At 31.3% G+C, this 133,998-nt stretch overlaps 1 protein-coding gene across 12 annotated transcripts; it reads left to right on the top strand.

The window, feature by feature from the left end:
* Positions 1 to 14,740: 14,740 nt before the first annotated feature.
* Positions 14,741 to 133,177, top strand: LOC143078893 (roundabout homolog 1-like). Of its 12 annotated transcripts, XM_076253923.1 has the most exons (27): positions 14,741 to 14,794; positions 37,821 to 37,921; positions 46,678 to 46,795; positions 52,474 to 52,538; positions 55,695 to 55,910; positions 73,196 to 73,307; positions 101,800 to 102,117; positions 104,762 to 105,049; positions 105,413 to 105,673; positions 109,777 to 109,916; positions 113,493 to 113,652; positions 114,167 to 114,364; positions 114,854 to 114,943; positions 116,068 to 116,258; positions 116,800 to 116,950; positions 117,546 to 117,670; positions 118,345 to 118,710; positions 119,104 to 119,269; positions 122,749 to 122,907; positions 123,464 to 123,538; positions 124,488 to 125,478; positions 126,300 to 126,490; positions 127,883 to 128,083; positions 128,581 to 128,706; positions 129,765 to 129,824; positions 130,248 to 130,331; positions 131,028 to 133,177. In XM_076253923.1, the coding sequence occupies exons 6-26, from the start codon at positions 73,250 to 73,252 to the stop codon at positions 130,328 to 130,330; spliced, it is 4,398 nt and encodes a 1,465-aa protein (XP_076110038.1). In that variant the 5' UTR covers positions 14,741 to 14,794; positions 37,821 to 37,921; positions 46,678 to 46,795; positions 52,474 to 52,538; positions 55,695 to 55,910; positions 73,196 to 73,249; the 3' UTR covers position 130,331; positions 131,028 to 133,177. The 12 variants fall into 12 exon arrangements, with proteins under 12 accessions (XP_076110038.1, XP_076110046.1, XP_076110044.1 ...); XM_076253927.1 differs by lacking the exons at positions 14,741 to 14,794; positions 37,821 to 37,921; positions 46,678 to 46,795; positions 52,474 to 52,538 and having other exon boundaries at positions 55,541 to 55,910; positions 126,300 to 126,406; XM_076253922.1 differs by lacking the exons at positions 14,741 to 14,794; positions 37,821 to 37,921; positions 46,678 to 46,795; positions 52,474 to 52,538 and having other exon boundaries at positions 55,541 to 55,910.
* The last annotated feature ends 821 nt before the right edge of the window (positions 133,178 to 133,998 follow it).

The raw sequence follows: 133,998 nt of genomic DNA, 5'->3' as shown, positions 1-133,998 counted from the left end.
TAACGAATATGAAGGACTAAAAATTTATGAGAATGATGTTATTTGTCTAGTCTAAAAATATGATGCCAGTGCAGATAATTTTGATATAAATGGCTTGCTATGTGACCAGATTACAAAAAGTCTTTCCCTACCTAAACTCCTTTCAGTTGATTGCTCATTTTCATCACTTTATTATTAAAGTTAACTCAAGTGAATTGTGCAGAAAATTTTATCAAAAGAAATTAGTCTGTAGACTGGTTCTATGATGTAACACACATCAGGGGCCAGTCATTAATCATTATTTCTATCAACATGGGTCATTTGCTGATATTTAAACTGTTTGTATAATTTGTCTTTGCCAATCAGTTTGACTTAAGAGATAGCATACACATTCAAATATATATTAACTGAGAGTAGATCAGATAACTATGGTCATATAGATATGAGAGAATGTAAATTCATTTTCTTGTGATTGATGTCCATACATATATAAAACAGATAAATGGTACAATTATAGGAATTCTTTTTAAAAAAGCTCACAATTTGTCAGAGCTAATAAATGATTTACATGTAACTTTATATAACATCAAGGTCTGACAAAGCTGTCAAAAGAACATGTTAGAATATATTCCGTGTATTACTAAAAGAAGGAAAAAAATGCTTTCACAAACAAATGGGGAATCTGTCCATGGCACACAGATGATGCCCCAGTTTGCATAAAACATTATAAAGGAACATGACTTATGGATAGACGAGGGTAAAACTTATTGTGCTCTTCACTACAGTGGGGGCATAAAAATAGAAGGTTTGAGGATTTCTTAGAAGACACAATGTGGTACTTGAGATATCAAAGACAAAAAATACAGGAACTTGATCACATTCAAGTGTACAAATCAGTAGAATAACAGACAATTTAAACTAATTCACTTTATCAAATCACTGGTACCAATTATGTAAACTAATAGTCCTGAATCATGCATGTGATATTTGTAAATGGACACTGAGAACTACACAAAAATAAGTAAAATCTTTTGATTGATTGGTAATGATCACAGATAAAAGCCAATATTGTAATATTTGATACACTGTCCTTTAATTTGTAGGATTTAGGGTTTCAATTTCATGGTGATTAATTCCAAACTCCAGCAATTCTAAGTAATAAAAACTATAAAAGAACAACATTTTCGTGTTAAAGAGCTACACAATTTTATTTCTCACATTCAGACAACACAGGCGACAACACTCGTAACTTAATGGCCTTTAATTTTTCCTTTATTTCATTTCTATCTTTGCTGCCAGTAATAGTCAAACTCAATAAAATTCTATAATATAATGTAATAATTTCTTTTGTATGTAAATACTTCTCTTTCATCACAGAGAGAAGTTAGCAGTAATGATTGTCTATGTTTAGTATAGGAATACCATATGTAAGTCTGTTTTCTAAGTGAACCATTGCTTGTTCTCTGTTTTTGCTAATTTAATGGATATTTGATTATTTTTGCTGCTAGAGGTTAGAGAATTATATTCTGCCATTGTTAATTTTAAAAGCAGCACTTAAAATTTGTTCAGGATTAATAAAGTACTTTGTTCTAAAGATCAATTTATTAACCAAATTTTCAGGGCATTTTTACATATAACAGTACACAAGATTATACTTAAAGCTTTAAGCAACATTTAACTAAGTTATATTGACAACAATTGTCATAGGGTCAGTTTGTACTTTAAACAAATGGTACTTAATGTTCTGAGTCATATTCACCAATCAATTGTATGTAATTTTTCTGCTTGATGAAACAAATGCTCTTTTGAGTTTTGGAAACTTTTTTTACTTGTTAGATTAGGATAAAATGAAAATTTCTTTCTTTTTTTGATTAGAGACTTCACATTTTGGCTATGAATATTTTTGTGCTTTTCAAGAATATAATACTGTTCATATCAATTTTTGTGATCGTAGAAAAAGATATTTTTCAAACAGACATGATTATGGATTTTCTTTACATTATAATACTCCCGTCAAAGAAAAGAAGGGGTATTTCATTCTTGTTTCCTAATAGTGATAAATAATGGAAAGGACTTGAGATCGGACAGTCTATGCAGAATTTACAGTTAAGCAGCCTATCTTTAAGTGTCTGACTTCACAGTTTCTCTAAGCCTAATTAAAAAATAAATTGAAAACTAAATTGAGAACCTTATTGCAATTTAAAAACCACCTACCATAAAAACAGCAGCCACTTTGGAGAGTATATATAATTACATAGTGTTAATATACAGGCTTGATTGATGTAATAGCATCAGATTAAGTCAATGTTCAGGTATTAAACATTTCTACAGTTGGTGTATTGTTTATTTATCTAACTTTATCCATAAATCTTCCTATATAAATTCTGGAAGTCTGAACGTTTACAGAACCAGATGATAATCTTTGTGAGAGTTGATGATGGCACATTTTTACATTGAAGTGTCTGTATAGTTGAATGTGTTCAGTACCCCTTGATATAATCTTTGGATTTTTTTTGGCTTGCATCTGAAAAGGAGTAGGTTCAGTAAGACCCCTTATTGGCCCCAATATATATAGCAGTTTTACAAAATTGTGAAAATGTAATCTGGTAGCTATTTATTGGAAAGTAGAATGCTTCTGCTACATAAATATGGGCTGTTTTTGACAATACAGTGCACATATATCGGGTACTATATATAATAGCATCATTAAGTCTTGCTATATTACTGAAATCTTCACAATTTTAGCATTTTAGTTAAATTTTAGACAGTTTCCGTCTTTAATGAAGATGGCCGCATTCGTGTTCATTCATAATATTGAAATGTAAGTTGTATTTGATGATAATACATAACATATTTAAAGGTTGAGGATGAACACGGATGCGGCCACTTTCATTTTTGACAAAAAACATCTGAAAAGTGACATTTTTTGGCATATTTGATAGATTTTTCATACTTGAGCTTGAATCGGAGCATTTTTAATGACTAAATCAGTTAAAATCTTTCACATAAACTAATCGAATCAATTGAAATAGACACTTAAGTGTTTAAAAAGTGTTCAAAATCTTTCGTTCCTGAACCTGAAATTTGAGGCCAAAATCGTCCCTTACTGGACCTACTCCTTTCTTCTGAAACCATCTTTATAGAAGGGTATTGCTAATTGATGTTTAAAGACATTTTGCTTTATCCATTCATTTGTTTTCATCTACTAATTAATACACACCATTTGTATCCCAAATTCCGGCTAAACTAGAGACTGTATATCAATGATACACTTAATAACTTTTTACATGAGTTGCATTCCTTTTGAAGGTCTGTGATTCTAGTGGGCACTACCGCTTCCTCAACTAATAAAAACTGGTCGCTACAATATAGCACAACACAAGTGGCTTAAAACACCATACATTCAATCAAAACATGGGTTGCATAATTTTATTCCTTTGTTATTATTGGTTATCAGAGCTTCTGGCAGTGTTTTCTGTAGCAGTTATTGTTACCATACTTCTTTCATTACCACATATACTTTATGTATAAAGAATAGTCATAGTATTATAAAACTATATTGTTTCCTGAATTTATTGGTTGGTAAACTGGACTAGTTAATTTTCAAACTTGACTTTTGGGATTTTTTTGTCATTTGTGCATGAATATTGGCGAAAAATGTAAAGAGTAATTCAGAATAGTTTTGGACAATTGTTTATAATGGTAAACAGTACACTGGTTACATAGTAGTCCAGAGAAAAGGCAGTTTAATTACTTTCTGTTAATTACTGAGAAATAGTTTGGCAACTTACATCAACTAAGGTTGCCAATCGCTAATTTTCTCTCACTTTGAAGTCGTCATTGCTAGAGTAGTACAGTGATTAACTAATGGATTTACAGCTCAGCAAGGGTGTAGATTTCCACGAAGGACATGTGACTTTTACATCTTTAACATTCGGTACCTGGCAAGTGGTCTTGCTGTTGTTTTTGCTTTTCAGTAATACAGTGTTGTTTTAATTATTGCTCTCATGTTTTTAATTAAAGATTTGTAGTGGTTGTTTTTTTTAGTTTGACAGGTAAATGATGGAGAACTATAATATTCCCCATTCCCAATACGCAGAAATTTCATTTCTTAAGTTAAAAAGTTTAATGAAGGAAAGACAAAATAAAGTTTATTTTCACATTATAGGAAATGCATTATGTGTCTTTGTTTTTCAGATATCCAGTAGTTTTAGTGGATGGGATTTATAAAAGAAAGTTGCATACTTTTTTGGTAAGTAAAATATTCAATGATCTGTTTATTATACATGTATATACATAAAATTGAGAATGGGGAATGGGTCAAAGAGACTCACAACCCGACCATAGAGCAGATAACAGGCGAAGGCCACCAATGGGTCTAAATGCAGCGAGAAACTCCTGCAACCAGAGGCATGTTTCAGCTGTCCCCAAAACAAAAATGTATACTAGTTCAATAATAATGGATATCATAATATAGGAATTAGTTCCTATCACACCTATACATATCCCCATTAAGGCTGGTCAATTTTCAAGTGTAGGCTAAATTTGATATTGTTTTCTGCTTATAATCTGATGGGAAAAAATCTTGTGCAACATCATTATGATACAATATTATTTAGTCGAGGGAAATAACCACCAAACAGAATTATATAGATAAGACAGTTGGTTTCCATTTGAATTGTTTTACACTAAGTAATTTTTTCAGGCCCATTATAGCTTGCTGTTCAGTGTGAACCTGAAGGCTCTGTGTAATGAAAGCAGTACTTAGACCTATTATTGTAACCGTGATATAGCCTTTTTGTGCTGATGTGGTGATCACCAATCAATCAAGCAATATAATTGTTAACTTGTTGCACACAGTTCCTTGGATGGAGAGATGTCTCATTGGCACAGTAGAGTCGTACCACATCTTCTTATTTATATTAAATAACCACCATTCTGTATTTTTCTCTCATGTGAACAGACCAGAAAAGTTGTTAAAATATCCAGAATACAGTGTCCGTTTACAATGGTTGTATTTTGAAGAGTTTTGTTTTTCTATTGATAATCACAGTCAGCAGTAACAATTAAACTAATTGGTCTTTGCCAATCAGCCTTAAGCAAATATACTAGCTAATTAAAGGAGGAATTTTGGCTGGACATGTTTGCCAACAAATAGTCATATTACTGCATTTTTCTTTTTTTTCAGACTGACAAAATATTACTCCAAGTTAATAGGTTTATGTGACTAAAAAGAGATTACCTTTTTTTAAGTGTATTCTGGTGCCAAAACTTAGACAAGAGCAAGTGAAAATACATAAATTTAAAGTTTTTTTTACCATCATCAGCTAAATGTGCATTTATACCTTGCCATATGGTATTCACTTGAAAGTATGAAGAACTGTAAATGTTAGATTATTACATGAACGGGAATGTCGTGAGTTTTTTTATTCAGCATTTACCTCACATGGTTATGATTTTTAAAATGGGATATGGAAGCAAATACTTGTAAATATGATATACTCTTTTGCAAAGGGAGGCAACTTAACCTGTATTTAGAAACAAACCAACATCACCATGACCAATGACAATATTATAGGAATCTTAAACTCCAATCATTGCTCAGACTTCCAATGTGCTAACCATCTATAAAAAGTTTTTACAAATACATGCTGGCCTTGTTATACACTTATCATTTGTATGATGAATTTATGATTACTTTGATCATTATTCAGACATAGTTTTGGTCCCAGAAGACTATACCTCTAATGGAGGGTTACAGATAAGCTGATCATCAGATGTAGACATATAATTGGTAATAATACATCTTGATCTATTGTTTGATATACTTTTATCACTATCTGATGTAAACAATGCAACAGTCTAGGGGTGTTTCTGATTTCCTATGTGTAAAGGTTACCCATGATATGTTGCAGGTTAAAGCTATTCGTGTAATGGCGGCATTGCTCAGTAGTTTCGGTTTGTTTCTGATTTCCTCTGTGTAAAGGTTACCCATGATATGTTGTGGGTTAAAGCTATTCGTGTAATGGCGTCATTGCTCAGTAGTTTAGGTTTGTTTCTGATTTCCTCTGTGTAAAGGTTACCCTTGATATGTTGTGGGTTAAAGCTATTCGTGTAATGGCGGCATTGCTCAGTAGTTTAGGTTTGTTTCTGATTTCCTCTGTGTAAAGGTTACCCATGATATGTTGCGGGTTAAAGCTATTCGTGTAATGGCATCATTGCTCAGTAGTTTAGGTTTGTTTCTGATTTCCTCTGTGTAAAGGTTACCCATGATATGTTGCGGGTTAAAGCTATTCGTGTAATGGCATCATTGCTCAGTAGTTTCGGTTTGTTTCTGATTTCCTCTGTGTAAAGGTTACCCATGATATGTTGCGGGTTAAAGCTATTCGTGTAATGACGGCATTGCTCAGTAGTTTAGGTTTGTTTCTGATTTCCTCTGTGTAAAGGTTACCCATGATATGTTGCAGGTTAAAGCTATTCGTGTAATGGAAGCACTGCTCAGTAGTTTCGGTTTGTTTCTGATTTCATCTGTGTAAAGGTTACCCATGATATGTTGCGGGTTAAAGCTATTCGTGTAATGGCGGCATTGCTCAGTAGTTTCGGTTTGTTTCTGATTTCCTCTGTGTAAAGGTTACCCATGATATGTTGCGGGTTAAAGCTATTCGTGTAATGGCGGCACTGCTCAGTAGTTTCGGTTTGTTTCTGATTTCCTCTGTGTAAAGGTTACCCATGATATGTTGCGGGTTAAAGCTATTCGTGTAATGGCGGCATTGCTCAGTAGTTTAGGTTTGTTTCTGATTTCCTCTGTGTAAAGGTTACCCATGATATGTTGCGGGTTAAAGCTATTCGTGTAATGACGGCATTGCTCAGTAGTTTCGGTTTGTTTCTGATTTCCTCTGTGTAAAGGTTACCCATGATATGTTGCAGGTTAAAGCTATTCGTGTAATGGCGGCATTGCTCAGTAGTTTAGGTTTGTTTCTGATTTCCTCTGTGTAAAGGTTACCCATGATATGTTGTGGGTTAAAGCTATTCGTGTAATGGCGGCACTGCTCAGTAGTTTCGGTTTGTTTCTGATTTCCTCTGTGTAAAGGTTACCCATGATATGTTGTGGGTTAAAGCTATTCGTGTAATGGTGGCATTGCTCAGTAGTTTAGGTTTGTTTCTGATTTCCTCTGTGTAAAGGTTACCCATGATATGTTGCGGGTTAAAGCTATTCGTGTAATGGCGGCATTGCTCAGTAGTTTCGGTTTGTTTCTGATTTCCTCTGTGTAAAGGTTACCCATGATATGTTGCAGTTAAAGCTATTCGTGTAATGAGGGCATTGCTCAGTAGTTTAGGTTTGTTTCTGATTTCCTCTGTGTAAAGGTTACCCATGATATGTTGTGGGTTAAAGCTATTCGTGTAATGGCAGCATTGCTCAGTAGTTTAGGTTTGTTTCTGATTTCCTCTGTGTAAAGGTTACCCATGATATGTTGCGGGTTAAAGCTATTCGTGTAATGGCGGCACTGCTCAGTAGTTTCGGTTTGTTTCTGATTTCCTCTGTGTAAAGGTTACCCATGATATGTTGTGGGTTAAAGCTATTCGTGTAATGGCGGCATTGCTCAGTAGTTTAGGTTTGTTTCTGATTTCCTCTGTGTAAAGGTTACCCATGATATGTTGCGGGTTAAAGCTATTCGTGTAATGGCGGCATTGCTCAGTAGTTTAGGTTTGTTTCTGATTTCCTCTGTGTAAAGGTTACCCATGATATGTTGCGGGTTAAAGCTATTCGTGTAATGGCGGCACTGCTCAGTAGTTTCGGTTTGTTTCTGATTTCCTCTGTGTAAAGGTTACTCATGATATGTTGTGGGTTAAAGCTATTCGTGTAATGGAAGCACTGCTCAGTAGTTTCGGTTTGTTTCTGATTTTCTATGTATAAAGGTTACCCATGATATGTTGCAGTTAAAGCTATTCGTGTAATGGCGGCATTGCTCAGTAGTTTAGGTTTGTTTCTGATTTCCTCTGTGTAAAGGTTACCCATGATATGTTGCGGGTTAAAGCTATTCGTGTAATGGCGGCATTGCTCAGTAGTTTCGGTTTGTTTCTGATTTCCTCTGTGTAAAGGTTACCCATGATATGTTGTGGGTTAAAGCTATTCGTGTAATGGCGGCATTGCTCAGTAGTTTAGGTTTGTTTCTGATTTCCTCTGTGTAAAGGTTACCCATGATATGTTGTGGGTTAAAGCTATTCGTGTAATGGCGGCATTGCTCAGTAGTTTAGGTTTGTTTCTGATTTCCTCTGTGTAAAGGTTACCCATGATATGTTGCCGGTTAAAGCTATTCGTGTAATGGCGGCAATGCTCAGTAGTTTCGGTTTGTTTCTGATTTCCTCTGTGTAAAGGTTACCCTTGATATGTTGTGGGTTAAAGCTATTCGTGTAATGGCAGCATTGCTCAGTAGTTTCGGTTTGTTTCTGATTTCCTCTGTGTAAAGGTTACCCATGATATGTTGTGGGTTAAAGCTATTCGTGTAATGGCGGCATTGCTCAGTAGTTTCGGTTTGTTTCTGATTTCCTATGTGTAAAGGTTACCCATGATATGTTGTGGGTTAAAGCTATTCGTGTAATGGCAGCATTGCTCAGTAGTTTCGGTTTGTTTCTGATTTCCTCTGTGTAAAGGTTACCCATGATATGTTGTGGGTTAAAGCTATTCGTGTAATGGCGGCATTGCTCAGTAGTTTCGGTTTGTTTCTGATTTCCTCTGTGTAAAGGTTACCCATGATATGTTGTGGGTTAAAGCTATTCGTGTAATGGCGGCATTGCTCAGTAGTTTCGGTTTGTTTCTGATTTCCTCTGTGTAAAGGTTACCCATGATATGTTGCAGTTAAAGCTATTCGTGTAATGGCATCATTGCTCAGTAGTTTCGGTTTGTTTCTGATTTCCTCTGTGTAAAGGTTACCCATGATATGTTGTGGGTTAAAGCTATTCGTGTAATGACGGCATTGCTCAGTAGTTTCGGTTTGTTTCTGATTTCCTCTGTGTAAAGGTTACCCATGATATGTTGCGGGTTAAAGCTATTCGTGTAATGGCGGCATTGCTCAGTAGTTTAGGTTTGTTTCTGATTTCCTCTGTGTAAAGGTTACCCATGATATGTTGTGGGTTAAAGCTATTCGTGTAATGGCGTCATTGCTCAGTAGTTTAGGTTTGTTTCTGATTTCCTCTGTGTAAAGGTTACCCATGATATGTTGTGGGTTAAAGCTATTCGTGTAATGGCGGCATTGCTCAGTAGTTTCGGTTTGTTTCTGATTTCCTCTGTGTAAAGGTTACCCATGATATGTTGCGGGTTAAAGCTATTCGTGTAATGGCGGCATTGCTCAGTAGTTTCGGTTTGTTTCTGATTTTCTCTGTGTAAAGGTTACCCATGATATGTTGCGGGTTAAAGCTATTCGTGTAATGGCGGCATTGCTCAGTAGTTTCGGTTTGTTTCTGATTTTCTCTGTGTAAAGGTTACCCATGATATGTTGCGGGTTAAAGCTATTCGTGTAATGGCGGCATTGCTCAGTAGCTTAGGTTTGTTTCTGATTTCCTCTGTGTAAAGGTTACCCATGATATGTTGCGGGTTAAAGCTATTCGTGTAATGGCGGCATTGCTCAGTAGTTTCAGTTTGTTTCTGATTTCCTCTGTGTAAAGGTTACCCATGATATGTTGTGGGTTAAAGCTATTCGTGTAATGGCGGCATTGCTCAGTAGTTTCAGTTTGTTTCTGATTTCCTCTGTGTAAAGGTTACCCATGATATGTTGCGGGTTAAAGCTATTCGTGTAATGGCGGCATTGCTCAGTAGTTTCGGTTTGTTTCTGATTTCCTATGTGTAAAGGTTACCCATGATATGTTGCGGGTTAAAGCTATTCCTGTAATGACGGCATTGCTCAGTAGTTTAGGTTTGTTTCTGATTTCCTCTGTGTAAAGGTTACCCATGATATGTTGCAGGTTAAAGCTATTCGTGTAATGGCATCATTGCTCAGTAGTTTCGGTTTGTTTCTGATTTCCTCTGTGTAAAGGTTACCCATGATATGTTGTGGGTTAAAGCTATTCATGTAATGACCGCATTGCTCAGTAGTTTCGGTTTGTTTCTGATTTCCTCTGTGTAAAGGTTACCCATGATATGTTGCAGGTTAAAGCTATTCGTGTAATGGCGGCATTGCTCAGTAGTTTAGGTTTGTTTCTGATTTCCTCTGTGTAAAGGTTACCCATGATATGTTGTGGGTTAAAGCTATTCGTGTAATGGCGTCATTGCTCAGTAGTTTCGGTTTGTTTCTGATTTCCTCTGTGTAAAGGTTACCCATGATATGTTGCGGGTTAAAGCTATTAGTGTAATGGCGGCATTGCTCAGTAGTTTCGGTTTGTTTCTGATTTCCTCTGTGTAAAGGTTACCCATGATATGTTGCGGGTTAAAGCTATTCGTGTAATGGCATCATTGCTCAGTAGTTTCGGTTTGTTTCTGATTTCCTCTGTGTAAAGGTTACCCATGATATGTTGTGGGTTAAAGCTATTCGTGTAATGACGGCATTGCTGAGTAGTTTCGGTTTGTTTCTGATTTCCTCTGTGTAAAGGTTACCCATGATATGTTGCGGGTTAAAGCTATTCGTGTAATGGCATCATTGCTCAGTAGTTTCGGTTTGTTTCTGATTTCCTCTGTGTAAAGGTTACTGATGATATGTTGCGGGTTAAAGCTATTCGTGTAATGGCATCATTGCTCAGTAGTTTTGGTTTGTTTCTGATTTCCTCTGTGTAAAGGTTACCCATGATATGTTGTGGGTTAAAGCTATTCGTGTAATGGCGGCATTGCTCAGTAGTTTAGGTTTGTTTCTGATTTCCTCTGTGTAAAGGTTACCCATGATATGTTGTGGGTTAAAGCTATTCGTGTAATGGAAACACTGCTCAGTAGTTTAGGTTTGTTTCTGATTTCCTCTGTGTAAAGGTTACCCATGATATGTTGTGGGTTAAAGCTATTCGTGTAATGGCGGCATTGCTCAGTAGTTTAGGTTTGTTTCTGATTTCCTCTGTGTAAAGGTTACCCATGATATGTTGTGGGTTAAAGCTATTCGTGTAATGGAAACACTGCTCAGTAGTTTAGGTTTGTTTCTGATTTCCTCTGTGTAAAGGTTACCCATGATATGTTGTGGGTTAAAGCTATTCGTGTAATGGCGGCATTGCTCAGTAGTTTCGGTTTGTTTCTGATTTCCTCTGTGTAAAGGTTACCCATGATATGTTGCGGGTTAAAGCTATTCGTGTAATGGCGGCATTGCTCAGTAGTTTAGGTTTGTTTCTGATTTCCTCTGTGTAAAGGTTACTGATGATATGTCTTGGGTTAAGAATGGAAGCACTTTTCATATCCAGATCATTGAACATTATAATCTATCTTAAGTAATTTTTGAAAACAAATATATCTGATTGCATCATTTTGATATTGTGATTTGAACAACTCATAAGTACTGTTGATTCAGTTATTTTCGTGGGTATTAATTTTCATGTATTGAGAAATTTGCATTTTGTGGATATTTGATTTCATGTTTTTTTTTCAAAGTCTGCATATATTCCTTTAGGAAGTTTGTTGAAATTTTAATTCATGGTTCTCTTGTACCATTAATCTTTATCATTGTATGTACATGTACTGTATTATGATAATTATTGATGTTGCAATGTTATAAATGGCCTTTGGGGCCCATAATTGGAAATAAAATATCTTCTTCTTCTCTGTACCCAAGAAATCCATAAAAATTGGTATCCAACAAATATTTATGAATCTACAGAATGCAAATTTTATTTAAATTTTTGTTGTTTCAAGTGTATTACATGTACTACAATTATTATACCGAAAGAAAATTTCATTTAAAAATTCATCATTATTTGCGGCAAACATTTTGAAAAGGAATTTCTATATAGGATACACCATCATAACCCTCATAAGATATGTACTATCATGTTGGGATTAACTCTGTTTTGATATATTGACTCAGAATTGTGATACTTATTATATATTGATGTTGGCAGACATGTATATTGGGATAATATAATATTTATTTTTAATACTGGACAAAACAGAAGTTGATTGGAGTCTTCTAAGGTGAGCATGGCCAAGGTTGGTAGTTAACCAGGAGGTCAAGAAATTAAAATAACAAGTGATGAAAAATATATTAAGAAAATACATAAAATTGAAGCTCAACATGTAGAGGGGAATCCAGGATTTGTATAGTATAGTCTTACAATTACAATCCTTCAGTGAATTCTGTAAAACAAATTGTTTTCACGATTTGAAAATTGCGAAATTGAATAGCAATGAAGGGGACTAGATAGGACTATTAGCAATGAAGGGGACTAGATAGGACTATTAGCAATGAAGGGGACTAGATAGGACTATTCATGAAAAGTAAGTATCCACACAATTTAAGTTGGTTTACAGTATAAGTCAGATGGTTGTATGTAAAAGCCTGTTCCAAAGGTAACAGTTTACAGAAAGACATGTCAACCTTCCCAAAAACACTATTCTGACACCATGCTGACATGTCTTTATTCAATGCTCAGCAGTGAAGCAGCAAGGTAAGTCCACAGAAAGACATGTCAACCTTCCAAGGAATACTATACTGACACCATGCTGACATGTCTTTATTCAGTGCTCAGCAGTGAAGCAGCAAGGTAAGTCCACAGACAGACATGTCAACCTTCCAAGGAATACTATACTGACACCATGCTTAAACCAGTCTTTATTCAATGCTCAGCAGAGAAGTGGCAATGGATTAGATGGCAAATGAAAAATGACATAACAGCTTAAATCCAAGCATAAAAAATCCACAACCATTGTCACCAAGCTTGCCAAATGCCCCAAAGACTGCTGAACAAGCTAAGCAAGCAGAAATCAAATACCGCCATTTCAAGCTGAAATAAAGCATGGAAATGTTACAAGTGCTGAAATTAAACATGAACATTGCTAAATAATTCTAAATTCAACCTCATCGGCATAGAAATATCTGTATTCTACTGTTGTATTATCATCTGGTAGAATGAAATGAAGTTCTAAAAGTTGAATCTGAAAGTTGAAGCACTTAATTGAGTTATATCAGTTTCACATTGGACAAAGACAATACTAAATAGACACAATACTTTATAATGTTTAATGAAGATTATAGAAAACCTTTACGCACTCTATCTTTTGATGACAAAACCATCCCTTTTAACACACTTTTCTAAATATAGCAATCATTTGTTACAACGAACCCTCTTATAAGCTTTATAACACTTCATTCTTATTCATAATCACTCTTTGGTGTTATAACCAATCGATGAAATACTTTCAGTGCTAGCAGGTTACTTACACCAGTATTTAAAAAATATGAAATATGAAAAGCTTAGAATATAACTAATTAAAAGCTTTAATTATAATGGATGAAAAACTTTTATTATAACGGATGGAAGCTTAGAATTTAACTGAATTAGAATCCATTTTCAAAAGCCATTAATAGGATATATGTGCAGTACTGCACTGCAATCTCTGCTGAGAGTTCAACTCCTACCTAGCAGTACTGCACTGCAATCTCTGCTGAGGGTTTGACTCCTACCTAGATTGTATCTGATCTATTGATAGGAGATAATTGATATTAGCTGGAGATGATTTGTAACATCCCCCCCTCTTATACAAACAAACACCTTTACCTTTGTGATACACAATCTACATGTTTTTCCTGTTTATATATCTCTGATACAACATGATTTCAAATTTCTGCATATTTTTGTGTTTATTTGTGAATATCTGCTGTTTCTTTGTAGTTGTGATTAATACCTCTGATTGGATTCCATTATATAAACTAACTGAAGAATTCATATCATTAAAATAATAACAGATATATTCAGATAATTAGCCAACATTTCCCCATGACAATTTCCACAGAAATTCTGTTTATTTTGGTTCTGATAAGATTTTTTGGTATCTTCTGAAGAAATTTTTATCAGTGTCTTGTGCAATCTAACAGAAGTGTTAAATGTTTAGAATTTCTGTCTTGACTTTTTTCTCTCTATCTTGAAGAGTAAGATTAAGTTTTGATTAGACTAGGGTAAATAGACTTGTAGGTTTTTTATGTCTGAATTTAATATTTGACATAACACCGTTGATTTAGATATGAATGAAAGGAGACGGTTATATGTCATTGAGACTGCAATACAATGACACAATTTGTTTTCTGAAGTCTTCATCGCTAAACAAGTGTGGAAACAATAAAATCTTGAATCAAGAATAGAATCTTGTCACTTTTGAAATATTTTGTCACCTACACCTTCATGAAACAGGATATCAGCAGGATCAGCTTTAAGATGTGACATACATTTTTATATATAAATTTTACTAAATTGGATCACATTATCTTTGAAAGGAAAGTAACATCTTGCCCTTTTAGAGCACCTGTGATGACAAATGTTTTTTTTTCTCTCATTCAGATCTAAAAATTTCTGCTTTTTTCAACTTTTTTGTAGTTTTATATATATAAACACACATTAGCGCAAATAACCTTCTGTTCTGCCTTGTAAGCCAAGTCTGCTGAATAATTCTTGTAGGTACAAAACTAAAAGACCTGTGCTTTGGTTATAGCAAAACTACAGGAGTTTATATACATGATATATATATCTTATTTAACACATGATTTATGATATTTGAAGTTATGTGAAACAACTTATTTGATTTTATAATGTTGTTTGATTACTGTCTGACTAAATTTCACAAATCTCTTTTTATTCATAGGTGATTGCATTAAAAGGACAAGTGGATTACTGCCTGGTTAACCTAGAAGTTGATGTTGTAAGTAGATATAACAGTAGCTAAGAAATCGGTTTATACATGTAATTGTCTGAGCCTTGAATGTAAGATGTTATTTTTCTGGTCTTCTCAACTACAACTCACAAGCTGTCCATCCCAATTAAAGTCAGAACACTTAGATATGGTTCTTTATTTTCTTTATTGATATTTGTTCCATGTATAGAAAATTTTACACAGAATTTGTTCCCAGCTTACCAACCCACAAGACAGTTTTGGACTAAACTGTGAATGTTCATCCTGAAGATATTCCGTCCGTCTGTCCTGCTTCAGGTTAAATTTTTTGGTCAAGGTAGTTTTTAATGAAGTTGAAGTCCGATCAACTTGAAACTTAGTACACAATTGTTCACTGTGATATGATCTTTCTAATTTTAATGCCAAATTAGAGTTTTGACCTCAATTTCATGGTCAAATGAACAAAGAAAATGATAAAACAAGTGGGGCATACGGTTGCTGGTTGCTATGAACACATTCTTGTTTACAAAGTATTTTTCTCCAGAAGACCTTGACTTTGCATTTCTTTTAAGAGTTAACTGAAAAATATGCTACTGAAAAATATGATGACTGTTATTCTCCAGAAATAAATTGATGATAATTGCTGAAGATATAAATGTTGACACATATTTTTTTGAGACAAAGGTAGGCTATTTATCAGATGGAGTCTCTCTACAATAGCCCCTATCAGACAGTGTAATCTTTGGCAATACACTCTTATGATGTATACTGTAATCTCTGGAATGCTGTTGTTGGCTCCAAACTTTGATCTCATTTGATAAAATTTCATTCAAGGAGTTTAGATTTACCAATATTCTAACTAGATGACTGTAGAGAATTTTAAAATCCTAAGGTCCTTCCTCTGCCAGTTTTTCAGCACTTTGTCTGTGATCATATTAATGATTGTGAATGGATGTATATGTAAACTGCTGTGTCAGCACTTATGTTTTTCAATGTTAAAAGTTCAGTGTATAATTCATACTTCTGCTCTTCATAATTTTTTCAGACTATTTTTTTTTACTGGATGCAATTGGCATACCCTTTTTTACACATCAGAACTGATTTGCAATATAGCTTATCTTTATAGTTAAGTTTTCATATCTGAATTATAACTCTTTTAAAGAAGTATCAATTGTTGCATACTTTTTGAAGCTTTTAAAATTATGAACTAAATAAGTTGTCCTGTGAATACCTTGAAATTGACCCAAATTGTCTGCTGCTCTGGTCAGTATCATTGGACCACTAGGTTGACTGGTTTGTGATAAGGTCAGTACCATAAGACGGCTACCTTAGTGTTCCCTCAGCCAAAGATTCCAAGTATGAGTAGGGTTTTTGAAATTTTGTGGACCTTCATGAATAATTTAGGACTACTTATAATTCATGCTGCAGTAAGCAAAACCCTGTACAGTTGACTTACTTCTGATTTTGGCTACATGCATTATTATAAGACTAACATTATTTTGGATTGTTCTATGGCAATAAACTTAACTTTGATATGGACACAGGCTTTCTGTAACCTTTTGTCTTTAATAGACAATGATCAAGTGAGCAGTTTCTTGCAATAGACAGTTTAATTGTTATTTAAATATGGCCAACTTGTTAATTGACTCTATTTGAGAATTGTTTTTTGAAAATTTTCTTTTTATTTGTCAATCTGTTACTGTCCCGACATGTCTTTATCAGATTGTAAAACAGACTAATGAGATGAAAAGTCCTGACAAATCCTATCTATGGTAAACAAATTTACCCACTTGTATTTTCAATATTTATCTAAGACTTGATAATTCAGATGTTGCCACATCAGTCATTATCCATTGCTGAAAAATTGTTGTTGATAATAAGATTTAAATTGTGATAATATGATTGAAATGGACAGCTATTTTGTAATGTCTGGATCTCTAAATGTATTACATTGGTAAAGTCACAAGGGACATGTATCAAATTTCCAGCTGCTGTAATCAACAACATATAAATACATTGTTTATATTAGACATTGCAAAATTGTTTTATTTGCTCTATTTGAGCTGTAAGTTTCAATATGCACACCAGTTATTGGGATCTGAAATCCAGATAGGGATCTCAAACCCCTTTTGTTCCAAACCCTAGGTATAGTTGATAAAAAATACAAATGGTGGGAAGTAAAATGTGGATCAGATTCCCATTGAGGATTATGCTCTTTGCAATTGATTCAGATTTTACTGGTCCACCATTTTGATCCCTCTGCTGATTTCAGACCAAGGTACCCAGTGTGATAAGACATCAATAATGATTTGAAATTGCATACAAAATTGTGTCATTTTCTACATGTGACCTAGGAATTTCTGGATGACAGCAATTATGATTTATTTTCACACTTTGCTTATAAACTTGCATCAACCATCTAGCTGAAAGATTTAAAATGAGAATTAACACTGCAATGAATTCAAACCTGTATCACTTTAAACCAAAAATTTAATTTCACTTCCATCAGCAAAACGGTTTCAGCAAAACACATTAGTTTAAAGAGTACAAATACATACTTGTTTCAATTGAAAAGTATAGAAATAATAGAATGTTTATAATATAATATCTATTTTTTGTCTAATCACATTCAGAAAAGTATATGCAAACTTCAGTAAAAAATTGAATGAGACTGAAAAACAAATAATTGAGTTCTCTCAGTATATTGTATTTGTTCAGAATGGTCTAATAGTAAATTATTTAAGTGGTATAGCATTATTTTATGAAATGAACTAATACAGCACTTGTCTATTACAAATTACATCATATGTTAGAAAAGAGTTTTCTTTGCATGAACTCAAAGACTGAATGTGAGGCATTATTAAAAGATCTTAAAATGTTAAAAGACATTTTAACATAGTATTTGGTACAGGGCATTGGCAAAATGTGAATAGTTTTGTTTATAGATTTGAATAGATAAATCCTAGAGATACTAATAATTTCCATAATATGTTAAAATATAACTTAACAACTAACGGGTCACACAATTTTCTTTGTGACAAGAGGTATATTTAACCTTTGTCACTATGGTACTTTTGAAGCAAGTCTTGTACTTCAACAATAATTGAGTCAACAGATAGAAAAGCTTGTACCACTTTGTAAAATGGTAAAATACATTTATCTTAAGTTTTTGTAAGCTCTGGAAGGTAATGTGCACTTTACAAACATTTGTACATAGTGTTTAATACTTTTACAAGTATTAATGCATGTTTGTTGCACAACCAACACTTTAATCGACATAAACCTTTTTAACTGATGCATGCACTGCAATCTCGCATGGGATTATGTGACAATCGGGTGTCATAACCCCAGTCTACTTGCAACATTTAGGAAACATAAACAAATTAAGTTGAGGATGAAATTCTATTGAAGTTGTACATCTGTGCCGACAAAAAAGTGAAAAAATGTTTTAATGATGTAAAGGGGGCTTGCTGCTGGGATAATATTAAGGTATACATTACGCCAATTTATTAAATCTACTAATTTAATTGGACCACCTAGGGTGTAACTTATAATTTATAGAAGATGAAGTGAAAAAATTCAACATAATTCATTGAAATTTATGTCCTGATATATATTCCTTACATTATGGTCATTTTTTTATAAGATCAATTTCAGGGAATATAAGGATATAATTATAAGGAAAAATGAAAAATGCTGTAAGATTTATTTTGTCTGGTAGATATATGAAAAGAGTTAATTAATGTTAGGTATTACTTAACACCTCTTCAGATGTGCAGCAATCAGACTTATGAAAGCTTGCATGATGAAACTGAATCCAACATTTTACTTGATTAAATACTATTAAATACTCCTAGTATTAATTAACTGTTGCATCATTCAGTTTCTTATATTGCTGATTCCATCATGATTACATCATTACAATTTTGCATGTGAAAATCCTTTTGGAAGCACATAGTACTCACTTTGTCAGTCCGTCCTGTCCATTTTTCTGTTTGCTGAAATGAATGGTTTGTGGATGCTAACTGGAGAACTTGAGCCTCCCATGTTTGAGTTGAATAAATTATATACAGTAACAGATGAAAAAATATATGGAAAGGGAAAAGGCAAATTGGTCGGGGTCAAAAGGTCAAGGTCTAAAAACTTGGATCAGAAACCATGAATGAACATTTGTACAACTCAAATAATGTAAGATTATCCTTTTTTCCTAATTTAATCTATTTTGTTGTTTTCTTTCATATTCCTAAGTTTTTGGTTGTTTTGTGTTTTAATTGTTTTTACAGAGGTTATGTTAAGATCTCAGTAACCTTAATGATAAATCTGGTAACAGACTTGACCCCTGTACCAGGCTCTTTAACATAGTTATATGTGAAATCTATGGAATTATTAACTTGAACGTTTCCTGGTATTTATATGACTTCTTTTACTGTGTGAAGCAATATAGTCACTTGACTTTGACAGGTAATATTAATGGCAAGTACTGTTGGTAATAGATAGAGTACAACCTGTAGTACTATATGTTAAGTAGGATTTGTTCTGCAAAGTACAATCCTTAATACCTTTTTATTAAGCACAATTTGTTTTAAGTATTTCTCATGACAGAAAAAATATAATTTTATCAACATGAGTGTTGAGAACAATAAACGAGAAGTATTCTCTTCACAACCTTCTTATAACAATGATTAATAATACTGAACCAACATTAACACAAAATCCTGAGGAAAAAAAAACATTTATGCAATTATTCCATGTATTGGAGGGGAACAAATTTGACGCATTAGGATTTAAACCTTGTTTTTTTCTACAGACAGATAGTCATTTACAAATTCATCATCAAATTTAGGAAATAATGAGCCTATCTGAATTGGCCATCAGAAATCTGGTGTGGCCATCAATTGTTTTACTTACACATCGTTGATAATCTAGTGCTACTAGCAGGTCAGTCAGTAATGGAATTTTGTCGTAGAAATGGAAAATCAGCCAGGCCAGTGATATAATTTTGTATAATGATGCTTAACACTTTATAGAGTCGTGATCAATTATTGGTATCCATGTGTTTGTTTTCTCTTGTTTTGTCAACTGTTAAGTTTGATCTTTTATCGAGTTATACCTTAACATTGTTATTGTATGTTCCAGTGACAATGGCGATGTAATTCACTTGTCAAAGATTCCAGAACAAGTGCATACAGAATACAAAGCATGTTCAAAAAATCAGATAAAAGCACTTTTTTTCACAGATGAATTTCTGGTACATTGGTAATAGAATTTTCAAGCAGCAAAACAAGACAACTGTATAAGCATACCAATACATGGAAAAAACAGGATTAAAGTCATTTTTTCTATCTTTTTATCTTGGTATAATGTTAGATCAAGCCAAAGATCTGTATGCAGATTATGCTGACAATAATTAAGGGGGTAATATTTTTGTTGTTAGAAATAAGTTTTGTATGCAGATTATGCTGACTATAATTAAGGGGGTAATATTTTTGTTGTTAGAAATAAGTTTTGTATGCAGATTATGCTGACTATAATTAAGGGGGTAATATTTTTGTTGTTAGAAATAAGTTTTGTAGGCAGTATGCTGACTATAATTAAGGGGGTAATATTTTTGTTGTTAGAAATAAGTTTTGTATGCAGATTATGCTGACTATAATTAAGGGGGTAATATTTTTGTTGTTAGAAATAAGTTTTGTATGCAGATTATGCTGACTATAATTAAGGGGGTAATATTTTTGTTGTTAGAAATAAGTTTTGTAGGCAGTATGCTGACTATAATTAAGGGGGTAATATTTTTGTTGTTAGAAATAAGTTAGTTGAGCAGGTATTACTAATAGGATGTTTTCCCCACCAGAATTCTTGACTTCGTAATTAGTTCAGTGTCCTTAACATTTTTATCTCTATGTATATTGATTTGGATGAAAGTTCTTTACTTTAGAAGAGTTGTATATATATATGCACTTGATAGATTTGTATCAGAGTAAAGGACGGTTAAAATAGTTAACTTTTGAAAAGAGTAGCCTGTAGCAATTTTATTGAAATTCTATTGATTTGTTTGCATAAATTTAATACACTGTATTTATATAAGAAGATGAATATTTGGCGAACAAGAAAGTAAAAATTCCTTTGATTCATTTTGTATATTTGACTTAATAGATTATTTGAGAAAGTCTAACAATTTGATACTTCTTAAAATGTTCTTGGCAGTGATCTTAGGGCAGGGGGTAAATATGCAACTGTGTCTTTGATTTGCTTACACAACTGAAATTCTTTTAAAAATATCTATCCAAACATATGGGGAGATAACTCTTGAAAGATAGAAATCAGCTAATGTTTGACAGGGTGGCACTCAATAGGAACCAGTTTAGAATTAGAATTTGAAATAATCATGACATTTAACATTTGTTTCTTTTGTAACAATTTACCAAGGTGTCAGGGATCACAATTTTCTCTTGTTTACTTTTTTTCCACCCAGACAGCTGTTAATATTCCTCTTACTTCATTGTGATGTATTTGTTTTTTGATAAATAACCAATTAAAACTCAATCAATCAAACAAGAAAACGTAAGCATAAGATGGAGTTTTTGAGAAATTCAATCTTTTGACACATATTGGTTTAAAAGAACATGAAGTTCGCAGTAGTTTGTTAATGAAATGTGAAGATCCTTTAACGAGGGATCTGTCTATCAAACTGTTACAGAATTATTGGATTCGTTATTACTTAAAATGTTAATTAGCACTTTTTAACTCGTTTGTGGCCAGGTTGGCTACATCTGTCTACACAGTCTTCATTAGAATTGTTTTATTTCAGAACACACACTGACGTTACGGAAAGTGTAAATGAACTTATCTTTTTGATCACTGACCCTCTTCTTATACATTTTTGAAAGATATTTGTGGAATAAAAGAAGAACTGAGGTGGTTTTAAGGAGGAGGGTGCACAGGGGTTCTGGACCCCTTTTGTCAAAATACTGGATCTAAATAAAAAGTAACACCTTTGAACATGTGGACTTGATGTTCGTTATGTTAATTCAATGCTTCATTTCTATATATTTGAATTTTCCTCTTACTTTATATAGGAAGTGAGTGAAAAGTTAGAAATTAAACCAAAAAGTTATTTTGATTTAAGAAAATTGTTGCCTAGACATCTTATTTTAGTTTTTATTAGTGTGTTACACTAATGTTTGTTATGTTTCCTCCAGCTGTTTGTTCTTTTGTCTAGGAATCCAACTATTAAATTATTTCCTTCATTTTATTGATATTTGTGTCTAGTTTAAGATTGGGCCCTATAATATATGTCTATAAATAAAAAGGGTTAGAAGTCTTTTACGTCTGGCGTATATTCTAAATTTAGTCCTGGTATCTATGATGAGTTTATTTAGTCACTAGCTTCAGATATAGCAAAAGTGCAGGATATAACTTGACAAAAAAATAACCAAGTTTATCATAATTTGAAAAAATGTCAACGAAAATAATAACTGATTATAATTTAATGTATAGTGTTTAGTAGCTTGTAAAACAGTGACAGTTGTGACACATATTTACAGTTAATTGGACCAGCTATGTGCCCTGAGAGGCTGTCGCATAGCAGATCATAACCTTACAGTCATGTAGTTTATCATGTATGTTTTGTTTCAAGCCTTTTCTGTAAAACTTAAAACATAAGTGTTATATTTTTAGTAAATTAGTATTTTTTTCTGTTTGGTTGAACATTAAGTTAGACCTCCCACAAAATGAATAAATAAATAAAAGATGATTGTTTATGAGATAAACATGACAAAATACATATTTTTTGTCAAAAATTTGTTTATAGTTAATAAATATGTTAGAGGCAGGATCTGACTTCATAGGGAGCAGTATGTTCAGATGAAGGTTTCTAAGTCAGAAAAGATAACTATTATTTCCCTAAATGTAAGTACATGTACATATATGTTTGACAATAGAGTTATGTATACATGTATGTGTTACATAGGAGATAGGCTTGACATGTGATGTATATTGGTATCGGTACATCTAACTACCCAGGCATCTAGTGTACAATCTTTATTGTTTTTGTCTATTCTCGACTTGATGTACTCTTAGTCAACTTTATTAACTTTTGTCAGTAAAAAAAGCGAAAAAAAATGTTTGAAACGTTTTTATCTGACAGCATCATTTAGTTCATGATAAAGTCACGTTTAAGAAATAATCTGTTAGTATTTTATGATTTAAAAAGAAACTCAATATTGGAAAAAAAAATGCATACTTTTAATTTTAACAGATATCTTGCATCTGCTTTGAAATGAGTATATTTTAAACACCCTTTGTTATAACTAACCTTTCAGGTCAGATTGTTGGAAGAAATGTAAGAATATTTTGATGATGGAAGTTTTTAACGACCTTGACTGGCAATATAGCCCTGGCAGGGTCGGCTTTCAAGAATATTTTGTTCACCTTTACAAAAGTTTATAGAATATGATTTATAAAAAATCTATGGTGCTGGAAAATACGTTGATTATCCTTTGATTATTCATGAAATGATGACCTTGACCCCTTACTTAATTTATTACTACTAAACATTTCCAATAATTTAAACTTTTCCTTACATGCACCATCTGTGTTTATAACATAAATATACAATTATGATGGTTTTATTTCCTTAAAATTTGTACCTTTCTATTATATATTTTTTCTGAACAAGGGAGTTAACCCATTTTGCAGAAAAAATTAAGAAATGAGTTTTTTTTATGGCTGCATATGTTGCTGTTTGTCCGTAATAAAAAGTAGATTAATGGACATCTTGTTTGGTTTCAAATCCTTGACTATTTATCAGTGTTAGATTTGTAACCTCCGTAATCAATGATCATCTGAATCCCCACAGAGAAAAGTAAAAAGCAGAAAATTTGTGGGGAAACTGATAGTTAGATGGCTTGTCTAATAAATCAGAATAAAAAATCCTCAAGCTGGATTAGAAGCATTTGTTAACCAGATGTAAAACATTTACAAACATACATAGTTATTATGTGACAAGAATCTAATGTTTCAACAGATTTATAACAATTTATAGGTTCTGTAAAGCAATAGTCTTGTCATTAACTAACTTCTCCCGCTAACCTCAATATGTTATTTCCCCGATGCTGCTGACTTTTAAAGGTACCAAGTCACTTGTATATGGATTTACTATTAGAAGTTAATTCATGCCTGGATTTTGTTGTTTAGGTTGGTTAACACTGCATTTACAAACACCGCTGTTTAAGGAACTGTATCAGAGCCTTTTCTACTGACTGTTGTTTCGGTAGGTATTAATTATTACAAGGCATCTAATTATTTAATAATTCTGGTTAGTAAGCTGTACCAATACAATAATTACCAACTAAAGGACACTAACTGTACAGCCTTTTTACAATGAGAATAACCCATACTGTATTGTAAGCTGTAAACAGCTAAAAGACATTGTTCAGCCTGCAACAATGAGAGAAATTTATAGTAATCATGCTACCATGATTTTGGTCATGTTTTTGTGCAATGAAGCCTTGTTTTTCATTTTGACGTGTGAGGTGCTACATAACTCAGTGACCAATTTTACTGCCATATAATACTGTATAAAATAATAAAAAACCCATAGCCCTATATTTGGTCAATTATAAGTCTGTTTTAAATGCCATCAAGATTCTGCCAACATTGCTTTGTCTCAAACAAATTTCAATACCTCATCATTCAGTCATATGGATATTTCTAAGCAGACAATGACCTTTGTGTTCATCCTGGATGTATAGAATATTTTAGGGGCACCTAAGAATGATGTACTAGGCCAAAAAATACCTCACTACTAGTTGCAAAGAATTGACACTTATTTATTGCATGGAAGGAATTTTTTTATACACATTTTTATAATAAAAACCACTCATACCTCCACTGTCTAATGGTTTTTTTCACACTATAGCCACACACATTAGGTCATTTTATAATGTTTAAAGAATATTTTTGCATTCTTTTTCAAGCTGATTCATTCCCCATTCCACAAAAATGTCTTTTCTTCTCCTGAGGTCACTTTTATATTTGTCAAAGGGTACCCAAGTTCAAATTTGATTTATTGTTTATAAAAAAGATAAAGATCGCTTATGATTGGTTTTAAAAATTGCACTTTGGTCAACATTGTGTTGATAACATTATTCACCTTTTGTTTACTTTTTCAATATATTTTGATTGTGATCTTCATTTTCAATTTATTGGTCATTTAAATATTTTATGGTTTTGTTTTGTGACTAAAATGTGTTTGGTCATTACCATAATTTGAGTGTGCTATTGTTGAGTTCTTGACCATGACTATATTAATAATAAATAATTTTGTGTTTATTCTTGGAATATTTTAAAGTATGAGTTTTTGTAGTATGTGATTAAAACCATCGTAAATGAAGTGACCTTCTAAACGAAAAATGGAATAAAAAATATAAAAATGATGTATGAATTAGTTATTCCTTTAAAAGCAAGAGTCTCATACTGAATTTACCAATGGTTATTTTTGAATGAATACTTAAGGTAGATATTTTGAGGTAGGTTTTTAGGAATGGATTTATTATATTAAAATTACTTAAAACTTATATTTAACCAAATAGCTAGAAGATAAGTGTCTTCAAAGAGTTTTTTCAGAATCTCAAAAATATTCTTTTTGTGTGTGCATTTAAAGCCAGCAGCTAGATAAATAATTTGAAATACGGTTACTAGTAAAATACATTCTTTGATTAAATTGAATGCCTGCAAACCTTAAATACACTGAGTCAGCATCTGCTAAAATGGTTTAACAAAAAATCCCTCCCAATAGTAAAAGACCAGAAAAAACATGTGGATATCTTAAAAGCTGTCATTACATCTCATTTATCATAACTTTAGACAGAAGGAAATGTGTGGTTTTCCTGACCATTGAGCTGGACAGGACAGACCACCACTAATAAAGAGGAAAGGAAAGTTGATGTGTTTATACCTGTTTAATTACTTGCAATTAATTTCCAATAAAGGAAATCCATTTCAGGATTGAAATCCAACACCACTATTCATTGCTATTTGTGGTTACAATAAAAACTAGAACACTTACTTCACAATAGAGTGTAAATAATTGACCATCATTAATTAATTATTAACAGATACTTATTCTAGGTCAAGCGTAAGTAAAATTATGTCATTTTGGGATTGGAAAATAAACAAGTATTGTTAGTAGATAATTTAATTATCAAACCAGGTGTGAAATAGGTACTAAGGTACTTGTAGGGATACCTGTACTATATATCTATACTTTATAAAAGTACAATGCCAGTATAAGCTCTTTCAATTTGTTACTTACTTTCTATTTTAATTACTAGAGGCTGTACTTGAGATTTTCAAACGTTTCTTGAAGAAAGTATAATACCTTGTGCAAAAAGTTCAAAAGCTTTGAAAAATTATAACGAAGTAATAATGATAATAATGTTATTTGTAGTAATCAATTACTGTATTAAGGTGTTGATTGAAAATTAAATTAAAAACAAATATTATTATTCCAATGAATCCTTCTTGACAGAAAAACATCTTGCCTTTAGAAAAACATTGTTTGAACTAGAGAATGTATTTTCAAGCTCAATACTTTCAATGTGTTAGTGGTCAGATAAATGCAACATTTCTCAAAAAAAAAAAAAGAAAAAGGCATTGAAGATTTTTCATATTTTTCATTAAACAAAAAAAAATTACACCTTACAGAGTCACAGCAGATATCATTTTGTCAACTGTTTTATCAGTCCCTATAAAAAAAATTGTTCTTATCATTTGTTGTTCACACTTTGAGATATCCACAGAATTTCATCATTTTGTTCCCTAATTGAATTTTAGAAATTTGTCCTATTTTTTTTGGAATGAGAAGAGCACATTCTGATAACTTGTGCAGTTTTTCAAGATATGGTGATAACAAATTGCAACACTGGACAACCATGAAAAATAATACAAATCATAAATGTAGGTTTATAATCTCAATATGATCCTTTTAAAAAGGTGTATCAAGGTTGATTAAAGTCATAGAAAGGGTGTAAAGGATGTTTCCATTTCTAATCCTTTCTCTTAGGCTGTTATTGTAAAGTATTGTCCATCTGTGTCTCTGTTACAAGAGATTTAAGTCTGCATACTTAGGCATTAACATACATGGTTGACCATTTTGTCTGACCTATGTAATGTATTCCTTTTACTGAATAAAATGATGTCTTCCTTTTAAGCTCCAACACTTAATTGTCTGACATATAACTCAGTTGTTTCTGAGGTGGGTGAAATCTACTTACGTAACAAAAAGTAGTTATAAGCTTAGTTGATATATATTTGGTCTCTGTACACTTTTAGATTCCTGAAATATTGCCAAAAATGTATCTGGAAGAATTTTTAATTAACTGCAACATGTACAAAAATTACTTATTTTTCCATTGCGTATTTGCAATTAACTGTTGTATGATGTAAAATAAAAAAAAAATGCATTAAATTTTTAATTAACAAATATTATTTATGTTGTAGATAATGAATAACAATAATACTTCTTACTTACTTAAGTTACAGAATCAGTAGTCTTTTAATGAGACAGAGGAAAATTAAAAGCAAAAAACAGATTTCATATATTTTTCATAGATAAGTCAACTTATTGTTCAAAGCAAAAATTCTTTTATAAAGAAAAAGATATAAGAATATGATTTAACCCAAACCTTTAATAATAATGAAAAAGGACATGCAATAAGGCAGTTACCATGTTTTGAAATGTAAAATAAAAAACATCCAGAAACCGTCTAAAGTTTCTACATCTTTTGAAATATTGAATTTTGTATAATATCATAAAAAAAATATTCACTCCAGACTCAACAGATTTTAAAAGTATATGAAAATGATAAATTTATTGATATAATGGATTAAGGTATGAATAATGGACGGAGAGAGATAAATAATGTGTTTGAAACTATATTAACTTGGTCCCAGACATATCAAATTTACTTAGGATGACTAAAATGCACTCATCATGCAATCTCGTGTGACAACGCCAACTTAATAAATTTAATATTTATATTTCATATCAAACAACTTAATTATTTGGGTTGTCTGTGTATTTTTATGTGGATTAAACTTTTATAAGGTCATAAAAGACGATGTTAATATACCCTTGATATTGTGTTAGAACTGTCAACAGAATATTTTCAGTGATTTATGTATTTTTCTCAAGTGATTGTTTTTCAGTATAAATGTTTTAAGGTGTGTAAGTCTATAGCGAAGGTAGTTTTTATCTGCACTGAAACTTCACTCACGGTTACAAAGCAAAATTTAAGCTAAAAAAGTATATAAAATCAAATGAATTAAGTTGTTCAAATATGTATTTACACGTTGTATAAACCTCAAATGGTTTGTGTCTCTATTATTTTAATATATAATATTTGACACTTATTATTTTACAGAGTAATTGAGTCTTCTTCAAAGAAAAAGTATTAAGTAGCCATATTTAAATTTCAGACAGACAATATCTGGTCCAGGGGACAGAAATATGAAATAGTTAGGAGTTTCTTATTGTGACTTTTTGATGTCCTAAATACGATCTTATCTACAAAACATGCTTCCTTTTCCTTCTTTACATCAAATAATAAAAATCGTCAAAAACTCTTTGTCTGAAATGTTGTAAGTGTCCCGTTATATTAAAATTCTTTTAATCCCTGAATAAATTATCCAATTTCAAAGCTTTGAAAATTTATTCCTGGTGCAATTATTTCCAGCAAGGCTATTATAATTGGTAGGGTTGATTAAACATCGTACATACCAATAGAAATAGCCATCATTTTAAAAATTGGCCTGAAAAACTTCTTTTGACAGTTTATAAAATAGAAATATAAAACTGACAAATTACCGTTTTGTAGCAGGGTATCATGCATAAAAGGAATAAATATAATTTGTATTAAAAGTGTAGAAAAGCCATAACTCATGTGAAAACAAGTGTCATCTTGAGATAAAGCAAAGGGGACAGGGGTATAAATGTCCAGTCGAGTGAATAAAACCAGTTAAATACAAAAAGCTTCCTATGTTTTTTTATGGCCATTGAATTTTCATTGGATTTTAATAAGTACAAAAATGAGACTTTATCAACAGTCTGTCAATGGCTGACCAAAACCCTGTGACAATTTAAAGCTATGTTTTTAACTTTGTTACTACATTGACAAAAGAGTTCTAGTGATTTTGATCTGAGATTAGATTGTTTCGACCACCGATGATGGTGATCAGAGAAGAGGGTGGTAGATTTATGGCGAGATTATTGTGATCTACTCCCTTCTATGTTATTAAGTCAAACCAAGGCTACTTTTTAAAATTCTAAAAAAATCTAATATTCTCACAACCCCCAACATTAAGACTGCAAAATTAGAAGGATTTATAGTCGCAACATAAAGGTTGACATAAAAAAAAAACTGCTTTATTCCTTGCTGATTATAAATGAGAGGACATTTGTAAGATATAATTTACAAAGAATTCATTTGAAAATTTAATTTTTTAACTTATTTTGGTAAAACTTAAAAACTTTTCCACTAATAAGCTCTTGTAACTTGTATACAGCTGTTTCAGCAATGTTTGCATTCAATATTGAATAATAATTCCAGTGGATGGAGCTGTTTTTGATTTGGCTGTACTTCTTGAGTACTTAGTCGAATCAGGTACAAACCATAAAACCCCTAAATCAAAATATATGAGATTATTTAAATGATTGTTTCATTGATGCTAATTATCTCATGTTTTTTGTAAAATATAATAAAATATAAAGAAGATATTTCACTGTACTGTATACAGACATCAGGCACATTTCAGAGGTTTGAGTCTGAACAAGTGAAGAGTGTAAAATAAGTCAGGACTTGAGTTTAGAGTTTGATATATTTCAGGAAAAGGTAGGAATATGGTGATAGAAATCCATACAAGCTTGAGTGTGCTAGAAGTCAGGACAAGTAATTAGGAATGAGAAATAAGTCAGGACAAGTTGGGAATGAGATATAAGTCAGGACAAGTTGGGAAGGAGATATAATCTGAGGACAAGTTGTGATTGAGATATAAGTCAGGACAAGTAAGGAATGAGATATAAGTCAGGATAACCAGATAATGAGATACAAGATAGGACAAGATGGGAAGGAGATATAATCTGAGGACAAGTTGTGATTGAGATATAAGTCAGGACAAGTTGGGAATGAGATATAAGTCAGGATAACCAGATAATGAGATACAAGATAGGACAAGATGGGAATGAGATATAAGTCAGGACAAGTTAGGAATGAGATATGAGTCAGGATGTTAGGAATGAGATATGAGTCAGAACAAGTTAGGAATGAGATATATAAGTCAAGACAAGTTAGGAATGACATATATAAGTCAGAACAAGTTGGGAATGAGATATATATGTCAGTACAAGTTGGGAAAGTGATAAGTCGGCACAAGTTAAGTGTGATATAAGGTCAGGTGAATTATCAAATGTGATATAAGTCAGGACATTAGTTTGAAGTGTGACATAATCACATATTTCAGGAAATTTTTATAGTGTCATATAAGTCTATACAAGTTTGGTAGTTAGATAAAAGTCAGGATAATTGGTAGTGTCAATTCAGTCAGGACTGAAGTTGTGAACGATATAGTAGTCTGGACATGTTAGTAAGGATTAGTTTGGAATAAGATATGAGTCAGGACATTGAGTTGGTAGTGTCGTGTAAGTTGGGGCTGAAGTTTGGGTTGCAATATAAGCTGGAACAAGTTTGGAGTGAGATATGTCAGCACAATTTGAGATTGTGATATCTGAGTTTGGAATGAGATATATAAGTCAAGACAAGTTTGGAATGTGGTATGAGTCAAAGCAAGTTGAGAGTGTAATAAAAGACCGTACAATTTGGGATGAGATGTAAGGAAGGAATTGAATGTGAAAATTTTTTTAAGTTTGAGATATTGATATTTAACTGTGTTATTTCACTGTCTCCTTTGATTAAATAATAAATAATTGTTCAATGCCTTGTATACAAAAATGATAACAAAACAAAAAACTCGCATGAAATATTTATTTTAAAGCTATAAAAGAGATAGTCTAATGTAAAAACCATAAAAATGGTAAAAGTAAACAAAAATTGATTTGATTCACAATAATAATTACACCCTGAGCATTAAGTTGTTTGTTGCTTATATTTGGTCAGCATACACATTAGATGGTAAATTGATACACATTACTTTTACATTGAAAATAACTATAACTGGTATGACAATATTCATCTGACAATGACCTTTATTCAAGTATTATATAGAATTGACATTTTAATGTAAGTTTTATAGTTATATTCCCTTAATTGCAGCATTTTAATCTCAACTTCAATTAATATTTAATGTTATGTCCTGGTGAATTGCCCATTTACAAGGTAAACAGTTTTGAATTATTCATTTTCTGAAATTATAATATTTTATTTTGTGCTCCTGACATTTAGCTACGACCTTGAACTATATTTATACTGTGGACATAGGGAAAGGACAAGGTACATTAAGGGCCGTATTTGGCCCCCTATTTTGTCAAAAAATCATTTTCATCTTATAAATGAACTGAGCATCATAAAATATCTTAATATATTTGTTCTTCAATACTACATGCCCAATTTGTCTTCTTGTATGGCAGAAACCTGATTTTGGGTTGGCTAAATTGTGTTGATAACGTCAAAAGATAGAAAAATGTCCATTTGTGGACTGCAATCCTTCATTTTTAAAGGCCTCCGCCAACGTGAGCCACAGAAATAATTAGTGATAAAGATGGCATACAAACCGGATTTTCCGAATATGAAAAGAAATTATTGGCTCACATTGGCGGAGATGCTCAAAAATTAAAAAAATCTTGTAAAAAAACAACAATTTGTGTCAAAATAGTAGTATCGGATCGAAATCGGAGAAAGAGCTGAAAATATCCGCATTCGGCTGTTACGGCAAGACACCCTCAACTAAACCAAGAATACTTCGATATGTGCTCAAGGTTTTCAGTTGTAGGATTTTGCCATCATTCAGTTTCAAATTGTATTTTTTTTTATCTTTATATCAAGGTGGAGTGTGTTTTATCGATTTAAACATGATCAACACCTTACATAGTGAAAACATATGCACTCGGCACACACGATAAACAGGCGTTTTGCAAGTGTCCCCCTCATTAAATAAATCGAAAAAAGTTTGAATATTTTTTTTTCTTCCTTTTTGGGGTTCTTTGGAATAATGTGTAAAGTCGGGACAAGATACCTTGGGTCGAGTTAGTCCAAATAATTATGACGTCTTGAAAGGCTATTATATTTTTTTTCTTTGACGCCTTACGTCGAAGTAAGGCGTCAAAGAAAAAAAAATATAATAGCCTTTTAAGATGTCATAATTATTTGGACTAGGGTCGAGTCTGTAATCGCATACGACTTTGCAAAAGACCACCGCCGAAAAGAACAAGTTAATTCTGTTTAATATTAACGTGAATCTTTTTTGTTTCGAGTACACATCGTCTCATATAAAGGAAACAAATTGATAGCTAGTCCCGGGGAGGTAGTTAGCCCTAGTCCCAGATATCTTTTTTCATTTCTATCATGACTTTACAGTATGCCAATAAATACATACATTTACCAAATCAGAGACATTGTGGCAACGTAGCGTAGTGGTATCGCGTCGGCTTGTGAATGCCGCGATTTACGTTCGAATCTCACAAGGTGTATATTTTTGTCTTAAACGTTTTTCTTCTAATAATAATTAAAAATATTTCAACGAGATAGAATGGCTGGAGTATTTGCTTTGATTATAATAGCTATCAATCTAGTTGGTTGTCAATAAACATTCTTTTATAGTATTTTTCAATGGGATGTTTAGGGACATTATTCACGGTTCTAGTCTCACTTACAGTGTTTCTATATATGCCGCTGATTTCCGCTGTTTCTGGGTGGTTTAGTTTTAACAAAAAAAATATGTAGAAGCTTTTTGGAAAAATTATATTTAAGGAAGAATCTATCTATATACATCATGTAGTTTCAAAGGCACATGCATTTTTAAGGGTATAACTTTTGTCAATTGATAGCAGACAGATGTCCTTTCAAAATGATTTTTGTATTTCAAAAATTGAAATGAATAATAATCATGACATGATAAAAAGGTATAAAAAAATCATGGCTACTCTGATCATTATGATATGTAACGTTTGCTATAATATATATGTATTACTCGCAAACTCTTTTTCAATTTATAACTTTACATCTAACCCTGTCTTTTTACAAATATGAAATTGGCATCCTGAAAATATAAACCATGGGCGCAACATAATGCAATACATGGACTGTCCTGTGTCTGTTCTCAGTAAATGGTATAGTTATTTTGTTGTATACCATTAAAGACTTAATGATCTTTGTATTCAAAGATCAAATCACTTTTTAAGGGAACATTTTTGCGTCCGTATTATATTATCATATGTTGTTGTTTGGTGTTTGTTGTTTATTTCTTGACCAATTTCAATGGGATTGAATTCCGGGTTTTTTTCTAAATGCTGCATCTAACTGTGTTTTATGTTTTTGGATTCAAGGCCCAGTGTTTAAATTGGTCTAAACGTGAGGTTTAAAGGTCCAAAATTAAACTTCGTTTAATTTCATCAAACATTAACATGTATGTCAAATATATCCGTGAATATATATATTTGTCTATTTTTGGGCCCCCTTCATATCGGTCTACAATGAGGTCTATAGGGTCCAAAATAATTTTTTTTTGGTTTTACCAAAATAAAATTCTTGCGGTTCTTTTGATGAGCTGAATCTGTATGTGTATTAAGATATTTGATTTTGGAACTGGTTTTCAAATTGGTGCAAAACAGGGTTCAAATTTAATTCTTCAACAAAAAAGTGAATACATGGGATACTTGATCTGTATGTACCGTTTATATATATTTTAGATTTTAGGCCATGTTTTCAAATTATTTTACATTGAGGTCTGAAATCAGACTTTCTTTGATTTCATAAAAAAAAATGAATTAGTGGGGTTCTTCGATTTGTTGAATCTAACAACATATAGAAATCGGAGTCCAAAAATGATGTTATGTATCGTTATGAACAATCATAGAATAAAAGTTATGTATCTGCTTACCCTAGTTTTTTGTGGGGTTCGTGTTGCTTATTCTTTAGTTGTATATGTTGTGTCATGTGTACTATTGCTTGTCTGTTTGTCTTTCTCCTTTTCAGCCATGTCGTTGTCAGTTTTTTTTTTCAATTGATGAGTTTGACAGCAGTGATTTTCCTAGTATTTAGGGGAAGGAGCCCAGGGCCCATGCAATTGAGAATAAAGCTCGTGAAATGTTTGATTGTGGGAAAATATATTAGTTTATTTATACCGATGGCACACAGTACCAGCCGTTTGCAACTTTGAAGTGGGTTTGGGGACTAGGTTCTAAAGAAAAATTTTGGAAAATTATGTGCAAAATTCTGCATTCTGAGAAGGAATAAGTTATAATTGCATAAATTGTGAACAAAATTCAATAGATTTGGAAACAAAATATCACACTACGACACCAACAAAATCTTGCAACGATGTCTTCATACAATGATATACAACTGGTAATTTTAGAGCTGAAAATTGAGAAAAAAGAGCATATTTCTTTTTGAGACAGGGGTCCATAATCGGACTAAAATATGAGGGTTGTCATGTTTATTTATTTATTTATTTGCTATTTTTTGGGGAGAAGGAGGAGGGGGGGTTGTTTGTTGAAAGTGAACACCAAGCTTTTTTCATCCATAGTCGGACAGAGATTAATCTATAAAAGCTCATTTACTTAGACGACAATACACTATTAGAGAAATACAACATCAACGTAAATCATAAATGAAAAAGGTTTTTGCTATGCAGTTATTACGGTTGCTAGGTAGTTTCTCAGCGAAAAAAAAACAAGCCAAACAAATTGTAAGATTTGTACAATTGTCCTAAAAGTACCAAGCATTAAAACATAGCTTTGGTTAACATATTGTTTACATAAGCCATGAACATATACCAAAGTCTACTGTTGCTTAATATACATTACTGTTGCTAAGGGACATACTGGTGGTTAAGTGTTGATAAATACTCGTTCAATTAATAAAGATAAACAAAACGTTACTGCTTTAGATTTCCATATATGTATTTTACAATTATACATTTTGATTCATATGGACATTACGATTTTTTAGATAAGGTTTAAAATAGCATATTATTGACAGGTTTCAAATCTGTTGCTAGGCAACCAAAAAATGAGAATCGCCAAAAAATGCCATTTTTTTTAAGCTTCTATACCTAGTCTATTGAAATAATAAAATTCAATGTCTTTCAAGAGGGGGCCAAAATTGACCCTTATTGTACCTTGTCCTTTGTATCTTCAATTGCAACTTGACATTTCTGTAACCTTATGTCAAATTGTAGTGGTCAAACAATGGTCAGTTTCTCTGTTTAGAATATTCTATGACACATCTGTTTTATTTCTTTGGTATATTAAGTTGACTTGAATTAAGGAAAAGAGGGGGGTTGAATCTTCAAAAACTCAGATTTGACCTTTGATGATTAGATTCATTTCAAATTAAACAAAATATGATAGGTGCACTGACCTGTGCTATAAGAATTATTTAAACCATGGAAATTAAATGAACATCAAATTGATTATCCATTCAGGCATCTTTGCTGACCAATAACAGCTAAATATTATAAATACAAAAAATAAAAATGATGATGTATAATATGGTCTGGCAATGTAGAAAGATGTCTTCATGGGAACATTTTTAACTGTAATGTTTCTGGTGAGCTAAAGAATACTTGTATGGTTATCCAAAACTAAATAATTGACCTGTTTGATACATGAACATGTTTCCATGAAGAAGTGGAATTTGTTAGTCTATTTGGCATAGTTTTCCCATTGATATTAACTTTCAGAAGCATATATGTGAAAGGAGTTTGGCACTCACATGTTCCATTACATATGCTTGAAATATGCCCAGTTCCTTGATCTTAAAATTCCACTATATGACTTTGACATGTATAATAGTATAAATGGACAAATGTTCAAACAGTCAATGTCAGTCCAGTTATGTTGGTCTAAATGTTACTTTGACCTGAAACAGGTCACATCAACTCAACCTTTTGTATGCAAGTGAAATATCTTATCTCAGTTTTGAAGTTTTACATGACTTTTAATGTTAATTTCTGATGTTCTATGGTTTTCAAACAATTTAATACAACTGTCATTTGATCTTTTGACTTTTTCTAACCTTTGACCCAATGACAATAAGGCTTTAAAATATTCAACATATCAAAATGAGCTGTGAAGATACTAAAGTGAAAAGATGAAAAAAGAAAATGCTGTAGCTCAAATTGGCTTTTGGCATTATAAAAATATTTGAATATAGATTTTCAATTGGAATGCTCATAAATTCTCCTTTCTGTTGGATGAATTTATGTGTCCTACCATCTGTTTAAAGCTAGTTGTACGGTTTACCACTTTGACCATGTGCTTGTATCCTCAACTTTGATGGACATGTTAACAAGTTTTCTTTGGTAACAAAATTTGTAGGAATTTAAAAAACATATGTCCGATCGGTGTTAAAACTGTATCATGTTTCATTTTGTGAAATGTTAGACCGATCTGAATACACTGTAAAGCATCTGCTGACTTATTAAACTTCATGACCTCCATGATTTATGGGATCCCAAGTTCGTCATTTAAAAAAGTAGTATACAGTGTTTGTTTCTAAACGGAAATTGGCGTAAAAAGTATGCAAGGCTGTTAATCATGTATATGTATCTTTTACATATCATACTGGCAATAAAAACAACTTAATAACCACAAAAAGGCAACAAAGAAAAGGAACAATTATAATAGAATTTGATTTAAAATTAAATGAAAACATTTGTTAATAACATGTAAGATTGAGTTGACAACAGAATAGATCCTTTGTGATATTTTATTTTCTGTGCCCGCTATAACTTTTGTCCACGGAGTGACAATGACTGTATTATATTACAGGGTTATTGAGGGTTTGATGGGTTACTTAGAACCATTGCCCTCAGACACAAAGAAAACGGTAGGCTTGTTTTCTTAGATGAAGTGTTCAGTCAACAATTATTGGTGATTTTATTGCATTTTTTCATGGAGAAAGTCGAGCGTTTTGTGATTTTTGTTGTTATTAGTTATAACTCTGCATTGAATACATGTAATTATGTTTTCAGTGAATGTAGAGAATAAGTAGTGTTAAATGAGGTGAAGGACAGGTGTTAAGATCTCCGTCGCGTGCCCGCTGATAGCTTTATCACTTCCTGCTTGACTTTATATGGAAAAAAATATTGGCTTTTTGTCCATAATAAAAAGTTAGGTTCTTCAAGTAGTTTGAAGTTCACTTAGCAATGATTATAAAAATGTCAACCATCCCCTGGACCCATTGGGACATTTAGATTACATAGGGTATTGACCCTTTTTTACTGCTGTGTATCCATTAGGAAATATTAAATTTGTAACAAACATCATTTAAAAAAAATTATGGAAGAAAAATTTGATGTAGAAAAAACATTGGTATGAGATATGGAAAACTGATTTTAGCTAATACAATTGTACATGGACATAATTCAAGAGCAAAAACTTTTTTCATAATTATAAAGCAAAAAATGATATCATGATTTGTATAATACATATCTCTCATTGTGTCAGGATACTTTTCTTTCTCCAATATTTATTTTGAAGTAGGTGCAGTTATTATTGTCAGTAAATGTTACTTTGTACTTTTCGTCAATATTGGTGGTATAAGCGTTTTTTTAAGTTTAATATGAGGTCATTTTTTTAAGTTTGATATGAGGTCATACACACATCTCCATTTCAAACAGGATTACTCTTTTGCATGTTGAACACAAATTAAAGAACATTTCATTACAGAACTATTCTGTAACGAAACACCATAGATGTTCTATAACTTGGAGCAATTAATCCTGCTTTGTGCTGACTTGTATAACTTTAATGAGAATACTTGAATGAAAATAAAAGCAATGTATCAAATCATTTTACTTTTTTCATCTTTATTTCTAGGTTTAAACCCAACTGCTTTGTGAATGAAAGATCCAGATTTGAGACATCAAAAGAAAATATTTGATATCAAAGGATTCAGGTTAATTACAGGTTAATTACAGGTGAGTCAGGTATAATGCAGGTTGCATGTTAATTTTGTACAATATTGAAGGATTAGATTGTCCAGCGAAAGAAATTGTTTCTTTAGGTCACTATTTTATATAGAAATTTATCATGTGGCATTTTTCTATTGTAAAAATGACAATTGCAGCCAATAAGTCTAATGTTAACATATGGTCATTTCTTAAGAAGATTTTTTTCCTATTTTCAATGAATAAACTAGTTTATTAAAATGAATTAAGTATTCAAAACGACTTCACTGTGACATGTTTGATGTAGGATTCTATTAAAAAAGACAGATAAAAATAATGTTAAGGTGAAAAAAGGTGAGAAAATAAGTTTTAGTACATGGGATTATGCACATATATAAAGCAGTTGTTACACGTTAGGAAATAATGTTAAGGCAACCACATAAAAAGAGTACAATACATATATACATCTGTTGCAGACTTTATATATATGCATTTATAAAACTTGATATATTTTATAAGGAAAATAAGTTATCTAGAGTTTTCATCTTATTGTTAGAACTTGTTGAAGCCACGCAGCCAGGTCATATGTCTCTTGTATAAAGGTCAAATCCAGTTTCTGCTGTTGAGTTTAAACAATGGGTCATCTTTTTACTTGAAGGATACAGTAATACTGTTTGTCATTTTTCTGTTATCTGACGCTGAAGATTTAGTAAAACTATGGTCATCTTTCTGAGGATAATTTTTTTTTTTTTTAGATTATGATTTCATGCTTTTTGTTAGTTGCACTGTGCATATTTTGGATTGTGTTTTACTTTTGCAACATATGTTCTAGGTAGGCAAAAAAGGGGTAAAAGGGGGTTGAGTGACCTCACTTTATATTTTACTGCTGCATACAACTTTCACCACAAGATAAACCAAACATTTTAGATTATTTGAATTTTAACTGTCGGGGAAAGGGGGGGGGGGGGGTATTGTTATCATGTGTTTCAATGGTAAAATCTGTTTCTCTAGGCTGTATGTAGACAAAATTTTTCTTGCTTTTTCAAAGTTGCAAAAAGAAGTTTTCTTAACCTTTTTGTTTGTGTCACAAGGCATGGTTTACCTTTTCACAAAGTCAAAATATGAAATTCACAGAAAAGCAAGGTAACTTGATGTAATAATTGAATTTTGACCTATAAAGAACAAAGATCAAACTACACATTGATTATGAAAAAAGATATTCCATGTTAGTCTATCTGGACCATGTATTGTGTGTCTTTGTTTCAACGTCTATTTTCTTGGAAGGGTCAGGTGTTGGTTATTGGTGTGGTTTTTGTACTGTCCCTTATTTTAAGATATAACCTAAAATCACTGTCATATATAATGAAATTTTTAATGCTTGTGATATATCTACTCTAATTAGAAATCAAATTTGACCTTTATCTTTATACTTGTTCCATGATATAAAAATAAATCCGTTTCTGTATTTACATTTCATTAACAGAGTAAGACGGTAACATAGTCATTATTCTCTCAGTAAGCTCATCAGAACATGTTTTTAATGAACCTTTATGAGGTTTTTTGTCAAATAATAGAATCACATTAATTTCAATCAAAGTTTTAAGTCGTAATGTGCTCATCAAGCAGAAAGTTCTATAAATGTTTGAAATTAAATTGTCAGTAACAGTTGTTTCATCTTGGCAGTGAAACTAAAAGTGATAAACAAAAAATTTAATCAGATTTCAAATTTGTCTGTTGGTGGTATATTCATTTAAAAGTTTTTAATTTGAATCTTGTTAATTTCTCTTCTTGTTTTAGTTATTTTTTGATGGAATGTTGGTTTCATTTCAATTTTATATCATTATACCATTACCATATTTATAACCCACACGTAAGAGGTTTATATTGTTTTTTTTTCCATCATATTTTTGTCAAATTCCACATTTCCATTCTCAATTTTATTCAGTCAAATTACCAATAAAAGACATTTAAAAAGTTTTGTTAAACTCTGTATTGCACCCCTACAGCATCACTTGAAATTTCATTATGTTTAGCCAACTTCTTTATATATTGTTACTTCCCTTGACAAACAATTCCATAAGTTTTCTTCTGTCTTGAATAGTAATCCGATTCAGATCCAGGATTTAGAGAAAAAAAAAGGGGGACAAAATTTTGTGGAACCGGAAACAAATCTTGATTCACCATAAACAAACCTTCAGGGGAACTGGGAATTCAGGTACAGGTAAATAAACCTGCGGTTTGATAGCTAAATTTTGTTTCTTTTTATGAATGCAACAATTGCACTTTTGATATATCTTAAAATCGGTATTTAGTGCAAATGATTGTTAACAGGTGATAGTTTACCTGACATGTTATTTTAGCCTATCAATTTCTTAATGATCAATTTAAATGTCTGATTGTAAAAAGTTCAACCAATAGAATAAGTAACTAAAATCATTGAAAGATTATGCTTTTATTTCAATTTAGTTTTCAGGAATTGAGTTGACATCCCTTTTTCTGAACTTTCTCCATTGCAATCCACAATCTCCTAATCTTGAGAGCTGACTTAATTACATTTAAAAAATTCGTCATAAAAATATAAATATCTGAAATGCACAGTGGCGGATCCAGAGGGGAGGTTCTGGGGGTTGGAAACCCTCCTTTTTTTGGACGATCAATGCATTTGAATGGGGACATATAGTTGGAACCTTTTTATCCTGGTTTGGGAACCCCCTTTTCGAAATGGCTGGATCCCCCTGATGCATTCATTTAACTTCTTTTGATACCTTTACTCTCTGCCAGTTGTTCATACCAAAATGCTAATTAAAAGGAGAAGACATTTGTATTTTCTTCAAAAGGAAATATTTATTATTAAAAAATTTGATTTATTCAAATCCATATTACTTTGAATTGGTTATTAAAATAAATAATTCTTGCCTAATGGGAATAATAACATGACGGTAAATATTCTGATGAAAAATTCAATTTTGGATAAAAAATATTAGTCATGTGTAATGTAGCTATATACCCTCCTGCGTATTTTAAGTGTTTTTGTTAGATTTTTAGGAAGACGTTAAATGAAGTGTAATTATAACAAAAGATACGATGATTCAAATGCATATTAATTACATAATTATGCATCAAAGTAGAAAATTTTAAATGGTTTTTCATTAAAACTTTGAAAAATTTGATAGCTTGCTGTTTTGGTTTTATTAAATTAAATATGATTGGATTTTTGTCGAGCCTTCGACTTTAGTCGAAAAAGCGAGACTAAGCGATCCTACATTCCGTCGTCGTCGTCGTCGTCGGCGGCGTCCACAAATATTCACTCTGTGGTTAAAGTTTTTGAAATTTTAATAACTTTCTTAAACTATACTGAATTTCTACCAAACTTGGAGAGAAGCTTGTTTATGATCATAAGAAAGTATCCAGAAGTAAATTTTGTAAAAATAAAAATCCCTTTTTTTCCGTATTTTACTTATAAATGGACTTAGTTTTTCTGCGAGGAAACATTACATTCACTCTGTGGTTAAAGTTTTTAAAATTTTAATAACTTTCATAAACTATCCTTGATTTGTACCAAACTTGGACAGAAGCTTGTTTATGATCATAAGATAGTATCAAGAAGAAAATTTTGTAAAAATAAATTTCCACTTTTCCGTATTTTACTTATAAATGGACTTAGTTTTTCTGCAAGTAACATTACATTCACTCTGTGGTTAAAGTTTTTAAAATTTTAATAACTTTCATAAACTATCCTTGATTTGTACTAAACTTGGACAGAAGCTTGTTTATGATCATAAAATAGTATCAAGAAGAAAATTTTGTAAAAGTAAATTTCCACTTTTCCGTATTTTATTTATAAATGGACTTAGTTTTTTTGCCAGAAACAAAACATTCACTCTGTGGCTTAAATTTTTAAAATTTTTATAATGTTCTTAAACTATCCTGGATTTCTACCAAACTTAGACAAAAGCTTGTTTCTGATCATAAGATATTATTCAGAAGTAAATTTTGTAAAAACAAAATTCACTTTTTCCGTATTTTACTTATAAATGGACTTAGTTTTTCTTCCAGTTAACATTACATACAGTCTGCAGTTAAAGTTTATAAAACATTTATTAGATTCATAAACTATCCTGGATTTTTTACCAAACTTGGAAGCTTCTTTCAATCAAAAGACAGTATCGAGAGGGAAATTTTTATTGATGTTTTTCCTCATTTTTGTTGAGTCTGCGATTAACAGCAAACGTAGGCGAGACACTGGGTTCCGTGGAACCCTTACAAATTTTTGTTCTAACCTAAGGTTATTCCTATTTCTGTGATCAAAAAAGGATTCCAGCTGTGGGTAGTCCTGTGTATAAATGGCTGTTTTCTGTGTTCACAAGTCTCTGATTGTCTCCTGTCTGATGATACTCCAGAGAGTCCAGCAATTTAAACTAAAAATTATTTTATTATTTGAAGCAATTCATTCTATAATGTTTTATCTGGTGGTTTAGGGTATGCAGAAAAATGATGTATGAATAGGTAAACTGGACCTAGTCCAAATGATTATGATATCTTAAAAGACTATTTTATTTTTTTGCTTTGAAGCCTTCCTGTTTAAAGCAGCATATTAAAGTTTTAATTCCCTCTCTTTTATAGGAAGATGCATTGATGTCTGACTTCAAAACCATACCTACCAATGATAATTAACTGTAGAAGGCATATGATAATATCTACCAAATTACCATCAATTTAGCTGAAAGCTAATCAGTTGCTTTAAAAAGAGTTTTATTTGATACCAAAAGGATTGAAATAAGTCTTAGGATATCCTTACTCATTCTTTAAATGAATATCAGGTAGCATTGTTATACTGATGGGATGGTGATGTTATTGTATGAAAATTTGTCTTTTTTAAAACCTTTTAATTTACCTTGAATTGGTATGTTTTCTGTTCAGTTCCAATTAAATTTTTCATTGCTTATTGAAGGTGTGAGAGTTGGATGGTCCCTGGAGTCTTGTAGAAATAAAAATGATTTAGTGCATCTTATTTCTGTATTTTTTGTCCCTGTAGTGCTAAAAGTTACTGTTGTTTACTGTGAAGGCGAAATTTGTTTCTTTAATAATACAGTGTTTGTAGTATAGTTAGTTGTTGAAGTGCTTTTCTGTTTGAAAGTTCATATTACCATTGAAAATGTAAAGGGGTTACCTGCAATACAGTTGTTTTTTTATTATAATAGTACAGTCCATTTCTGTAAGACCTTTCTTTATGTTTGAAAAGATAACTTAAACTTCTAAGAGGGTAATATGTGTTACCTTTACAGTTCCAGACTGAAGTTCCATATCTCCTGTTTAGTTCGTTTCTTAGTAGATGCCTAGAAGCTGATTTTAATAGGATGACTGGTAGAAAGTTTATAGTACCATGGGGGACTGTAATAGGTGTTATTTCTAGTGAGATCTATTACATAAACATGTATCCTCTTATTTCTATTTAACTAAACATCTGTCTATTGTATTATGATATTCAGCATAATTAAACAAAAAAATTAAACAGAGATGAAAAATTAAACAGAGATGCATGAGAAATTTGTTAAATATTTATATCAGTTGAATTTTGCCAGATCAACTAATTGTGTAACTAAATGAGATCATCCAGCTTTATCTGTTACTTAAACCAAGTTATTGTTTAGCTTTCAGTCTTTTACGAGTGATTTTATTGCATTTAAATTTTTTGCAATTTTCTTACATGCTGGTGTATTCATATATTAAAAAGAGAAGAACTAAGACATATTTTGACTGTTATATTAACCTTATTTTCTCTACTCACAAAATCATAGGTGGAGTTACTGAAGCATGACTGTAGCAGGCCCCCTTTTATGGCAGTCAGTGGGGCCCCTTATAATAAGTTCTAGATCCTCCACTGAAAATAATATGAAAATATATGCTTAAACAGATTAAATGTATCTTCACCTTTTAATTATCATTTAGGATTGAAACAATGTCTTCCTCCCAGTGATTTGGAAAGCTTGACTTTCTTGCATTTATTCAAATACATGCAAGCAGCCCTTAAATAAAGCTTCACTATTTTATAGGTCACTAATTATTTTCTGAAGATGTGCAGTTAGTTGATCCACCTCACCTGTCTTTTTTACCTGATTGATTTGTCATAAAAAGATACAGATAGCCAAATTTTACCTGATTTTGATTATCAAAAGGTGCAGATAGCCCATTTACAGATGATTAAATTTAATTATTTCACATTCAGAAAAGAAAAGAAATTGGTCAAATAGCTAGCTATCATTGGCCGAGGGGTGGTCTGTTTCATAAACCTATTTAAATTTTTGTATAGAATTTCAAGTGAACAACATTTGAAATTTTTCAGTAAATTGACTCCATACAATTTAACAATAAGACTATTGAGGAAGCTTGTCAAAATGGTAAATTGTAAAAATCGACAGGTGGGCAACGTCTTAACTAACATTGTTGGTCCAATATTTATATAGAGCTAAATAAGGTAGAATTTTGCATCAAGCCTTAGGAGGTATTGAGTTTTCATGGTATGGTCACATACCTGTCCAGTGTTATATTTTCAGCTGGTTGTAGGAAGTATTGAGAATATTTATGTATGGTCACCTGACTTTCAAGTGTTATGTCTTTCTCCAGTTATAGGAGATATTTATACTCATCCCAATGCAGTTGCGGAGGATATAATGTTTTGACCCGTCCTTCTGTCTGTCTAGGCCATAAAAAAGAATAGGTTTGTTTGCCCTAACCCTACCTACCCAGAAAAAAGCTGCCTACTCAAAATCTTTTATTGTCGCGATGTGAATTTTTTTTTTTATTAAGATGAGCATGAAAATCTAATAACATCTGACACTTCAATTTATCTTTGGAAAAAAAAATGCCTACCTACCTACCCGATGTTTGGATAGGGTTTGGGCAAACCAAAATAATTTATGTGTGGCCCTATTCATCTGTCAGTCCTGTTCTTGTCATCACAACTCTTGTGAAACCACACAACAGAATTTCATGAAAGTTTGTAGATGTGCATATCGACACAAAATTATAATTAAATTTTGTTCTAGCAGTTTTGCCCTTTGAACTTATTATACAGTGTGTGAAAGAAAGTTTTTATCAGTCGACTTTTGTAGAGTTAAGAGTGTTTGGACTTAGGAATCTGGTGAGATTTTGTTTTTCCAGCGACAATATGGGGCGTGGGGTATGTAAGCATACTCACAAAGATTTCAAAAGCCTGCATCTCAAATTCCTGTCTGTCAAAATACTATTTCTTCTGAATTTTACAGAAGCATATTGAACAGATATATCATCTTCAGGAGGGGTATTTATGAAAAATACCCTTCAAGAACATGCTATATCTGTTTAATTACACCAAATGTTAACGTTCAAAAACGCATTGATGATTGTGATGTTGCAAGCATCCAGTCGGATAAAAAATATTTTGCAAATACCACGGCAGAGAGGGTAAAAAAGGCATAGTCCTTTTTGCATATACCCCAGCTGCGTTAAAAAATGATGATATTCATTTGATAACAGTAAATTGGTGAACTGTCTATCAACCAATAAAAACCCAGGATTCTTACATAAGATGTAATTAAGCAATATAACCTACATAAATCCTCTTCTTTCAAAATGACTGTAAGGAATATAAACACTGCAGTTCATACTGCCATATTACTTGGGTTGAAGTAGTTCTCAGTTCATACTGCCACATTACTTGGGTTGAAGTATGTACAATTTGTTCTTTGCCACGGATAACATTTATCACTGCTGTGGTTTGTATCAATATACTGTATGACATCATACATGTAACCAGATCTTATTTTGTGGTCCAAAGTTTCTACCGGTTTCAATTAATAGATGGTATCCACATGCAAAGTTTGTTCATGATCTTCTAGACAATTTGTTAACAGTGATTTGATCAAGTGACACATTATAATTATCCTACATTAGTTACTTGTCAAAATCTTATTGTAATTTAACATGAAATGATACATGATCTACACACTTTATTATTCCAAATTAATCAAGAAATTTGAATTTTATGACTTCAGGTGGGAAAAAGCTATTTAATGGGGTTGAAATTTCACACTCCTGGTATACTGAGGTGGATTGATGATTTATTGGAAAACATGAATTAATTTTGACAAGATGCCATAAAATCAAATTTGGTTGTGGAAACAATTTAAGTTTTATAATTGATGAGCAGAGTAAATTAATTTTGATGAGTTATCTCCCTTTTTGGGGGGGGTAAATATGGCAGACCTTTTGAACTTTTAAAAGTTATCTCCCTTATTGTATTCTGTGGTAGCCCTTTTGAACTTTTAACTCAAATTACAAGTCAAAACCTGGCAGCAAAATTCTTTTCTGTCAACACATGATATGGTATTAAAATAATAAACAAAAAATATGACAATTAAAATCCTTGGCATGTTGGGAAATGAAATAAGGACATATTCCATTGGGTACAGACTGTATACTGGCACATGTATTCAATGTCAGTCAGTGTAATCTGATTTATGATTTAATTAACCCTGCATCATTGATTTAAAATTATATAAACTGTGCAGGATTTTGAGAGATTTAATCTGCATGTCTGCAACAGGTGCAATAACATTATATGATTGATATTTGGTATTAAATACAAATTTACAATCAGATTTCATTCATAAATAGAGCATTTAGGGTGTAAAACAAGTTTACCATGATCTTATAATGAATAGAGGGTCAATGTGTCAGGGCCTTGTAAAGATTTATTTTAAGTTAAGTATAAAGCTGTTCAATGTTGACCTTCTGTTTATTTTCAGATCAGTTTGGACTCCTACCAGTATCCACTAGACAGAAACAGACCAACAGCTTAGTCTCTACAATAGACCTTGCATGGTCCAAATGTTTATCCCTGATTGAAGGCTGTGAATAGGCTAGGTATTACAGTATTTTTTTCTTTCTGTTAGACTAGACTAACTACCTTACAGATAGATTAACAAGGAGGGGTATTGTTTTATCACAAATTTATGATTGGGATTGTTGAGCAATGGATAAAAATGTAAAGTAGATTATTATGGGTTTAGGAAATTCTACATGGAAATATTGCCATCCAAAATTTGAAATGTCAGAGGTGTTATTTTTTCCAAACCTTTCCCATTGCAATAATAAAAACATTGGGGTTAAAAAAACATATTTTCAGGATAGGCTTGTCAAAAGTATATTAACAAGTTAAAAAAAATGTGCAAAACCATCTTTTGAAAACCAATAACCCATGGGAGCTCTTCAGGTAGTACCTGCCTCATATTTAGTAAAAATCATAAGGGTAAACACCCCAAAATCATTATTAAATTCTATTTACATTTTGAGATAAGCTATTTAATGAGGTATGTTAGAACTTACAAAGTCCAACTGTACATGTGTGCAGCCTCAGGGTTATATTGGAAGATTAATAATCATGTAAGAAAGTAAATCTACATGTTGGTTAAGTAATGCACATTTACAGACATTTTTAGCCCATGAAGAATAACTAAGATGTCAGATTCAGAGTTCAGTTTTATCCATGTTAGTATCTATGTCAGGCTGATGGTTGTTAGTTGTACCTTCATAGGTCCTGTCTGTCTGATCTGTTATCCAGCATCTATGTCATTTAGTAGCCTGGGTCCTGGCTAATCTTGTCAGTATAGCCAGGCGTGTATCAATGTACTGCCTGTCAAATGATTGGTTAATACTGATTTTGTTGTGCAATTTTTGTTTAACATCAATTAGTAAAAGTTAGACTGTATTTATTTTTATGCACCATCTACATTAGTAGAGGAGCATTATGTTTTCTGGTCTGTGTGTCTGTCTGTTCGTTCATCTGTTCGTCCGCCTGTTCGTCCATCCGTTGGTCCCGCTTCAAGTTAAAGCTTTTGGTCAAGGTAGTTTTTGATGAAGTTGAAGTCCAATCAACTTGAAACTTAGTATACATGTTCCCTATGATCTGATCTTTCTAATTTTAATGCCAAATTAGAGTTTTTACTCCAATTTCATGGTCCACTAAACACAGAAAATGATAGTGCGAGTGGGGCATCCGTGTACTATGGACACATTCTTGTACTTTATTAATTGATGTTTAGTGTTATCATATTTAATTATTAGTATGATGTACACATGTATCTCAAAGGGCAAAATATGGTAACACATAGGAAAACCATAAAAAGTAAAGGCCAACAAGGGGGGGGGGGGTACATTCTAAATAATGTGTACATGTGCGAAGATACACCAACGTACATCTATTTTAAATTATAATTACATTAGACAATAGCAATATATATTAAGTTTTATTTTTTTTATTTTAAAGAGTTGTTTCGTTGACTCTTACGCCATAAAATCTTTCCTGATAAAATATACATGTATATTTAATGTACAACATTTATCAAAGTTTCTTTTGATTACACATACTAGTATTTATTCATACTGTTTAATATATATTTATTTTATTATATTACTGACAATGGGGACTGGTCAATCTGAGAGCAAAATTAATTGAATCAGAAGCAATGTTTCTTAATCATTGGTTTGAAATTGCTGGTTTACATCAAACATCAAAATTTATGCAAATATTTATTCAGCCTCACTTTAGATTCAGAGTCATCTGACACTGAATCGATCACGTGCTATTTGTTCCCCCAACTGGCCCTTGTGATTCACAGCTAGATTGGGCCAGGATGCCAGGCTATGTCATTTAGATAGTTGTTAGTTATACCTTTCCATGTCTTGTCTGTCTGATCTGTTATCTGGTACCTTGATGTCATATAGAGGTAGCTGTCATAATGTTACATGATTTAATACATGTAGAATTTATTCAAAGTGGCATCTATTTCTTTTTTTGTTGATTACAGGTGAATTTTGTGGTCCACACTTACAGTTGCTTACTCAGGTGTTCTGAATCTTTAAAATAAAGGTTGCTCCATTATAGAAGTTAATTATACATGTCAGGATATGTAACAGTAAAATCTACAAATAATATAGACTAAATTATTCTTGGCAAATAACAATAATTCAATTCTCGGTCTATATATCTAGATATAAGAAGATGTGGTATGAGTGCAAGTCTCCATCCAAGTCACAATTAATTTTGTAAAAGAAAAGTCATTATAGGTCAAAGAACAGTCTTCATGTATGTTAAGATGCAAAAGTGTAAAGCAGTTTGAGTGTGAAATAGAGTGAAATAGAGAGGAAAAGCAAAAGCAAATGGTAAAGATTAAGAGTTTTAATTAGATCAAGTAATCTATTTTAAAAGATGGGGTTGGCCCATTGAACCAAATGTTGGAACAATTTTCCTCCTGTTATTTACCATGCTTTACCATAATGTTCGTGTTAGATATTTGTATCTATACAAGCATGATGTGTCATAACAAGTTTATAGAATTATTCCAATTAACAGAACTTGCGACTAATGAAGTGTGAATGACTCTGATTAGAATCAGCTCTACTGACTATCATTCACAGAAGGTGGTTTGAGCTTCTTCCAACACTTAGGTCAGCATATTTGTAAATTAGCTCATCTTGACCTAAAAAGTCAATTAGCATCAAAATCTGATTAATTTTGGCTAAACACTGAACAAAATTAATACATGTTTTATACCTTTGAACAGTTGGAACGGTTATTCAATGTCTTATCAGTTCAATCTGTGTTTTTGCAATTCACATTGGAACTGAGATGCTGGCCAGCTTTAATGGGGAAATTTCACATATTCATTATATTTCTGTACTTCAGTGTTGGTCCATTAGAACAATTATAATCTCTAATTGAATTGAATATTTGTGGTCTAAGTCAAACATAGATTGATTATGTTTATACAGTATAGAGAGTGTGATATAAGGTTGTGGTTTCAGACAGGTTTAGTGCATGTTTTGGTCTGTAATTATACACCTTGACATGCAACAAATATAACCGTTTGTAATGTAATCTGTCAAAGTTTTAACATAATAATATCAAATTTAGTTTCTTGTGATTTTCAAATTAAATTGGTCTTTTTTATATACAGGTTATCCAGTAAAGAAAGAAAAAAATTAAGGCATATTACCTCTTGTGTCGTACATCATTTTCATATAAGGGAATTCTGATTCCTTTCTGAATTTATACATATTTGACAGGTTACCTTCTCTGTGGTAGGACATCATGGTACTCGGTCAAGCAAGAGCAACGTAAATAAGAAAATTCAAGATTTTAACTAGTACAAAATAAAGAGAAAGTTAACTGTTTAAATGCTTTCTAAACATAACAACTCAGTAAGCTTTCCCTCCAGAAATTGCACCGATTATATATTTGATTTTACTTTTTTAAGTTACTCGTAGTTGACCAAATACCAGGATGTGCTACCACGGAGTAGGTAACCTGTCAAAAAAAATTAGAACCCAGAGTCAAAATTCAGTTATATGAAAATGGTTTTGATATTCTCATATGAATTACCTACATCTATATAATTTGGACTCTGGTGGATAGTTGTCTTTTTGTCATCATACCACATATCCTTATATGGAACTCAACTTAAGATTAGCTGAAAACCATAGAAACAAATGATTTAAACTCAAGTTTCTCAAATAGTCATACTGCTTTATATATAATTTATTGTGCAGATGTGTCTTTGTAGTTAAAGTTCATTTAAAATGATAAAAGTGTGTTTATTCTCTCAATAATTTTGAGGTGATGTGTGACTTATCTGAATTATGTTGTGCTGTTGAGGTACAGTCTTATTGATGTTTACTGGAAATCTTAATTCTATTGAACTCTTATCTTGTACTTCTACCACTTCTTCCTCACTCTAGTTGCATACCTGCCAACTGTCACTATTTGCGGGTGATTTCCCCCATGGAGGCTCCCAAATTGAAATTTTGAAAAAGTAATTGTGTCCACAATTTTAAACAAAACAATTAATTTTACAATGGCCATAGACTTGTTAAAGTATGAAGAAGCCAAATAACAACATTTAAGTGTATTTGAAGCCCCCCTTGTATGACTATAAAAGCCATCTTGCACGTAAAACCCCCATGGGCATTATAAAAAGTTGGCAGGTATGTAGTTGTCTCTCTATCATTTCTATGAAGAAGAACCAGTACCATCCCTTTCTAGTAAAGGAGAGAATACAAACACATTTTTGAGTTGGGTACATATATCCAGGCAGATAACACATGTATTTGTCAAAAAGATTAATAACAAGGATGACATTTTTTACACAAAACAGGATTGAGTGAGAGAGATCAATAATTATAAAGTACATTAATCATAGTGAGACAGTGGTCATGTTTCTCTGTTGTAGACAAGGGGTTAAGTCAGGCCGCCATCATCACACCTTGTCAATACCGGACCTTAGTAGTTGTTATAGACAGGTGATGTAATTCGGTACAAAACATATGTTTGTACTTGTGGGAATTAACGACTCTGTCAAGTCCATGTCCTCAAATTATTTTGTTGTGAAATTCAAGAAAAACTAGATTTTTTCATTTGATAAACAAAAATAAATAAAAGTGCAAGCTTATTTATTATTTATATAAAAAAAACACCACATGCTGACAACCCCTAAAATGTGTTATTGATAAATGGTCTGCAATTTAATCTTCATAGATATAAGAAGATGTGGTATGAGTGCCAATGAGACAACTCTCCATCCAAGTCATAATTTGTAAAAGAAAAACCATTATATGTCAAAGTACAGTCTTCAGCACAGAGCCTTTATATTCTTTAAAGATCAATGTCTATATGAATTCTAGTTGGGGATAAAAGAATGTAAAAAAAAAAACTGATTGAAAAATGATTTAAAATATTAAGACCCTTTGTATGAAGTAATTTTGTTGATACCAAACTGAACAGTGAATTCTAAGATTATTCTTTCATTGTGAATTAAAGATTGCTATAATCTTTTCATTGATAACAGAGTATCTACCAGGTTTTTAAAATCCTGCAAAAATATTAAAAAAAAACCAACAATGTACAAATGAGATCTTTTTACAAGAATTTAAAATGAATTAAAATTATATTACTTGTTGAAATTGGCACCTGCTGAGAACCACAGAGATCCACAGTTAGCAGTTTGTTGCCTAAACATGTGTACCAAGTTTGGCATTAATCCTTGTAATACATTGACAGTAATCTGGTCTGAGACCTGCCACAGGACATGTTATAAACCATACACAATTTGCCTCTGCTCTCTCAATCATTGTTTATTGTCATATGCCTGTGTATTGTCTCTATTGCTTATCTTGTTTATCAATATTTATATAAATTAGCATTAGATTTTAAGATATCAAAATTAATTGCATTTGGGGAATTTTGAAGTGGCCAGATGACTTTTCTCACTTTTTATTTACAATTGAGCCCTGTTTCCGTAAGAAAAATGCTCTCTTATTCTTGTATAGACTATAGAATTGAAACATGCACTAAAATATACACATTTAAATGAAATTTAAAACAAACAAAACTTGAATCTAATTAAAGTGAAAGGCATAGATTTTGTCTGAAAAATAAGAAAAAGGGTGCCAAAAAATTAAAAGAATTTGCATGATAAAAAATAAAAGAATGCTTGACATGATGAGAATATTTACTCAAGATAATTAGTTTCATTTTTTCTTTTCAGAAAATTTTACAGTAAAGATATATGTTTCTAGACAGCAGGTGTAATTGTGTACAAAGTTTTTGACGGTAAGCACTAAGTTTGCTTATGCAATATACTGTCGTTAATTGTTTTTATTACCTGTGTTATAGATATAAAACCTTTTGAAAATCTCACCTGTTATTTAGAAAGCAAATTTCAAACATGGATTTGTGAATTTTCTATGATTTCAAGTTTTCTCTGATCCAGTTAACTTTATTGCTCAATTCAAATTTGTATGTAACTAAACTAACTAAACCTATGGGGGTCCCAGGTGTTTCTGAAGATGAAAGGGGCATACCTATAGAGATGAAAGGCTCTACCTGACCAAGGTGTGAAGTCAATTAAGGATAATGAGATGATACCTACTGATCACTTCACACCTCAGTGTTTAATTTACTTATTGACACATGACTGTCACATGACTGGGAGGAGTCGCTAAGGAACATCTGTATCACCCCAGTAATACATGTATTTACTGGTAAGTTACATGGAAAATATTTCAAACTTTATAAGAAAAAAAAAAAGATGAGATATGATTGCCAATGAGATAAATCTCCAATAGAGACCAAAGGACACAGAAATTAACAGCTATAGGTCAGCATGCGGCCTTCTACAATGAACAAAGCCCATGCTGCATAGTCAGCTATGATGGGTTTTTTTCATAGGCTGAAATGGCACAATTTTTAAAGATAATCCTTAATTTATTTGATACTTGGGAATTTTGAAGAGACCTAGACAAACAATTGATTAAAAGATGAAAAAATCTACTTTGAATAAAAAAAGATTAATTTCAGTAACTATCATATACAATTTACAATACACAATCGCCATAAGACAAAATATCAGAGCAAAGTTTACATTTTAACATTTCAGTTAAATTGTTTTGAGGTATTTCTGGATATGTAAAATAAAACTTTCGTTCTTTTTAATTAAAATTTCTGAACAACTTACACTTTCTTCTAAACAGAAATTTAATATTTTCTCTTTAAAAAGGCCCATACATTAAAAAAACTCTTTTCCTTGTGTGTAAAATCAAAATGGTATAGATTTCTGTAATTTCATACACACGTCAGATGTGTTTTTTGCCAATATACATGTATATTATATTTCAAGACAATAAATAAAGATATTTGTTGGGTAAAGCAAGGTTTTTATGTAATGAAATTCTCCTTTTGCTATAAATTCTGGCATTAATCTTAATTTATGACTGAAAAACAGCATTATTTTTTTCAAGAAAAAACTTAAAAGTGTAACATTTGTGATGTTTTAAATTAATTAATGAAGCCATGTCACTAACAGATCAAAAGAATGAAAGAAGGACAGTAAGCCATTTCATTGGGCTTTTATCTTTCTATCATGTGTGATAGGGCTTCAGAGAGTGTTAAAATTTAATCCTCTTTTATGCTTGTCTTTTGTTTGGGTAGTGATCATTTTTTTATTTTGATATGTCACCTTTGTGGGGATAAGGGTATTATTATCGTGAGAGGGATTAGGAAATGTGTTGTATTCTCAAAGATAACTATTGTCCACTTGTTTACAATAAGAAGTTCTCCTAATCCAAGTAAGACCCTGATTAAATATTTAAGTTTTCTTTTTATCTATGTTTGGTAATAATTTTTACAGTTGTACCTGTCAGATTATTGTTGTATAAATATATGTACTCATAAATCAGTTTAAAAAATACATGTAGTGTTGTCTTAGAAATTATTTATATATTTTTGAAGCTTGTCAATGTTTATATGGATATTATTTTTAATAATCTGCCATCATTGTCCATTTTACATATTTTTTTATTTGTAATAAACCAATATAAACTATGAAAATGGTATTGGTCATCCAATAGAATGCTTAAGAAATTTATTTTTTGAATAATAACCATAATTGTAATAATTACCCATTTAATAGTATTTTTTTAACAAATTATTGTCCTAGGCGTCTGAGTGGGATGGGAATACTTATATTATAGTTGATATTTGATTTTTATAGTTTTTTTGGAAAAGTCTAAAGTAAATTTGTTCTTGTGGTTCACCAACAAGACTATACTTAAAAAATAGTTTCTCTCCAATTAAAATGAATTTAGTATGAATCAACAATATTTAAAAATTTAAGAGATCATTACAAATAATCAACAGGAAAAAAATAATGTCAAAGTGTAATTGATAAAACATTCAGTAATTTTAATGATGCTCTTTGGTAAGGTTGTTGCCCTTTGACTTATTCCATGTTTCAATTTGTAATTTTTATTGACCAAAATCAAACTTTTTTATATTCTACACAAACACCATAAAATAAAAAAAAGAATGTTAAGTTTATGATAGAAATTAACAATAATTAACAATTATAGAGAACTGCAATACAACAATAGATATTTTTAATGGAGGTATTTCTACCAAACCTAATGAAAATTGTTTTGTACTCTGTTGCCACAAGTTCGTAATGTACAAATACATTCCAAAGTATCCCTTTTTTGTACTGATAACATCCCATTACAATTTAGAAATCATTTTCTGGTACTATTTTAATGAATTCTTTCCTAATTTCCATAAATGTGTATTGAAGTAGCAGCTGTTTCAAAGATTTGGATCTTACATTGATTTTGTTTCTTTTCTCCTTCTAAATATTATTGTACCATGTAATAATATTGTTACGAGTTCAAATCAAAAATCACTGCAGGAAAAGTTGTCAATATTTAGAGGTCTTCTCCACGAAATAAATGAATAAAAAGTATTTTTTCAATTGGACAGAGGCTTAATCTTGCCATTATAGTTCTTTAATCATAAAACTGGTATGAACTATAGATTTTTTATCCTAAGCCTTTTAGTAGTAGCCAATTTGTCAAATATTGATTTTACCCTCTGAAGGCCCCAGCAGGAACGAGATTTCTGCTATTTTTTATATTGTGTCAATCAACTCTTTAAACACACCTACTGGACAATATTAACACGCCTTGTTTATTCTTGTATACTGGGAATTTTAGAATTGATTGTTAAGTGGGAGGGGCTTCATTGTCAACATTGAGAGTTAAGATAACACTGAGAGAATGTGTTAGCATCAAGCCACATGTGTGACTATTGCCATTATAGATAGAAGAAATATTTAGGAAAAAAAAGTGGAAAAATAAGATTGTTTTTTTTTTAAATTTTACAATCTTAAATATTTGGTGTAGAAAGTAACTCCTAATAATATTCTATTTTTGCTTTTAGGAGAACAGGATTTTGTGAATGGACTTTTACGAATATTGATATTTGAGGATTAATTTAACAAAAGTGTTTATAATCTGCAGTATATTCTGTTTTCTATATTGAAATTGGAATACCATGCACTGAGAAATAGAAGAAATATTGGATTATTTAAATAGATCTTTATAGAGATAACAGGATATTTTATGGTTATCGCACTGGACATTTTATTATTGTCAGGTAAGATGATCTTTTATCAATATTTTTGCCATAAACCAATTAATACAAATTGTATTTTCTCATTAAGTAATGCAATTAAACATGAAGACAAAAGTTATTGATTGTAAACATTGATGGATTTTTATCTTTTTTATTGGTGGATTGGAGGAGGATTAACATGCACCTGGACATCGTGTATTTTTTCTGGCCATTACAATGGGATGTTGATGTATCTCTTGGGTCATCAGGGAATTGATGGATTCTTTGTTGATATGAATCGGCCTGCCATTTTTGCCGTCCTGGACATTGCTCAAAGTAAATTGATTTGGTGGTTGTTTAAGCTAATATTTTGCATCTAGAGTTTATGATTAAAAATGATTCCAATAAGTTAGTTTGGGATGTTTAACATCCTACATGATACTTTATGCTGTAAGTCAGACAGGATTTTATTCAAACAACATGCTTCTAATGAAATACTAATATCAAACCAACTAAGTATGTACAAAAAATGGAAAATGGAAATCAGAATAAAAAATACCAGTTAGCTATAAAACTTTTTGCTGCTAAATGTATAGAATTGAGATGCGATTACAAATTAGAAAAAACATATCTGAGGTTAAGCCAAGGTTCGAGGTGTAGTCAGTTATTTTATCTGTGTTGAAATATGATAAATCCGTGCAAACATTTAATTTGATAAAACAATATTTCTTATCACACATGTCTGTTAAAATAAATAATTTACCAAATTTATTATTGTATTGTTTTAAAGAAGCGTCTCCACTTCGGTATTTCCAATATATATGATATATGGATATTGGAGTGGATAAAGCTGCAATATTTATTTTTTATGAAAATATCTGTCATATTTGATTGTAAATCCCTAGATAACAATTAGGCTGGCTGACAGTCAGAACAGTTACACAGTAATGTGTGGTGATATTATAGTCATTCAATCTAGGCTATTTCAAATCTCAGTTTGACATTTTACAGAACTGACAATGTGGTTCAGTGGTATTCTAATCTTTTTAACTGTTTTTGACTGAATTTCAAATTAGGTTTTGGTATGACAAAAAATAAATGACAGTTATGAAATGTTTTATTGAGGCCATGTGGTTGGATGGTTATTGTGGAAGATTAACCTTCTTTTAGAATTCTCCTTTTGATTCACAACTGTGTGCTTGTATGGAAGTTGCTATATTTAATGGATTCGTATTCATAGTGAAGAAACATCCCATAGGGGCTTTCAATAGTAATTTCATTAGTTTTTACAAAAAAATCAAAGCATGACAGCAGTATAATTCTTTCTAAAGTGCATCTTCTCAGCTTGCGATTTATATTTGGTCCAGTGGTACATCAATACAAAATCCTATTTAAAATTGTTGTCACACAATTTAATTACGACTCAACCAGACTCTTAATAAAAGTATCTCAAAAGAGGATATGATTATGCAAATGTAACATCAAAAGAATTTGTAATTAGTTTTTCATAAATATTCCCTTATTAAAAGGTTACTCAATATCCATACCCAGTCAAGTTATGAATAAAATTACTGCTATCATTTATTAATGATTTGATGTGATAAGTGACCATTGTCCGAATGGCCAGCTGGTGTGGACATATGGAACCACATTAACTCCCTGTCCCTGGAGTGATGTCAAGTGTACATTAGCAGTGGTCATTATATCATCAATGACAGAAAGTCAACTTAATCTCCTTAATATAAACATCAATAGGAGGCTTGTTCACTTGTACAATTCTAATTTTTAGTGAAATCACATTTAAAGCTGGTCAGTTAATTGAAACTTTGAAATGTTGCCTGCTATAAATATAAAGATAATATACATGTATGAACTTTTGTATCTATACATGTACATCTATTCATACATGCTGATAAATATTCTGTATTCATGCATTTGAATAATATTCAATTGATGAGAAATGAACTTTAAAAAAAAAATTGACAATAGTAAAAACAAATAAATTTGTCAAAATATATGATAGTTCTCAGTATAATATTCAAATATGTAACAAAAAAAAGCCCATCTGAACATAGTTAAATTGATTTTCTTAGAGCTTCATTTCAAATTGATAAAACAACTGTTTAAGACAATTAATAAATTGTGTATATAATTATTCTCTTTAGATCTTTCATCTTTAAATTGAAATATATCAAAAATATTTTTTTTGTATAATAAGTAATTCATTTCTTATACAAACATATATTTTTTCTGCATCAACAAATATTACAAATTCTATTTCAGCCATTAACATTATTAATATAGGTGAATTTAATAGTGTATAGAAATTTATTTAAAATAAAAAATTGGATAAATATTGAACTTTTCCATCATATTATAGATTAGGACAGAGTTGTTTGTTCAAAGATCAATTTTGATTCTATAGTTTGTGTATATAAGGGATTTCAACAAAACCTTACAGCCTGGCACTACAGGGTTACAGTCGGAAATACAGGATGGAATTACTTCAAAATGTTTATTTTCTGGATTAAATATAAATATGGGATGCAGGGAATTTTAGAGAAGTGGTTAGGAGGGAAATAGGATTTTATTAATTGAAATAAATTATTGACAATAGGAATTTTCTTTAAAAATGATAACAGTGTTAGGGAGGGGTAAGAGGTTCTATAGGAAGTAGTCACTTGTAAATGTTGATATTTTAGATTTTAAACTTATAATTGTACTTGAATTAATTCTAAGTAGCATTATACAGATGTCATTTTAAAAAAAACTGAATGAAGACAGTAATAAGCAACATACAGGACATATGCCATGCAGTAATTTTGACCATCAGATGCCAAAATTTTGGGTAATTTAGAATAAGGTCACGATTAAACCAATAACAGTTATAGTGTTGAAATGAAATTATTTACAAAAATCTGATGATTGCCCAATATAAGGATGTTATTGCTGAAAGCATTGTTAAGACCATCTCTATACTGCTATGTAGTCTTATTAGCATGGTTAGTATTGGTTTGTACATATAATTTTCAATGTTAAGCCCATACATGTATTTGTTTTGTTTTATAAATTGTTGGCATTCTGATTCCTTGTCATATTACAAAACAAAACCATTTTTAAATCCAGGATTATACTATCCCCCCAGTTTTCATGTAGGTGTTTTACACCCTGCCTTACTATTCTTCAAGTTTCCTGTAAGTTTTAGCGGGTTTTTGCCAAGTTTACATATTTTTTCAGCAATGCTTTCATAAAGTTATTAAGAATCATGTCTAAATAGGTGTTTTTACAGCGGAGTTATAGATTATCTCAGCATGAATCTTAAAGGGTTCTGGTTCTAATGACATCTTAAACGATTACATCTGGGGTTCGTAAACAGGAATTTCATAACAATAAATTGAGAACAGGATGTAATTTGTGTTTCTCTGTTTTGTGAACCAGCATTCGCAAGGTTAATGTGCATTGTTTGTAATAAAGTGTGCACCAATTCTTTCCTGGAGTTAGATAGAAATAGAAACAATTAAAGTGATAAGTGCTTGGATTAATATGTCTAATGTACATGTCTAATCTATTTCATTTTGTCAAGTTAAGCTTGGAATCGTAATTGTGTAATGCTGTTTTCTCCAAAAACATATTTTAAGAATAATGATTCATTGTAAAGATTGTAACCATCTTCATAGCATACCAAAAAAGAAACATTTCTAGAAGAGATTACCATTTCAAAATTCACCATTTCAAAATTCAAATTCTTTTTAAACTAATTGTTCACGTTTGGAATTGGTAGTTCCAAAAGCGTAAATCTTGAAGAAGGAATTTGAATGTATCTGGTACTGGGTACCCCAGTTGCTTTAATTGTTATGTAACAGTAATGTATTCATGTTTCATCCTCTTAACTTTTGACTTTCTAATTCTATCAAAGACACAGTTACATATCAAGCATGGTGCTTAGCATCTTCAACAAATATACTTGAGTCTTCTATGAGAAATGTATGATGTGGCAGTTTTTTTAAGGCCCTCTTTGGTGTTGATGTTTTTGAGTATTTTATATACATGTATCGGTACTTTGCTTTTCAAATTCTTGGTCTCCTTCATTCTTATTTAATGTTTTATTCAGAAAACATTTATGATCACTTCAATCAGGATTCAGTTCCATATTATCTATTTTTAATTATAACTCATTTTGAATGGAAGTCAAAGAACTCAAGCTACATTCTATTGTGTTTTTCCCAGCATATATATCATTGCACATCTGCTAGTTGTGTTCTAGTATGTGCTTTGAGGGTCAAAAGGGCAGTAGATTATTTGCATGTAATGTGTAAGCAATTAGACAAGAAAAAGGATTTAGTATGAAATAAGACATTGTTTTGTCATGGTATGTATGGGACAGTGTAATGGTTTGTTGATTCTTTGTGACATACTCATTTGTTTTCTCAATCATACATTAGCAAAGACCCATCAAAACAACATTTGATACAAAAATTTAACAATACTTTTAGATATTTGGATGATATATTGGCTCTAAATAATGACGACTTCAGTATGTATACTAAAGAAATTTATCCTGTAGAACTTACTTTAAATAAAGCTAATGATAACAATGACCACTGCCCTTTCCTCGATCTTGATATCTATATCATAAACAGGAAGCTTAATACAAAAATTTATGATAAAAGAGATGATTTTTCATTTCCTATTGTTAATTATCCATTTTTAGATGGTGACGTTCCCTTGTCACCATCTTATGGTGTTTATATATCTCAACTTGTACGATTCGCTCGTGTATGTAACAATGTATTAGATTTTAGCGAGAGAAATTTATGTATTACTGAAAAATTATTACACCAGGGTTTTCGATATCACAAACTGGTCAAAACATTTACTAAATTTTATCACCGGTATAAGGAAATAATTCGTAAATATAACTCAACATGCAGACATCTTATACGTTCAGGTATTTCACATCCAAAATTTTATGGAAATATTCTTTATAAAGCACAAAAATGTCAGTATTCTCCTCAGAAACTAACAAAACCTTTAAATAGACTTATTAAAAGGGGATATAGTTACGATACTGTTGTCAGGTCATTAAAGATTGCATATTTTGGCTTTAACATTGATTCACTGATAGGGTCTTTGCATCGGAACTAAACACATTTATTTCTAAAAAAACAGTTGTTGGCATGACACGGGTTATGTTCTTCTCATATATTTTATGATAGTATGATACTAAACCCCTAACGGGAGGGATTGTACCTGATATTCATATGATGAAGACATAATCTTTCAATCAGTTTAATTGAGGTCTGGAGCTGGCATGTCAGTTAACTGCTAGTAGTCTGTTGTTATTTATGTATTATTGTCATTTTATTTATTTTCTTTTGTTACATCTTTTGACATCAGACTCGGTCTTCTCTTGAACTGAATTTTAATGTGCGTATTGTTATTCTTTTACTTTTCTACATTGGCTAGAGGTATAGGGGGAGGGTTGAGATCTCATAAACATGTTTAACCCCGCCGCAATTTTGCGCCTGTCCCAAGTCAGGAGCCTCTGGCCTTTGTTAGTCTTGTATGATTTTAATTTTTAGTTTCTTGTGTATAATTCGGAGTTTAGTATGACGTCCATTATCACTGTACTATTATGCATATTTTAGGGGCCAGCTGAAGGACACCTACGGGTGCGGGAATTCTCGCTACATTGAAGACCCATTGGTTGCCTTCGGCTGTTGTTTGCTCTATGGTCGGGTGGTTGTCGCTTTGACATATTCACCATTTCCTTTCTCAATTTTATCTCACAATAGTTAGGAAGAGATATTCATAATACATCCATAATGTTAAGGGACTATAAAACATCTATTTTGTTTAGAGACTATAAAACATCTATTTTCTTTAGAGACTATATACTTAATTTGTTTTCTCAATGATCATGATGTCACACAATAGTTATGAAGAGATATTTATAATACATCTATATTGTTTAGAGACTATATAACATCTATTTTGTTTAGAGACTATATACTTATCTTCTGTCTCATCAGATATATATATATTGTTTACAGACTATATAGTTAACTTATTTCTTGTCAGACAAATCATTTTCGTGTTTGATCCTTAAGGATATAAAAAGATATAATGCAATTTTTACGTGGACATTTATTGCTTTCTCTTCTTGCACAGATGTACAGTATATTGAGTAGTCATAGAAAACGATACTAAATTGTTGGCTTGAAAACAGTACAGAAAAGAAGTTGAAGTCAGCACTCTTCACATGAAACATACCTTTTGCTCTTTTGATCTTTGAGTGCTTTCATATTCTACATTTTTTGTCTATTTTGATTTTTTTCTAAGATGTATGTTTTTTCTCAGTTTGAAATAAAGGTACTCAGGTTTGCCCTCTTAAAACTTGGCTTATAATTGAATTGTAGTGAAAACTGGATATTGAATTTAATTAACACCGCTTAAAATATTCTATTTCATACTTATCTGGTGATTAAAGCATCACTTTTATTTCTAAAATATCCTAAACCATCATATTTGATATATGTTTAAACAATTGTTTGTTGAAAGTATCAACTATTTGAGCTTGTCTAGATTAAGATTATCTGTATAGGACATGTTTCAGGGTGACAGGGCTTTTCTTAAGGATTTAGCTACATTTGATAGCAAATTAGTGCAGGGGTGAAAGATATTATGACCCAAAATGAAAGTGATGTAAACAATGTGTCCATTATGTCATGTGACATTAAGACTGCCAAAGGTGTAAGGCAATTTTGGACCACATGGGGAGGAATGTAATGTAAACATTGTATACATGTTTCTCCTGCTTTTTGTATTTACAAGTGAGTGAAGTCAGTTTATACACTATTTTCCTGTTGTTAGGAATCTTTTTGTTACAGGGTACATTGTTGACCATGAAGTAGGGGTTTCTCTGTGGGAGACGGGCTCCACTTTTCTTTTCTGTAGGGTTATGGTAACTTGATTTAATTTATGCAGTTTGTACTGGTATTGTTGTCAGATTTCTGTCACTTGATATCCTTGATTCATTTGTGTATTTAAAATATGGACAAGAATCATTTTTCGCTGGTCTATTCTTTCTGTAATTTATGAGGTTTTACACCATTAAGATTCTGTCTGTATTGAAACTAGAGAGATTCATTTCTTGTCAATTTTGTAATATAACTGAATTGGATCATTGTAATAGTATCTTCACATCATGTACATTGTACCGGTACATTTCATGCCAACACTGATTTTATCCTGTAATATATCTAGAAAAGGTCCAAACTCACATACCTGGTAATGGCCTAATACATACTTGCATGTATAGTTTCATTTTCAAAATGTTTAATGGAGTAAATTGTACAGTTGATGCAATCAAACTCGCTTTACTAGCTAATAAATTAAGCAAGTACATACATTATAAAAAAGAAGATGTGGTATGATTGCCAATGAGACAACTATCCACAAAAGACCAAAATGACACAGACATTAACAACTATAGGTCACTGTAGGGCCTTCAACAATGAGCAAAGCCCATACCGCATAGTCAGCTATAAAAGGCCCTGATAAGACAATGTAAAACAAATCAAACGAGAAAACTAACGGCCTTAATTATGTAAAAAAAAAAATGAACGAAAAACAAATATATAACACATAAACATACAACAACCACTGAATTACAGGCATTTCATTTGGCATCTTATATCATAAAGTCTATATGATTTAAGTGACCAAAAAAAAAAGAAGAGAACAATAAGTCAACAAAACAGTTCACTGAAGGCTACCGATAAACATTCAGAACAATGCTGTTCCCATTTAAAACTGGACATTTACTCTTGAATTTGAACGAGTCAGTCATTCCTACTCCAATTCATAGTGATGTAAACAAGACAAAACATGAGTTAATCACTATTACTCTATGAGAATGTATAATGGTATTATTAAACATATATTGATGTACATGTAGGCAAATGAAAATGTTATCTTTAGTTAAATGCATCTGTTAAACAAATGTTAGATATTTTAGTTTTATTCAGAAATCATGCACAGTAAGAGCCATCAATCTTGATTTTATGTATACCTATAGAGAATTTGAACATTGTGCAGTCATTACAGTTACAAATGATATTGCATTTGACATACAGAAAGAAATGATATACAGAAATGCAATAATGGATGCAATTAAAGTAAAAAGATTTATTGGATAAAAGTCTTGAAGCACTGAAGTCCAACAGTAAGATGTATCCAAACATCAACAGACCTTTTGTTTGGTTGGGAGGATAGAAGATAGATTGTAAAAGTGAAAAAATAGTTACTACATTGCATATCAAATAAGCAAATGATAGGTCAGCATGGACAGATATTGTCAGACTTTACATAAATTCAGCCGTTATCCATCCTACATTTGTACAGGTATTGAAATTTTCCATCTACTGTAGCAAAGAAAGGCATTTACAATCTTAGTATTCTACCCACTTATAGTTGTATATTTTCAATTTGCTTTGTTTTTTTACACTAATATTTTAGCCTGTAATTTTCCTTTTAAGAGCTTTCTTCATGTTTTACTTGTGTTTTATTGCAGAAAATCTTAAGACCACATCCTTTCTTATAACATGAACATATTGACTTAACAATACTGCCTTAATGTAAAATGGCTGAAATAAGAGTTCAATTAGGTCATCTAAGTAAACTTTATGGTGAAAATTGCATTAAAATCCTGGTTGTTTCTTAATAAAATATTTCAGAATGGCCATATTGCATGTGAAAGAGTCGTAGTCGTCAATAGATTCCTTGTTAAAGCTATCTGAGATGGGCCTCCGATAAAGATCTTGTTCAGAAGAAAACATCATTACCTATTGGCAATCAATACCAAATAAAAATTGGCAACTGTAGATTCTAGTAGGACAGAGAATTGAATGCAAGGAAAATTACATTGAGGAGATACATTTATCATTGACATTTATCATTGGGAAAATAGGATCTAGTTTGTTTAATAGTCTCTATTGGTATAAATCAAGACCGTTTTATTAGTTTATAGGTTTTTCATATTAATTTAAGTCATTCAGCCATTCAACTTTGTTCCTTTCTTATATAAATTGCTTATCAGCTACCAGATCTATACTTGACATTCAACCTGTTTTGTTATGTGAGATGAAAGGCTAAAAATAAATGGAATTTTTAGTGTAATGTTTAGAGAAAATTAGTTTGAAAGTTGGACATTTACAATTTTTGTTTTGTGTTAGGATAAATGTGTAAAGCTATAAATTTTTCGTAATGTAGAGTTATAAACCCTATTGTTTACTGTACAAAGCTATGAAAAAGAATCTATATATAGTCTTGATAGTTTCTGTTAAATCTTATTACAACTTTCATTAACCAATAGAAACTGACTTTTTGTTATTTTTGTCATATGGTTGCTGTCTCTTTGAGGTTAACCCCATATCTCTATGTTTTCATATTAATTGTTAGATTTCAAGCTTGTGTGAAAATCAAAAGATGTTTTAACTTGTTACAACACAATGTGGTATGTACATTTTGAGGTTTCAGAGTACGGTTTTGCTTGCTGATTTTTCACCATGTTTACATCTTCAGAATCTTGACTGTTTATCAGAGGGAAAATATTCATTAGTTTATTAATGTGTCATGTTAAATCATTATAGTATGTTTTACAACTAGTCTTCTGGGTTTTAAATTTAGTTTTGTTCCCTGATTGATAAAACAAACTTTATATTAAAAATCATCCTTGAGGCATACTAAGTTTCATGTAATAACAAGAATTTGATGAGCAAAATATCTGGAGAAAAGTGAGAAATATAGCTGACCTTCCGTTAGGCACATTTCTCTTGGTGAAAAAGAAAGTAATTTTTGAAGTTTGTTCCTTGAATTTATTTCTCAAGCTGTTGAAATAAGTCTGTTAACTAACACTGTGATAAACTAAATCTGTTCTTGTAGGAAAATGTAAAATATGAACATGAATGAAAAGTGGGAAGTGGTCGAACCCTGTTATCTATCTCTTCTAGTTCTGAGGTGTAAGGTAGTCCTAGATCAACTGAATTATTGGGGTAAGAAGAGGTTTTGCTCATAAAAGGAATAAAATCCCCCAAAGAAAAACGTCTTTAATAAAAGATACTTGTAACTTAAAGTTTTCAAAAAAGAAATTGGTTAAGTGCCTTTCCCCCAAACTAAAGCAAACAAACAATCTATTAGGTACATAGCCATTATGACATAAGTTAGTTAATATCATTTGTACGAAAACAGAATCAATCCCTGCTTATTCTTTACAGAACTTTAATTCACTTACTCACCGTAGAGTGGGCTTTCATTGACTGTACTTATTGTAATAACAGCTAATGATATATATGTCTGTAGAAAGTACTTAAAACTAAATACGGTATTAAAGATATGTAAATTAAATGTATTTTTCATGTAAAATTGACCCTTGATGTGGTTATTTCATTCAGTGGTTGGTCCATGCATGAAAATGCACAAAATATGGTTTTACATCAAAATTTATTATAACTCTTTCCTCTACAGGACAACGTTTCGTAACCGATACCTAATCCTTTTATACATGGTTTACAAAGTTTATGTAAATTAAATGTATTTATGATGTGAAATGACCGATTTCATACAGAAGCAAATGTTAAAGTCGATATTTTATGATAGTTACAAAGTGGCTACAATGCGTCGTTTATACAATCATATATAATTAAAAGCGTATCAAATTCTTCAAATTTTAACGAAATAACACCTGTAATTTGTTTTATAGATCTTTAAATCTGATCGTTAAGAACAACAAAGAGTCATGTATTCGTCAATGATCAGGTATCACTATACTAATTAATCTGATACCTCTCGTAAGTAGTTTAATAGTCAAGTAAGTTTCAAATAATATCATACAAATTTCATACGTGGGTCCATGGCCAATTTGTGGTTCTATAAACGAACACATACAACTTTATTTTCGTTGTTTCTCTTGTAAACGATCAAATTATTTTTATGAATCACTCGGGTATAATGTACCAGGGTACGTAAATCTTAATTCTTTTGATCGTGTTAATCGTTTCAGTCCAATAAGGTAGTGTCAAGTGGAGCAATAATTCGTAACAACTCAGAATCTAGGTATTTAAAAGGTAAAGCAGTTTACATTTGTCTGGTACTACGGAGTGAGTCTGGAGAGGGATTCTTTCATGTGCTTTTTAAGTCAATTATAAATGCATGGAAACCGAGTGCTAAATAAATAGAACTAGTGCAAAGTCAAACATTAAAGTAACGAGAGTAAAAATCAAAGGTAAAGGGAAGTTGCTTTAGTATAATGACGAAACACAGTAAATAAGGTTTGAAGACATGACATAATGGGTGTGTCCGGGGGTTTTCAAACAAATTGTTTTATGGCGAGTTACCTTGTGATCTATGGAACTTCAATCTAACAAAATGTTACTTAATATTCAGAAATGTTAGTCTCTTTTTGTACATGTGTAATAGTTAACAAAAAACACTGGAGTCAATATAGCAGAAATGTGGTTCTAATTATCAAGTGAAAACAGATAATTGAAGAAAGAATTGACAGTGAATTTTTGAAGATAGATTTATACAAAGCTATTTTGCTTTCTGTGCCAAGATTTTATGATTTAAACAATTTACTTGTGGGTGAAAACACTAAGCAGTAAAATAGTTGAAAATAACCATTAATGCCAAATAAAGTGACTTTAAGTTGACTTGAAATCAATATTTTACTAGAAGTAGAGTTGATTAACACCCTGTGAACATGGATTTTAAAGACAGTTATTAAGATATGTCATATTTGTCAAGGACTATTTATCTTTTATATGTCTGAAGGTTTTAACTGTTTTATTGGCTTTTGCTCATTGTTTTATACAATTTATACCTTAAAAGAGTACTCAGAAGTGCTTCAAAGTCATGATGTCATCCTGTTATTTATGACTGAGTGGTTGTCTTTTCTGTTTTGATATAAAGTGTACATGTACACTCTGTGTTTTTAAGTATAAGCTGTTTCAGCATGTTCAGTAGAGTTGGATTTTAGTCAGCCAGAAAACTCATCAAAGTTTCCTGGCTGAGACTGCTTAATTAGTCCACCAGACAGGTATTTTGAAGACCCATTGGTGGCCTTCGGCTGTTTTCTGTTCATTGGTTGCGTTGTTGTCTCTTTGACATATTCCCCATTTACATTCTCAATTTTATGTGTTGTATGGTGAAAGCATTTGGTGCTTATTTTTAAGTTGAAATATTACAAGATGATTGGACATTAAACTGTGCTCTGCACTCTGCACATACATTATGTACAATGCAGTCCTCAAAACAATACACAAAAATTCCCTTACATGTATATTAATTAGTCCTAGATAAAATTTGGCATGACAGATCTGAGTTTTTGGTCCACTTCAATGGTGTAAATAAAAGCCTTTATAACATATGAAGTAAGCTTTATGTTAAAGTGTATTAGATTTTTGTACTATTCTTTTATCAAAGACAACAATGGTATAGTAAATATTTGATTTATTAGAATCTTAGATGCCAAGCTTACTTTGAATTATGTTACCCTTAAAGGAAAACTCAACTTCAAAGTTTGTCAAGAATCGGAGAGTAAATATTAGATATATGATTCTTAAAATCTTTCAAGGATTAATAAATTAAAATTCAAAAATATAAAGATATCATAGCATAAATTACAATGAAATGAATCGTTGTGGACAGATTTCATGTTTACTTTCGATAATTATTTCGGGCTCCATGTTAGTTTGAGACGACATGGTAATTCACTTTTCAAGTGTCAAGATTTATGAAGAATTTGAATAGATCATGATTTAGCAATACTTAATGGAAGTTTTTTCGATTGTGTGTGTATTGAATGTACACGCCAAAGCAGGAACTTTCCCATTGATTTATTATGTAAGGATTTCTTTTGTTCAAAGTTAACTTTTGGTTGTCTTTTCATCCTGGTTCAGCTTTAACCTTGAGTTGTCTTTTTATCCTGAAATTGCATAAATAATGGTACTGTGTAACTTTTAAGGGATATTTTTGTGGTTGCTATACTTTTATGTACAAATTTTTATTTTTTATTTACGAAACGTTGGGACTCCTAAAATAATTATGACATTTAGAAATTGACCGGATTTCTTGAAAGGAGTAGAAAGTTTGCTAACAAGGTGTTTCTCATGCCAGTGATATATTTATTCATTCATTTTCATCTGAAATTAAATTTCTAAATGTTTGTTGTTGTGTATTTTGTTCAAACAAACTTCTTACATAAGTGGTATTAAAGTTAGATATGACACTACATCGTGTTTCTAACTGTGTTTGTATAGTCATGTTTAGTCAGTTACAAGTATATCAATATATATATGCTCTTGTTTCAGTATAAATCGGACTACATTTCACTTGACTCTCAACATGAACAAAAACTTACAGTTTTTCTGTTATATTTCATTACATATAAAGGTACTATAGAATCTATTGTCACCATTTTCAATATTTGTATAACTGTCAACTTTAATTTGAATATTGTAACAGTCCGGGTGATTCATTAAAATTGGAATTTTAATAATAAGTATTTGTTGTTAAAGTTCATTAAATGGAAATTAAAGTAAGTGTGAAAAATGTTTAAAATAAGTATAAAAAAATCGTAGTTTTGAAATGTGAATACTAGTTTTCATTTGGTTATAGAGTTTTAAAACAACATGGCATTGAAACAACAAACAATAAATTTCACAGTTTGTAATCTCTGATTGTAAAAATGACAAGTTTTTTGTAAATATTATATAAAAACAAACATATATCTAGAGGCATACAGATAATCCTATGAATTTTCACAGTTGTGAGTTCTTAATAAAGAAATCAGCCACAGGGTGGCTTGATAGTGGCATTGATGCATGAGAGTTGGGGAACACTGGCAAGTTAATGTTTAATGTTTTACCTAAAAGGGCTGTTTACCTGTAATTAACTACCTTTGAACTATGTACATTGATGGACAGGTTAGGTAATTCTTACACCTTGGTTGGTTTAATACAACTTGTTATTTTGTTTTTTTAAAGTTGATGTCAGGTTTTGCTTGAAGCCCTCTTGTTAGTTGTAAAATGACACAATGTATAATTCTTATTATCTGGATAAGATCTTAATGGATTTGAAGGTGCTGTTTTATTCTTATTTAACACAGGAGGTTTCTGTACCTAGATCTAAGGTGTGCAGCCATTTGCTTCACTTCTGAAGGAGAGACAATTACCTCTCTGTTGGATGCTAGTTAACATTGCTTGCTCAGTATTGTGTAGAGTTCTGCCACATTACAAATCAAAGATTAGTCAATATATTTACCAGTTCAAATATTTACATTTCTTCAACTTTTGTAATCTTTATCAGAAAAAAAATGAATTTTAAGAAGATCACAATACTACAGGCATGACAGGGGTATCTGAAAATATGATATATTTACTGATCAATTATTGTTTGCTTAAAGTCCAGTGGCAAATATTTCATTCATTATCATGCTAAACCATAAGTTGAAGCATTGTAGACGACATATTTGCAAATAAAGAAAATTTAAAAAAGGGGGGGGCGGGGCGGGGGGGGGGGGGGGGGGGGGGGGGGGGGGGGGGTGTGATAATACACTTAGCTGTTTTATCACAAATTAATTTTAACCGATTCATTTTCTTAATATTTGTTGTTGCCATGTTTCTTTCAGCTTTAGTTTGTATTGATCATTTCCCTTGGAATGACAAAGCTTTATTGTTGCAGGCAGTTGGTTAAAATAATTATGTCATGCTCATCTTGTCTCCCTCTAACAAATATCTCAGATAATTTCAGACTTAAACATCCCAGACAGAAAGTCCAGCTTACACATTAAGACAAATTGATCTGGCAGATTTTATAGATATAATAGTAAAGAAGTGCCAGAAAAAATATTGCTGAATTTTTGTGTGATAAATGCTGATGGTATTATAGTGTGATAAATACAGACATGTTATACGTGAATCGTTAATCGGTCAAGGCCTCAATACCACTTAATCTATAAAACCATTTTCTTAATTCTTTTTTTAGTATAAAAGTTTGTGTTGGGAGTTATTAAAAAATCAATATCTGCAGAAAGCAAACTTATATGTTGTGATGTTTGAACTCATATTTTGATCAGCCACTCTTGTTTTCTAACCAGTTTTGAAAATTTGCTGATCACTCTAAAATTCAATTCTAATTTCAATTAATCTTCAAAGAAAGTTTCACATAAAAGGGTAGAAAATGAATTACCCACTGTTAAGTCATTTTCTATTGACAAACTCAAATATCTTATTTCTTTAATTTTTGTAAGGTAAACATACAATACAAATCCCCGCCTCCCTGTGGTGAGCTTAGGCACAGGATATATACTAAATGATCTTTACTATTTAATAGCTAATGTTATGCATCAACAGAATCAGTCGTTGGTTATTGAGGTCGAAATCATTAAAGATATACCCCTTTATGAATGAGAACAGTTTTTTCTATAACATTAGTTTATAACAAAGGCAGAGTACTTTATAGAAATGGTATAGGTTATTGTGTGTTATAATTGGATTTAGTTTTCACAAGTACCTTATCCTAGGGGATTACGTGTGCCGGAGTATTTAAAATCAGGAGACGCAAAGTATTAAGTTTATTGTACGACAACCTGTTCCAAAGTAAAGCTTAAAATTAATAAAAGAGTTCAAGTTGAATTGAAGTTAGGAGAAAACAAAACATTCATATTTCTATAAAAAAAAGAAATCAATGTAATTTTAAATACAAGTGTACATGTTATGTTCAGGGTTTTTAACATCACAATCAATCTTGATATGGATCATTTAATGTATTGATAGACATATAAATTTATTTGTGTTAAAATCTAAATTTGAAATTCATAAGGTTATAAATTTATTTGTGCTCAAATCTAAATTTTAAATTCATAAGGTTTGACTGTTTTCACAAAAGATGCAACAGACCACCAAACACTTATTTTATGTTGAATAAAAGGTCTATAAATCCAGGGCTGTAATAATGAGGCTAATTTTATAGGCCATTATGAAATTCATATTTTCTCAGAGATAGTCATCGGAAATGGTGAGAGTCAAGTATTATGATATATCAGACAAAATTCATAACTTTGTAACATACGATGATTATCATATTTTGTTGAATGCACCTCAAGGGCTCTAACTGCACATAAAAGATAGTATCATTATTATATCACAGATCAACCGATAGGTGTTATTTTAATCAACGTAGTGAAAGCTTCGCTGATTTTCATAGCGAGTAATGAAAACTGAACATTTCACACTACAGATTTTGTAATTTCTTAAATGATTTTTGTACATCAAAGCTATGCTTCTAAACTGTTAATAACTTAACAGTCAAAGGTGAAGTAAAAAGATGGCGAAGCTTTTATACTTATCTTTGCTGTGATGCTTGAAGCGTATTATGAAATATGACACAAAAAGATGTAGGTTGCTTAAGACGGAAAGGTAAAATGTTAATTTTTGTTCAGTACACGATTGCCTACTTTTCAACCTGAGTGTGAAAAAATGAGAAATGACAAGGTGTTGAAATAGAATAGTTTTTTTTTAACACTGACTGCATTCTATACCTTAATGTAAATTGATTGCCCTGGAGAAAGTTAGAAAGAAATGCACTGAATCCTAGTCATTGATAGTAATCTGTGAATCATTTAAGTGGCGACATCATAATTTTCATATAATTCCTGCATAAAAAGATGAGTGCTCTATAAACGGTTTTATAGGATGCTCAAGTAAATTGTATTTTGTGAAGATCTGATAAAAGTTGTATATCATTGTGAAAACTAGACGATATCAAACAGGATGTAAAGGGTAAATACTACTGGTAAAATACAACCACAAAGTTCACTGGATTTTTAGGGATTTATCCGATTTAATTGTGGGATCGGTAGAATGGAGGGAGGAAATGTAAGGTACAAAGTATGGTGTCATGATATGCTTGTGGCTTTTATGACCAATCTTTCAACTTCTTCTATATACTTGGAGGAAAATTACGGAAATTTTAAAAGTTCAATGTTGACTTGATGTCTTAATTCATGAACAGTGAAATTCATGTTATTTTGTGAAGTGATAGTTAATGACTTGGAAAAGTGAAAGTATCCTTAAAACAATAATAATTTACGTCCCTCCATCCTGCAAAATATTTTATCCCCTCCCCCTTAAAAAGAAATATTTCAATTTGTAAACACATTATTAATGAAGAAGTTTATAACTTTGTAGACCTGACAAGATGTAATCTTAAAGTTCTTGCTGTATTCTGACAGAAGACATTATATACAATCATTGTTTTATTTGCAGGATATGAGATAAAGGACTAAGCAGAAAGCTGATGGGTGTGGGGTATAGATCAGAATGAGGGGCTGTCAGTTTGTTGTACAAACCATTGTCAGTTGGACTATAGTCTGTTTTGGTAAGTTCAACACATTTTTTATGACATAATTATCAGGGGACAAAATAAACTGGACCAGAAGGAAATGTTGCAGTTTATCAGATGCCTTTCTGTGTGTGGGATTAAACATATCTTTTTAATTTATCTGGATGATGCAAATATGCAAAAGGCCATATCTCAACAAGAACATTTATTTTTTTTAAATGATAAAGACGAATATCTAATACTGGAATTTCTCACAGGCTAAATAAATATACAAAATCTTGTGATCAGCAAGTTGTATTTAAAAAGAAATGCAATGTTTTTACCCATTGTGTTATAAACAGTAAACAAGACATTTTTGTATTTTAACAATATGTATGACAATAGAATTGTTTGCTTTTGTTTGTGGTCTTTGGATCTACCTTTTACAATGGTCGGTATTTCACACTTTGGAAATTAAAATACTTATGTCCATATGTACTATCATAATTCTATCTTTATGTATGAAACAGGTTTGGCGTGTGGGAGGTCTGACTATTGTTTTACCTACTTCAAAGGGTCTGAAAATTATGCTCGATATCTGATGCTTACTACAAGTTGTAAGTCTGAACAAAGGACTTATCTTTAACAAAATTAAAACAAGGAGTTTATATAGCCGTTGAAATTAATATGTTCAATAACCTTTCTGCTTGGAAGAAAATTTTATCAAAAAGAAATTAATTCTTAACTCAAACTTAGATCTTTAGCTTTTTGAAAATATATGTTTATTTGATTAAAAGAAAAGGAATAAAGTAATTGAATTTGAAATAATGTTCAGTATGAAATAAAAGTACTGTTATCATACATTATTACATGTAGTTTTGATTATAGTTTGAAATACTGTAAATTCAAAATTATTGCATGCATTTTAAGATTGTGATTTTGTAGTTTTTGACTAAAATGCACTTTTAATTTATGCGATATTGTGAAAAATCCTGTTTAATTCATATAAAAAATTTCAAAATGCAAGTTTAAATTATTGCAATTTTAATCCTTTCACATTTTTTGCAATAATTTCTGAATTTACATTAAAGAAAAAAGAAAAAAATGGCATTTTTATTGAATTCTCTTTGGAATATTTAGAGTTGCAACCTTTGTGTACTTTCCCTGTTTGTTTTAATTTGTTTATGCTGATCTGACCACAGCTGTAACATGTCCAAACACTATCATTGATTCATTTGTAATACAAACATGTACATGACAAAATATTGATAGAACTCAGCAAGCTTCCTTCTAGCTTCATCTCACAAGCTATGCTTGTACATCATTCGTCACTCTGTGATAAGTTAAGTGTACATAATTCCAATCTTTTCTGTTTCAATATGTTTTCTAGGTGTCCTATTGAAGAAAGAACATTGTATCGAATGACAACCTCTTTGACTCATGTCTTTTTGGGAAGAATACGAGTGAATCATAAATAATTGAATTTATATTTTCCGAATCCTGTTGATTCTACATAATTCATTTATCTTGAGATCGTTGAATAAACTCATTGAAATAGCAGTAACTCGGTGCATGACCATAAAAAAAATTGTCAATATTCAATTTATAGCCATAACAGTGGTAGAAAAAAAATCCAGACAATATAAAAAAAACCTATTAAATCAATTGCGTGATACATTTATATTACATTAGATTGCAATAAATTAAATATTCAATGTAAATTGTAAAAAGAAAATGAAATATTTACATCCGTATGTAGTAAATCTAGTTTGTAATTAGCTGGATGCACTTGCAGCGTCTAAACGGCCCATTACATGTATTCATATAATAATAGTTCTCTTTTCAGTCCAATTTAATAATTGTGCAATCGTAACAGACGTTTGAAAAATAATTATTTACCGCAAACCAGACTATTAAACCTTTTGAATAGAAAATTTTATGTAAGTTTGGCATAAAGGGATTGGAAAAAATTGTCAGTCGGTACTTAAATATGTAAATTCAATTTCCCACTTTAATTTTCTTACAGTAAAGGAATAAGTGGTTGTCTTATAAATGTTCTATTTTTTTCAATTTTCCTGTTGTGTTTATAAGAAATCAGCCATTGTGTTATGAAGCTGGTCTTGGACAGATGTTTCTTACCATGTCATCTTATGATTTAGTTTCTATTTATCACCTGATTACAAGTTACTTAGATAAATTCCATCATATTTTGATCAAGGCAGAATAATCCTGATTAAAAATAATTGAAGAAAATATCTTTAGAAAAGAAGAAAAAAAGTGTAGACCAACTTGATACAGCTAAAATCACATCACTACCAGCACAAATAACCACAACCTTTGGTCATTGCAGATGTGTATAGCAACTGTGACCAAATGGTTTTAAAATCTGTTATTTATGTGGAGCAATAGGAAAATTAAAGGTTTATATTGTGGATAGCCTGCTTTTAATCCCAGATTCATAGGTGTCTAGAGTTCCTGTCTTTTAGTTCCTTTAAGGTTACTTGAAGGTTACCCTGAAACATTATTTCGCATTGTTTATCAATTACAGAACACAAAACTTGTGTTACATGTACCTAATGTAATAGACAGGCCACAGGGCAAGTAGGTCGGCAATTTAACCCCTATTTAGGGGAGAGCAAGCTTGTTTAGTTTTTACATGCTTCATATTTGAACAGATAACAAGTGTTTAAAATGGTAAAAACTTCAGGATTATAAACAGTAAGGTTAGGCAAGTGAAAACAAACACTTTTTTTTTTACTTAGATAAAGTATAAAATGCTGTTAGCTATGGCTGCTGATTTAACATCTTAGTTAATTTCTGTTAAGAGGCCATGTTTTGCCAAAGTACATCTGATTTTCCATTGATAAATTCCACCAGAAAGCTCATTTACTAGTTAAACAATAGATTTAGAAGCAATTATAGGACCGGTGTCAGAGATGCCAGTATACTAAATTACTGTGTTCAGGATGTGTTTTATACCAATTAACTACCAAGTGTTATGGGAAAATGGACTTATAACTTCAGGGTCGCTGGGGGATCTACGTCCAAATAAAAACAGAATCTTTCTGAACAATTTGTGTAATGGAAGCTTAAGAGTACTGGATTTGTGAAAGAACAAATTATCCATGATTAGACGGCAACAAAATAGATTTATATTTTCGAAAATTGACAGAAAAGCTTTTACTTGTGGGGCTAATGGATAAATGTTTTGATAAGGTTATTATTAAAGACTGAATTTAATTCCGGACAAACACTGAAAAACAAGAGTGCATTGTCCGTTTATCACTTATGTTAGTCATTTTGGCAGAAACAATTTGTTTATTACTTTATTCTAGGAACAAATTTTCACTATCAGTTGTCTAAATATAGTGTTACAAAATATTAATTTTAAGAAAACACAAAGATTTCAGCTGAATTGTTATGTGTGTTAAATAAGTTTGAAAACACTAAATAGTGGGGAAATTGGGGAAGAAAATAATGTTCACTTGATTTCACTGGAATTATCAACACATTTGAAGTCAACAGCATTCTATCCAAATCAATATCTTCACAATAATTGAGAAACAGCAGAGAATATTGAGAGTGAAGCGAGACTTAATCATCCTAAACTCAATGTGTATTTAACATTTCTCAGAACATAAAAATTTGGCTTTGTTCTGAAAGTTTAATAAATTTGACTCTTTTATTTGTGTTTCGCAATTTACAGAAATAAACCAATTTAAACTTGCAAGCCAAGGATCCATTCATCATAAGCTTGTAATCAGCCCTTTGTCTTGTTGTCACAATTTATTTCACGTCAAACGCACCCGAATGATTCTTCATTCATATAACTGGGTTGTTGTTCCATCCAATGTTTAGAGGTCAAAATAATAGTTATCGATATTACAATAAATGACAAAATTTTCCCATTGTGTTAAATAAAATTGCTCTGGTTGACACAATTGCCTATTATTATTCTATAGCTATAAGGGAGAAAATTGACAAATACCACAACTTTTTCCTATAATAATTTTAATTGAATGTAAGTGTCTATACAAAAATAATGAAGTCTATGAACAATACTTTTGGCATTTAAAGGTTTAGGTATTTACTGGGACAAAAAATGAGCAATGTCTAATGATAGCAATCTAACGCACCTTTATTGAGAAAGTAAGCATGCCCACAAACCACAAATCCTAGTTACCATTAAATACAATACATCAGACAAATTTTGAATTATGATTGGTCCTATTAAGTTATTTAAAGAATAATGATTTGATATGGAGCTGTTATAGATTTATAGAACAATGTAAAGAAAAAATAACATTGGTACAATAGGTATAAATTAAATTCAGATGTTTAAAAAAAAAATATGTATGAGCTAGTCAAAAGGACATGTTATTGGGGTCATACATGCTAATAATATGTGGTATGCTAGAGAATTTTGATACTATGCAGTTTTTAAATATTAAACAAAATACCTGTCTTTTTTTATTGTTGTGACTATCAGATTAAAATTATAGGGTATTATATAATCTTAAAATGTTTGTATGATTTATCTTGTGAAGACATCTTTTTGGTTATATGAGATCTTTGACAGTTGAATGGCTGTGAAATAATTATACGACAAAACAATTGTCACTGAAGGAATAAACAAGTAATTAATTCGCTTGATTTACAGCAGGGGATATGATAAAACTTGGAACAGTAAAACAGGGATAATACAGCAGAGTGTAGAAAATCAGATAAAAAAATTTAAATGCACAAAAGTTTAAAATTTCATTACCCTTAAATGCTGGAAAATATCACTATTAATTTAAATAATAGCCATCTAAATGATATAATTTGTACTAAATTACATAAAATAACTGCAAAATTGCAAATTTATGTTTTTGAATCAATCGTTAAAATCAAAGTTTTAAATTACAGAAATAATTTACGAATACAATTGGATTTTTAAAATGAAAAGTTCATGAAATCCATTGTATAAAAAAACTGTCGCCTTCACCTTAGCACAGGTGGCATAATACCTGCAGTATAGCATTACAAATGTAAAGTAGTCAAAATCTAAGACTATGTTTGTCTACGTAATAAAACTTCTGAAGGTCAAACGTTAAATTTGTCAATGAAGCAAAATATGGTATCATAAATCTTTAATTGGTCATTGACCAGTAACCAGTCCTGGGGGCCCATTATAATTGATGTGTAATGACCGTTGGCTCTATAATGGGTTTATATGGTTCCCTGTACAAACCTTACCTGACTTTCAGGGTTATAGCCCACTTTGTTCCCATACATATCATGTCATGTGATAGTAGAGATAACATTGAACACATACAAAACTTTTATAAAGGTACAAATTACAGAGAGATCGATAACACTTATTTTCTTTTTTGTCCAAATGGATAAATAACAGGTATTATTTAAATCTTCACAAATCACAGGTGTCAAAATGATATTATTGAGTGATCAGCTTAATCATTTGGTTCACAAAACTTTGTAGATTTGTTTGGCAAATATTCAGAAAAATCAGCTGGTTGAAAATATTTACAAATTTTTGAAAGGAGTAGGGGCAATAAGGCCCTTATTTGGCCCAAAAATTACTGCAAATTTAAAAGTTATCATACATATTTTTTAATTACTGTACATTATCTATGGTACAAGGTATTCAGAAAAACAAAACAATTTTGGACATTGAACAAGTTACCATGGCAACAAATTATGACTTAATTTGCATATTTTGTAAAATTTCGTGATTTTCTTTGTTTTTCATCTAATTTTTAAGTATATTTTAGATTGAAAAAGTATGTGCGCACCCAAGAAACAACTTTGTATTTAGTGAGATTTTGTCAATAGTTATAATAAAGCTTCTGTTAAATTATTTTGTTGTTTCTTGGCTGCGCACTATGTTTCCACAACAGGATTAAAGATAGAAAACTGCATAAATTCTGTATTTTTCATTATTTTTGTGAAAACAGTACATATTACTGTGGATTCATTTATTTTCGTGGGTACCAATTTTCGTGGACAGAGGTAAACTTGCATATTCGTGGATATTTAGATTCGTTTAAAATTCACATGCATTCCTTTAGAAAATATGCATTTCGTTGAACATTTAAATTCATTGTTTCCCTGTACCCACGAAATCCACGAAAATTGGTATCCAACGAATATTAATGAATCCACAGTATGACGTAATTGTGACGTCATCACATAAGAATCTTAATGTTTTTCATTGATATTTCTTGACCCTATGCATTTCTAAACATTATGTGCTAATTTGAGAAAGTTATCAAACATATTTTATTTTCTTGGGCCAAAACCAGGCCTTAATGCCCCTACTCCTTTGTACCCTTTGATTAGAGTGTTATATCATTATATATATATATATATATATACCTGTAAGCTCATTCTTTTATTCTGTGCAGGGGCGGATCCAGCCATTTTAAAAGGGGGGGTTCCAACTATATGTCCCCATTCAAATGCATTGATTGGCCCAAAAAAAGGGGGGGGTTCTACCCCCCCACCCCCACCCCCCCTTGGATCCGCCAATGCTGTGATATTCAACTTTCCCAGACTCAATTTCACTATCCCAAGCTGATTGTATTTGATTTAAAAACAAATGAATTTACTTGCAATAGTGAGATTGATCGTTGATTGCTTAGTGTCTAGCGGAAAATAGTTCACTATATAATTAAAAAACATATACATGTACCAAGTTGTTCTCTAATGTGAACTTAGTTTTCTTATTAATTACTTGAGTTATATCGCCAAAATCAACAGCAAAACCAATTGAAAGAAACTTGTTTATGAATAAGTGAATGATTTTATGAGGAATGTCAATTGTTTATATGGTATAAATGGGTAGGAAGGGATTGTCTAATTTACAAGATTATTTCCTCAAGTAGTTTATATTATAGCTTTGATTGCAGGCAGTTTTTTCACCTTTCTTGAATCAGTCGTGTTCAAGTGTCTATCACTACACAAAGTTAGAGTGAGGGCACTTGACAATCACTATCATTACAGCTCTGCTGGAAGTTTATTATTATCATTTATGTCCAAACTTTGACCATTTGATGTGTTATGAGCGTAGTCAGGACAAAAGTCACCTTTGAATGTACCTCTCATGGTCAGTGTCTCTCTGTGTTATAATAATATGATCATCTATGAAGTAGGATTAAGTCATTGTGTCTCTATTGATTGAACTTCCAGTAAATAGTCTCATTTAAGTATCTGGTTAAGACTTTTGTCTCTGGTGTTAAAGGTGGAAAGGACATGTTATGTGGACATTTGACCAGTAAATAAGGTTACATGTGGAGACTAGGTGTAACAGGGCTCCAGACTGCTGGACTCAGGTGTGACCAGGTGACAAAGTGATGCAATCAATCATAGGTGTAAAGTGGTACTATTAAACCAATAGTCTAGTTAATGTTATAAGGTTTTGTAAGATAAATATACTAGTGTTAGAATCATTTGTAAGAAAAATATTTTTATAATACCTTGTAATTTAGATCTTTGAAAGAAATAACAAGTAAATTTAAGACACACTTGACCAGTTTCAGGGGAGTTCTATTTGTATAGGTAGTTTTATACAATCAAAGTTCAAAACTTTCTTGTTTCTTATGGGGATGTTATAATGATGTTTTAAATAGTGAAATTGTTCAGAGACTGTCTGCAGTTGTGTCTGCCTACCAGATTACTATGATCTGATCAGGATCTTGTTAAAGTTGTAAAAATGTGTGATTCCCTTCCAGATTGATGGATTTAATTTTGCTAGGACTCAACAGTTGGTTGTACAAGATATTTTCTGATAAATTATTTAACTCAAATCAGTGAGAAAACCAACTATAACTGAAAATCTTGTGGAGTGCAGATTTAGGTCAAGAAAATTCTCAAGATAAATGGAAAACTTTGTTATAAATGAATTGTAACATTCCATTTAATTTATAGGGACATTTTAATTAAAGCTGTTTATTATAAAGAGAAATGAGATCTTTTAGTCAAATGTCAAACTGTAACCTAAAATCAGCAGGAAACCAGTCCAGCAGAGAATGCCCAGTTTATCCCAGTATGACAAGTGTTGACATGCCTTTTATCCACACAATAGATCTTGTCCCAAACTGGTGACACACCCTATGCATTTTGACGAATTTTAGAAAATTTCATGGCCACCTGACAAAATAGTGCTGAAATGAACTTTTTTTAATCGGTTTTAAGTTGTCACTCTTTTCTGATTTACACACTTGTTTATCATGAACAATTTGCACACTTTGATGGCATTTGAAAATAAATGCATTGTCCGCAATTTTTTTTAGGTTAAAGACGCAATTTTTTTTAGGTTAAAGATGGAAAAGATGTGAACTGAGAAAAACATGTTTAGGATTCTGAGAATTAATGAAAAGGAAGAATTTTTGTATTGCCAGTTGTTTTGACACTTTGAAATAGATAGCATAGGTATCTTCTACGAACATCAGAATTTAAACTTCAGTGTGTTTACAGATAACTTATCTGTGAAGTTTTTGTAATTTGACTAATTATTTTTTAAAGTATTTACCCTAGAGTGCAACTAACGGGCAAGAAGTTTTACTTAATCAAAATTACATAGATTAAATGGTAAAATTTCACAGTTTTGTGGAAGATATGTTTAAATAACAACAACAACAACAACAATACTTTATTTTAAGAGGGTTACACAGTTAGCTATATAACTAATCTTCCCTGAGGCCCTCGTAATGAAAAATCAAACAAAACACAAACATATACAAGTACATTGCATACATACATTAGCATAAAAAGTCAAGTGTGATAATAATGTTCAATACAACTTGATAAAATGTGATGAAAATAAACATGATGACATGATCAGTTTTTTATATTATTTATACAGCTAGGTTGATTTCAATAAATGATCTGTTATTTTGTATTTGAAAGAATTAATATTTGTAATATTTCTTAACGGTATTGGCAAATTATTCCACAAGAATGGTCCAGAATACATAAAAGATTTTTTGAATAATTCTGTTTTTGGTTTAGGGAGTATGAGGTTTCCTTGAACAGCATTTCTCAAGGGGTACGGATTTCTGTCTGAAACATAATGAAACTTGTTAGTAAGATATGATGGGGCATCATTATTATTATTTACAGGGTGGTTATAGATATTCGTGATTGGTATTATCTTAGCAAGTGGCTAAGAATGTGAGACTTGTATGAATACTGTCAGGGTTCTTACAACAAGAACGAGAAAACTTTATGTGTGATAGCTAAGGGAGAAGATAGATTGTTGTTGAACTACACAAATATTTGAAAGTTATGTCGGTATAAGCAATCTGAGGTAACCAATCAGCAAAATATTACATGCAAATAACCGAATGAAAAGTAAAATCACAAAAATACTGAACTCAGAGGAAAATCAATTTCGGAAAGTCTATAAAACCACATCTATGCTTTAGCTATTTAAGAAAGTACTTTCACATGTTCTGAACTTTGATTTGAACCCTTCCTAAATGAATACGAAATAACCACATTTTATCATGTAAGAGACAGATATTGATAATTATTTCTTTTTTATACTGGCATTTGGTCTGACAATGATTGCATCACAATCTATAAAACATATCTTTGCATCTTAAAAGATATTCCCTCCCTTTGATGTGAAGCATTTGTTATGGGGAACAATTATTATCAGCTGTTACAGGCGTAGAAATGAAGGGTCATGGTAGGACTAACCATGTTGCAGGAAAAAAACTCTTGCATGAGGTAATTTGCTCTTGAGTAATTCAGCCCTCCATGTGCATTATATAATTAATCCTTTTTGAAGTATTCTTCAAATGGTTTTGTAATTTCTAGGTGCTTGTCCATTTGGAAGAGAGTTGCCTTAGTAGATGAGATTTTGATTAACTAAATGTGTCCCTGCATTTGGTGCCATTTGATTCAATATCAAGTTTAGATTACAACATTTTAAATTTACGAAGCTCGTTTCAGGTATCCCATTATTATTAACAAGGTTTTATTGAGTCAAATTATGATTACATATGTAAACATTTAAAACTTAATGTTCTATCGTAATTAATATTTGGAAGGAAGCTGTGTTTTAATTATCACAAATAAATGTTTACATGAGTGCCAAGTCTCATTCTGAAGGATCAAATTTGTTAAAAGCTTTAGATGTTAATATTTAATTACTCTGTAAAACCTTACTTGAGTCAGTTAATGATATTAAATCTTTGTTTATGGACTATAGACTTATAAATTTATTCGTCTTTCCCTCACATAATATTTTTTTTCTTGGATTGTTTTATTATTGAAACTTCCATTAACCAATTGATATCACTTTAAAGGTGAATCATACTTCTGTTATGGGTAAGAAATATTTGCCTTTTTGCCTTAACATACCCTTCTCAAATACTGTAAAACAGATTTTTTCACAGAAATTAAATTGTTTGTGGGGTTTCATGTTTGCATCATTCTTGTTTTGACTCTCATCTGCCTTGAATAAAATTTATGTGAGGAAATATTTTGAAGAAAATTTTCTTTTTTACAATAATGAACTAGATTTTTGTTTTCAAATGCATATTTAAAGATGCTAAAATATTCTGGTTTTGGTTACAATTTTTGATGTGTACTCATAAAAGAGTAATTTGACCCCAAGAAGACCATGGTCATTTAGTGAAATCAAACCTTGAGAAATACATTATATAAGTTCTAAAGAAATAATAATTGACAAATACAGATTTATTTGAATTATTATACATAATAACATCTTTCCTGTGAAGATTAATGTCCATCTGATCTAGCTTCTAAAGCATCAGGTTTCTGTTAAAGTCATTTCCCCTGTTATTATGTGGCGAGGAGCTTAATTCTTCGATCAATGTCAGTAAAATTGTAGGGAAGTGCTATTTTGCGGGTTGCGGGTTGCGGGTTGCGGGTTGAAGTTTGCAGGTTGCAGGTCATCCATAAATATTATATGTATTTTCACGGTTCATTGCTCAGTGTTAAATTTTTGTGTTTTGTCTGTTTTTCTTAATTTATAAGTAATAGGTCAACTATATTTGTTGTACTGAAGAATTGTTAGCTGTACATGTTTGTCTGTCTGGCATGGTTCATTGGTCAATGTTTAGTATTCTTGGTAAATGTTAAATTTATGTGACAGTTGTAATAAAGCTATATATTTAGGACTATCAACATAATATCAATGACAAGTAAAGAAGGCGATACATTTTAGCGTGTGCACTTTTGTGCTTTAAATTGGCAGAAATAAACACTTACTGAAAGCTAGAGGTTAGTAGAACATATAATCCTGATACAAAAACAACATGAGTACAACACTAGTACACAAATAAGAAGATGTGGTACAAGTGCCAATGAGACAACTCTCCATCCAAGACAATGAAGTTAAAGTAAGCAGTATTATTTTACAATACGGCCTTCAACACAGAACCTTCAAGTTGGCTTATTTTTGCGTCCTGATGAAAATTGGAAGTGCAATTCTTATATATATACATGTAAATTCATATTTTGACAATACATGAAAGACAGGACCGAATACAGAAATTTTCAAATGGGAAGACATGTCCAAGTAATCCTGGAGGCTCTACAGAGTATTTCAAATGTTTTCCAAAAAATTGGGATTTGTTTTGGCAGAAGGGGCAGCTCTGTTTGATGGTCTATATTCAGTGATTCAGAATTTTTGCTTGTCTTTTGCAATTATCATAGTTTCTCAATTCTCAAGTCAAACTGAAACTTTGTTTCTTTGAAACTTTTATACTCAAGGACAGCAACAAAAAAAACCGAGAGATACATGTATATGTTCAGCTCACAGGACATTTTCTAAAAAAAATAATACTTCTTAGGGGCATAACTCTTTTAAATACGTCAACCTTTTTAGAACTTGTCATAGATGTTGCTGATATTAACCTATGATAACCTATTTATAGAATAGTTTTATAAAAAAAAATTGCAAAAGTTGTACACGTGGGAGCGATAACAAAAGCCGGATACTCACTGAGACCGGCAAAGAAAGGACTAACAGACGCTAGGTATTTCTATTTCCCCTGCAACACGTTACTAACAAAATGCCTTTCCTAGCGTATTTATAAAAAATTAAAAGAGCATCAAGCGAAAACAAGACTTTTGAATAGGTAGAATTTTGAGAAGGACCTTTGCTAAGAATGCAATAGAACTTAGCTAAAGAATCCAGAAACACTGCTAATCAAAAATATATACAATGATGTACATATATATATCTAGTTTAAAGGCAAAAAGTCTTTAATTTACCACTTAAAATTAAAACTGTGTCAAGTCTTGATGCTTAATATGTATTAGTAAGTGGTGAGAATCTACGCGTTTGTTGAAGGTTTTACTTAAATGTTTGTTAAGCTTTCTTTTTTCATACGAAAATGTGTGTATAATATTACATAAACCCATCAAGATATTGTAAGTAATGTAAATTGATAGATTTCTATTTTTAGGTGTAAGATTATTTACATAAGAATGATGTGTATTGTAATTAAATACCATGCCCTAAACATTGATCATAAAATTGTTATAACAAGTGAAACAAGTAAAATAATGTAGATTACACCATTCCATGCTTATACCCTTGTGGCAACCCGCAACCCGCAACCCGCAACCTGCAACCTGCAACCTGCAACCTGCAACCCGCAACCTGCAACCTGCATTTTAGACAATTTCAAAATTGTATGGGTTTATAGGTTTTATTGTATAAGTAGAAAGGCCATGTTGTACCTGAGAGTGTAATGTTAGCTTACTCCCGCTATCGAATAGATTTTAGAGAACAGAACTAGGAGAACATAGGAGATCATTATACTGTACCATATTTTTATTTGGTTGTTAAATTTGCCGGTGAAGTCATTGTTACAGATATTTTTGCTAACAGTCTGGGAAAGCTTCTACCCACACAGTAGTACTTTTGCCTTTTTACAAATCATAAGAGCACGGTCTTTAAGATGCTGGGACAAAAATAAAAACTTATGAAATGCAGACTGTTTGACTTTGTCTAATGGAACGATTTGAAATCTGAAGACCAATACGTTTCTGCTGACACTGTTTTATTGACTAGGAGAAAGCTTACATCTATGGTGAATCCATTTAGATTACATAAATTGTTTAAATCGACATTATTCTGTTGTGTTTATTGCAGAATTGAGAATTCACTTGTGTAAAATACTTCTACATATCTCTCCTGGGAGGTTTAAGCTTTAATAATATACATGCCTCTTACATTTTCTCTAATAATTAGAGTGTGCTTCTTTTTTCTGTTGCTTGTAAAATTATTGGGTAGATTTATCTCCATCTAATAGCTGCATAAAGTCATTAATTTTCTGGGAAAGTGAACTTAATTTTGATACTGAAGATAACTTTGAAAGATTTGATCTGTAAAATGTCTTTAGTGCCAAGGTTGAGAAATGTGTATGCCAGCATTTGTCCAAATTTTACAGCAAAGTCAGAAGTCATAACTGGGAAATGAAGATATTTTTTTTTTAACTTTCAATCTGAAAAATCCTAGGTCCAATAGTGATTGCCAGTTAGAAAAGATGTTTCATTGGAATATTTTGTTTAATGTATAATATCTTTAATCAGTGAATTATTACTTCCATAAAAAAAGACTGTAAACCATTATTTGAACCAACAAGTTATCCATTCTATCATCAAAATATTTGTACAATTAATTGCTGTTAGAAGTAACCTTTGAATGGAATAAATTTTTCCCATGGCTCAATTTTATAACAGGCCATAAATTGAGAAGTGCAGATAGTTATTTGTTTAGGCTAATTTGCATGAAATATATACTGGATTTATGGTAGTGTTGACTAGATAATGACCATTGATTACAATTATTATTGTTTACTTTAGTTAATTACCCTAATATATTTCACATACCTCACAAGTTTTTCAATCAATGAACTTGTAGTATAGATAGAGTTTCAAAGGATTGTTGACATCCCATTTTCATTTCACAATCATGACCATGAAATTTACAAATTCTTGATGATTGGTATTACAAATGTGCAGACATTTTCTAATTTCAATCTAGATTTCAGATTGGATACAAACAATTTAGTCTTAATTCGCACTGAGTTTACAATGGACATACACATTGCTTGCATAAATAAATCTTAGAGTCAATTGTTATATAGAGTGAAAATCAAATAATACTGTTAATTGTATTAAACCTGCAGGAATGCGGAGAGAGATTCATTAAAAAAAATGGGGTAGTATTGTACATAACATGTAGGAGGGAGTTGTAACAATAATAAATGAATTTTCTTTTAATCTTGTCATTCCTTAGGTTCCTTAACTCTTTATTTCTCAGTGCTATTTAAATTGAAACTATGGTACTATTAATATTACAGGTTTGTGTAAAATATCCAGTTTATCTTTTTATAAAATCTGTAAGTTTTTAGTACATACAAATTTATCAAATAAAACAAAAGAAGTTCTGGGTGTATTTCATTGTGTAAATAGCTTGTATTACATTATCACTAATTGTTCAGGAAATGTTTAATCCTTGAAATTTGACATTTTTATTGATGTTTTTTTTTTTAGCTTTGGCTCCACCCCCATTTTAGTACTTAAGTTACCTTGTAAGGGAATTATACAAAAATGTTACATGGAGAGAAATATTTTATATATTTTAAACATGCATGTTGGAACATGGATTTACAAGGTGGTGAAATGTAAAACTGAATATCTGACATGCAGACATTTTATTTTGATGAATTTATATGCAGAATACATAGTTTTATTGTGCACATATCACACAGACTTGACATTTCATGATATTTTTGTAATGCAGTAAGCTCTAAGATTGTGTTAAAAAAGTATTTTTACAGTTTTCCATGACTTGGACATAAAATTTTATTTTTCTGTGAAATCCTGTTTTTTGACCCATAGAGAATAGGATTACAATCTGAAGTAATTAAAATTTAACCTTGTCTGACTTTTTGATATTTATAGCTTTATTTGATTTTAAAAAAAATGAGAGAAAGTTGAACAAAACAAAAATGAAAAGATATACATCTCAAGAAACACAATAAAGGTTTAAAATTAGAAGAACAGATATTGTAAACAGTAGTTTGATAAATAAGACAGGAGTTCAGTAAAATACTTTAAAGATTGTAAATTCAGAAATTTTTGCGATGTTTTTAGTGGAAACATTGTGATGGGATAGGATTTGCAAATCTTAAAAATTTGATAGCACAACTTATATGCACCGTTTCCTCAGGTCGCAATGGATAATCTCACACTTTTTTTTATTCCTTTATTTAACAACTGCAATACAAATATTTCTGAATTAGCAATAATCTAGATAAAAAAATATGACTCTAATGCTGTTCTTCATTAATAAACCTGACCTGGTTTTGAGCATTAATAATGACTCCTGCTTTGTATTCACACCCATCATGATACTGGACCATTCTGAAGTACACTGGTAATATTCATTACAGATGAAGCATATTTGCTGTCATGCAATGGAGACACAATATTAAAAATGACTCCATGCATGATGAGCAATAATATCTTGAGATTTTTGTTGGTTCCGTGATTGTGTTTTATCTATCAACTTGGCATGACCTGTATAGCCATTAAGTAATTACATGCTTGCATACCAGGGTGTCATTACATTTCTCTAAATTAGTCTACCAGAAAACAAAAATTCACAATTCAATTATAGAATGTGGCTTTTGACAACATAAGTAATTTGTTCTGCTTGCACAAAAGTGAAAGCAACAACTGGATAGGATGAGGCACTCTAAAGGAAAGATGTTAATACCACAGTAGTCTATTTGTGATCCATAATTATTCTTGTGTACTGAGCATGTACTCTAAAGAAATGATATCTCTTAGGGTGGATGGTGAAATACTAATCGTAGGGGAGGAACTAAGAATTATGTAAATCATTTCAATTACTTAATACTATCAGTTAACATGCTTAAAAAAAAATTAAAACTAAGATAAACAGATGTATATTTTGGCAGTGGTAGGCATTGAAAGATTGATATCTTAAATTGTTGCTATAAATTAAACTTTAAAATAGATAGATATCTTGAAAATTTTGCTGGTGATTTGACTAAAAATCCAATACCTCAAATTTGCTAACATTTCTAGAATTTGTGAACTAAAACTTAAGAGACAATTTTGTTAGGTTCTTAAAGTCCATTGGTTTGGACACAGACAGACATGATGAGATTATCTATGAAATCACAGGATAATGTGATTATCTACTTTATATACATAGGCATTGTTCATTACGGTGTTTAATGTGTTCCTGCAACAGTATGTATGAGGGTGTAACATGTCTGATGTTCTTGGTCTTGTTTCCAACAAAGAAAAGTAAATGTTCAGGTTTTTATATGATTATTCCAAAATCTTCAGTGAAGTACAGACAGCATAAATGTGGCATTCATACTGGTTATCCCCTACCTCATGCAAAAATCCATCAGTTATGTTATTTTACATATTTCACTGAGGCAAATTTTAATTAAAAATGCTAGTCAGTCTTCATAACATTTTGTTTTACAATGTTGTTAAGAGATTTTATGTACTGTATTTTGTACTATGATATTGTGTTAGATTGATTTATTACTAAGATAAGAATTTTATTAATCTAATCAAGAACCCATAAAGGGCATCATTTTACAACACAATATGATTGGAAAAAGCAAAACAGAAAACTAATACATACTTTAACGTTATGAACAGGATCAGAGCCTAACACAACATGTGTTTTATATAACTATTATATTAAATCTTATAACAATAAAATACTAAATTACTTCATATATTTTGTTTACATCTGGATCTTATTTCTAACCCTTTAATAATGTAATTTCCTAGGCACATGAGAGTTGGTAAATGCTCATTTGTGAACAGCCAGAAATATTTCTTATCATTAGGTAGTTCTTTAAAATTAGTACAAAAAGTTGTAGCTTTATCATATAATAATTTCCTCTGTTCATCATATAATGGACAATTTACTGTAAAATGGGTCTCATCTTCAATAGAATTTGATCCATGTGATAAGCAATGATGACATAGACGTTGAGTTCTCTCTATGTATTTTTTATTATATCTATCTTTCTCAATTTTAAGATCATGAGCACTTATTCTCATTTTACATATAGCTCTTCTTATACTAAAATCTTTAATTGATAAATAGGCCTCCTTTACAAAGTCAGTCTTGAGGTTGAAATAATTCTCTAATTTGCTATTACCTTGTGATAAGGTTTCAGATCTTTTGACCAACCAAAATGTTTTGAAACTATTACAAAGTTTACATTTTACAAATTTAATTAATTTATTGAGCTTTGTATCTAAATTTTGTATATCAAGTGATTGAAGTACATATTTCATAGATGAATACCAACAATTAATGTTTTCTGCATCTAAAATTTTATTACAAACATAAGCATCATAAAGTAACCCTGTGTCCAACTTGTTAAGCCTGTGTACATATTTTACCATAGATATAATGACAGAAAAATAAAGAGGAAATCTTGCAACCTCTGATAACACTGCTAAATTTGAGGCTTTCTTATTTACACCAAGAATATACTTTAAATATCTGAAATGTGATTTTTCCAAATAATCATTTATGTAGATTAATTCAAATAGATAATCACTTTTTTTCTTGCAAGCAGCAGAGTTAATTTTAAATGAACCCCAAATTTCACTACAATATAATAAAATTGGTTTTATTGTGTGATCATATAAATGAATTGCAGTATCAATATTTGGATTACAAGCTGACATGGATTTTTGTAATTTAAATTTTGCCTTTAAGGATTTTTTGAATAGCTCTTCTTTCCCCTGTTGAAAAAGACCACTAGAAGTAAAGACTATCCCTAAATATTTACATTTATTAACACATTCTATAGCCTCTTTATCTAAATAAAATGATTCCTTTAAAAATTTTCCAGGCTTGTTAAAAATTAAAACTTTTGTTTTGGACAAGTTTACATCTAGACACCAGTCAATACAATAAGTATGCAATATATCAAGTCGGTTTTGAAGACCTTTTTTAGTGTTTGATAATACAATAATGTCATCAGCGTACATAAGACAATCAATTCTACGCCCATTGATATCAACAGCATCTGGACTTGGCTCAAATTTTGGAGGCAGATCGTTAATGAAAAGCTTAAATAAGTTTGGACTTAGAACATCCCCTTGTCTTACCCCAACTAGTGAACTGAAAGATGGTGTTAATACATTGCCCACTTTCACAGACATTTCATTCTTGCTGTACATATCTTTTAAAATAGTATAAAATTTTCCAGATATGTTATTTTCCAATAATTTATATTTAATACCACAGTGTATGACCCTGTCGAAAGCTTTTTTAAAGTCCACAAAGCAAGCATAGATTTTCCCCCCTTTTTTGTTAGTATATTTATCTAATATGGTTTTTAAAACAAACATATGATCAGATGTTCTACTCTTTTTTGAAAAACCAATCTGACATGGATGAATTATATTATTTTTATCAAGATGAATGTCAAGTCTTTTATTAAGAATACTGTTAAATAATTTTCCAATGCATGAATTTATTGCTATGCCTCTGTAATTTTCAGGTTTACTAGGACTCCCTGCTTTAAAAATTGGACATAAATAAGATAATGCCCATTTGTGAGGGTATTTTCCAGAGCAGAATACTAAATTAAAAAGTTTCTGCAAAACAGGTGCAAATATACTTCCCCCAGCTTTTAATATCTCATTTGGAATACCATCCAATCCTGCAGCTTTATTATTCTTTAGTTTATTTATAGCATCTAAAATTTCTTTTAGGGTTATTTTGTAATCTAGTTCACAGAAAGTTGAATTTTTTTCTAAATTTTTTACTTTTTTACTAATTTCCTCTAATCTGTCTTTAAATTTGTCAGAGTTAAAATTTAAAGATTGAAAATATGAAAACCAGACATTACTTTGAATAGAATTTTCTGGACCATCCGAATTGTCTTCTTTTAATTCTTTAATGAGATTCCAATAACTCTTTGGATTATTATCCCATAAATTATCCAGACTGTCAAGAATGTTTTGTTTAAATTTCCTTTCTTTATATTTACGTAGCTTATTATACTCTCTATAACATTTATAGTAAGACCCTTTTATAATTGGGTCCCACGGGAATTTTGATAATAGCTTACCTTTAGAAATAAGACTTTTACGTTTTTGTACTAGGTCTATGTCAAACCATTTTTTATTTTTATGTTTACGTACACCTTTTAATTTTGTTTTACGAAATATTAAACATTTACTAGCAGCGTTATCTATTATATTAAAACATTCATTAGCCGCTTGTTCAATATAGTCCTCTGAAAGATTAATTTTTGAGTCTAAAAATTTTTTAATACTGTTTTTAATATTTGGCTGGCATAAAGTATCTTGAAGTTTTTGTGTAGAAGTTTCTGACCATATATATTTTCCTGGAAATAAAATAGTAATGTCTTGCTCATTATTTTTATGTGAATAACTAGCTAACATGCCAAATGTTAGTTTACAGTGACAGTCTGACAGAGTTGATAAAAAATCAGCAACATGAAAAAATAAAGTGTCTGCAATCAAGTCTTCTGATACGATAACATAGTCAACCACACTACTACCCACTGCTTTCATACAAGTGTGTTTACCATAAGAATCGCCCCACATTCTCCCATTTAAAATACGTAATTTGGACGCAATACACAAGTCCAGAAGTTGTTTACCTCTTGAATCTACTTTCATATCATAACTACATCTTTTTTCTTGAATAACATCACAACTATAATTATCATACATTGGTATATGTGTATCATTAACATCATTAATTATAAAATCTGGCTCTGACCCTGTCCTTGCATTTAAGTCCCCGTCAATTACTGTTAAACAGAGGATAGACAAAAAGTAGGAACATAAACCCAAAACATGTCAAAACCTTAATTAGAGTATTTTGTTGTGGTATGTCGACTCTATTGTCTGTCTGTGATGATCTCTAAAGACTGATGGTCTCTCTACTGGACATAAATCCTCACTGACTCTGACAGATAGCCGGGTCAGATATTCATTCTATTTTCCATTTTCTACTTGTATTTCTAACTTCTGCAATGTCAAATTTCACCATTTTAAGGTTTTACTGTTGTTATTTAGGAAAGGATTACCTATTGCTTTCAGTTAACAACCTTTAATCATCAATTAGCTACAGCACATAATTATTACTGTTGGGATATTGTGTAAGCTTTTAAGTTGATTAATTGACAATACTGCATAAGCATCTTCGTGAGATATGGAAGACATTGATCTTTCCTCTACCGATCTGTAGATCTGCATAGCATTGTATAGAAGAAATTTATCATATGTAAAAGTAAATAGATTCTGTCCTTTTGATAAATCTAAAGAAAATCAGAAAATATTTACTTTCTAATGGAAAAGCTATCTGTTCTGCTGGTGTTCTCTCTTCAATGCTTTTGTCTTAAATCATAGCATTTCAACTTAAACAGAAATAGATAGTACGAATTAAATAAAAGAATTATGGAAATGTTGATAAATGAAGAATTAAGTTTTCTACAAACACATCCTGTTAAGCATATAGCATTACACAAAGTTTTGTTTTAATCTATCACATTCAATAAATCCGTCAGGTTTATATTTTTACAAATTGACATAATTATGGCGGCTTTTCTTAAAAGGGTACCATGCTGAGTTTATATCCCAACCCAATAAAAAAATTAGCATATTTTATTCTACAATTTGCCATTTTAATAGAAAGCCCATCACCTTGGTTATTGTGGGTGTCAAACAGACGCATGGCTCTTGTCAAGGGGGAAGGATTTCGGCCATGTATGTTATAGAATTTTAGTAGAGGATAATTTCCCAGATGTCTTTAAGTAGCAGATTTCCTGTCTAGAACTTCAAGATTTTTTAGGATCATGTGAATCTATTAGCTTTATGCTTTTTACTTACATTTATGAGTACATTTGGATGAGTTTAATGGGTTGACCAGATGCTAGCTACTTATGGATAATGGTGGATTTGGTACCTTCTGGTAGAATATGATACTTTGCAAATTTTCAATTTCTAAATGTACTTACTGTCTTTCAAAGAAAATACAGTTAATGCACCTTGAGGTTGAGTACTTTCAATTGTCAAGAAGCCATTTTCTAAGGGATGGCAGAAGTTTGTTAGGAATGTTGAATAGTCTTTGTATTGAAAGTAATCTGTCTGGATGAATATTTTTGCTAAAATATAATGATTTAAATATTCAAATGTCTTATTGTTGTTAAACCATTCTAAAACTGCAAACTGTTTTCAGAATTAACAAGTTTTTTTTCAAAGTTGGGAGATCGGTTAATTGGCTAAGAAAAATGATCTCCAACACAATTGGGTGTGTTTGATTATTTATATATTTTTTTTTTTTTTTGAGACTTCTTTTAGCACTTACCGACTTCTGCATGTACATATGGATACTTTTTCTTCAGATATTATAAGATTTTTTTTAATTTTTATTTTATGAATAATGCTAATAGGTGTATCCCAGTAATAGAACTTACATATGAAATCAGACACACATGTGTGTATGCTGCTTTTCTTTTTGTCACAGTTATTATTCTCACATTTTGGTCTGTCATGTCAAAATCGCAATAACAAATGCACCAATAATTTATGAATTTACTGCAACTAAAATATGTTTCATGTGCACTAGCCACCTGCAGGGCTTACTGCCATCTCTCTGTCCTCTGTTGGAAATTGTAATGTTATCTGGACAAAACGCTGTAAAGCAAAGAAAAAATATACTCATTATTATGAAATGTATCCATTTTGCAATATTTTTTCTGCAATTCAACCTCTCCACATAAGTTTTTAATCATTAGATTTTAATGCCTGAAAACACTGCATGGTAACAGATGTTAATTCATGGTTACAAAAGCTCTTACATGAAAGGTTTAACACTGTAGTATTTAAAACATCATCAAAACATTATAATTGCTGCCACAACATGTAGAAACAGGCAATGCATGAATGGAAAAGTGTTGCTCATCATTCTTATCTTTACTGACCTGTATGAGGAAAGGTTACAGGTTTACAGTAACTCTTTACAACGTTTCATAGAGTGCATATACTGCTGTAGTGAGACATACTGGTGTTTTGAGCATTCAGGATTCATTAATTTTGACAGAAGAAAAAAAAAAACAGACAAAACAAAATTTCAAAATGACATATATTTGCATTTCTTTAAAATGACATATATTTGCTTTTCTTTAAAATATGCATCACCACAGCTGTAAAATTTGTCTTTTGTTTTGGTTGGCTTAGTTAGCCCTTATTAACTTCTTAAATGAAGATTTTGTAGAGGATGTTCTAGAAATATTAGTACAAACTTGTGTCTGTCACTATCCAACTTCACAAGACAATTTACCCATGATGCTGATCTTTTTCTTACCTGCAATCTTTTTCTTACCTGCGTGCAGCACCTTAATTACACTACAGCAGACATCTACGGTTTCAGACAATTCTCTGTAATAATGTCATAAGGTTCAAGTATCATTAAAACTTTTTATATTTTAAATATACAGTGATTTTCATGAAGTGTTTGATGTTGTGCTATTACTTTATGCATTATAAACAACGAATCAAAGAAGTTGTTAGAAATACATCAACTGTACTCGAAAATCACTTTGTGGGAGGGACTGACTTTATTTTGTTCACGTGAAAGCTAGTAGGGTTATTATGATCGTAAGTATAAAATGTGTTTTGGGTATTGCCAGATTTTAATCAAGTTATCGTATGCAGAACTTTTACAGAAGACTTCATTTTAAAATGGGATGTACGTGATAATAGGGTGAACTTGATTACTTTGATCTGACCAGATGTTTAATGGAAGGGCCTGTCATAAACTAGGGGCACATCACACTTTTATGAAGCCTTTGAATGTTTATGTGGGACTAAATTTCTTTTTAGAGACAAAGGTTGAAAGGAAAGCAATCTATTTGTAATATAATAAAATATAAAAGTATATTTTAGATATTGGAGACATATGAGAAATAAGCAATCATATTTATACCGCCAAAAATGTTACTTAAGATAAAACAAGTTCATGGATGCTCGTGACAGTTCTTATTGTGATAAGAAGAGAGGATTAATTCACATAAAGTAAACTAAATGATAATAATTTGGGAAGTTTTCAAAATCTAGATGTACTTAAAGTTTTAAAATTGAACTATTGATAAATAAAAATAATTAGCTTGACTTCCTGTGTTGACAGATAAGTCTTCATTGAGAATTGAAAAAAGTAAATTTAAACTTTTGATATTTATTAAAGTAGAAAGATTTATTGTCAGTGATAAACAAAACTGCAATCATGCAACTAAAATAAATCTATCAATATAAGTAAACGCTAGGGTGGTAGATACAGAGGGTCAAGGTTAGCCTGAGAGTTAAGTAGAGGTTGATGATTGAAATTTTGGCCATTAACCTGCAGAGAAACATACCTGTTGAAAGATCATTGATGTACCTGGCTAAGCAGCATGTTTCAACATACCTGATTGGTTAATGGAATGTTTCAGCTTATCTGATTGGTTAATGGAATGTTGTGTTGTTGACCCAGCAGTTGGTACATCTGTTTTGTTGTTAATGGTCTTTATATACTAGATATATGGATTCCAATCTTGTCCAAACTTTTCCATATTGCTGACAATATTGCTGACTTTCCTAATTAAAACTTGGAAATTTAAATTGAAATGCTGGAATGTCTAGGTTCAACATTTATGTGTCATTTTATAAACATTGAGATTGAATTCAAATACAAATTGATTGTGTATTTTACCTTATAATTGGTGAACTAACTCGCTGGTGCTTTGGTTGAATATGCAATAAAATATATATAAGAACGTGATCTGTCTGGAAACTAAAGGCACACACATGAAGCAATGCATTAATAGGTTTGAGTATTTGTAATTTAGTAGTCACTCTGCAGATGTAAAGCATATTAGCTAGCTTAATTAGTACTTAAACAAATAAATCTTTTCTTTTATTGTAAATGGTTGTGTAACGTTCATTATCTTTTTTAACCTTGATTACAGAGCTATTCTGCATACCATAAATTAGGTCTGTTTGATTGGTGTCCAAACCCACAGGAAGATTGTTTCCTGATAATCAAAGACTTTTCTTAAAACAGATATCCTTTAAAAGTTTAAAGCTTTCAACATTTCAAAGATAAAAAGGTTGGACATCTTCATCAGGTAGAAATATGATCCAACTTTTAAATTTATCTGCATCAGAGTGAAGGTGCGTCTGACTTGACTATCACATAACTCAGAAATCCTGTCTTGGAAGTTTACCTTGATTCCCTTATGTCTAGTGTCAGATGAGATAGATTTATTTAACTGTACTAGACTTGGCATGGGAATAATACAGTCATTGTTATCTCTGGAACATAAAGGTGGTGCCATCTAGATCATGTGTAAATCAAAGAATATGCCTATTAAACCATAAATGTCATGGTCAAGTGAAATGATTGATACTGTTGAAGAAAGCTCTAATTCCCTCACAAAACTGCTGGAATTATTTCATTAACCTGTAAAATATCAAGAATTATTTCCTCTTCTAAATACCCTTTCATAAAAATGAATGAAGTATTTATTTTGGCTTGCACATGTTATATAAAGTGTTGATTTATTACTTTTGAAGTGTATTATTTTACCCATTGTTGAAGAACGTCATGCACTGAAATTAAGTTCTACATTTCCATGTTTCAATCTCATTTAGTAAACATTATATCTTAGTTCATACGTAAAATTTCACAGGCTTATACCAAAGTGTTTTTCTTTCTGAAATGATATTTTCACATAAAGTTATGAAATAGTCATTAATAAAAGTTTTAGATCTGTTAAATAGATATGTACAAGATAACTATCTAGATGTGTTTATATTAGGTAATATATACAGTAGGACGTCTGTTTATAATCTATCTATCAGCTGGTCAGTAAAATCAGAGAGAAACTGACCATTGGCCAATTGGTCAATATTATGATAACTGTGCCTGATACAGAATTTGTAAACACTAGGGTGATAACATTGTTTATATTGACCCTGGCAGTCAATAACAAAGTATATCAGACTGTTTATAGTAGAACCATCAGCACAGATGTAATAATCATCTTCAATACATAGGCTGGTATTTACATCATAAACTTTTATTACAAGGCAAGCTTTCAATAAACCTTTGTTTCTTATTGCACTATAACACATTGAATGGGAGTAAGGATGAAAGGCCATCAAAATACCTCTTATTATTCAATAACATGACAAAGTAAAAGGAATCAGCTCATAAACAGTAAGGGTTATAAAGCAGGGTATAAAATGGGGGACTTTATAACAGCTGACATTTTCTATTTATGTCTTGTGAGCGCCAGAAACACAATATTCTGACTCTTAAAACTCTGTTATGGGGTTAAAATAAACGAACTTATTACATATTGGATGCACAAATTGATTTCATTTCAGTTAACGCCATACCTTTAATAACCAAAATACCTCAGATGCACTTAAATGAAGCAAGAAAAAGACTAAAATGGAATTTCTGTTTGAAATTGTTTTTTTAATGACATAAGGGGTTTCCCATCCTTCGATCAAGATCAGCTGTGACCATAGTTTGATGTGGTTGTTTTGAAACATTTATGATTCATTTTTCACAAGAAGATGATTTTGTTTAATCAAATGTATTATCTTTAAACTTTTATAAATATAAAATATGAAATCATTTTGCTGTCTCAAGTAGAATGACTTTGATGACAGTCATTTACATTGTAAAAAGTCTGCCTCACTGGGTCTGTTGGGTAAATTATTCTAGCTAGAAAGGGATCTCTAAAGTCTACAGTTGGCTATGGTAGACTAGAGGGTTACATTTTAGACACTTCATTTCTAACTGTAATGTTTAAAATAACTTGACAGTTTGTTCTTTCCATTATTGCACAAAATGTTGAAATTAGTATGAAAATTACTAATTAAGATTATATGTATACATCTGTTAATTGATATACAAGGGGGAAAACATTTATGTTTTGGTGACGTGACCAGTTTCCAATAGTAAAATTATTTTGTTCTTATATTTCTGTAATTTAAATTAATTTTGGGATAAACAACATGTACGAAACAAAGTTGGAAATAGAAATTGAATAAAACTCAATGCCCAAACGTTTTTGGCTTTTACATCGCATGCATTAGAATAATATCAGCCAGAATTTCATCTAAGGACTGTGGGAATGGTTGAGAGATTATTGCACCAAGTAACACTGTTCTTTGAAGCGGTAATAACCCGACATAAATATCTCCAACTCAAACAGACTCTATGATCTATCTACTCTTCTTATTACTGATTCCTGCATTGTTTTCTGTGTTACTCCTATAAACATTTCAATGCTGCATTTCATTATACAGGAAACTATGTGGTGTTACATGATTTCTTACTGAAACAAATAAATATCACCAGAAAGAAATAGTTTGTTAATGTCGTCTGTGTTGGGTGTGTTTCAACATGATAGAAATATGGCATTTTTGTTTGTTCTGTCAGAATTGGAGGGAAATCAAGGTTTGCTGTTAAGTTTGCAGTTAGGGATAATACACAGCAATGATGTGAAACTAGGCAATTCAACAGGAGAGACCAAAATATTTATCAATACCAACATCAGTGACATGGTTATTATACTGGCATTTTCAGTTTTAATACCTTGTCTATTAAAGACAGTTGTTTTAATGAACTATTTTAAACATTAAATTTAGCATTCTGTGTTATTTTTTTATTCACATAACAAAGATTTTAAAACGAGAAATTATGAAACGTTTAAGAATTTGAGTTATATATATTTGTTTTGTATGGTCCTTGTTCTACTTGTAAGATAAATCCTATGTACTGTACAATGATAATTTGAATCCTAGACAATCTAGAGACAGTAAATGGTCCTTTTAAGTTGTTAACACCTATCTTAGATTATGTTGACATTTTCAGATTTTCTTAATCTATGCAAACAAATTACCTCACTGATTTTCTCATAATCTGTGTACTGTTGTGACACAATAATCCAGACAAATGGATAAACCTTCTTTATCATGGATAACAGCAAGATTGTAATAACCATCAACATCCGCTGACCAAAAGCTGACCATTAAAACAATAAATCGTGCCTGCCAGTCTAAGGGTAATGAAATTCTATTTGTTTTGATGGACAGTTCCAATATAAAGCTGTTTATACTGCTAATTAAATGCTCAGTTGTTGATTAATTACTATAATTAACACTGTTGGAAGATAAGGTGGAAAAAAAAATTCTACAGAAGCTGACCAATATATCAAAAATGGCATGTAATTCTGGCTGAAGAAATATGAGCATTTATCAGTTAATGAAAATGACTGTTTGCTGCTAGGCATAAAGCATGTTAAATCAGAAATTCTCTATAATGTCATGACATCACTCTCATATATAGGTATCTGCTGTTAACAGCCGGACTGACTGAAGGCACAAATCTGTACACTGGATGAACTTTGACCACAAATGTCCTTATTAGATTGTCACAGTTTTGTTTTGGTGCAAGGGATTTGACTAGTGGGGAAAAATCATTTATCAAAATGTTGAGGTTCAAGATTTTTATGATGAATATTTTTATGGCCATTAGTTTTATCATAAAATGGACTTCTTTCTGTGTGGAATTGACCACCAGAAAACTGACCATTATATCAAGTAGTTAATCCATAATTACAGTAGTGACCACCTGCCACTTCAATGAGATAATAACATATTGAGAGGCATGTGATGTAACAATGACATAAATTACTGCTCCCTTGTTGTAATAACTTTATAAATGATTTCTCCCTATGGTAGCATCAAACAAAATGGAAATTTAATAGTCAATAAATGGATATACTCAAGGGTTGTCCAGAAGGTGGACAGTTAGAATCAATATACTTTAAGTGGACAGCCAAACTCAATAAATGTTTGATGACTTTATTTGAAGGCTGTGGGAAGGTTCCATATTGGATTGGCAAGATTTTGTAAGATGATGTCATTGTAAAACATGGAGTGTCTGGTCTAGAATGAGGTGGAAATCAAGCTGGTGCAACATAAATGATTCCCCATTTGTATTTTGTTTTAATTTTAATGTAATAATGTTGGAAATTTAGTCATAAAAAATGTAACAGTTGTTGGCTTCATGTAAACATCTTGAAAACTGTTACTAAAAAAGTAAATGAAATTCTTACATTAAAAAAAAAGTATAAAAAGTACAATAAGACAATATGTTAATTTCATATAGTAGTACATGTACATGTACTCTAATTACCATCAATAGAGAAGTGTGGCTCAGCCATAAAATTTACTTTGTCATCTCTCATTCAAAGATGGTGAGGCAATAAAATTTACTTTGTCGGTGATACAATTTGCCTATGCCTTATTCCTAAAGGTCTATTGAAGTTATGTTTATTTCACTCCAAAGACGGAATAAATTTACATTTACCTTTTTCCAGGTTATAAGTTTACTTTTACTTCTTTCAATATGGTAATGAATTTTCATTCTTTTATTTTACAGCTGCCTCAAGTTTGCCCAACCCACGAATCGTAGAACACCCACAAGATGGTTACATAGCCAAGGATGAACCTGCTTCTTTAAACTGTCGTGCTGAAGGTGAACCCAAACCTGAAATAACATGGTATAGAAATGGAAGAAAAGTGGAGACAACACCAGAAAACCCATTCTCTAATCGTATGATCTTCCCTGATGGAAAGTTATTCTTTTTAAGTGTAGTTCACAACAAAAAGGATAAAACTGATGTGGGAGTTTATTACTGTAACGCTACGAACATCCATGGAACTGCTATCAGTCGCAATGCTACACTTTCTATCGCAGGTAAGCTACAACATTCATTAACCGCCTCTAGTCCTAATGTTACACTTTTGTTTAGAAGGTTACTAAAGGCAACAAATGTCTATGTAACTGCAACTAGTTGTAAAGCAATATTTTCTGTAGAAAGTATTTTCCTATTGAAAGTTGATGGTTTTCGCAAGCATTCCGGCTTTCTTCACCAAAAAAAAATAATGGCCTCCATGAAATAGCCCAAAAGTGGCGTTCAAAACACAGAGAATCAAATCAGTAGTAAGTAAGCAACAAAAAAAACAAAACATCTAATGGATCTCCCATCAGACAAAATGCCATTTTATCTTTTACAGGTAAGCTGTAGATATAAACAACAATATTCTAATTACCTTCACTTATGCAGCAATATTTAGATGTTAGTTTTTTCCAAATTAATGTACAATAGTCAAAGATCAAAATAAAAGGAAACATAAATAAAACTTCCTTGAAATTAGAAGACAATTGTATATTGCATAACAATAGAAAAAAGAGGTTTCAAAGAAATTTAAAGTGAAACTGCATGTATCCTGCACATGTAACTTACGGATGATACATTACTCGTGTCAGTGTGATATCTAGCTACAGCTTGTGTGCATTACACATCCTTTGTCGTCTTGTCATGCAAGTAAATTAAATAAAGTAAATGTCCATTGACTGTGACAAAAGAAAGAAAAAAAAACAAACTAATAATTTCCCCTTTGAATGAAAAAGAACGCTATTGGATGTGTAGAAACTGAGAAAAAGATGCACATATTCATGAGGTTTTAACTGGCATCTAGTCCAAGAGAAGAATAATCATAAAAAATAGTAGCCTCTTGTCAGACTGTTCTGTTGGAATTTTTAAATCCCAAATTATTAATCGGTCATAAAAATTTTGGTAGCACTTATTTTGGCTTCCAACATACTTGTAATCAAACTTGATTAAAAATCAGAATCTATTTTGAAAAAAGTCATGAATTATTTGAGTAATTTTTGGACAAGCTTACCTCAGAATTTGACAGCTCGAAATAAACAATAAAGGGTGTATCTGAAGTGATCTGGTGCAATTTTGATACATTATGTTAACAAAGCTGTAAAATCTATTCCTCAAGACAGAAAATTCATATATTTATGACAAAATAAATGAGAAAAATCAGAGTTAAATTATCCTATCAAAAAATAATTATGTTTGGGAGGAGATGGAAAGATTGAATTTTTTTCGCAACATTTTTATGAATTTATGTAACATTTTTCACATTTCCCAAACACCTTTACTAGTATAGTCGTTGATTATTTATTATCCATCTTCAGTACACCATGTGGATTACAGATTCACACAATTAATATAAGTTGACTGCAATTATCAAATTAAGGAATAAATTAATATTTTATGGTTTAAGACTCTCTATTATAGTACCTCAAGATGTTTAATGTAGAAATGACATGTTGAATGTGATTTATTTTCAATTTTATGATGTCAAGCACTTCCCATGCATTAGAACCTGATGGCTGCACTCTTTACTCAATATTCCTCAAGTTGAAACTTAAGTAAAACTAGTCTGATTACCTCCCCTGAAAATTTGGCACTTTCTGGTCCTTTGTTTCTGAAAAATTGGTCAAAACTCAAAACAATCTAATTGAGATTTTAAAAGGTTCTAAATTTTGTTTAGATATAATAAGGTTTATTATGAAGAAAAAAGATTTACAAAGTATTTTTACAATACAAATTTCTGTCTTTCCTGGATTTGCCGTTGTCTAATTGAGAACTACCTCTAATTTTGTTTGATCATTCAACTATCATGATAATTTAAGGTCACAGAGTTATCCTAAAGATTCCCATAAAATTTACAAATCAGATTCTTTTTCCCCTTATCACTCCGCCTTGTAAAAACCACATGAAAACCGTGTGGAGAGAATACTGTATCCTCATTAAAGGTTTCGATCTAAAATATTAATAAAAAATAAGATCTAAAGATATTGAAAACTTTGATATTTGTATTTGATGGTTTAGCTTCTGATAGGGCTACTGATACCTCTGATTCATTTGACTTTGAATAGAAAGTTTTACAGGGAAGGAAATCATGCTTGTTATTTCAGCTGCTTGAGTCTGATTGTGTTTGTTTGTCTTAGCCATACAGTGAAATGAACAGTTGTATACATAAAATATACCAACTACTATAATTACATATAAAAAATACACATTTTCAGCACATAAAAATAACAGTATATAACTAGGAAAATATAAGAAGAGGAATGTTAAAGAATTTTATCTCATTAGCTTTTATTTATAAGGTTTGATACAAGGTTCATTGGGGCAAACATGGGCCAATTGAGGACAGTTGAAAAATTGAGATTCATGATAAAAACATTTTTTTGGCAAGAGTATTATTGATTCGGAAAAAAGGCTATATTGGTGGGTGTCTATGAGACAACAGTTAAATGTCATACAAGTAAATAACTAATGCATCTTAAGAAGGGTACTTTTATTGCTGTTTTTTATCTTGTCAGTTCCTTTCAGGTTTCCATACAGTTATTTATAGAGCTCATACCGTAGACCTAGAGTAGGAACTCATATAGAAGCTTTTGGCTTTACATAATTATTAACTAGCATATTTAGTATCTCCAATATCTCTATGCAATATTTTTCTCTTCATTTCAGTCCTGAGAAGCGATTTTCGAGTACAACCTAAAAATGTAACTGCCGCCATCGGAGATTCAGTGAGTTTTCCCTGTCGTCCACCAAGAGGGGAGCCAGAACCAAGAATTATCTGGAAAAAGGACACAGAATTAATTATACAAGATCCAAGTCATACCAGATTTGTTGTTACGGATAATGGGGCTCTTAACATCAGTCAAGTACGGAAACAGGATGCTGGAATATTTAGATGTATAGCAACCAATGATGCTGGAGAAAGAGAGAGTGCACCAGCTGTTTTAAGAGTTATAGGTAAGTCTTTCAGACTATCATTCTGTTGGTGGTGATTTATAGACAACATTTTTTTACCTAAAATTTGCGAAATGACTCAAGATTGCATAGAAAAATACAAGATGTATTAAACTTGCTTTTAGATTAAGCAGTTGTTATCTCCCCTGATATATGCTTTAATCCAAATGGTTGAATCATTCGCATATGAATTCATACATATTAAAGGACACATTTAACAAATCCTGTCACTGATATTTTACCAAATGTAAAAGCAATAAGAAAGATGCTTTTTGAATTCTTTTTCCAAAGTTGATTATATCTACAAGAATAATAGAATATTGTATAACTGTTCAAATATATACATTTATATATTTTTTCCAACAGAAAAACCAAGCTTTAGAAGGTTCCCAATCGATGTCACCACTAGAGAAAAGAAGACTGTAGAATTTCCATGTGATGTGGTAGGAGATAAACCTTTACAAGTCACATGGAGAAAGGAGCACGGAAACATCGGTCGTATATCTACATTAAGGGATCACACTTTACGTATAGAGGATGTCAGTAGACACGATAGTGGGATTTATGTGTGTGTCGCCAAAAACCAGGTTGGAGAAGCTGAAGCTGTTGCTCGTCTCAATGTAGAATGTAAGTAGATTTCAATACATTTACGGCAATGACTATTTGGTAATAAAAGGGAGGAGCACTAATATGAAGGTCTTGGCAAGGTTCATGTTGCTAAGTTTTTTGTTTCTAATGTTGTAATTTTATGTTTTTGCCATGGTATAATCATTTTTTTGGTGTGCTTTTTTTTTCTTGAGTATGAATATCCCTTTAATATTTTTTGCCTCTCTTTATTTGTGGAGGATTGTCTGTGTTATCTATTAGCCACTTAAAGTGAAACTACTGATAAATATCACCTTTTGTCCCTTTGTTTTCAATGTCAGATGTAATTTTTAACAAGTTTTTTAGGATGCTTTGTTTATAGGTGTAAATTTGATATTTCCTGAGCATCAGTTTTCAAAGAGTTGTCTCACCTTGATCTTATCAGGTGAGATGATATGGTGGAGCCACTGTAATATAATTTACTTGGAACAAGTTTCAGTATCAGTAAGATAAAAGGATACCAGATCTTGACAATTGTTGTTAATTAACTTTTTAAACCTTGCAAAATAAATTGTTAAAGTGATATGCTGTTGTAGATATCCTTAATCATTAATTAATGAAAGCATGTTACATTTATATCGCGCTGGGTTTTATAAATAAGAGAGCTATGATCACTGATGTACAGTTATAGAAACATTATCAAACATATTGAATTTTGTATCTTGTCTCTGCAATGTTTCGATTCATCAAAGTTATATACTAGACAGCTTTAAAAACTGATATTTTTATTTATGTCTGAAAGTCAATTTTATTTTCATGCTGGTTTACAAATTGATATGTAATTGATATATCACCTATTTCAAGCTGAAATTGCATTTATGCTTACTGATGGACTTTTGAAATCAATAAAATTACTGATCAAAGTTATTCCCATTTCCATTCCCAATTTTTGCAAATGAAATCAAATCATTAGATTGATATATCTTTTTACTTCATCATTGTCAATAGAAATTTGTGCATTCATGTTATATTTGGTTTCGAGATTTTTCGTTTAGACTTTAAAAACTTCAGAACATATTTCTTATGATAGATAATACAAATTCTGCACATAAAACAGCTACAAAATCTTTTCTAGGAAGAATTTAACCTTCTCTACATATCAGTAAAGATATAATGACTATAAAATTGTAGTCTCTTTAAAGATGTCTGTAGAAGCTTTTATCATATCAGTCACAAATCCTCCTTCCTCCTCAAACTCTGTCATTATATAATCTATAAGTACCCTCATATCTTATCCATTAATAAATTTATAGTAAACTGATGTCAACACTGGTTCTGCACCCCAGGACTGGATACCAGTCTCACCCTATGCTGAGTTTCTATTAGCTAATTGTTTAGATCACATTTTGGAAACTTTTTCGTCTTTAATTAAAAATTCATCATAGATAAAGAAAAAAATCATTCCATAAAGCTCTCAAACTGTGACATAATACTCCGATACACTTGTCTTTATCAAGGTTAACACTTACATTATCTTTTAAGTCTTAAGACAAAGTGTGAAGAAAGCGCCTAGCCATAGTGTGATTGTCTCCAAACAGCTGATTTTCAAGATCAAAAATAATTTATCTGATCATGACGAAAACTAGGGGGTAAAATTAACGTCAACGTGAAGTAGTCTCAGTAGATGTTGTCTTGTGGTAGCGCTGCTGGGAACTAGAGATGTCGTTTGATGACAAGAATTCCTGTTATGTAATATTCATTTTATTAAAACATTTATCTGTCTGTAATGACAAAACAGACACATCTTACTAGATGGTATTCTTGAATAATGTGGGAATGGTGTGCTGGAAATTGGATGGCCTATCAAAAGTAATTAATAAAATTGAGAATGGAAATGGGGAATATGTCAAAAAGACAACAACCTGACCAAAGAGCAGATAACAGATGAAGGCCACCAATGGGTGTTTAATGTTTTACACTTTTAATTGGTTTGAAAGTGCTAATGAATTTTTACTATAGCATTTCTTAGAAATTTTTAAATGGTATATTTAACATTGTTAGTCACTTTTTAAGTTTTCTTAGATTAAAGTTTCAAAGAAATCTTTTAATTATCATTTTTAATTACTCAAGGATAATACAAATCAGTCCAAAATGAAAAACAAAAGTTAAATTGAACGATGACGACATTAATGTTGCTTCAGTTGATTCTGTGGTACATGAAACAGTGTCATACTAATAGGTCAAATAATTCTGATTCAGAATCTGCTACTAGTAATGAATACTACATGCTAAGATCAAAGTGTCCTACACCTGATGTGAGGTAAACATATCCTACTTACATAGAGCATGCTGTTTATTACATCCTGTTCTGTGAATGGAGTCCATTGTTAGAAATGGTAGATACCTTCTAACTTAAGATTCTAATTAAGCAGAGAGTCTTCTAGGAACATGCAGCTTGTGATCAAACTCTGTGATGCTACGTAATTTCCAACAATTTTATTTCTGTCTTGTGGAACATACATACTAACTAAGTAGAGAGTGTGTATACTGGACATATGACATGTGGAAAATACCTTCTAACTAAGCAGAGAGGAACATTTGACATGTGATCAAACTCTATGATGCTATGTAATTCGAACAATTTTATTTTTGTCTTGTGGAACTGTTAAAGAAACTTACTATATAATCCGAGAGTGTGTATACTGAACAAGTGACATGTGATCATGTGATCAAACTCTGTGATGCTATGTAAAACCCATCCATTTTATCATTGTCTTGTTAGAATGACACCCTATCACAATACTATAATGTCTTATCACATGTAATGGTAATTTATAGATATTTGATGGTTGTCTTGACATTTAGTCTTCATTTTTATTGAAATTTTATAACTCTGTCATTGATAAGTTAAATCCAATTGACTTCAGTGGAATTTATTTTAAGTTTAATTTATGGAATTTTTGACATGGTATTTAAATTATTCTGTGATCTGTCACTGTCTTAAGATTTATTTTTATTGTGGGGTAACTTGTGTGTGGAGTCGATAAATCATATGCTATAAGTTTGAGAATCAGATAAGACTTGTCTTCATTTTAATATTTTAAAGTTTTGCATCTATTATTCTATAGGAATCATTTCTATCAAATATGTCCTTCATTAAAATGTTACCCTTCAGATCAGTGACCCAGGCAGGACCAAGGGAAATATTGGTCAAGTAGGATATATCACTAAGTCCAGAGTTTATTTATGGGATTGGAAATAAATTAAGTTTATCAGAAATGTTAAATCAGTATAAATATCAAGTTCTCTCTAATAAAGCCTAAAACATACAACTTAAATTAGTTTGAGGTGACAAAACAAAACAGGGATAAATGTACTATGGTGAGAAGTTTGTCCTTAAAAAAAAACAAACATGTCTTTACATAAAGTTTGTACACCAAGGTTATGATATATTCAGGATATAGGTGGGGTGTTTATGAGTAAAAATTGTAGAAGATTTCATTAATTTAAAGTGTTCTTCAAACTCAAATAGAAAAATAGAATTCAACAAACCAAAGACATTATTCGGTATAGTATAATGAAGGTCGCTTCTTTCAAATTATCTGTCGTTGTACTTTATACCAAATTTATTGTGACACAATATTTAACATGCAGTTATGCAAACATTTCTTGATATCCAACATCAAGTGACTGAATTGAATTCCATGAGTATATTACACCCTATAATGCACTTCTATTAGTCTGTGAATTCCATGAGCATATTACACCCTATAATGTGTTTCTATTAGTCTGGAATCAGGATACATGATTTCTCATGACACATACTTGGTCGTATCAATTGTCTACAGCGTTTTTTTTTATCAGATTTCACAAACAATTTTGTAATTTCTTGCTTTATTTGTACTGTGAGTTCTGTTATTGATTACTCATTAACTGCTTCAGTTCAAAGTGGTTGATTTGTACACGGCACTGTCAGAAGTCAGATAATTCAGGTTATTTCATTAAGCATATAGTTATCTATTTCTCACTCGCTGCAAAGTAAATTGTTGGAATGGGAAAAAAAGATGTTTTAATTTTATTGACTACGATAAAAACATTGTCAGATAAGATTCATTGAACTGTATTTCCTAACATTTATTTTTCAGATAAACCTGAGTTCAAGGTTCGACCAGTGGACAAGTCTGTAGGTGTAGGTCGCAGTGTTAGTCTACAGTGTGTAGTCGAGGGTAACCCTCCACCTACCATATACTGGAGAAAAAGAAGTCAGCATGCTAGTGCTGAGAAGGTAAGATGGTTTCCAGTATAAAAGAAGCAAGTCAGTGTTAGATACCTTACTTTGACCTATAATGGTTTACTTTTACAAATTGTAACTTGGATGGAGAGTTGTCTCATTGGCACTCATACCATATCTTCTTCTATCTATTTGACTAGTCTGGTTTACAGTCTACAATCATACTTCTGACTAGTCTAGTTTACAGTCTACGAACATACTTCTGACTAGTCTGGTTTACAGTCTACGAACATACTTCTGACTAGTCTGGTTTACAGTCTACGAACATACTTCTGACTAGTCTGGTTTCCAGTCTACGAACATACTTCTGACTAGTCTGGTTTGCAGTCTACAAACATACTTCTGACTAGTCTAGTTTCCAGTCTACAAACATACTTCTGACTAGTCTAGTTTGCAGTCTACAAACATACTTCTGACTAGTCTGGTTTACAGTCTACGAACATACTTCTGACTAGTCTGGTTTGCAGTCTACGAACATACTTCTGACTAGTCTAGTTTGCAGTCTACGAACATACTTCTGACTAGTCTGGTTTCCAGTCTACGAACATACTTCTGACTAGTCTGGTTTCCAGTCTACAAACATACTTCTGACTAGTCTGGTTTACAGTCTACGAACATACTTCTGACTAGTCTGGTTTCCAGTCTACGAACATACTTCTGACTAGTCTGGTTTCCAGTCTACGAACATACTTCTGACTAGTCTGGTTTCCAGTCTACGAACATACTTCTGACTAGTCTGGTTTACAGTCTACGAACATACTTCTGACTAGTCTGGTTTACAGTCTACGAACATACTTCTGACTAGTCTGGTTTACAGTCTACAAACATACTTCTGACTAGTCTGGTTTCCAGTCTACAAACATACTTCTGACTAGTCTGGTTTACAGTCTACAAACATACTTCTGACTAGTCTGGTTTTCTATTTTCAATTGGCTTACCAATAAAGAAGATATTTTACTTGCCTCAGACTAAGAATTAAAAGTGCAGCTCAAACACATAACACAATCTCTTTAATTTCCAGTTGTAAAACTTGCATTGGTGGCCTTCAGCTGTTATCTAATCTTTGGTCAAGTTGTCTCTTTTGACATATTCCTCATTTCCATTCTCAATATTATGATTCAGTCTTAGAGATTTTTTAATATTTCAATGAAGGGAATATTATTATGACTAAATTAATGTCCTGTTTTGACTTCATAGTGTGCAGATATTGTACCAGGACAACCTTATACTATTTCTTCTGTCACAATTTATTGCATGCTGAAAGCCTTTTTATGTCATACGATAATAACAAAACTTTAAAACTTTCTAATTAGTTCATTATCTATTACTTAATGAATACACAAAATAGTATAGGGAGCATAAATGAGGAAAAGAATCCTAGTGAGAAATTCCATTTATGAAATTTTAAAGGGATGACTGGGGTTCCATTCATTTGATATCACCAGCATCCAACGGAAGGCAAAGAAAACATTTTAGAATTCCTGCCAGGGACATTTTGTATGTCTTTGTAAATAGAACTAACAGACTTCAACCATAGCATGCTTCGAGCTATTAAATGTAGCTAATAAAATACGGTTTTCTCTCATTAACTTTCATCATAGCTTTTATATAAATTGGTCTACAGTTGATGAACACTTAATAAAAATTATAGGTCTCTGTTATCGTAAACGGAGTGGCAATTAAGATAAAACAAGACTTTTCTGTTTGGGAGAAAGATAAACAGTTTTTTCTTGATTTGATAAAATACAGAAGATCGTAGGAATATCAAAGGAAACGTAATGGTTATCCAATATATATTGACTTTATCTATTGTGCAATAGTATAAAGGGCAGCTAGTGTCAGATTCTTACCTTTTCAATTACAGAAATGCAACAAAAAGGGTGGTTTTGCACGACCAGTTTTTTTGTTTGAAATTCATGTTATCATGACTATTTTTTTAGATCTGCCTTACCGAACATACTAAAACAAACTAAAAAAACTACAAATGTAAATAAATTATTTGAAATGTGACAAAGGTACAATTAACTTGCTTTTTCTTGTTACTAGTAACAATTAAGGTTAAGATAAACTATCTATCACTCTGACATCTGATAAAGTCATGGTGTACTGTGATATGTGATAAAAATAAGCTAGCTCCAATGTCATGTGGCAAAGTCTTTAAGATATACTGTTCTTTAGATTTTATAAAGCATTACCCAATTGTGGTTTCCTTCAAAAGTGCAAAGTTTTATTGTGAGTCATGATTCCCAGGTCATGTTCATATAATACAAAAGTACAACTAGGGACCCAATTCCAATGACTTCACTGTTATATAAATAGTCCTGTCTTACTTTTTACAAATCTTGTTTTGGATTGAATAATTTTCAATTAGTGTCTGAACTCCTTAGATGAAATTTCATCATTTTTTATTGATAAGCTTCTTACGCAAATCAAACCTAGAACTGTGATCGTATTAAAAACTTAAAACTTTTGTGGTATCTATAGAGACTTAAGATTGCACATGTTATTAGCTACATTTGGTAAAAGAACCCAGAGAAATATAAATCAACATAGGCATCGATATTAGAGAAACCTTAGGAAAAACATCCAGAAAAATTGGATCAACTATACAATCAAGTCTAATGCTTATTGATTACCAACTGTATCTCGTTATGTTGTCCTAAGAAATCTTAGTTAACACTGAACAAACCACACGTGTATCGCGTCCGATATCAGTATTAATTTGTATCTTTAGAACTCGACCCATGACTCCATACTAATCCGTCTTAGAAAATTATAAAAGTCGTATTTTATACTTGATTGATATAATTTTAAGGATCATCTTCTGAAATAATGAAATAGAGGAAAATATGACATATAGAATGCTTTTGATTGATTGCTCGAATTGTTTTCTTTTGAGAATAGATTTCACAGAGAAATCCATCCAATTATAACAACAATATTTGTCACTTAAACAGTGTGTATGTTCTAGATACAGTTACAAGTGGTTTCCCCGCCATAACTTGTCACTTAAACAGTGTGTATGTTCTAGATACAGTTACAAGTGGTTTCCCCCCGCCATAACTTGTCACTTAAACAGTGTGTATGTTCTAGATACAGTTACAAGTGGTTTCAAATCATTGCGTGTTAGCTGGCAGTTTATTAGTTGTTGCCTCAAATTAGAAAAGTATTTTATCATGAATTATTAGTTTTGGAATTGAGGTTGAAAATTAACAAACAGTTTTGTGACATTCTCAATGTTTTCCTATAGAAATTGTAACTTCATTCACATTTTAAATTTTAAATGAAGAGAAAATTATTAAATTACCCTATAAAATAAATGAAAAAGTCAAATGAAAGGTTATTGCATATATCGTATCGATGAGAATGTTCCTTTTTTCAAGGAAAAAGTAATCGAGGAAACAAAGAATAAAATAGATATTTCACAGACTATTGATCCGAACTCTGTAAATGGGTGTAATAAAAGCAATACAATAAAACGAGCGCTAGACATTAAAATTGAACAAAGCCACAGGCTATGGCCCATTGAATTATTGAATCATTGACGGAAATTTGCTTTTTTATTTTCAGAGTTTGATATTTCCATACAAGCCAGATGGCCGTTACTCTGTGAAACCTGACGGTACTTTACAAATAGACCATGTTCAGCCTGCCGATGCTGGAGAGTTTGAGTGTGAGGCTCTCAATACAATTGGAACAGCATCAACATCTGTTCAACTTAAAGTTCGGGGTAAATAAATGTTCAATGAGGTCACCATCACTTAACACACCAACATTGCAAATGTCTTCATTGTGATAATTATTTTTTTCTTTGAGTTAATAATGATGCACATAAAATTGGTCGGTTATTGATGAAATAAAAAGCAAGAAAATTACACTTCAAACAACATATATATAAGATGTAATATATATGTAAGCATTCCCAGAATATGGTCTTAATTACATAAGAACTTAAATAATTGATAGATTATCTTTACATTTTATTTTGCCTGTTATCAGTACAGAATAAAATTCTGAAATATTGGATTTTTTTCAACCTTTTCTTTTTGTTTTTTGTTTTGTTTATATGTTATTTTTTTTATGAATTTAGTTAAATAGTATCACTTTTCTTTTGATTTTTTTTTTTTTTTTTTTTATATATGTGTATGAATAATTGAAAATAATTTTCATATGAAACCACAATACTTATTGTAATGATATGGTGAAAGGGAAGCAACTCATTTCACTTTTATTCTGATTTATAGAGAATGATTCTCGACCCCCTCCAGTTATCAGGATTGTACCTCAGAATCAGACATTGGCTACAGATGAAACAGCTCTTCTTCATTGTGATGCTTTTGGTAACCCACAACCCATTGTTCAGTGGTATAAAAATGGAAATCTTCTGTCGTCTGATGATCCTAGAATACAACAGAAATCATCAAACACTCTGCAGATATCTGGTAAGGAAACTTACATTCAAATAGTTGGAATTATACTTGGGATTTTTTGTTGCTTGGGTTTTTAAATATTTTTGATATTCTTATAAATAAAAAATTTAATTTACAAGAAAAAACTGTTCTACAGTGCAAATATTTAATATTTATCACCTCAGAGTTTATAATTATAATTGCTAATCGACAAGAATGACAGTGTAAAAAGGTTAAATACACTTATAACACAAACATTACTGACGATTCTGCAAGTCGAAGGGTAAAACCCAAATTTACATGCAGTATGCTATAACTTTATACTTGTTTGGCTTTCTAACTATTATGATCTGAGCATCACTGATGAGTCTTATGTAGATAAAACGCCTGTCTGATGTATCAAACTATAAGCCTGGTACCTTTGATAACTATTTACCTTTATAAAGGGTTTTAATCAAGGTGAAGGACAACAATGTTAAGGATTTTAAAACAATACAATAATAGACCTTTGATTACTTTTAGGATTACGGGTATCTGACACTGGAATGTATTCCTGTAAAGCCAGCAGTGAGACAGGGGAAACAACTTGGATAGCAAGTCTAGTTGTAGAAGGTACTTACACACTTTGTAATTTCCAATTAAAAAGGCCATTGCAATTTAAGATGGTTTTGAGATTCATTTTGTATATTTATTTTTTATTGGAGATCTGATTATGCTCAAATTATTCAATCTTAAGTATACACTTTAAGGACTATAGTAATTAACAAAAGCAATCAATGAACCAATTTTTTTTTTCCTTTTATTTAACGCAAAAATGTGACAGAAAGAACATTTCAATACTAGTGGTTGGGGTAGAATTTTTACTTAAACCTGTGCTGTTATTTGCAGTAACTCCCTTTTCTTGCTTGTATGATTATCAGAACAGTTCAGTACAGTTCTCTTGACTACACAGCGATTGAAAGAATGCTATAATAACAACCTAACTCTGTATGAATAACAATTTCACATTAAAAATACATTTATTTAATGTTCTCAAGGTCAACATAATGTCAACATAAACATACAAGATTTAAACTGTTAAGCTGGAAACCTGTTAAGCTGGGAACAGGTGTATCTTAACCTTGATGGAATTATAAACCAGATTTATTGAAGGTTGTCACATATTTCCTGTACTGGATATATTAATATATAGCAAAAAGTGGTTTTTCTTGATTCTTTAAAAGAAAAAAGTGATCATTTTTTTTTTTTAATTATCTTTTTGAATCGGTATATGATAAGTTTGATGCAATCGTGATGAAAGCAAAATATAGATACTACTACTCCCATCGTAAATTTTGATTCATTGTAAATGTTCTATTGAAAAAAAAATTGATGATGAAAAAATGTTGTAATTATATATGCTCCTCCTATTTTATTTTTTCTATACAATATAACAATTTGCAGCAACACACATCCCTATAATTATCATCTTAATATAAGCTGCCCTAAGAAATACACAGAACAGGAAGTAATTAATTAAACTTACACGCATGATCGGATAAAATAAAAAGTACATGCTGACATATCATATATTTATTTCTGGAACAGCCCTTAGCTAAAACTTATACATCTGGTATTATCCATATTATGTTAGTAATGGTTCAAAAACTTTAATCCTAGTATTTATGATGGGTTTATTGTATAACAGCCTTAACTTTAATAGATGTTTAAATGCAGTGACATTTATTTATTTGCAGTGCCTGATGGCAGCTCTGTACTATTTCATCGAGCACAAGATTCCAAATATTTCCCTGGGCCACCATCCCAACCTGTTGCCATAGAAACTAAAGATACGTCTATTATGCTGTCATGGCAACCTAACAGTAATTCTGGAGCCTCACCAGTTTTTGAGTACATTGTAGAGTACTTCAGCCATGAGACCACTGATGTAAGTCACAATTAGTACAAAACATGTTGTGTCCAAGTATTTCAATAAAAATGGGAATACATTCAAAAGAAGTATGAGCCATATTATAAAAGGCATGTCGGCACTTTCAGAGTATTCAAACATTTGGCAATGACGCACAAACATTTAAAAATGTTGAGTTCTTGTCAAAATAGAGAGATGCATGAAATTCAAATTTAGTTTCCATGTCTGAATTCTCATGATAAAAGATCCAGATAAACTTACAACAAACCACATGCTTTAGTTCTTGTTAGAAGTCAATAGTGTTTTACAAGATTTTAATTTTCAGTTTACCACAAATTGTGTTAACTGATTATGCAGGAAAACAGCGATAAAGTTACCTGAATTCAACAAGTTCATCTGAGCAAACTATCTGTGTACCGATTGTTTCGATACCTCTTGATTAATTTGAGATTTATTTGACCAGGGGAAAGAACTTTAGTTTAACATAGAACATAAAAAGATAACCAGAATGTTTTGTAAGCTGTTATACTTTTATCATTACACATATTTTTTCATACAGGGTTGGGTAGTAGTACCAGATACAATACAGAAAGACAAATATACAGTCAAAAATTTAAAGCCAGGTACCCCTTACATCTTCTTAGTGAGGGCACGGAACTCTCATGGTATAGGAAACCCTAGTCTTTTCAGTCAGACTATTACAACTGATAGTAAGTAAATACTTATATCTTAATTGGTTTAAAAAAAGCTGGGATAACAAAGATGTCAATCTCAATGTAGAAATAACAAAAAAGCCTAGGAAAAGATTTAAAAAAGTCATAAGTTTATCATAACAAATAGCCACGTTTATCATCACAAAAAGCCATGTTAACTAATTACAATACATTTTAACATGTCAAAACTGATACATTTAACCTAATATTTCCGTTACACATATCGTTGAGGTTGAATTGAATATGAGCAACAACCTTACTCAAAAAGTTATTAGACATCTATCAACATTTTTTCTATCAAGACACCTTGGGGCAAATAATTTTTTTCATGACTTTGCTCTTGCCTAAGTATGAATTGGAAGATTTGAAAATGGAGCAATTTTGGTATCATTCGGTTTTCCATAATGCAATGAGTAATGTAATAGAAAGGCAATTATAATATTTCTGATATCCAATAGATTTGATAACAGCTAAAGGATGATATTTGATAAGTGTGTACTTCCTATGGTTTTCAAATTCAAGGGTAATAAAAAAATTCACCGAATCATATCTTTTTAGGAAATAGTTTACATTGTGTTTTTTACACCTATAGGATCTAAATCAGAAATTGCTGTTGCCGTTCCTGCAGATGAAATCCGTACTAGGATGAGTGGTATAGTGGTACAAATCGAGAAAGGAGGAGCTGTCAACTCGAGTGCCATAAGGTTTGAATGGAAGGTGAGTTGGGTATTTTATGCCCCACCTACAATAGTAGAGGGGCATTATGTTTTCTGGTCTGTGTCCGTCCGTTCGTTCATCCATCCGTCCATCTGCCGCTTCAGGTTAAAGTTTTTGGTCTAGGTAGTTTTTGATGAAGTCGAAGTCCAAACAACTTGAAACTTAGTACACATGTTCCCAATGATATGATCTTTCTAATTTAATGCCAAATTAGAGTTTTTACCCGAACGTCACGGTCCACATTCGCAGATGGAGCATTCGTGTACTATGGACACATTCTTGTTTTCATAAGAAACTGATATGTTTGAGAACAAATTATATAAAGAATACAGTGGTTTTCCTGGATTTCATGGGTACAAGGAAACCACAAATTTAAATGTTCAACAATTGGCAAATTTACTGTATAATTATATGCATACTTTTGGAAAACCTTGAAATCAAATATCCACTAAAAGGAAAGTTTTCCTCAATTTAAAAAAATTGGTATCCACAAAAATAAATGATTCTACAGTAAACAAGTGAGTTATCAATATAAATTTTATTGTTACAAGTCTTAACTTTTTATGTAATGATCATCTGTATTTTAGATAGAGAATCCCTATTAGATATCATAAATTGCCTTGTTTCTCTTCATTCCATATAGATCTTTCAAAACTTAACTTTTTTTATTTCAGCCTGTAAAAGAAGAAGAATTAATCCAGCATTATGAAATAGTGTACAAGAGACTTTATAACTTAGAGGACATGACAGCAGGTCAGCCACACAGAGTCTTGGTCCAGCGTCATGCCTCCAAGGACCATATGGAATCACATACCATTAGCAACCTCAATAGTCACGCCTGGTACCAGATCTGTGTCAAAGCCTTTAACGGAGATATAGGCTCTCAGTGTAGTAGTCCGTTGAAAGTTAGAACTAGAGAATCAGTTCCCTCTAATCCACCACAAAATATTATCATAAATAAACATGGAAAGACGAGAGTGTTTGTACAATGGCTGCCACCTCCGGTTGAGTCCAGAAATGGCGATGTTAAAGGATATGAAGTAAGTAGTTTGGTAGCCTATATTTGTTTTAGTGCAGGGTCTGACAAAACATTTTATTCTCCTTAATGAAATAACTATCGTGGTCAATCATGAAGAAGTGATGTTATTTCTCAGTAGATCATGCTCTTCTCAGTCTATAATTTTTCAAAACTGGGAAAAATCAAAATAGAAGTCTAAAGAATAGAAATTGACAGATATTCAGGCATATATTTTATACTTTTCTGTGACAACATTCCCCTGAAATCTTCCTAAAAAACACTTTCACCTTGTATAAAGATAGTAAACTCATTACCCGTCAAAGAAACAGATTTATTTTTAGGGGGAATGTGGAATCTCCAGAAAAACAAATATTTTATAGTGTATATTTAGTAATGGACTGGTTTCCTGTTTCAGATCAAATGTCTGAGTGATGATGGTAAACATGACTGTAGTGTCAGCATCAATGGGACCAGTAACAAGTACACTATAAATAACCTTCAAGAGGACGTAACCTACTCAATCCAGATAGCGGCACGTACATCAAAAGGTGTTGGAGTATGGAGTCAATCCTATGTCATTGGTAAGTCATATATTTAAACTGCCTGGTAACACATGGTTGATAGAGTTTTGTTTGAGAAGTATATACACTCTTCCTATACTAAAAGAGGGGCAAAAAAAAACCAAAGAGACATACAAACTCATAGATTGAAAATAATAAACTGAAAACGCCATGGCTAAAAAAGAATAGGACAAACGTAATATATGAAATGTATTATTTGGGTCCGGAAATTCAACTCCTAATTTAATAAATGTTTTGACACAATTTGCATCATAAGGAGAGTTTATTTTTTTCGGTAATTAATCCTAAGGACTGTCACCTGCTTTCACTGACAACATAGTTACAATAAGCATATGGTGGAGTTGCAGCAATATTTTTTTAACTTTTCATAGAGGTTGATTCAGGGTTAATGTGGTAATTACGACACAAAACAGAGTTATACAAGATGTTCAAGTGTTTCAAATCCAAGGTCTTCATTGAATTGAACTGGGAACATTTAAAAAAAAATCTGGAATCACAAGTGGAAATATGGAAAAAACAGACAATAGAATGTTTCTCATTAAACTTAAGAAGATTGATGCTATATTACAATAATAATGTCGTAATCTCCCTATTGCATTGAAAAAATGTTCATTTTCAATGACAATAAGTCCTGATTTACTAATTGCCATGGCCATTATACCATTAAGATAATGTGTTTATTTATTTGTAATGAAAGAATATTAATTTTCATTAATAACCATGACGTTTTATCTTGTTATTATGGCGAGGATTTAAATAATGCCCAAGGCATACTCTAGTGGTATAGTTATCAAAATTATCGGACATTAAATTCTCATTTTTCCGTGAGATCCTGTTACAGAAACCATATTAATGGTTTAACAAAGAAACATGAACAATTCTATTTTTTGTTTGATATCTGTATTAATGAAATGTGTCTCCAGACGATTGAACAATAATTGAAGAAATGGACGAGACAATTGTTTTCAGATTTACTGATTTTCTGTCATTTTAAGATTGTCAGTGCTTGGTAATCAGTTTTTATAGAACTAATAGAGAAAATTATACGTTTAATACAAAGAATCATTTTATTTCAATATTTAAGCTTTTGAATCCGTATTTTGATATTTGATAATTTGGACAGTAATTGGACAAGACAAATCCAAATAGACTGATTTAAATTAATTAGAATATGAACCATTATTCGATGTTAGTCTCAAGTACCCTATGTTGTTAGAGCATTAAGTACTTTCAAATTAAATATTTTGCGGATGAACATTGAATATTGCACAAAGCATTCAGTTGAAAGTGTCTTCACAAAAATTAAACATCTGGACAAATTTATTAGATACCACCATGCTAGGACTGTTTAACTAATATACGTCATGTACTTGCATTTTTTTAAACCAGAATGCATTGTAGTTAAGACAAACTAGAATAATTAGATTGATAGTTAAAAATCAGAGCTGTTGGAATTCCCCATTTATTTTATTTTTGAAACCCTCAAGTGTTTGTCTTATGTCATATATAAAGATCTTTTGTCAGAAGAAGAATTTGTTGTTCATGGCATATCTTTGAAAGTCTCTGTTGAATTTATTTACAATTTTGTTGTCGTGGTGATTGAGATGTAGTTTATACAGACTCATGTCTATTGTTGAAAATTATGTGCTTATCTACAAAAGTCTTTTAATTATTTTCAGTCTCATAGATATATACCCACTTGTCCTATTTGAAATTATTGTTAGAATTTCAGGTTTAAGATTTACATTTTGTAATTTTAAAGTGTTGATTTTATGCAGAAGACTGGCCATTCTTTTAAAAATGAAAATATTGCTGTTTAGCAGTGAAATAAAATCATATTATTAAATGCACATATTCTTTTTTTAAAAAAGCTTGGAATTTCCATATCTTGAAATGAGATCAATTTCAGTTTTAAAAAAATAACCAATTTCTTTTGTTTTAATTAGGTGCTTTAAACCGTTCAAACATAAATGATTGATTTGAAAACTATTTGAGTCCCTAATGTTATGCTATTATTATTCAATGGCCATTGCAAGTGACAAAACAGTTTTAAATCTGTAGAGTAATCAGAAGTTATTCCAGTCAATGGCTCGGTACAAATGCCATGGCAATTAAAAGATTTAGACAAAGGAAATATTTCACCCCAAGTCACAATGCCGAGACACCACTACTAAACGCTTCCATTATGTAAAATAAACGTGATAAATTTGTGTGTAATAAAACATTATGATTCTTTCTTAGTCCGTGATTGCAATTTGATTATAAACTTCAATTACCATGGTGATTAAATTGATGATGGCGTTAACTAATTAGAAAACCGCAAATTTTCATGGTGAAAAAAATTGTAAAGTTTATTAATGTTTTCTTCCCGTCTTTAATCAGTAAAATTGCTGCAGTGAAAAATGACATTATTTCTTTAGAGACTACAATGGTTCTTGACTATAGTATGACGTCTCTCTTAAGGATTGTTAAAGAGGTGACTCGTTAGCATGTTAATTATGTTTCACATCTGTCTGGTTGTTGACATTTTACGCTAAAATATCTAATATCATCAGAAAAAAACCTTCTCCAGCCAAAACTTGAAATGACAGAGTAAAAAATGACTTTGCTAGAGGGTTTTATATTGGGTTCGTTACGGCTTTCAGATCAATTTATTTTTGAGAGCTTTAAGCTGTTTTTGTCATTAAATGTCTGACGTTTTATAAGGTTCGTTTTTGTGAAAGTTCCGTGCCTTGTTAAAGATTCTCTAACTAAGTAAGACATTATAAAGCAATATTCTAGTCATGCCTCTAGGTCCTTTAAAATATAAATTACAACATTTCTTTGTCTTCGTAATGCATGTTCTTTTAGGCATGTGATGTTATCAAATTTCATCTGACCTTTTTCTTGTAGGCAACACTTCTAATCTTGTCGTTCCTTCATACAATAGAGTGCTGAATCATTTGCTTGAAAATGGCTTATAATTAAAATGACTTGTCTGTAGAAAATCATTTATCAAAATTCTCAATTTTTAAAGATTTTAATATATTTTTTAAAAAGTTTAAAGAGGAAAATGAATTCAGACAAGTTGTTTCCGGCTATTGCTTACGAAATTTTAAAAGTTGTATTTGAGATTTATGGTTCACTTTTGTTTGTATCATTGCTAGATTTGATTTTACAAAGATGATGTAAATTGTAAAACACCTGTGTATTTGTATCTTAAAATCACCTGCTGGTATTGTCAAAGTGTAATCTAATTATCAATCTACAAATTATGTCATTATCTGATTTCAATAAGATTAAGATTAAAAAAAACCAACACCTGAACTTATCCCACGCCTTGGTTTTTTTTCCAAACAGCACTTTTTTACTTCTTTTCAGCACGTTTTATATGTGAAAGATAGATATGAAAAAAACATGTTATAGCTCAACTTAGCTTTAGAAACTTCTCCTTAGTCTTGATTATTAAAGTACTTACATAGCTGTTGTTTTAATTACAGGACCAGAACAACCAAGTTTGATGGAAGAACCCTGGTTTATTGGTGTACTGATCGGTGTAGTGGGTGGGACTTTATGGCTGGCATTGTGTGTCTTTAGCATATGGCTGTGTAAGAAAAGAAAGAGTAAAAAGAAGATGATGCAGAATGGATTATACACGGGTAAGTGTTAAGACAACCGTTGTCATGGAGACATTTAAAAATAAAAGACCAAATTGATGTTAAGATTGTATTCCTTGATAATGTTTAAATAGTGCTAAATGCTTACAAGTTTTTCATTTCCCTGTAGAATTTACTAGATTATCATCTCTTAGGGTGCATTAAATTTCTGAAGAATAATGTTTTCTTACTGAAGTGGAAAAAATGTCATTAGAAACAGAAATACTTTTATTTGTCCTATGCAGTCTTCACATTAAAGTAATGTGATAGAAAAAAACCAAAAAAAAAAAAAACACAGACACATAAAAAAAACTAGCACTTTTATCTCAGAATTTTTAAGTTTAAAAATAATAATAGTTGAATAAGTGGTAAATATTTACAAAAAAAAATCATTCCAGAATATAAAGAATGTTTTCAAATATATTTAAACTGTTAAAATAAAATCTTTACTTTAAGAACAAAACATTACTGGATAAAAAAATAGTTGATATCTTATTCTCAGAGATTGAACCAAATTTTTTCTACTTGCAAACCTGATTATGTTTTTTTTGTATTTTAGTACCCATGCAGAAAGGCAATGAACAGCAACCATGTACTACATTTTATAGAAACGGATATGGCGAGAAAGATACTCGTAAGTTTCAACTGATAACAAAATTATAAAAATACAAGAATAAATCTGACACCTGGCTATAGGTACTAAACTCTAATGTTTACGATTACCTGAGACTTTAAAACTAGTTATTTAATGCAAATTAAACAGACACTAGCATCTGTTCTCACAAATATTTATCTCAAAAGCATTTTTGATTCAATTTAGACCTATTATAAAAACATTGATTTCCAAGGTTTAGATTGTCATTAAATTTATAAGTTATCAAAAATTCAGTTGATTTACATATGTTACATATTTAATAACATGACAGATTTTTAATGATAAAACCATCAAGCAATTTGAAAAATTATAGTCCTTTTTATGTAGGTAAAATATTTATTATTGAATCTTTTCAAAAATAGTATGCTGATTATTAATAAATTTCCAAAAATATGATAAATTCATACATTGCTTTTGTGAAGGAAAATAGTTATTACTTTTGATATTAAACAGATCTGACGATGGTAAAAATGATGACAATGGTGCAGCTGTTTATAGTCTGTTTTAATAATGGTTTGGAGAGAAAAAATTAATAAATATATACAATTATCATAACCTTAAATACAATTCAAAATGGATTTTTAAAAATCTGTACAGAGTAGTGGAAAACATAGCAACCTTCAAGTACATTCTTTTTTGTCTTTTTCAAGTTAGATGTTAGAATTAGATATAGAAAGAAAATCATTAAAAAGGTAGAACTTGAAAAATAACATTCATTGTATACTAGATAACAAGTAGCAACCCAGTTGATCTAAAAATAAAAGTAATTAAAAAGAATGAATTAAAAAAACAAACAAAAGATGAGGAAAAAGTCAAATACTGACAACAACTAACAGTAATTTAAATCAATAACACACACTTTACCTCTTTTTAACCTGCATCAAGAAAACAATCAGCTTTATTTAACAATTTATCTCTTGTTTTGCAGAACATATGTCACCAGAAATCACAAACTTATTAGATGGCCACAAGGAAGTAGAAATGCAGGACCAGAATATTTATAATGTGCCACAGATGAAAACATTCTACCACAAACAAGATCCAGTGGCACCATATGCCACAACCACCCTGATTAATCCAGGGGCAGCACAACACATGGATCACATGTTTAGACCTATTAATCAGCACAGTGGATCAGGAGATAGCTGTTGTAAACATGATTGTAGTGGATCTAACACTGATTCTGGTGGACACCATCATAGCGATCACATGCAAAGTCCCACAAGTGACAGCGGTAGTCACACGACGGACGAGAACGGAATGTTAATAAAGAAAGGAAGGAAAGGACAAGGACAGATAATTGTACCTAAACAAGCCATGGTGAACTGGGCGGAGTTTTTACCTCCCCCACCCGAACATCCACCACCAAGTGAAGTAGGATCTGATTCTCCCGCTAATTCTCTTCAGTATGCAGAGGTCAGTCAGAACCGTGCAATGGCAAATAGAAGTCCAATGTCACCTATGTCTAAGATTTCATCCTGTTCTTGTCCAGCTCCACATAGTCAACATCCTGGTTGTGCCCAGACGTGGAACGTTCCACCTCCGGCATATTCTGATTCTGGATGTGTTAGATGTTGTTCTCCAAAATACTGTGACAATGGTCAATATAGTGCTATAAATAGAGTGCAGTCTCCCCGTTCAGATACGTGGGGACAACGAACAATAGCTTGTACAAATCCCTCACAGAGGGCGCCAGTAGAAATGTATTGTCATAGTAGAACTTGTCATAGTGATCATGAACAAAACTCTGTACCTCCCTTCCATCATTATAAAATAAACAATAATGAACAAGATGGCGGAGGGGAATATCAGTGTTTTAGTGATAGTGGACATTATTCACGGTGTCCAGTAGATGGACATTGTATGGACCGAGCGTGTCAGTCTTCATTACCGAGTGTGGCTAGTGAATGTCAGTCACGGTAAGTCACTAGAAAAATCTCTTTCTTTTTTTTGAACGAGACACTGTTTTTTCTTCAATATTCTATGAACAATTTGAAAGTTTTAAAATTTCTTTGATCATATCTATGCATGCTTTCTCACTTTTACAAAGAAATAAAAATGAAGTTAGATGCCTTTGATTGTGTTTTATTTGTTTCCCTTTCTGTTGAACAAAAGTACTGATGGTATGCAAATTGCCCACTTTCCTAACACATTTAAATTTCCCGTATTTAAGTTCAAAACAAAATAACGGTATTATGTACCAAAGTAAAAGTTTATATTCATTATAACTGTTTAATAATGGTTCTTTTTATTACACCATCAGAATTTTATATCTGACAGAGAAAAAGACTTAAGTGCACTTACAGTGCATTCTAATTGTCAAGAAATATGTAAAAACATAAAAACAAAAACCATAAAACCGCAGCACATCAAAGAAATTGTAAAATTAAAACAATATCAGCTTTTAGCAAATTTACTGCCAACAATTGAAAAATCGATGTATGAGCTAATTCAAATTTGTCAAAATTGCATTATCAAGGATAGTATTGTGCAGAAAAAATAAATTGAAATATTATAATGTACTGAAGTCGAGTAAGGAATGTTTTAGAAGTTTTAACTTTAGGAGAGATCTGTAAATATTGTAAATTGAAATTTTAAGCTCAATTTATAAAGTTGAATAAATGCTTTTAGATGTAAAATTAAAATTGCAATTAATTTTTACATTCTCTGGTAAATTTTAATTTCAAACTTTAAATTTGTAGAAACATATTTTAAAAACAATGTTTATATTTGATTGTAGAGGACCATGTAGACTGAGTGATGGAGGGCATCACCACATGAATCTAGCTGTGGAGGGTTACCATAGAAATGGTGACTCACCAATGTCAGGTGGTCAAGACTATGTTGGTGAGTCTGATTCCGAGTCTAATCCCCCGCAAGATGGGGAGGACTGTGGTGATGAAAATCCCGAAGATGAAGGCAACGTGTCAGGTGACAAGTCACATGTCATATCGCTTACTGCTTTTGAATTGACACACTGCAAGCTTTTATAATATATACCTGCAGGCATTGAACTTTAGGATTGGTTTTAGGGTTTGGCTTTATCTAGAATGATGATGCTTTCAGCTTTAAAACCCTTTTACAAAAATACAAGACAATTTTAAAATCCATGCATTTTCTCATAATATATACCTGCAGGCATTGAACTTTAGGATTGGTTTTAGGGTGTGGTTTTATCTTGAATGGAGATGCTTTGGCTTGAAAACTCTATTAGAAAAATACAAGACGTCTTTCAAATCTCTGCATTTTCTCATAAATTTCCTTTGCCACAATGCTTATGTTATAAGTCACAGTAAGAATACATTTTTCAGTGACTTCATTTACAATGATGACCTGGATCAATTGGTGTAATTCATTACTAAAAATAAAAACCAACTTGGTCTATTAAATTTGTCACATCTTGACTGACTATGCGAGGGCTGTATAGCCAGTCTTTAAACTCTTCCATCTTCATCATCTTAAACATAGGAAGAGGGCTTCTTCATTTACCTGTATTTACTGTAAACGTATCGAAATGCTTTCTGATATAAATATTGAACAGAACCATTTGGAATTAGTTATGGTTTCACACATGTCATTTTTGGGGCCCTTCATAGCTTGCTGAACCGTACTTTGACCTATAATTGTTTACTTTTATAAATTCTGACAACTTGCATGAGATCGCGGTCTCATTGGCACTCATTCCACATCTTATATATATGCAAATGAGGAAAAAAGTATGAAAAAAAATAGAAAACTGCAAGGTAAATTCAAAAAGGGGGAAGTTCATCAAATTACCCTTTTATATTAACAGCTGACCTTTATAGTTGTTTCCATTGCTTTGTTATTTGCTGTTTAGAGTTGGAATGTTGTGGTTTTACACTAACATAATATTGAAATAAGGTTGAATATCTATATTTGTTAGATAGAATTAGATAAATGTATTATTTATTAGTGCTATATTTATATACTGTATATTTTAGAATGCTAGAATGAAAAAGGGAATATTATTGGAAAAAGGAGGGGAAAAAAACAAAAGTTCAAATAGTTAGTTTATGTATTAGGCTTACATAAGGGATTTCACCTGAAATCAACTTGAATTATTAGTGGAGTTAAAACACATATGTTGGAGAAAGAAAAAAAAATCTTTTCTTTTTTTTTAAATGAAATTATTTTTACTTTATCATAAAATTACAAGTTTTGTGATTGGGACTATTTTTATGATGTAGTCAGTCCTTTAGACCTTTTATGTATTGTCCGTCCTTTAGACCTTTAATGTATTGTCTGTCCTTTAGACCTTTAATGTATTGTCCGTCCTTTAGACCTTTAATGTATTGTTTATAGGTTCCATGATGGCATCGTGGGCCAGTGTGACGGACCAGAGCAATACAGATTGTTCCAGTCATCGGTCGAGTGCTGCCAGTGATAGTGATGCTTCATTCCTTACCGAGGCAGACTTTGCCAGTGCCGTAGCTAAAGCTGCCGAGTTGTCTGGTCTGACAGTTGTTGGTACAACAGTCTGTGATCCTAAAACTGGTAAACCAGGTAAGAGACAATTATGGGAGTGAAAAGTATATACCAGAGACATCGCTACTCATTTAAGAAAAACCTGCTGCAAATTAAGAAAAATATTGGAATGACAGAAACAGAAAACTGAAGATTGGGTTTATTAAGCTCAAAAGAAAATTATGAGGTATACTTTGATACTCTAGGAAGTTTATAGCAGTTACTTCATTGGAATTTTGTGCCTGCAAAGAAAAGTCTGGTATCAAATTATGAGTAGGACTTGATTAAACATGCTAGATATTGTTATAAGAGTTGTGAATAGTTCAATCTAATACAGATGAAAACGTTGCTGTGAGCCTTGTACTGACTATAAGAACTATTATGTGTTTTTCCCAGTGAAATGTCCATCTTTTTCAAGCATTCTAAAATATACAGTATAGATTAATATAGCACTACTAATACATGTATCTAGATCGATCTAGCAAAGAAATTACCAAATTTTCATTTTAAACTCAATATGAAATCCATTATTTTAGTTAAGCGTCATAGACGTCCTCGGCCAGCTAGACCAGTTAGTCCCTACAGTACAGATAGTAACTTTAGCGCAGTACCACACAGGCCGTACCCAAAGTCACAACGAAAGAAACAGTTGATTGAGCAAGGTATTGTATTTAAATCAATATAATATGATAACAATTTTTACAGATCAATGAATAGGCCAAATGACTCTCTTAAAGATAGAACCAGTGGTCATTTTTCTTCTTTTTTTTCAATGTTTAATAATTGTTGTATAGTTTTTGGTTAAGATTATCAATTAAGTAAAGATATGTAATATTTGAGAGAGTGCATTTGGCCTATTTTGTTCTTAAAACTGAAATAGCAAGAACTTATTTTTCTGTTAAAAATAACCCACATTGTAATTATTTTTTAAGCCATTTTGAGAAAGAAGAGAGGTAGACGAAGGAATATGCAAACTCATAAGTTGATAAAAAACCACTGACAAGATCATGTGAAAAAAATAAGAAAAATCTACTAAAAGACATAACACTACATGGAAATAGAAAATCACAGCAACAGGAAACCCACAAAAAACAAATGTGGTGATCTCTTAAATCCCAAACATTCAGTGCAGATTCCCATCAAATTAGATATTTATGTCATGAACTTCAGCATATTCTGTATAAAAAACCTTAAATATCATTTAAAATAGAATAGATAGTTTTCCATTGACATAACATGACTGGAGTTGTTTCCCTTTAATGTAATGTTGATGGGCAATGTTCACAAATAATTCTACTGAATTCAACTTGTATTGACAGCTTGACTATAGAAAAAGTCGTTATTCAAACTATTTTTTTGTTGTAAATCTCTTATTTAAATTATCAATATGATCTAGATAGGTTTTTACAGGCTTACTTATGATCACTTATACCACATGTTCAGACTTGGTTTGTCAAAAAGGAATATCAATCTGTTTGTCCTGTATCATAGCTGCCAAAGAGAAAAGACTTTTAACTCAAACTATGTCAATATAAAACTATTGAGTTGTATAGTTCAAATGACTGAGACTAAATGCATAGTTGAATGTGCCATGTTGTCAGTGATGTTTTGCTAAACATAGTAGAGTGTGCCATGTTGTCCGTGATGTTTAAAAAAAATAATTTTCTATTGAATTATCTCCCTTTTGACAGAAAAGTAAAATTAAATTCTGTAATTTCAGGGAAATGGCAAAGAAAAGATCAACCCAATGGTGTACCTTCCCAAAATCTTCCTGCTAATGGTTAGTTAATTTAACAAATATCTTTTTAGTAGTCATTTTTAATTTTCATTTGAATGAATTTGTTTACTCTGCTGAATGCTGAACTATTTCTTTTATTAAAACAGATAATATGTTAAGCCTCCCTGAAAACAATAACACTTTTGTATTGGAGACCCAATTTCATTGAACACTTTTTTGGTCAGCCACTGGTTATTGAAGAGTTTAGGAAGTACTAAGAAAATTTGGAAATTTCTCAATCCTTAATGGGGAAATGTACATGTCATTTTATGCTACAAAATAAGACTATAATAAAACTATGATATTTAAAAAAAAAAAAATATTTTTTGGCAACATGGCATAGGACCTGTAGAGTATCTGTCAATTTAACTGTGCTAACTAGAAGATTTAAATTTCTGAAAGTTAAAGATATAATTATTTTTGTAGTTGAAGATCTTCCCTCCTATCATAAACCATCTTTTCCGTCATCATCACAACATTCGGCCCCTTTCCCAGAGGATAAAATCTGATGTAAGTCTCTGTGTCTTTTGTGTTTTCCACTCTGCTATTGCTGTTGCTTTTGCTTCTCAATTCAATTTTATTTGCTTTAGCTGAGTGAAAGAAAAAAAATATTAGCTACAAAAACCTGCACTGCTAGGTATGGAGAATTTTCACTTATCACATGGTTTTCACGGAATGCACAAACATGCATGGTGATCATTGAAGGCTTTTTACCAATGTAGTGATTATCCATATAAACACTTAGAATTACTCGTACAAAGAAAACGGACTATTGCCTCACCACTTTTTGTAAATTACATTTCCTGGCTTTCATATATGTTAGATGTGAATAGACATTGCTGGAAATGTATGTACAACAAGACTTTGAAAAACTGAAATGTGATATTGTTTAGAAAGACTCAAGAATGTTAAATGAACTATGCCTACCTCCCTTTTCCAGTTTATGGCTTTTACATTCATATATTATTTTAAAGAAAAATCAAATTTTGTATTGAGACTATAATGAATGCTGTCTCCTAAAAATAGGTTGATGAAGGATTTGTGTAAAATAATTTTATTTTTTTCATATTTTCAATTCAATTTGTATGACCACAAAACAAAATTTAAGGCACAAGCAATCTTAACTTTCAGTTTTTAGAACTCAATCATCAACTGTAAATTTGTATGAAGAAATAACATTTTAATGTATGCTGTTTTTCTTTTCAGGGGGCATTGGTTTGATGAAAGTATAAAAAGTGGTTTTATCTAGTCAGAGGACTATAGTATTGTCATGTGATTCAAAAACAGTATCTATGGCAACAAAAATTGGATCTGGAAAGCCATGATTAAACAGAAATCCATTTGCAGACAAACTTTGTAGTTCATATGTAGCCAAAACTTTGTTGATCAAAGTTTTATTTATTTTGCTGACTGTGATACATGGTTGCTATGACTACAGTATGCTGCTATCCAGATTTGTGATGTTCAGTGAGTCAAACGAGAAATGATAGTATGTATTTTTCATACAACTAGATGAAGAAGAATTCCAAGGAAGTTTCTTACATTGTGTTTTTTAGAGTGCATACTTTTCTGAAACTGTGTAACAGCAATAAAACAGTGTGGTCTTCCTATAGAACCTATCAAAATAAGTTTTAAATTTGCTGCGGCACTTAAAACCAACCAATAGTAAAACAATCTACCATTGACTGCAGACTTGTTATGTGTTTGTTGTTTATTGTTATTTATTGAAGAAGAATTGATATGTCTGTTTAAAACCATATTGTTATAGAATTATTTTCACTTGTAATAATGTTGAAACAAACTTGTCATATTTTTATGAGATCTTAACTAAAGTATATAAATTGAATCATTGAAACAGTTCTGATGAAAAGTTTGATCTTCTGAATTAAGAAAGAAATGTTTAGAAAATCAAATTTCATACACATGGGTAGTATTGATTTTGAAATAAGCTTAGAATTTGTGACATTGCTTAATATGCATTTTAATGTTCTTCTCTGCTTTAACATACAGTCGAAAAAGATAGCAAGCTTCAATATGAAAGACATACACTTGATTGTAAAAAAGAGTGCTTCAAGTTGGTAGATACTAAGATGGTGCTTTTGACATTCAATTTTATCATCCCCTTTTCGTATAGATTTTGCCAATTTTGAAAGATTAATATCATTATCTTATAAATTTATGAAAAAGAGATATGTATGTGTGAATCAATATCTGAAGAAATATTTGAAGGAAGATATGTATGTGTGTATCACACTTTATAAAGAATGTTTGGTTAATGAGTGTTAGTAGTACTACAGTATATTATTCCAATACCCATACACATGGCACATGTTTTCATTTTTGGGAAAGATCAAAGAACTGAAAATTGCAGTTGTTTTCATGATAAAAAGTTCTGTCATTTTAGCACAGCATACTAACGCATTGATTTTTAATGATTTGATTTTATACAAATATGTTATAATAAAAAAACATGAATTAAATTTTAAGTAGAAATATTCATTGTTTTTAACAATATTTAGAAAATTGCTATTACAAGTATCGAACTGAATGATTGTTTTAACATTTGCTTTTGATGCCATAATATAAAGTGATCTGATCAGATACATTTTGTTACTGTTATTTCTTTATCATTTTTGTGTATTTTTCCTTGGTTAAGTAAAAGCATAATTTAAACCTCATTCAGAGTTGGGGGATATGATAATAAATGTGCAATAATTTTGATACTGTTCATGTGATTTTATATTTATTTTATTATTTCTTGTTACATTTTCACTTCTCAAGCAAAACTAGGGAATATTCATACACAACATAAAGATTTAAGGGGTAAGACCTTGGTTCAGGGTAATAAAACTCTATAAATCAGTGATGTGTTTGTAAAAGTCAAGTTTCATCAATGTATTCTAAGCATTTACATAAAACAGATTGGAAATCATCTATGTAACCTAGAAGCTTAGAATATAATGAAGAAAATGGTTGACATAAACGTTCTGATGATTTTAAAGAGTTATTTCCCTTAATCTTGGTCTATCTCTTCAAGCTAATATTTCTATAGTAATTATTAGCATTTTGGGGTTATTAAGTTATTTGTTATTATATGATGTTCTTCTGAAAAGTTTCATCACTATTTTCATAAAAAATGTGCAGAAAATTCCAAAGTATGGATTGTATATAATATCCTGAGAATGTATAGGCAATATATGTTGTCCCATTAATGTCTCAAATAATGGTCGTAAGAATGTTTGTAAATAGTGTCTTGGTTAAGATGAAGCTTGTTGTATATGATCATTTTATGGTTATACCATTTATCATGTCATAAGAAAAATCAATTTCCATAAAATAAAAAAATTGAAATCTTATTATTTCATTTATCTGTTAGTTTTGAACAAAATTATTAGCCTAGTATTTCTAGACATTGGTGTGCTACCATGGTGTTATAAAAGTTAGAGAACAAACACATGAAGATCTAACTAAAAAAATGTTCTGATACATTTCCATACATTAGACGGGAACATGCCTTTCTTGGGCTCATACCAAAAGCAAAAAGAAGCGTTTGGATTTTGAGTTATCAATTTAGTATTTTGTTTCCAGATGTTTACTCCAGTACTTCAAATGGGATTGCATCTATACATTGATATGTAGTCACATAGAAAGGATCCCTATTGATTTTTTTTCTATTAATATTTAGGTAACAATGTTGTAAGCCAATGTCATTGTTTTGAAACTGAAATTATTCTGATAAATAGTTCAGAAAGTACACATGGAATTGCACTGGTACAAATCAGGCCAAATAAAGATACAATGTATTTACAAGTACAGCTTTTTCTCGGACCATAAGAGACTGGAATAAACTACTAGACGAACATAAAAGTTAGGCTAACAAGATGGAAGGTAAACAATGACATTTCCTAAAACAGGTGTTATGAAATAAGGAAAGCCTTTTCATGCCTGATTGGATCATTCTCCAGCATTCTTCCCCGTATAGAAGGACTGACTTTACATTGCAGGTGTATATCCTGATCATCGTTTTCAGACTGATTGACCTTCTCTTCCATAATTGGCAAAATGCACATCTGGCATTACTAGTTCTGGCTCTTTTATCTTTTGCTGTTCCATTGGTGCAACTTAGCATGCTTCCAAGATATATAAAGTCCTCAACCTCTTCTATGATGTTATTTCC

Source organism: Mytilus galloprovincialis, chromosome 6 (assembly GCF_965363235.1).
Source record: "Mytilus galloprovincialis chromosome 6, xbMytGall1.hap1.1, whole genome shotgun sequence".
NCBI classification, from domain to species: domain Eukaryota; kingdom Metazoa; phylum Mollusca; class Bivalvia; order Mytilida; family Mytilidae; genus Mytilus; species Mytilus galloprovincialis.
This window is presented reverse-complemented; position numbering and strand designations above follow the sequence as displayed.

Bases quoted from the DNA above. Each gene is read 5' to 3' on its own strand.
- LOC143078893 (XM_076253923.1), top strand. From the start codon at position 73,250: ATGAGGGGCTGTCAGTTTGTTGTACAAACCATTGTCAGTTGGACTATA. The intron at 116,951-117,545 runs GTAAGTAAATAC...TTACACCTATAG, and splicing joins TCAGACTATTACAACTGATA to GATCTAAATCAGAAATTGCT. The intron at 122,908-123,463 runs GTAAGTGTTAAG...TTTGTATTTTAG, and splicing joins GCAGAATGGATTATACACGG to TACCCATGCAGAAAGGCAAT.